The sequence below is a fragment of the Oncorhynchus mykiss genome, chromosome 20 (assembly GCF_013265735.2).
Source record: "Oncorhynchus mykiss isolate Arlee chromosome 20, USDA_OmykA_1.1, whole genome shotgun sequence".
In the NCBI taxonomy this organism is placed as follows: Eukaryota; Metazoa; Chordata; class Actinopteri; order Salmoniformes; family Salmonidae; genus Oncorhynchus; species Oncorhynchus mykiss.
Genome location: NC_048584.1, coordinates 23068582 through 23190477, shown reverse-complemented (window position 1 = coordinate 23190477; position 121896 = coordinate 23068582). Strand labels below are relative to the sequence as shown.

Sequence of the window (121896 nt, the reverse complement as noted above, 5' to 3'; positions counted from 1 at the left end):
TGCTGGTTAAGTGTGCCTTGAATTCAAAATAAATCACAGGCAGTGTCTCCAGCAAAGCATCCCCACACCTACTCCTCCATGCTTCACGCTAGTAACCACACATGCAGTGATCATCCGTTCACCTACTCTGCGTCTCACAAAGACTTGGCAGTTGGAACAAAAATCTCACATTTGGACTCAGACCAAAGGACAGAATTCCACCGGTCTAATATGGCCATTGCTTGTGTTTTTTGACCCAAGCAAGTTTCATTATTGGTGTCCTTTAGTAGTGGCTTCTTTGCAGCAATTCAACCATGAAGGCCTGATTCACACAGTCTCCTCTGAACAGTTGATGTTGAGATGTCTGTTACTTGAACTTCAAAGCATTTATTTGGGCTGCAATTTCTGAGGCTGGTAACTCTAATGAACTTATCCTCTGCAGCAGTGGTAACTCTGGGTCTTCCTTTCCTGTCATGAGAGTCAGCGTCATCTTAGCGCTTGAATGGCTTTTGCAACTGCACTTAGAAACTTTCAATGTTCTTAGAATGTTCTGTATTGACTGACCTTCATGTCTTAAATGGACTGTCGTTTCTCTTTGCTTATTTGAGCTGTTCTTGACATATGGACTTGGTCTTTACCAAATAGGGCTCTTTTCTATACCACCTGTACCTTGTCACAAGAACTGATTGGCTCAAACGCATTAAGGAAAGAAATTCCACAAATTAACAAGGCACACCTGTTAATTGAAATGCATTCCAGGTGACTACCTCAAGAAGCTGGTTGAGAGAATGCCAAGTGTGCAAAGCTGTCTTCAAAGGGTGGCTACTTTGAAGAATTTTGAATATAAAATAATGATTAACACTTTTTTGCTTACTACATGATTCCATATATGTCAGTTCATAGTTGTGATGTCTTTACCATTATACAATGTAAAAATGGTCAAAATAAAGACAAACCCTTGAATGTGTAGGTGTCCAAACTTTTGACTGGTACTGTATATACATAGTTGTAACGGCAGATTTCCTCCTCTTCGTCTGAAGAGGAGTAAGGATCGGACCAAGATGCTGCGTGGTAAGTGTTCATGACGATTTTAATAAGAAAAGCACTGGACACTATGAAATACAAAAACAATAAACAAATGCGTGAAATAACCAAACCGAAACAGTCCCGTGTGGCGACAAACTCACACGGAAACAAACTCACAAACCAACAGTGAAACCCAGGCTACCTAAATATGGTTCTCAATCAGGGACAACGATAAACAGCTGCCTCTGACTGAGAACCATAATCAGGTCAAACACAGAAATAGAAAAAAAAAACAGAAACACAAAGAGACTGCCCACCCCAACTCACACCTTGACCATACTAAATAAAGACACAAAGGAAATAAAGGTCAGAACGTGACAGCAACCCCCCCCCAAAGGTGCGGACTCCGGCCGCAAAACCTGAACCTATAGGGGAGGGTCTGGGTGGGCGTCTGTCCGCGGTGGCGGTTCTGGACCCCACTTGCCATAGTTCTAGTGCGCCTCTTCGTCCGCCTCGTGGCCTCTTTAGAGCGGTGACCTTCGCCGCCGATCTTGGACTGGGGACTCACGCCACAGGTTACGAATGGACGGTAGACTCCGGCAGCGCCGGACAGGTGGGAGACTCCGGCTGCGTCGGAGTGAAGGGCGGCTACGGCAGCTCAGGACACACGGGAGACCCCGGCAGCTCAGGACACACGGGAGACCCCGGCAGCTCAGGACACACGGGAGACCCCGGCAGCTCAGGACACACCTGTAGGCAGAAGACGGAGAGACAGCCTGGTGCGGGGGGCTGCCACGTGGAGGTGGCACTGGATAGACCGGACCATGCAGGCGCACTGGAGCTCTTGAGCACCAAGCCTGCCCAACCTTACCTGGTTGCATGCTCCCGGTAGCCAAGCCAGTGCGGCGAGGTGGAATAGCCCACACTGGGCTGGCGAACCGGGGACACCATGCGTAAGGCTGGTGCCATGTACGCCGGCCCAAGGAGACACACTGGAGACCAGATGCATAGAGCCAGCTTCATGGCACCTGGCTCGATGCCCACTCTAGCCCGGCCAATGAGGAGCTGGAATGTACCGCACCGGGCTATGCACCCGCACCGGGGACACCGTGTGCAGCACAGCATAACACGGTGCCTGCCCGATCCCTCTCCGGTAAGCACGGGGAGTTGGCACAGGTCTCCTACCTGGCGTCACCACACTCACTGTGTACCCCCCCACCACACCGGGCTGACTCTCGGGCTTCCAACCGCGCAGCCTCATACCAGCGCCTCTCTGCCTTCGCTGCCTCCAGCTCTGGGGTGGCGATATTCCCCTGGCTGTGCCCAGAGTCCTCTCCCATCTAGAATTTCCTCCCAAGTCCATGAGTCCTGTGTCTTCGGCCGCTGTTGCTGCTGCCCATTACCACACCGCTTGGTCCTCTGTTGGTGGGTGTTTCTGTAACAGCAGATTTCCTCTTAGTCTGAAGAGAAGTAAGGATCGTACCAAGATGCAGCATGGTAAGTGTTCATGACAATTTTAATAAGAAACGCACTGACCACTATGAAATACAAACGTGAAATAGCCGAACCAGTACCATGTGGCAACAAACACTCGCATGGTGACAAACACTCACACACCAACATTGAAACCCAGGCTACCTAAATATGGTTCTCAATCAGGGACAACGATAAACAGCTTCCTCTGATTGAGAACCATATCAGGCCAAACACAGAAATAGAAAAAACATAGAAACACAAACATAGACTGCCCACCCCAACTCACGCCCTGACCATACTAAATAAAGACAAAACAAAGGAAATAAAGGTCAGAACTTGACAATAGTTTTCTTAATTTGGAAAATGTACTATCATTTCTATTAGTGGAGGCTGGTGGGAGGAGCTATAGGCGGACGGGCTCATTGTAATGGGTAGAATGGAATATTGGAATGGAGTCAAACATGGTATCCATACGTTTGATGTGTACCGTTCCATTTATACCAATAATATATGCCATTTAGCAGACCAATTTATCCAAAGTCATGAGTGCATACATTTTTACACATGGGTGGTCCAATGAAGGCAATCCACTATCCTGGCATTGCAAGTGCAATGTTCTACCAAATGAGCTACAGAGGATCACATTTCTGTACTGTAGGCCCTAAATATTTTCTCAAACAAAGATGGCCTATTCCCATCTTGTGGCAAAGGATTTGTTTCAACATCTAAGCAAGGACTTTAGGACTGAACTGTTTGCTATATTGGATATATTACTACAGGGGACATTATTCACTGTAGGCCTATAATCACAAACTGACTTCTTGTAAATTGATCTTTATAGGGGCTAATGGCCAATGCTGGCTTAAAAAAAAGAACGACATAGCTACATACTTAGAAAATATATGACACAGGCATACATTGTCTATATTTATATTGTATAACTCGATGCAAACTAAACACACAGCCAGCAACAGACCCAAGTGGGCAGACACCCAGAACTTCACGCTACATTGGCGCGCTCCACTGCATGCGTTGCGCAGTTTACCGCATAATTGTTTGCCTAGGAACAATCCGTAGAGCAGAAAAAGACCATCGAAAACGATGGTCTTATAACATCAATCCGTTCCTGAATATCATTCCGCCAAGTACTATATTGATGAGGATTGTTGAAGGAACCGGAATATATATCACATTACGGTATTATTTATGCATATATAAACAATATGTTTCAAAGAATTGCATATGGGAATATAATTATTATCCTAGTAAAGTGCAAAAGTGTACATATATCAGACTGGCTCTCGGAGACCGGAAGTCACAGAGGTACTATTTCCTGTCTGTGCTAGTTGGTAAGTTTAAATGGGATGCTTTCTTTTTCAATTACTTTCCTTAAAATATAATGTATATTTTGCTTTGCATGCTCATTTTGGGATGATGAAGTCGTTAACTAGCGAATGCGTTCTCAAAAAGTAAAACATATATTTATTTTGTCGACATACTAGCTAAACGGGGATGTGAGGGGTTAGCGCGATTGGTTTCTTTATCTTAGCTAGCTAGCCTGGTTACTAAACCACAGAGTTTGTCTTTGACTAAACCATCCAATATGGTCACTTTCTAAGTTTGATTTTATGTGTGTAGTTTTAAGCAGTAATTATGTGAGGATTGTCCGTGTTCGACGGACAACGTTTATCTATTTATTTTATCACTTGCATGCTATAGATTATGTCATCTTTGTGCGCCTGACTTGAACTAGAGGCACGTTGATAGTATTTTAGTTTAACTAGTTAAGAACAAATTCTTATTTTCAATGACAGCCTGGGTTAACTGCGTTGTTCAGGGGCAGAACGACACATTTTTACCTTGTCGGCTCAGGGATTCGATCTAGCATTCTCCTGTTAACGTTACTGGTCCAACGCTCTAACCACTAGGCTACCTGTCGACCCAGTCAGTATGTTATGCTAGCTAGTTGAATCCTAGATCGCTGTGGTGGAATAGTATACATTTCGGTAAGTTAAATTCAGCCGTACGCATTTGCTCACTGACCATAGTACTGGAAATGGTCTTACGGAGAATACATATGTAATTTTATGAGTATACAAAGACTGCGCGGTTGCTTGCTGTCATACTATAGAGAGTTTGCCTGTTAGAGAATTGTTGACACGTTCACTTGACTTGTTTTGTATGTTAGTTACTCATGCAAATCAAATGTCGTATTGTCTCTGATTTCTTCCATTTTCTCACACGCAGCGCACATTTATTCTCTGTGAGAGGTGCAGACTCTTGTCTGCTCTACCCCATCGTAACCCTGTCACTCCCGGCGGGAACCATGGCCTTCGTGCCGACCCCTAGCCCAACGGTGGTGGACCAGACCACCCTCATGAAGAAGTACCTGCAGTTCGTGGCAGCCCTCACAGACAACAACACTCGTAAGTGAATGAGAAACTATGATAGTTGAGTGTGCCATAGTCTGAGAGTCAGCATCAGCCTGAGAAATATCCTGTGATCAGAAACATAATTATTTGCGTGATTTAATGTATACTGTAGCTGTAGGTGCTATTGGTGAGTTGTGGGCATAGTTATTCAGTAATCTATGGTTTAGGTATAATCTCTACAGCAGGGGCAATGTGATGAGAGCGATATTCTTTAGTCCAGAATAAGGTACAGTGTATTTGTGAGTGACTGACTGAGTGAGTGCGAGTGTGTCTGATAAAGTACCTTAAAACACTCTGGGCGCTGTAAGTAAAACTGATAAGATCTGAGTGTCCCTGTCTGCACAGAGATGAGAAGTATATGATGACTCATTGTGTCACATGAGCTGTTTTAATGTTGTTACTGTATCCTCCAACACTCAGCTGATGAAACAAAGTTGAAGATGATGCAGGAGGTCAGTGAGAACTTTGAGGTAAGTTTCTAACCATAGAATAACTAGAATGGGTATACCCATTATGTCTGTTTCTACTACAGCGGTAAGTCGCAACACTGTTCACTTATCTTGTCTACATAATGAAAACTGGTCTTATGTTAGTGGTGATGTCTTTTTCAGAATGTGACATCATCGCCACAGTACTCCACCTTCCTGGAACACATCATCCCTCGCTTCCTTACCTTCCTCCAGGACGGAGAGGTGCAGTTCCTGCAGGAGAAGCCCACACAGGTAGGAGGACATTAAATCATTTTAAATATTTATTTGCTTAAGGACAGATACAATTTAAATATGAAGTCATTGAATGCACAAGAATCAGATTCACCTTGTATTACTTTAAAACAGCAACTGAGGAAGCTGGTGCTGGAGATCATCCACCGGATCCCAACTAATGAACACCTGAGACCTCACACCAAGAACATTCTGTCTGTCATGTTTCGCTTCCTGGAGGTAAGTTGTTACTCGCGTCTATGACAGACATGATTTATGCTGCGTATCGTCTTTTCAGCAGAGGCGATGTGATGAGAGCGATATGCTTTAGTCCAGAGTAAGGTACAGTGTATTTGTGATGGTGACTGACTGACTGAGTGCGTGCGAGTGTGTCTGATAAATGTACCTTAAAACACTCTGGTCGCTGAAAGTAAAACTGATAAGATCTGAGAACGCCTGTTTGCTGAGAGATGGGAACTGTGTGGTGGTGGAATGTTCCATAGGAACCAATCGTTTCAGAAATCTATCAGAAAGGTATTGTCCACCCCACACACACACGTACTGAGTGGACAAAACATTAGGAACACCTTCCTAATATCGAGTTGCACCCCTTTTGCCTTCAGAACAGCTTGACTCTACAAGGTGTTGAAAGCGTTCCACAGGGATGCTGGCCCATGTGGACTCCAATCCTTCCCACAGTTGGCTGGATGTTCTTTGGGTGGTGGATCATTCTTGTTAAACAAGGGAAACTGTTGCGTGTGAAAAACCCAGCAGCGTTTCAGTTCTCAACACACTCAAACCTATGCGCCTGGCACCTACCACCATGCCCCGTTCAAAGTCACTTAAATCCTGGCACACATACACAATGGCACACATACACAATCCATGTCTCAAGGCTTAAAAATCCTTCTTAAACCTTCCTCCTTCCCTTCATCTACACTGATTGAAGTGGATTTAGAGAGTGATATCAATAAGAGATCATAGCTTTCACCTGGTCAGCCTGTCATGGACGGTGTCCTTAATGTTTTGTGCACTCAGTGTATTTAGTTAAGATAGTTATCTGTCCCTAACCTGAACTGATTGACTCAGTGTTTTCTTTGCATTGCATCGCTCGTTGTTTGCTTTCAGATTGAGAGCGAGGAGAACGTGCTGATATGCCTGCGTATTATCATTGAACTGCACAAACAGTTCCGTCCACAGATCTCTCAAGAGGTGAGAACCTTTCTTTTCTCCAATCTCACTTTGTGTTGATGAACAGAAGACCTGCCTACAGTGTCTTGCCATGACTCTATCTCAATTCCTCTTTCCATGATTCCTCGCATCTCCTTGCCACCTTAACCATATTGGATCAGACCTTCTTCCCCAATGTGTTTCGAGAATAAAGCGAGGAAAGAAGATGTGAGGAATCGAGCAAAGATTAATTGCGATGGAGCCCATGTCTGGATGCTGAACTGTGCTCCTCTGATCAGGTTATTAACTGTCTGTTGTAATCTTTTATTCAGATCCATCACTTTCTGGACTTTGTGAAGCAGATCTATAAGGAGCTGCCTAAAGTAGTGGTAAGACAACAGAAAAGCAGGTGGCTTATTGAGCGGGGAAATGTTTGGTCTCTGAGGATGTAGGAATCATGTTCTCACTTTTGCATTCTCCTTCCCTCTTGTCTTTTCTCCCTGTCTCTGTTCTTGTCCCTGTTCTCTCTCAGGCTCGGTACTTTGAGAATCCCCAGGTGATAGCTGAGAACACTGTGCCTTCTCCTGAGATGGTGGGCATGATCACCTCGGTGTTGGTGAAGACCGCCCCCGAGAGGGAGGACAGTGAAACACGCACAGTGAGTAGACCTGTCCTGAATACTTCTATCAACTGTCTGTAACTCCTCTTATTACCACTTGGTGGTGTAGAAGCACTGGCAAAGCATCTCAGACCAGGGCTCGTTTTCTAGGTAGAAATGTAAGGCACAGAGCTCATGTGATTCATCATTGAATCATGTCTGTTCTACACAGTATATTTCTATCTGAATGTTCCATACTGTTGTACCGATCCTGAATATAGGCTGGCATTTCCCTTGCCTGACTCCTGTTTATTTGTTTCTCCAGCACACCATCATCCCACGGGGGTCCCTGTCCCTGAAGGTGCTCGCTGAGCTGCCTATCATAGTGGTGCTCATGTACCAGCTGTATAAACTGAACATCCATAACGTGGTATCTGAGTTTGTCCCCCTCATCATGAACACTATCATGCTTCAGGTTTCTCCCCAGGCCAGGTAAGAAGCCTGTGTGTGCGATTGAGTCTGTCTTGATTCCGTCCTTTAGTCAGTCATAATTGTTATTTTTGCTAAACAACCACAAGAACATGAAATGGTATTAAAGCATAAATCATTATTAAGGGTACAGTGGAATTGTTTGCTTTGTATATAAGTAGTTATTGTAAACCCTAACATGTAACTTTCAGGCAACACAAGCTGTATAACAAGGAGCTGTATGCTGACTTTATCGCTGCTCAGATCAAGACCCTGTCCTTCCTGGCCTACATCATCCGCATTTACCAAGTACATATACCCATGTTGTGCTTTTCACTTCATGTGCCTGTGTTCAATTTCTCATTTCATTTTCTGTATTGTATTTACCTGGCACACAGAGTACTTAATGCCAGTTTTCATGGAACTTTCTAAACTATATTGTGTTTGTGTATCCCTCTGACCAGGACCTGGTAGGGAAGTACTCCCAGCAGATGGTAAAGGGCATGCTGCAGCTGCTCACCAACTGTCCCTCTGAGACAGCCCATCTACGCAAGGAACTGCTCATCGCTGCCAAACACATCCTCACCACAGACCTGCGCAGCCGTACGCATTGACGCACGCATGCACAAACAAATGTAAACTCGTTCACTCAGACTAATTCTGACACTTTATTTTTTTCTCTGTTGCAGAGTTCATCCCTTGCATGGACAAACTTTTTGATGAGTCCATATTGATCGGGTCTGGCTACACAGCCCGGGAGACACTGAGGTAAGACCATTCTCAACCTCTCATCAAACACCAGCCTTCATCTTTCATTAGTCTCCATGTGAAACAAGCTGTAGCTATCAGACCTGGCAGATCTGTGGATGGTGGAGTATAAAAAAAGGGAAAAGGTGTCTTCTAATGCTCTTTAAAGCTCTGGCACCTTCCATGCACTGATTATAAGTCACTCTGGATTAGAGCCTTTAGTGTCTGCTAAATGACTGAGATGTTACGTAAACTGTAAAAACCTTCCATTTGATAGTGAACTCTTCTGACTCTCTTCCCTCTCTCCTGTCACTCCAGACCACTGGCCTACATGGTAGTTGGTGATTGAACTATATAACCTGAAATATAACCTTCTGTTTTGATAGTGGTGAACCTTTGCAACTCCTCTCCCCCCAGACCACTGGCCTACAGCACGCTGGCAGACCTGGTGCACCACGTGCGTCAGAACCTGCCTCTCACAGACCTGTCTCTGGCCGTGCAGCTGTTTGCCAAGAACATAGATGACGAGTCTCTCCCCAGCAGCATCCAGACCATGTCCTGCAAACTGCTGCTTAACCTGGTCGACTGCATCCGCTCCAAGAGTGAACAGGAGAACGGCAACGGCCGGGACATACTGATGAGAATGCTGGAAGTAAGTAAAGCGAGATGGGAAACGACAGCCTGATTTATAAGGAAAGGGGCAATGTTGTGCCCAATCACAAATCAACTCTGCACCTTTTATACTATCTCTAGGTTCCCCATGTAAGAAGATTATGTTCCTTTTATGATTATCAAGACATTGACTTCAATACATCTTCAATCTCCTTCTTCCTCAAGGTGTTTGTGCTGAAGTTCCACACCATCGCTCGCTACCAGCTCGCCACCATCTTCAAGAAGTGCAAGCCCCAGTCAGAGATGGGCGTGGTCGAACCACAGGGGGCGCTACCCGGGGTCCCCACAACTCCTGCCCTCCCAGCCACCCCTGTCCTCCCTGCCCTGCCTCCTCTTGCGCCCCCTAACCCTGTCACCCCCGCACCTCCCGCCCCCGCCACCCCCTTCGACCGGCTGGGAGAGAAGGAGGACAAGCAGACATTCCAGGTGTCGGACTGTCGCAGCCTGGTGAAGACGCTGGTCTGTGGGGTGAAGACCATCACCTGGGGAATCACTTCCTGCAAGGCTCCTGGAGGTGAGGAGCCAAAAAAATGGCCCTTACATTACACTCGGAGGAGAAATGGACACTTGAGTTCCGATGTCAAGATTGACCCTTTTTTCCCCATTGATTTCCATCCTCATTTCATGAAGATAACTCAGGATAAACTAACCTCACTGATTGCTTACCACTCCTGTTGTGTGTTCTGTGTTGCAGAGGCCCAGTTCATTCCTAACAAGCAGCTTCAGCCCAAGGAGACTCAGATCTACATCAAGCTGGTGAAATACGCCATGCAGGCCTTGGACATCTACCAGGTATGACTGCCAGTGTACCAGTAGGGCTTTGTCTTATGGAGATATGATTATATAGCCATACATTATACATGTATACACTACACATGTATAAGAGAGCTCCACTGCCCGCTTAGCTAGCTACAGATTGATCAGGATATAACCAGATAGAAAACTCTGGAAAACTCTGAAAACTCATACCACTATATACTGTACATGTGTATACCAGCTCTCTTCTCCCTCCTGGCTAGGTACATTGCCTATGGTATAACCAGGGCCATACAATGTAGAAACTCCAGGTCGTACCACTATCAAGTCCAGGTTGTAACGAGAGCCAAACATTGTATATACTTGTGAATATCAGCGCCCCGTCTGCCCTCGGCTACAGATTACTCAGGGTTACCATAATATAACAGCTCCCCCTCTCTTGGCTGGTACAGATTGATCAGGGTTACCGTAATAACAATAGTATAACAGTGCCCCGTCCATCCTCAGATAGATACAGATTACTCTGGGTTACCATAATAACCATACTATAACAGCACCCCATCCCCCTCTCCTGGCTAGGTACAGGGTACAGATTGATCAGGGTTGCTGTAATAACCGTAATATAACAGCGCCCCATCCTCCTCTCCTGGCTAGGTACAGGGTACAGATTGATCAGGGTTGCTGTAATAACCGTAATATAACAGCGCCCCATCCCCCTCTCCTGGCTAGGTACAGGGTACAGATTGATCAGGGTTGCTGTAATAACCATAATATAACAGCGCCCCATCCCCCTCTCCTGGCTAGGTACAGGGTACAGATTGATCAGGGTTGCTGTAATAACCGTAATATAACAGCGCCCCGTCCTCCTCTCCTGGCTAGGTACAGGGTACAGATTGATCAGGGTTGCTGTAATAACCGTAATATAACAGCGCCCCATCCCCCTCTCCTGGCTAGGTACAGATTGCCAACAACCAGCAGACGTACATCAGAGTGGCCAACTGTCAGACGGTGCGTATGAAGGAGGAGAAGGAGGTGCTGGAGCACTTTGCTGGGGTCTTCACGATGATGAACCCCCTCACCTTCAAGGAGATCTTCCAGACCACAGTCCCCTACATGGTGGAGAGGATCTCCAAGAACTACGCCTTGCAGGTAACCCCACACTCTGTTGTTGTGTCCTAAATGGCACCTTGTTTGCAATGTAGTGCACTACTTTTGTTCAGGGCTCTAAGAGCAATTTCAGATCTGGGTTTAATGGAACATTTCGGTCCGGTTTCCCGGACCCAGATTAAGTCTAGTCCTAGACTAAAGATAACTTTCAATGAAATGTGTGTATGTAGGATTGGTTTTGTTTGGGGACTAATGTGTAAAACCTCACCGTCTAATTTTTCCAGATCGTGGCTAACTCGTTCCTTGCTAACCTGTCGACGTCAGTCCTGTTTGCCACCATCCTGGTGGAGTACCTTCTGGAGAGACTACCTGAGATGGGCTCCAACGTAGAGCTGTCCAACCTCTACCTCAAGCTATTCAAACTGGTCTTCGGCTCTGTCTCGCTGTTCGCTGCTGAGAACGAGCAGATGCTCAAGGTTAGGGTGATGTTTATTTTCATCATCCGTGTTGCATAGTTTCGATGCCTCTTCCTCTTGGAAGCCCTGTCCTAAATTGACAATGGTTGTTGAGATAACTATCCTGACTGAATTGAAATGCACAGGAAACAACATTAATCTTGTCTGAAGGCTAAATTGTGATGTTCACCATACTTTCAAAACTAAATGTATCGATGCCGAACACAAATCATGTCTCTTCCTTCCCCCAGCCTCACCTCCACAAGATAGTGAACAGCTCCATGGAACTGGCCCAGTCTGCTAAGGAACCATACAACTACTTCCTGCTTCTCAGGGCTCTCTTCCGTTCCATTGGTGGAGGCAGCCATGACCTGCTTTACCAGGAGTTCCTGCCCCTACTACCCAACCTGCTGCAGGGTAGTTTGCGCCACACACAGAAAATTAATTAAAATATTGTTTTGTAGCTTTTAAAGTTAGTAGCATGTCTTTTCATATGCACTGATCTGAAGACACAGGATAGATGGGTAAAAAAAACATGGTGGATGCCAAGCAGGAATTTGCTTTACAGGACGTCTCCAGTCCTCTCTCCTCACTTTGGCCTCCGCTCTCCTTCCACCAGGCCTCAACATGCTCCAGAGTGGTCTCCATAAGCAGCACATGAAGGATCTGTTTGTGGAGCTGTGTCTGACGGTGCCTGTGAGGCTGAGCTCCCTGCTGCCCTACCTGCCCATGCTGATGGACCCGCTGGTCTCTGCTCTGAATGGCTCCCAGACGCTGGTCAGCCAGGGCCTCCGCACCCTGGAGCTCTGTGTGGACAACCTGCAGCCAGACTTCCTCTACGATCATATACAGCCCGTCAGAGCAGAGCTTATGCAGGTAAGGACGTACACACGGATGCAGGCACAACAGAAGCGTGCCCCCCCCCCCCCCCCCAACAACACACATTCAATCTATACACACATCCTAGTCTCTGCTCTCACTTCCTAACCTTTGACCCCTCTTCCCCCCCCCCTAGGCGTTGTGGCGGACGCTGCGTAACCCAGCGGAGACCATCAGCCATGTTGCGTACCGAGTGCTGGGGAAGTTTGGCGGCAGCAACAGGAAGATGCTGAAGGAATCCCAGAGACTACAGTACGTGGTGACTGAGGTCCAGGGACCCAGCATCAAGGCAGAGTTCACTGACTGCAAGGCCTCTATACAGCTGCCCATGGAGAAGGTATGTGACTTGTCAGCCATTACGGGTGTGAATGGAGCTTGGTATGGTAGCCATTTTGGATCATAGTAGTGGTTAAGGTATTCAACTGTGCTGTGTTGGGCATTAAGTCACAGTAGCAGGGTATTGTAGTATGTTCTCAAAGCAAAACTCTAGTGAGCAACATTTTAAAAATCTAGGCAAGAGACAACTTCAAAACCCCTCCGTTAATTCCACTTATCCACTCCTTTCTCCTTTTCTATTTCAATGTGATAACAAAGCAGAGAAAGTAGTTAGATAACAGTGAAAGTAGCGAGAATAGGGGTGATCGTTCCCTGTCAGAGTTGAGCTTCTCTCTGCGAGAGAAGACTGTCTTCCCCATGTAATTAAAGACATCATGCGTCCTTACGGGCTCCTCATCTCTGCTCCAGGCATGAATAATCAATCTACAGAACCCTGGATGAAGACGATTATTTGCTTTCTAATGACTATCGCTGTCTGCTGATAGTGAAACACACATGCAGACTGTCATTTCTGTAATTGAGTTGACGCTCCAAAGATGGATGCCACAGTCCCCTTTCTCTCTCTGGAATTAAGTGGCTTAATGGTATTTACATCATGTGTCTTATCCTGAAATTTATTTGGATGGTAATGACTAGAAGGACGGTGTTTGTTCCTCTGGAGCTCGCCAGCTTGTAGTCTTAAAATGAGTTTTCTCTGGTTCGTTCTGCCATCTCTATGGGGAAAATGAATGGGGTTTTTGGATAAATGCTGAAAATAAGGTCTGAAGTGAGGTTTACCACAGACCTTATTTTTGGCGTTTATCCCCCCCAAAAAGAAAAACTATTAATTTCCCCATAGGCTTTGACCAAAGAGCCGTGGCGGAGTTAGTGCCTACAAAAAGACACCATTGCTATTGCCCTCCATTCTCACTCATTTTCTCCCTCTATCCCCTTCTTTTCCTGCTCTCTTCTCCCACTTTCCCTCGTCCTCTTTATCTCCGCCGGCCCCCTCTCTCTCCACTGCCTCCTCCTTTTGAAGTGAGACACTGTCTATTTAAAGCGCCTGAGTCTCTCTTTATTCAAAACACTTTCTAATGTCTTTGTCTTTATATCTATGTACTTTGTTGAGATGGGATGAGTGCATGTCAGCCAGTAGCAGTGTAGCCCTAATGTGCTGACAGGGCTAAGCCAGTAGAATTCAATTATGCACTCTCCTCCTCTTCGCCTTCCTCTTCCACCAGACAGACCATCCTTCTCTCTTGTTCTTTCTCCCTTGCTCCTCTCTCTGAGTGGCGTTAATTAGTTCATTTTCTCCCCCTTAAGTGTCCGGCCGCATTGGTTTGTCAGATCATAATCTGGCAGTTGAAATGGCTTCTGCTGGGCTCGGGCCCGGCACCATGTGTAGAGTTTCTTTCTCCATGACAGGTTACGCATAGCGCCGATCTCAGGCATGAGTTAAACACACTGCCCGAGTGCAGTAGGGTTGTTATTCTACACAGGGTACAGGGCTCCAGTCTGCAACCATTTTGTCATATTTTGTGACCCTGTCACTTGTCTGTGCGAGGTAGGGTTAGATAAAATTCTAAAATTCTCCCAGGTGTGACTGATTTATGTGTACAATGGATATATTCAAATAAATATATTTACGGCTGTCTCTCACTAATTGATTGTACAATGTAAACACATAATATTATGGTTTGAGTGTGTGATATGGGAATACATGATTTTATTTTATTTTTGACATTATAAAGAACCTTTGGCAACACTGCCATGTTGTTCTGAGCCTTGCTGTTGGAAAACCAGATTAGTGTCTGACTTTTGGCTGTCGCAGATGCACCTCCCCTGACTTCGCTCCCTGACTTTTGTCTACAGTCGGTTACTTTAGCCTTACCATTTTTAAACACGCCCAATATATGCGGTGCTGCTCGTGAATTTGACTTCATCATTTTAAAGGTCATCTCAATTTGACCCGCCAGATTCAGACGCTTGAAAACACAAACACTACAACTGAACATAATTCATGATTCGTTTTTATTTTAGTTGGTTTAGAGCCAAAGATTATACGTTTTATGTTATCAAATGGGTTTGTTCATTTTATTTCCATTTTACTCAAGTGTTTTTTTTTTCTTCTTGTTTTAGTTTACTATAACCTTGGCTCAAAGCACCCTGTTTTACGATCATGATATCTGTGGAGTGCATGGGGAAATGCGTATTGTCCATCGCAGGTGCACAAGGGCTCATTGCAAAGTTTATTTTTAGGACATTGCGTTTACTGTTATTGTGCCTACTAGAAGGTGTTATTTTTAGAGTTGGGGATCCAGAGGACGTGTTTTGAGTTTCCACTTCCTCAGGTGGTGAATTAGCACATATTGAATTAGGCCTATACAGTATTTAATACTGTTAGTGAACATAAAGATTAAGGCAAAAAAATCTGAATATTCTGGAGCCCTATTTTGACAGGTTTTGTTATATTTTACTATCTCTGGATCTACCAAAAACATTCACTGCAATTAGGTTGCATATCAAACTATTTAGGATCATTCATTCCTGCTTTGACATGTTAGCTGTAACAACTTATTTATTGAATACAATCTCGGTAGTCGATTCGCCTTCTTAATAAGGCATTGTGAATGTATTCTATTGTGTGATGCAGATTTCAATTTTTGTGTGGAGGGGGCACCAAATCATGGGGAAATGTTAGTCTTGAGCCGTGGGGTATTTGTTGTTCTACTCAGATTATTTTAACTTTCAATTAATTATATTACATTTGTTAACTTGGTTCAAAGGGTTGTTTTCATGGGAAGTTTTGAGAAATGCTGAGCGAATAACTGAAATGTTAGTTATATTTTTGTTTTTAAACAACTAAATGATGAACATCGGTTTAATTATTTGAATTCCATTTCCTTCTGTTTTTTCCTGTAAGCTCAATGCGCACATTGCGTAGTTTCTATAGCGATAAATCTGTCCTAGGGAGTTGTAATTTCCAACAGGACAAAATGCTACATAGTTTCACTCAGAAAACCTGAAACTACAATGACCATAATCCACTGCGTGCCGGTCTGTGTTTCTTTAACGCCTGTTATAGTAGTGTCAGGCAGACCCTGAGAGAAGAGACAGAAGAATGTGTGATGGAGAGGGATAGAAAGCTGTTGTTTTGAGGTATCTCTACCGGAAAATACAGGATCTAAGTGATTTGATTGTTGGTATTCAGCAGTCATTAAAGTATGCCTTATTTACTTTGAAGAAGTACTAAAATTGTGATTTTTGGTCAGACAACGTAGGCAGCAGCTCTATAGAGATGATGACTTGAAATGAAATAATATCATTACATAAAACCATTTAATATACATAACTGAAATATTTGCTTAAAGTAGGCCCTAAGTAATGTGAATAAATGATGGTTATTACGTGATAAGCAGTAATGGACAGTCACTACCATCATGAGGCTTTTATTCATTATTTGATTCTTTTACAGCATTCAAGCCACACAATGCATTTCATGTAAAGAAAACAACAATCGAAATCGAAAACCATGATTATTTAAAAAATAATCAAACCGAACCGTCTTCAAAAAGCACTATTCGCTCAGCACTAGTGTTGAACACTTACGTTTGGTTTTACTGCTTGTCAAGGGTCCTTTGTAAGTTGACAAAAAAACTGCTCTTTCATCTTATGAATCCACCATGGTCAATTAAATGATTTACTGTAGGATCTTATTTTGAAGCCTTGTCTGTATGGATGTTGGAAGGTAAACATCTCTCTGTGTGTGTTTCCCCTGCAGGCTATAGAGACGGCTCTGGATTGTCTAAAGAGTGCCAACACGGAGCCGTACTACAGACGACAGGCCTGGGAGGTCATCAAGTGTTTCCTGGTTGCCATGACAAGCCTGGACGACAACAAACACGCCCTGTACCAGCTACTTGCTCACCCCAAGTAAGACTACACACACCCTTAACCCCATATGACTTGAGGTCTTTCTCCCTCTGCCCTAATTAATCTCCATATATACCCCTCTCCATCCCTCCCTTCCACTTTGCCCCTCCTCTCTCATATCTTCCATCACGTGTCAAGCTGCTTCATCAGCTCTGTCAAGTGTTACAGCTGCTGATTACTGAAAGATGCTTCGGCAGAGAGAGACGGAGGGGAGAGTGGGTCTCATTACTATCATTGATCCTCACCAGGGGCTAATTGACTTTCCCCTCTCTGTTTACGCTCCTCCCTGCTCCACACACACACAGCCCCCCCCCCCACCTCTGTCAGATGTTTTGATTCATGACTTCTGTTCTCTCTCTCGCCCCCTCATTCTCTGTCTGTTTTACCGGTTGGTCACTGTGAAAAGGGCCTTTCAGTGAACAGCATCAGCTTTTCTTTAATATCACCAAATGCCAAGAAGTGAGAATGGAGCTCCATCAGAGTGGCCGGGGCTGTAAATGAACAGAAATTGATCTGGCAGTCTGTCTAACTGCCCCCCCCTCCCCTAAATCCCTCCCTCCCTCATTTTCTCCCCTCTCAGCCTCTCCCTCTCCGAAAGCAAAATTATTTTAAATGGTGATAATGAAATGGAGCAATCCATCAGGGGTAGCCATGGCATCTGGCATTATAAAACATAAGCTCAAGCATGGAGAAAACAGCCTCTCAATCAAACCAACCCGTCCCCTTCAGCAGGGCTAAATAACACACACCAACCCGTCCCCTTCAGCAGGGCTAAATAACACACACCAACCCGTCCCCTTCAGCAGGGCTAAATAACAACACATTCTTGTGAGAGAGTCGGGGGGGGGGGGGGGGGGGGGACAGAGAGGCACATACCAACCAAAGACGGTCTCTGTCGGTCCTCAGGGTTTTTAGGCACTGGCAGAGACAACAGATGATTTACCCAGAGACATTTACCGCAGGATAAAAACATGCGACAGGCCCTGTAAATGATGCATTACAGTTTTGTCATATGATCCAGTGTTTCCCGTATATGCATTCAGCAGCTCCGCCACCAACTCTCCCCTACTGAAAAAAATCCTAGGGGAAACACTAAAGAAAATGTTAATGGGAGTGTTTTGTCCTTTGCTTTTGTCTATTGAATGTCCTATGGCGGCATGTTCATTTAGTGTGTTTTGCGGTGTGTCCAGTTTCACAGAGAAGTGGATCCCTAGTGTGATCATCTCCCACCGCTACAAGGCCCAGGACACGCCGGCCCGCAGGACTTTTGAACAGGCACTGACCGGTGCATTCATGTCTGCTGTCATTAAGGACCTCCGCCCCAGCGCTCTGCCCTTTGTGGCCAGCCTCATCAGACACTACACCATGGTGGCTGTTGCTCAGCAGTGTGGTGAGAGAATTAATCTTTCTCTTCCTGTGTTTTTGTACCACTTGCATTTTGGACTTGACCGTCTCTCCACCCTTCTTCTTTTTCTCATTTGGCTGGAAGCTCTCCAGCTCTTTGTCTCTCTCCTTCGGTATCTCATTCTCTCACTCTTTTCCCCTCCTTTTTCTATGCTCCTCATGGTTGTTGTGTTGGTCTCCCCCACCCCCAGGTCCGTTCTTGCTGCAGTGCTACCAGTTGGGCAGCCAGCCCAACACAGCTATGTTCCACAGTGAGGAGAACGGTTCTAAGGGCATGGATCCGCTGGTTCTGATCGACGCCATCGCCATCTGCATGGCCTACGAGGAAAAGGAGCTGTGTAAAATAGGAGAGGTGGCTCTGGCTGTTATCTTCGACGTAGCCTCCATCATCCTGGGGTCCAAGGAGAGGGTGAGAGAAAGGGGGCTTGGGGGTTTATCGGTGGGATTGCATCACTTTAATGCTTGTTGGTGGTGATTTCTAAAAATTGATATATTTTAAGTAGGATGTGAAGTCTTGATTACTGTAATTGTTTTCATTTTTGTCTGTGAATAAGTGCTTGCGATGAGTTCATTCTGCTAATCTTTCTATCCCCCTCATCTCCCTTCTTGTCTCGTCGCCGTCCCCAGGCGTGCCAGCTGCCTCTGTTCTCCTACATCGTGGAGCGTCTGTGTGCATGCTGCTATGAGCAGGCCTGGTACGCCAAGCTGGGCGGGGTGGTGTCCATTAAGTTCCTGATGGAGAGACTACCTCTCATCTGGGTCTTGCAGAACCAACTCACCTTCCTCAAGGCTCTGCTCTTTGTCATGATGGACCTCACTGGGGAGGTACAGTTACCTGTGTTAACCAACTGTTGCAGACACTAGTTGTCTGATTTGTGTTGACACACAGGGTTAAAACATTCAAATCAAAGAAAAATGTGTTTATGGGGAGGGTAAAAACAATAGTTAAATATATCAAGTTTGACCTCCAGGTGTCTAATGGTGCAGTAGCCATGGCCAAGACCACTCTGGAGCAGCTCCTGGTTCGTTGTGCCACCCCTCTGAAGGATGAGGAGAAGACTGAGGAGCTGCTGGCTGCTCAGGACAAGTCCTTCCACATGGTCACCCATGACCTGGTGAGAGAGGTCACCTCCCCCAACTCCACAGTCAGGAAGCAGGCCATGCACTCCCTGCAGGTGCTAGCTCAGGTCACCGGGAAGAGTGTCACCATCATCATGGAGCCGCACAAAGAGGTGGGTCTAAGATGCCGTACCAGGGTTTTGTGGCACATTTTGTATTTATTATGGATCCTCATTAGCTGCTGCCAAGGTTACTCTTCCTGGGGTCCGGCAGAATTAAGGCAGTTATACAATTTAAAAAAACATTACAATACTTGAATTACTTTAATTACAGAAGTCACCATGTACTGTGTGTCATCAGGCCTCTACTCTACTACCAAATATCTACAAGACAAAATCCATGTGTACATGTGCGTATGTTATCGTGTGTATGTATGCATTCACCATCATAGAAATTGAATGAAACAATTGAATTGAATTGAAACAGGATTTTTCGTAGCTCATAAAGTGGTGACTGTTAGGCAGTGGTAGATATTGCCCTTGCTCTACACATGCTACAGATATTGGGACGATGGTCCAGGTGTTACAGACCGTGACACCCCCCCCCCCCCCCCCCCCAAGAAGCACCTGTTGATTTATAACCTGTTATAACCCCTCCCACTCACAGGTGTTACAGGACATGATCCCCCCTAAGAAACACCTGCTGCGTCACCAGCCGGCCAATGCCCAGATCGGCCTGATGGAGGGCAATACCTTCTGCACTACCCTGCAGCCACGCCTCTTTACCATGGACCTCAACGTCATGGAGCACAAGGTCTTCTACACAGAGGTGAGAGGTCGTGGGCATAGCCATGGCAACGGACTGAAAGGAATAGTTTATCACAAAGTCAAACGTTTATCATAGGTTTTGTTTTCATACCTTTAAAAGTGGTCTATCCAATAATTATCACAAACTGTTGAAAACAATTTGCCCTATTGAGTCAACAATGTATTGAGTTGACTCTGTATTTCCATCCCCTATTGATCCGTATTGATTACATTTCTTTCTTGCTCTTTCTCCAGCTGTTGAACCTGTGTGAGGCTGAGGACGCTGCTCTGATGAAACTGCCCTGCTATAAGAGCCTGCCCTCTCTGGTTCCCCTGCGCATCGCTGCCCTTAGTGAGTACATGACAGGAGTCTGAGTACTTACTACACTGAAGGACTCCAAATAATTCTGCCATTCAACATGTAGAACAAACACGCATATCACAATCAACTCGACAAAATGGGAACAACATTCTTTCTAATTATGCTTTGTTCATCATCTACTATTCCACAGCATCTCAAAACAAATGTGTTAATCCAACATTTTGTCTTTTATAAAGCAGTAAATTGACAGTTGTTCTGTCTGCCTAGATGCCCTGGCAGCTTGTAACTACCTGCCTCAGTCCAGAGAGAAGATCATTGCTGCACTTTTCAAAGCCCTCAACTCTACCAACTCTGAACTGCAGGAGGCAGGAGAGGCCTGTATGAGGAAGGTTAGTATATTATACACGTCCCAGGTAGCCTAGCCATTAAGAGCATTGGGATAGTAACAGAAAGGTCATGGTTCAATTTCTAACCCGGCAAGGTGTAAAAATCTGCTGTTCTGCCCTTGAGCAAGGCAGTCAGCCCCAAAAACTGTTCCTGGGCTGACAATGTGGATTTTAAGGCAGCCCCCCGCACCTCTCTGATTCAGAGGGTTTGGGTTAAATACGGAGGACATATTTTGGTTGAAGGCATTCAGTTGTGCAACTTACTAGGTATCCTCCCTTCCCTTTCTTCTCCCTTCTTTTATCCTCATCACCTCATTCATACCTTTCTTATTTCTCTTTCTTGATCTCCTCATTGCACACCTTTTTCTCCCTCCATCACAAAATCATTGAATTTCTTCTACATGTGCCTCTTCCTCAATGCAACACTGACCTCCAGCCTTCATACCCTCAATCTACCTATCAACACCTTCATCTCTCCCTCCATCCAACAATCATTTCTCCCTCCATTCTCTCCTCTCATTCTCGCCTCCTCTCACGCTGTCTTCCCTGGCCTAACACTAATGAGCGTTGCCAGGGAGCGGTCGATACAGGATGGAGTGTTTGTTCTGAGCAAAGAGGGGAGAATTAATGTGGCTGCCATGCATCATCCCTGTGTGTGTGACTGGCCCTGGCCTTATTGTTGCGGCCTTTCTCTCAGGCACTGGATCATCCAGAGCTGTTTTACTGGGCTCTTGGGTTGAGAGACAGAAATAAAGTTGGTGAGAATAAGCCATGATTCATGCTGAGAATGACCTGAATTGAAAAATGATTATGGTTAAAGGAATGTATTTTTTTCTCTTTGTTCTGTCTCCCAGTTCCTGGAAGGGGCCACCATCGAGGTGGACCAGATCCACACCCACATGCGCCCTCTGTTGATGATGCTGGGGGACTACCGCAGTCTGACCCTCAACGTGGTCAACCGCCTCACCTCGGTCACACGCCTCTTCCCCAACTCCTTCAACGACAAGTTCTGTGACCAGATGATGGTAAAGAAGGAAGGCTGCTGAGTTTGGGCTAAACATTATTTATTAAGTCGCTATTAACGCATCAAGGAGGTAGTCATCCATTTGAATTAATGAATGATTAAATATCTGATTCATCTCTCTCTCTCTCAGCAACACCTTAGGAAGTGGATGGAGGTGGTAGTCATAACTCACAAGGGAGGCCAGCGCAGCGATGGCAGTGTGAGTATGAACACATAGGAAGATGACTTAACACACATGCACCCTGACAGCTCCTCAGTGAGGCCTGCTCCAGATGAGAAGTGAGTGGCCATATTACAATCAATGATTAATTAGGCGCCAGCCAGAGCGCAGAGCCAGCAGCCCAGCCACCGTCTCTCCACTCGTTATCTCTGACAGATAACCTTGTAAAGGGGAAGAAGAGGTGTTGCAGGGGGGAGAGATGCACCGTCCACCGTCAGCCTCCGCAGAAATAGCATCCATTATTTCCTGCTTTTCTTTTCTCTTCCTCTCTCTGCGCTCCTCAAACGTAGTGGTAATGAGATGTAAATTGGCCCTCTGTTCGCCTGCCACTACTCTTCTCTTTGAGGGCTGCCACTGACAATGAGGCAGAGACCACCAGGTCAACCGCACAGGAGAACAGGGAGAGAGGGGATGAGGAGGAGGGGGGGGGCAGGGAGGGATAAGAGGGATGACGAGGAGAGTGAGGGGGGGTTAAGGAGGGGTAGAGAGTGGATAGAGGGATAAGGAAGGAAGCACAACTATACCAGTTTGTTTAACCAATTGTCCTGTTTTTTTTCTCCCCTGTTCAGTACGAAAATGTTTGAGATTTCTCAGGTCTTTGCCACTGTCTGAATATTTGCACACACACACTCATTCCACTCCATTCCATCCTTCATGCACCCCCCCCCCCCCCCCCCCCCCCCCCACACACACACACACACACACACACTGCTTTGCTGACTCTTTCCATTCTCTCCCATTCCGTTCCGGCACAGCCTGCATTGGAGGGCGTTGAGGTGAGACTGGGTCCAATGTTGCCCCCCCCCCATAGTGTTGTGGTAGTTCTGGTGGATTGTATTGTCTGTTGTGTTTGGTTGCTTAACATTAACCTTACCTGGTGCTATACCGTATCAAAATGTTCTGTGACATTTTATCCCAACTCAGTTTATGACCCCATTTCATTTTAACGTCATATAAGAGTCACTAATAGTAAAGTCATAGAAATCAATCATCATTGAAGTCAGCAAGTTGTAGATGGTACTCTCAACCCCTCTCATCCATATTCCAAAACAACCAATCACCACTCCCCAACTAGTGACATCACTTCCTCATCCCCTGAAGCTGTTTTCCCTTAGAAATGCCCTGTCGCGCAGTTCCAAATTGCCCCCTACTCCCTAAGTACTCGTGGAGCTCTAGCCAATCCTCTCAGATCTCAAAAAGAGTCTAGGGATTAGGCCGGACTAAGGGGTCCATTTGGTATTGGGCTAGTGTATCTCTACAGTTACTGCAAAATCAAGATGTCTGTTCAAGATGTTGGTAAAGATGACTTAATACTATTTTATTTTCTCACCTCCACTTTCCCTCTCTCCCTCTTGTCCTCTCCCTCTCTAGGAGATGAAGATATGTTCGGCCATTATCAACCTGTTCCACCTGATCCCAGCAGCTCCTCAGACTCTGGTCAAACCTCTGCTGGAAGTGGTCATGAAGACCGAGCGGGCCATGCTTATAGAGGTACTAGGCACTTCTCTCGCCTCAATTCTCTCCATCCTTCCACTCCTCTCTCTTTTTCTCTCCCTCTAATCTCCTCATTCCACCTCTCCATCTACCCCTGAATTATAGTTCCCTTCCACTTCTTTTTCAGTCCATTTAAAGAACACTTTTTTAGATTGTCATGGACATGGTTAACTTATTGCCCCCCCCAGGCTGGCAGTCCGTTCAGGGAGCCCCTGATCAAGTTCCTGACGCGTCACCCGTCCCAGACCGTAGAGCTGTTCATGATGGAGGCCACACTCAATGACCCACAGTGGAGCCGCATGTTCATGGTGAGACAAATGCCCTCCTGCCTAAGAGCCTCAGGCACATTGTCTCACTACCGGGTTTTAACTGTGTCAAGGAATCCCTGTGTGGAAACAATTGCCAAATACAAGTGCCGTTTTGGCTGCTAACATTTTGCTCTGGGTGTTCTCATTAAGCTGGTTTGCTCTATGGATCTCTGTAAGAAATTAATTTTATATTTCCCATTCTCTTAATCCCCTCTCCACTGTTGTGCTCCAGAGTTTCCTGAAGCATAAAGAAGCCAAGCCCCTGAGGGACGTGCTAGCCTCCAACCCGAGCCGCTTCGCCCCCCTGCTGGTCCCTGCTGGTACCGCAGCCACCGCTAGACCTGGGTCCCCCTCCACCAACACAGCCCGGCTTGACCTGCAGTTCCAGGCCATCAAGGTGAGTGAGGACGCACAGCTTTGGACACGAGTGCACTCCATTACGCGCACACACACACATTCCTTACCCCATGACACTTCATGCTAATCTACTGCTGACAGGCTAGTTTCAGCCATGTTGCTTACGCCTAGGGCTGTTGTGACCGCCGGTGTGGCGGTAATACGATCACGAGTCATGAAGGAAGTCAAATTCCATGTGACCGTTTAGTCACAGTAATTAAGCTTCTCCAAGCTTTGATGCTGCTGCTGGTCATTAGTAGTCTACCAAACTGGCTAACTGCCTGGTACTCAGCACTCTATTGTCCCTCTAGTCACTCTGACATCAATGCAAATGTCTTTGAAAATCTAATCAAACACTTCATGAGCCTATGAGTGCATGTTGGGCACCATTTCAATAGGCTATGCAATTGCTTAAGAAAAAAGAGTGATGGCCTCTACTAAAACATCAGCTTTCTATAGGCTACTATATTTATTTTTCAACTTTCCTAATATTAAGCACATTGCTTATATTTACAAAATGAGTATGGCCTATATGGCTGGCATTAAAATTTACCACAGGAAAAGCATCCTCCATTTGCTTTTTAAGTGCATAGCTGACATGTATTTTCCCCCGCTGCCCGTTTCAAGACAGGTGCATGATAATGGTCCATTGTAAATCAAAACAAATTTCACACATTTATTATTTACTCTTTGTAAAGACAAGATGAAATCAATAATAGGCTAATATTGTCACCCATCACACTATCACTTGTGAATGATGCCCAGCGCAGGCAAGAAACTTTCGTATCATAGTCGCACACCCCATGTAGGCCCATAGGCCTATGTTTTGATAAGGTTTGTATCACAACTACAGTGGCCAAATAACTTATTTAAATTTAAGCACATTATCCGCTTTATAAAGATTGTAGAGCCTAACTGGCATACATATGCAGCACGTGAGTTTCAAGTTGGGTAAGTTAATTTTCACCATAAATGCACATTTGTTTTTATAATAAAAGCATTACATGCATAATCCCATTTCTGGTCACTTTTGATAATGGTGTTTTCCTGCTAATTGAATATTTACGCTTATAACCTACTGCTGTGTGCGCATTGCTGCGCTTATGATGTGAAGAAATAAACTATTAGCCTATCAGCATTTTTGGCCAAACGTTCTGATCTGTTGCGTCAGCCACATTGCGTAAAAAAGTTGTTTTGATGCTAGTGGTTGTACTAATTTGGGTCTATCGCATCCCACAACTGTCCCAGACTATGTTTGGAATATTTATTTCTCGAATAGAATAGGTCGACCTTTGTACTATGGGGGACAGTATGACATAGGCTAGTGCTTTTGCTGTTCGTTATGCCTACTCCTCTTGTTGGCTGAAAAAGTAAATGTGGACAGTTCTTCCAATATCTTCAACATGCACCTCAGAATTGGATAAGGACACGCGCAGTTGCGTCCCCGATGTGTCTGTCTTCACTTGTAGCCTGTGAGAAAGACCAGATCACGTGATGGAGAGCCATGTGAGTGAGATGAGAAGGGCTTTGGAGCGGGAAGCATTTAGGGAGAAGGCCTGCAAAAGGCATGGAATTTTGGGGGGGCATTATGGCCATACAAAGGGGATGCTGCCGGGAAATTTGAGGCATTATCAAGTGCTTGTCATATTGTGAATGAGTGACCGATGAAGTGTGTGTATAGCTTGCTCAAAAAAACTAAGCAGAGCTCATGCCTTTTCAAGCTACTTTTTTCAAATCATCATTAGACTCGCATCATGCAGCCTTACAATGTATTAAACATCTAAACATATAGCCTAACCTTTGTAGAACATTCATTAATACTTACATTAATAACTCTAAATGAACCATATAGGAATACCTATTTCTTTGTTAACGGCTCAACACAGAATAGCTGCATGTGCACACTCCTTCAAATCGTTTGGAGAAAATATCCTTTATTTTTTTCAGCTTTGTTAAATTGTATTCTTCATACTATAAAATAATGCCACAGAATATATATATATATATATATATAATATCAAATATCTGAGCTAGTGTAGCCCACAGCCATATGGCCTAGCCAGATCAGGGCCTAACATAAGGACAACTCAGAGTATGCTATTCTGAAATAGACTACATTTACTTATCATGTTTCTTTAGAGCTGATTTATTGTGAAGTTTAGCATATATTACATGGATTTATTGTGAAGTTTAGCATATATTAGACTTTTTAAAATGTATGTTCTTAAGGTCTGCATCAGTGGCTTGTAGGCTGTGTGGAAGCCAGGAGATGCTAAATGTTTGTTAATTAACGGTCAATTACTGTGAGACTGACAGTTATTTTCTAGATGATCACCGGCTGATGAAATTTCATCACTGCCGCAGCCCTACTTACACTTATCAAATGTTTTCCAACAGAGTGAGTTTGTTATACCTTCTCACACCTGAGTCTACTGTTCTCTCTCCCCTCTTTCACTCCTCAGATTATCAGCATCATAGTGAAGAATGAGGAGGGCTGGTTGGCGGGCCAGCACTCTCTGGTCAGCCAGCTTAGACGGGTCTGGGTCAGCGAGGCCTTCCAGGAACGACACCGCAAAGACAACATGGCCGCCATCAACTGGAAGGAGCCCAAGCTGCTGGCCTACTGCCTGCTCAGCTACTGCAAGTATGTACCTCACACACACGCCATGATGATAGTGCTGGCTTAATGCCTGCTCAGCTACTGCAAATGTGCATCAGTTGCACTACCACTGTCAATATTTCTTAACTCAAGAGGCTTGAGAGAAATGCATCCTTGACTGTGCAACCTCGAGCTTTCATGTAAATCTTCAGACATTGATGTATGACTTCTACAAAAATCAAAGGATTTGTACTTGTACTCCCCCCCCCCCCCCCCCCCCCCCAGACGAAACTTCAATGAGATCGAGCTGCTGTTCCAGCTGCTGAGGGCGTTCACGGGTCGTTTCCTGTGCAACATGACCTTCCTAAAGGACTACATGGAGGAGGAGATCCCTAAGAACTACAGCATCGCTCACAAACGGGCCCTCTTCTTCCGCTTCGTAGAGTTCAACGACCCACACTTCAACGATGAGCTCAAAGCCAAGGTAACCAACCCATTCTCGCTATCGCACTCTTTCTCTCACACACACACAGAGATGTATATGGGAACACTGCATCCCCTCAAATGCATTCACTCGCACCCACAAATATATGGTGAAAGACCATTATATTAAAAAAAATCTGTAATTAAATGGCTATATTCTTATAGTGTTCCCTGCTGAACTGCAGAGTTTTTTAATTTCAGCGGTGCAGCGCCAGTTCTCCCCCTGATGAATTATGCTGCTCATATAGTCATCCTCTTAATTGTTCTCTAGCGAAGAGCAGATGCTGTCCGTGTGTGTGTGCTAGTGCTTGAGTGTGTGTTCTTGTGCCTGTGTGTGTTAGTGCTTGAGTGTGTGTTCTTGTGCCTGTGTGTGTGTTTAGAGCCGGGACGATAAACCGAAAATGATCAACATTGACACGCCAATGACTTATCGCATGCATTTTTCTGATATCGTTCATTACAATAAGTAGTCTGTACTAGAGAACTGTAAAATTTGACATGAATGAGGTTTGCTAATATGGATGATTGTTAATGGTACAACTGGTGGCCACAACCATCAAATTACTAGAAGTAGTTGAAAGTGTTATTAACTAAAAAGCTGAAGTGCACATTAATGTTATAAACTTATCGTTCTATTTTTCGTTCTCGCATCAATTCAGGCAATTTATCCAATATGGATGTTTGTCCATATCGCCCATATCTCTACTGTGAATCATAGTCTTAAGCAGTTTCCTGAAAACAAGGCTCTATAGGGAGAAAGGGTGTGCTGTGCAATAGCACTAGGCAGATGGGGTCTGGATATTTCACCTTAACTGAGAGAGCAGCCAGGACCTCCACACTCACAGGATGCGTCTCAACTGGCACCCTATTCCCTTTATAGCACACTACTTTTACCAGGGCCCATAGGGCTCTGGTCAAAAGTAGTGCACTATATAGGGAAAAGGGTGCTATTTGGGATGCAGAAATGGAGGCCTATTCTCATATGGTGAAATATTAGGACCACTGTTGCTAACAAACGGCTGTTCTTTCTAGTAGTCCTCCTCCCCTAGCCTAACATCTGGACGATTTAACATAATGCATATCTCTCACACTCTCTCTGGTTCAGCCACAGGCACTGCCTCTGCTTTAATAGATAATGCTAATGTCTCCGCTAGAGAGAGAGCGAGACACACACACACGCGCTGTAGAAGGAGGACACTAATCATCTAATGGCAATAAAGTAATGTTGGGCGACGTCTGTATGATTGATATCACAGACACTCTAAATGAATGGGAACATATGAGACCAAATAAGAGAGCGTGGCGCTACGCATTTCCTCTCCCTCTATTATCTGTTCCTGTGTGTGTTAATGGCAGCGTCGGAGCATATGATGCCTCTATTAAAATATGTCCTGCCTAGAGGATGATGTATAGGGTGGAGACTAGTTCATTAGGATGGTACCTATAAATGCTCAGTTATTCTGCTGCTGACTGCTTAATCATTCCTTTGTCTTCAATGTCTACCATTGATATATGCTCTTGTTTTTGTGAGGAGTTTAAATGATTAAGTTGTACTTTTTATTGATTTATTTTTGATTTGAAAGATTTGACTAAGTCGCTCTTGATCAGATTGGTCATTTAGCAGACAATGTAAATGTACATTATGTTTTTTAAACAACGTGGAATTTTATTTAACTGACATTCCTGCTCTTATCTCCTCTATAGACCTTTAAAAAAGACCACACCCGCTAGAGAAGTTATCTTCTTTAAGTGTGGATCTGTTATTACAACCTGTCTCTTTCTGTCCCAGGTGTTGCAGCACATCCTGAATCCAGCGTTCCTGTACAGCTTTGAGAAGGGGGAGGGGGAGCAGCTTCTGGGACCGCCCAACCCAGAGGGAGATAACTCCGAGAGCATCACCAGCGTCTTCATCACCAAGGTATAAAAACCAACCAACGCCTCGCCCTCAAGACTCTTCATGGATGGCCTATCCTTTCTCTACACCCCTGTCCTTCTCTCCTCTTTTCATCCCTTTCTCCCTCATCATTTGTTATATCCATCACTACCTCTTTTTCCTTTTATTCTGATCCTCTCTGATCGTCTTCTCCCTTTCTCCTCTCATCTCTCTTTTCCCTTGCCCATCTTGCCCCCTCTTCCTGCTCTCATCCTATTGCCCTCTCTCTTCTCATCACTCTGTCCATCCATCAGAGCAGTGTGTAATGTTCTGGCCTGCCTGGCAGTACTGTCACCGTGGCAACAGTAAAGGTCACGGTTTTGTTTGTCTTGAACACGATCTAATCATAGTCCCTGACTCACTGTCTGACCAACACCAGACCTAGTATGGATCTGATCGTCTGGTTGGGTTTTAAACTCATTTTCTCTCTCCACCTTTCTACATGACAGATTATGCATTTTAAGTCTTTGTGGAAAATGCCACTGCCAAAAACAACTTGTGTTCCCCCCCAATCAGATTATATTGTATTTATTTATTACATTTAAAAAATAATACCTATAGAATGTACATATTCTCCTTGCCCTTCTCTCTGTGGGGAGAAATGTCTTGAAGGACAAGGACAAGAAATATGTAATACATCCATCTTCTCTCTCTCATAGGTCCTGGATCCAGAAAAGCAGGCAGACCTCCTAGATTCCCTCCGTATCTACCTGCTCCAGTTCTCTACTCTCCTGGTGGAGCATGCCCCCCACCACATCCACGACAACAACAAGTCCCGGAACAGCAAGCTGCGGCGCCTCATGACCTTCGCCTGGCCATGCCTGCTGCCCAAGGCCTGTGTTGACCCTGCCTGCAAGTACAGCGGCCACCTGCTCCTGGCACACATCATCGCCAAGTTCGCCATCCACAAGAAGATCGTACTGCAGGTTACTTTACTTTTTAAAAATATAGTTGGAATTGTCTGTGAAATAGCTTGTAATTAATATATTGTGGCAGGTTATCAGCTCTTCTGTCTTGTCCACATTGATGTGGAGGGCACTTGACCGGCACCATTTTTGGAGGTTGCTGGCCTGTTTTTAGGCTGCATAATCCAATTTACAAAGGATAGCCGCTCACTGATTTATGCCCTCAAAAGTAACGCTTTACATTTGACATGATCACATTTCTTCCACCTGTGCGTGTATCTAGGTGTTCCATAGCCTGCTGAAGGCCCACACTATGGAGGCCAGGGCTATCGTCCGCCAGGCTATGGCCATCTTGACCCCGGCCGTGCCAGCCCGCATGGAGGACGGACACCAGATGCTGACCCACTGGACACGCAAGATCATCGTGGAGGAGGGACACACCGTCCCTCAACTGGTCCATATACTGCACCTTATCGTCCAGCACTTCAGAGTGCGTAACAAACGCTCACGCACACACACATCCTAGCACGCAGGGTGGATTTTTCTGTATAATTCTACTTTATAGAATCTACTAATTCTATGGGTTTCCCCCCCTTGTGCTTCCTACACCCTTCATCATGATCTCAGCCAGCTGTTCAGAACTGTAGACTGACGCCTGGTCAAGTTCATTGTAGATTGATCTGTGGCACTTTGACACACTGCTCTCTGACCGAGACCGCTCATCTCATCATCATTACCCTGGAGAGATGAGTCTGTCACGATGGACATGTGCCTAGAGTAGTGTGTATGCGTCTCCATCTGATGATCTCTGACAGTGTAGACTGCACTCGGACAGGAAGCTCATCTCACTCTCTGCAGTGTATGCATGTAGACAAGGCTTAGCTGTGCTTTCTGTCTGGGATTGAAGTCCCTGTCACCCATCAGAGATAATCACTCCATCTGAACAGCTCTAATCATCTCTGACAATGCTGACAGCACTCCCGATAGGAGTGTCATAGAGACACCCTCTTCAGAGCGTCTGTGTGTGCCTTTGTGCTTGACCCTTTGGGGTTTGAGTGTGTTCTCTGGCTAAGTATAGGCCTAATAAGTGTGTGGGCTTTGTCACAGAGTTTAAATCGAGTCCCAAGCATACCTATGTAGCTTAGATGAACACACACGGTATTTCCCCTGTCCCACTTTTCTCCCATGTGGTGTCTAACCACGCACGCACCCCCTCCCTGTCCCCAGGTGTACTACCCGGTGCGTCACCACCTGGTGCAGCACATGATCAGTGCCATGCAGCGTCTGGGCTTCACCCCCAGTGTGACTATTGAACAGAGGAAGCTGGCTGTGGACCTGGCTGAGGTTGTCATCAAGTGGGAACTACAGAGGATCAAAGACGCACTGGTACGTGTGCAGACCCATTTAATAGGATAGAACACGTTAATTGTTTCACCTACAATACTCTTCCTTTTACAACTGTAGAAAGTAGATTTTGATATTTGATTTATATTTCCTAGCCGGAGGCGGAGGGGGCCGACCCAGGTAGTAGTGGAGAGGGGACCAGTGCAGGCGGTACTGGGGGGGTGAAGAGAGGCCTCTCCATGGACTCTGCTGCCGGACAGGACGTCAAGAGGTTCCGTACTGCCACTGGAGCTGTCGCCGCGGTAACACCGCCCAGCACAAGTGTACGTATCAGGAGGGAACAGATTATTTTCTCCAGTCACATGGTCAGGAAACCCTGATGGGTCTAGGTAACAGCTCCACCATGCCTTCTGATTTTCTAGGTGGAATATGCATGTGTTTGGCCTCACCCTGTCCCATGTGTGTGTAGGTGTTTGGCCTCACCCTGTCCCATGTGTGTGTAGGTGTTTGGCCTCACCCTGTCCCATGTGTGTGTGTAGTTGTTTGGCCTCACCCTGTCCCATGTGTAGGTGTTTGGCCTCACCCTGTCCCATGTGTGTGTGTGTGTAGGTGTTTGGCCTCACCCTGTCCCATGTGTGTGTGTGTGTAGGTGTTTGGCCTCACCCTGTCCCATGTGTGTGTGTGTGTAGGTGTTTGGCCGCAGTACATCCATGCCGGTAACAGAGACTCTCCTCACCAAGCCAGTGGAGAAACAACACACAGACACCGTGGTCAACTTCCTCATCCGCATCGCCTGCCAGGTAACACCTTTGTCATGATCACCTTGCTTACACAGTGGCCCAGGTACCCCCCCGGGTCACTGCGTCACAGTCAGCAGGCCTTGGTAGCAGCAGCAGATGTTCACCCCTGGACTTGCAGAGGGACAACATGTCCTTGGTTCTGGATCTGTGGGCTTTACCTGAAATAGAACTGGGAAAGAATGTCACCACCTCCTCTGGGCACCATTGTACATAATTGCCATGTGTAGCAGTCTCTGAATGTGCTTCATTTTTACTTATATTACAATTGTCTGACACTGAAACAGCTGCTGCTTTTTCTCCATTTTGTTTCACAAGACCCGGGGACCCTTAATTAACCTCTGTCTATTTTCAATGGAAGACGATAATGATGATTGTTACTTTCCCCAAGAAAAACAAGGTTGCTCAAACAGAAGTGGAACTAACAAAGTCACTGATGAACAAACAAACAAAGTGGGGTTTTAGGAGGGTTCTGAAATACACTCATGGGAGTGTCCACTGAAAGTTGATTAGCAACAACAACCGGGACCTGACAGACACCCACAATGAGCGTGCACTAAGAGCCAAACAAAGGAAAAACCTACACCAAACTTAAAGACAGGAAGCAAACCAAAAGGAGGAGCAAAATGATGTAGACAGGGAAGATCTTTCTAGAAATCAAACAGGGAGAGACAACTAAAGGTGTTGACCCACCACATCTCTCTAGGCCACTCTTAATTAGCACCTGGGCCAGCACAGGTCAAACACCTTCCCATTAACAAGATGGCAACCAGCACAGGTGTAACGTATACTGACTAACGAGGTGACACCAATCTGTCTAACCTCTAAACATAAATGGAAAAACCTGTACTATGATGATTATGATGTGTCCTCCAGGTCAATGACAGTGCCAACGTGGCGGGGTCTCCAGGTGAGCTCCTTTCCCGTCGCTGTGTAAGCCTGATGAAGACTGCCCTCCGCCCTGACATGTGGCCCAGAGCTGAGCTCAAACTACAGTGGTTTGACAAACTCCTCATGACTGTGGTAAGGCTTCACAGAAATCTCTGCTTCTGGCTTTCTAGTTGTTAATTTTGGTTTCACATTGAGGTTTTACTTCTCTTCCGGTCAAAATTGCTTTATCATGCCTCCCAGAAATGATTTGTAATACTCACATCATACATGCATCAGCTCAAATCCACCATGTAGAGCTGTGTTTTCAATGAGTGAGTAACTGAAGTATGTTCTTGCCAAGTTTCCTCCTGGGATTTGGCCTTCAGTCAGTTGTTTTCCTCAGCTCCTAAGTTTGTCTTCCTATTTTAATTCCTTTGTCCCTTATCACTTCCCTGTCATTATTTGAAGCAGCAGCCTCACTCAGTGTAGGAGAGATAACTAATCCACCCGGACTGACTTGACTGTCCCATCCTCCACTCCTCCTCCCTATTCATAACCTTGTCTTAGGAAGCTTATCTGAGGGCAACCCCAAATGTCTGACAATTATTGTTTTTCTCTCTGTGGGTCACTGCAGCCCCCCTCAAACAGAGTCCCAACCTTACCTGGGGGGTGGGACTGAACAGTACATGTCCAGCAGTCTTATCCAGACCATTGAACAACGCTGTAAATCAGATTGCCCTTTCTCATCTCATTGTACTGCCATGTCAGTCATTAAAGGGACAGTGGGAGAGGGCATCACACACATATCTGAAACACACCAGAGACTAGGCCTTATTCTGTTCCTGCAGCGCTGAATCAATACCTTTTAACTTAGACCAGAGCCTTATCAACCGAGTCACCTTGTTCATTATTACACATTAGACCAAATGGTCTGCTCCTAATCATCTTTCTATCTCTCTTCTCTCCTCCCTCTCTACTAGATGGAGTGAAATTGACAGCACTCCAAAAGGATTGATGAATTACCCTGCACTCACATTCTATTTCTCTCCACCTCTCCCTCTCTTCCCTCCTCCAGGAGCAGCCAGCCCAGGCTAACTTCTCTAACATCTGTACTGGCCTGGAGATCCTGTGCTTCCTGCTGACGGTACTCCAGTCCCCAGCCATCCTTACCCACTTCAAGCCCCTCCAGAGGGGCATTGCTGCCTGCATGACCTGCGGCAACACCAAAGTCCTGCGGGCCGTCCACTCCCTGCTATCCAGACTGATGAGCGTATTCCCCACCGAGCCCAGTGAGTCCCAGCTTTATTAGTAGATCCCAGGCCGGTGTCTGCTGTGACATACTTTTAGGAGTTTTCCTGTGACCCAAAAAGAATCCGCTGCAGACACGCCTATTTGGGAAACTGCGTTTTGACTCAATAAGCCAAACTTCATTCTACTATAATCAAATATGTTGCCTTTTTCTGTTTCTCTCCTAGGCACGTCAACTGTGGCGTCTAAGTATGAGGAGTTGGAGTGTCTGTATGCAGCGGTGGGGAAAGTAATCTACGAGGGCCTCACCAACTATGAAAAAGCCACCAGTAGTGCTAACCCAACACAGCTGTTTGGTAAGACACCTACCAGAACCAAGACACACTTTTACTGTCTCTGTCGGTCTCTTATTCTCCCTTGCACCCATTCACTCAATCATTCATGCTCTCGCTCTCTCAGGCGCGCCTGCACACACCATCTCTCCATCCAGTAATTAGAGGAGCAGGTGTCGTTTAAATCTAAAGCAGTGGTCTATGCTGGGTGGGTTAACAGCTCGTTTGGTTAAATGAACGGTGCAGCACAGGTCAGTCAGTCTGTGGAGGTAAAGCCAGATTTTTCTCTTTCACTACTTCTAATATCAGGTTTAAACCTGATGTCAGAAGTTTTTCTGAAAAGCTTATTTTTCATGCATGAGAATAAAGTCTCAATTTACATGGAGGTGGCATTATTTATTTAAGTGGCACAAAGTGAGATGGCTATTGGAGAACACTCTAAAGGTAACGCTATTTGATACCGTTTCCCGAAATGGCAAAAGTGGTCAATAACTGCTTTCATACCCTGTCCTCTCCTTGAGGGGTTGTGTTACACACACACTGCTGGTATGATGCATGTCTCGCCAACGGTGACATTTTAACATTCGTCTCCCCTCTACAGGAGACCGCATGCTTTTTCTGTAATTTGGTTCGATTTCCTCCAAAAATGTATTTAGTGTGTGTGGGAGACAGTGGCAGTGTCTCGAATGTATTTTTCTCTCTCTCCCAGGTACGTTGATGATTCTGAAGTCGGCTTGTAGTTACAACTCCAGCTACATTGACAGGCTCATCTCTGTGTTCATGCGCTCGCTGCAGAAGATGGTCCGAGAACACCTCAGTCCCCAGCAAGCCACTCCCGGGCCCACCGAGGCCAGCACAGGTTGGGAATACACACACTCACACTCATTCAGAGACACTAACACACAGGGCTCCAGATTAACTTTCCCCCTCGTGGCACTGGAGCTATTTACTTTTTCAGTTGGTGGCACCAGCCCATCATTTGGTCACACCTACATTTTGCCGCAGTGTCACGCAATAAAAATAATTCCCCGTAATCCTCTCATAAATTATTCACGGTGCTAAAAATGTTTCATCTAACATGTCCAACTTAAAGCAGTGATTGTCATGGATTTTTGGTTGACAATAGGCTATTGTTTCTATACACTGAGTGTACAAAACATTAGGAACACTTGCTATTTCCATGACAGACTAACCAGGTGAATCCAGGTGAAAGCTATGCTACCTTATTGGTGTCTCATGTTAAATCTGCTTAAATCAGTGTAGATGAAGGGGAGGAGACGAGTTAAAGAAGGATTTTTAAGGCTTGAGACATGGCTTGTGTATATGTGCCATTCAGAGGGTGAGGGGGCAAGACCAAAGATTTAAGTGCCTTTTGAATGGAGTATGGTAGTAGGTGCCATGCGCCCCGGTTTGAAAAGTTGATCTGCAACGCTGCTTGGTTATCATGCTCAACAGTTTCCTGTGTGTATCACTAATGGTCCACCACCCAAAGGACATCCAGTCAACTTGACACAACTGTGGGAAGCATTGGAGTCAACATGGGCCGGCATCCCTGTGGAACGCTTTCAACGCCTTGCAGAGTCCATGTCCCAATGAATTGAGGCTGTTCTGAGGGCAAAAGGGGGGTGTGCAACTCTATATTAGGAAGGTGTTCTTAATGTTTTGTACACTGAGTTTATTTTACTGTCAAAATAGAAGTTTATTTTTATTTTATTTTGTTCAATAGATTAATTTGCATACATCTTTTTAGCCCACTAATATCACATGCAGTAGGCCAACTGGTGGCCTGCAGGTGATTTAAATTATTACTTTTTTTTATTTAATTGATTTATATTTGGACATAAAATACTAAACACCAGCAAATCAGCTCCAAATGATTTTAATTTTGGAAGTCTGTTTTACAGGATTCCCACACATAATAGAGATGCAGTGCCTTCAGAAAGGATTCACACCCCTTGACTTTTTACACATTTTGTTAAAATGAAGAAAAAAAATATTTAAATGTATTTATTTGTAAAAAAAAAAAAAAAAAATGTTAAAACGTCAGCGATCTCCACAAAGTACTCCGTAATGTAAAAGTGGAAGAAAAATGTAAATAAATATGGCTAAAAAAACACTGTCATTGATTAGATAAGTATTCAACCCCCTGAGTCAATACATTAATAGCGCTTAGCTCTATTCTGTGTCTTTTACCATAAACTCCCTAGTCCTTGTCGATGACAAGCATACGCATAACATGATGCAGCCAACACCATGCTTGAAAATAGGAAGAGTGGTACTCAGTAACATGTTGTTGGATTTGTCCCAAACATAACACTTTGTGTTCAGGACATAAACTTAATTTCTTTGCCACTTTTTTTTTGTAGTTTTACTTGAGGGCCTTATTGCAAACCGGGTGCAATATTTGTGTTCTGTACAGGCTTCCTCCTTCACTCTGTCAATTGGGTTAGTATTGTGGAGTAACTAAAATGTTGTTGATCCATCCTCCATGCCATTAAACTCTGTAACTGTTTTAGTCCTCATTGGCCTTATGGTGAAATCCCTGAGCGGTTTCTTTCCTCTCCGGCAACTGAGTTAAGGACACCTGTGTCTTTGTAGTGACTGGGTGTATGAATACACCATCCAAAGTGTAATTAATAACTTCACCATGCTCAAAGGGATCTTCAATATCTTCTTTTTTATGTTTTACCCTTTTACCAATAGGTGCCCTTTGCGAGACATTGGTAAACCTCCCTGGTCTTTGTGGTTGAATCTGTGTTTGAAATTCACTGCTCAACTAAGGGACCTTACAGATCATTGAATGTGTGGGGTACCGAGATGAGGAAGTAATTAAAAAATCATGTTAAACGCTATTGCAGGTAGTGAGTCCATGCAACGTATTCTGTGACTTGTTAAGCACATTTTTATTCCTGAACTTATTTAGGCTTCCAATGACAAAGGGGTTGAATACTTATTGACTGATGACCTTTACGCTTTTCATTTTTAATTCATTAAAAAATAACCCTAATTCCACTTTGACATTACGGGGTATATTGTGTGTGTGTGTGTGTGTAGGCCAGTGACAATCTCAATTTAATCAATTTTAAATTCACTCTAACTAGGAGTTGGAACCAAAATTATTTTCGAATTTCGTTCTGAACGGAAGCATTGTTTTCCCGTTCCGACCAGCAAAACAAACTTCAGAACCGTTAAAAAAATAATGTTTTGTTCCTTTTTAAACCTCTGACATTACTTCACCAATGGATAGAGCTTGCCCACTCCTTAGCAAGCTGCTATGTACATGCGTTGGACGGACAAGTCTAGTTTAGGGTTGGACATACGACTGAAATTTTGCGGGTGAGCAGAAGGCTGGGCATGAAGCGCTGGGCATCTTGCTATGACATGCATTATCGGTGTTAGGCCTACAGTTATACCAACAGAGGAGTTGCTTTTATGGAGGAACTTTTAATGTTTTTAAACTTCAAAGAGTTTGCTTAGAGTTTGACCAGAGCTAGCCCTTGACCATGACTCTGTTACATTACACATAATGCTGACTAAGTTTAGGAGCTAGATTTAAATATGAACTTGTCTTGCGTTTTTGTACTTAGAAAAAAAAGAATAAGTCATGAACACAAAATAATGTTAACTGTTTACCATGCTTTTAAAAAAACGTTTTGGTTATTTTTGCTGAACCGGTTCCAACCCCTGCCTGTAACACTACAACATGTGGAAAAAGTCAAGGGGTGTGAATACTTTGAAGGCACTTTTATAAGTGATCAATACAAATGTTAGCAGATTAGAAATTATGTTTTAGCCAAATATATATACAGTGCCTTGCGAAAGTATTCGGCCCCCTTGAACTTTGCGATCTTTTTACATATTTCAGGCTTCAAACATAAAGATATAAAACTATTTTTTTGTGAAGAATCAACAACAAGTGGGACACAATCATGAAGTGGATGACATTTATTGGATATTTCAAACTTTTTTAACAAATCAAAAACTGAAAAATTGGGCGTGCAAAATTATTCAGCCGCCTTAAGTTAATACTTTGTAGTGCCACCTTTTGCTGTGATTACAGCTATAAGTTGCTTGGGGTATGCCTCTATCAGTTTTGCACATCGAGAGACTGCATTTATTTCCCATTCCTCCTTGCAAAACAGCTCGAGCTCAGTGAGGTTGGATGGAGAGCATTTGTGAACAGCAGTTTTCAGTTCTTTCCACAGATTCTCGATTGGATTCAGGTCTGGACTTTGACTTGGCCATTCTAACACCTGGATATGTTTATTTTTGAACCATTCCATTGTAGATTTTGCTTTATGTTTTGGATCATTGTCTTGTTGGTAGACAAATCTCCGTCCCAGTCTCAGGTCTTTTGCAGACTCCATTAGGTTTTCTTCCAGAATGGTCCTGTATTTGGCTCCATCCATCTTCCCATCAATTTTAACCATCTTCCCTGTCCCTGCTGAAGAAAAGCAGGCCCAAACCATGATGCTGCCACCACCATGTTTGACAGTGGGGATGGTGTGTTCAGCTGTGTTGCTTTTACACCAAACATAACGTTTTGCATTGTTGCCAAAAAGTTCAATTTTGGTTTCATCTGACCAGAGCACCTTCTTCCACATGTTTGGTGTGTCTCCCAGGTGGCTTGTGGCAAACTTTAAACAACACTTTTTAAGGATATCTTTAAGAAATGGCTTTCTTCTTGCCACTCTTCCATAAAGGCCAGATTAGTGCAATATACGACTGATTGTTGTCCTATGGACAGAGTCTCCCACCTCAGCTGTAGATCTCTGCAGTTCATCCAGAGTGATCATGGGCCTCTTGGCTGCATCTCTGATCAGTCTTATCCTTGTATGAGCTGAAAGTTTAGAGGGATGGCCAGGTCTTGGTAGATTTGCAGTGGTCTGATACTCCTTCCATTTCAATATTATCGCTTGCACAGTGCTCCTTGGGATGTTTAAAGCTTGGGAAATCTTTTTGTATCCAAATCCGGCTTTAAACTTCTTCACAACAGTATCTCGGACCTGCCTGGTGTGTTCCTTGTTCTTCATGATGCTCTCTGCGCTTTTAACGGACCTCTGAGACTATCACAGTGCAGGTGCATTTATACAGAGACTTGATTACACACAGGTGGATTGTATTTATCATCATTAGTCATTTAGGTCAACATTGGATCATTCAGAGATCCTCACTGAACTTCTGGAGAGAGTTTGCTGCACTGAAAGTAAAGGGGCTGAATAATTTTGCACGCCCAATTTTTCAGTTTTTGATTTGTTAAAAAAGTTTGAAATATCCAATAAATGTCGTTCCACTTCATGATTGTGTCCCACTTGTTGTTGATTCTTCACAAATAAATACAGTTTTATATCTTTATGTTTGAAGCCTGAAATGTGGCAAAAGTTCGCAAAGTTCAAGGGGGCCGAATACTTTCGCAAGGCACTGTATGTTTTGACTTCTTGCGGTCAACTTTCAGTCAACAAAGTATCTAAATATTTTCCGGTCCTCAGACCATCCTCTTCAGAAAAGGTTGTCCCGCGGCTGAATCTAGTTGATGATGCCTGCTGTCGGCTAATTCATTTGGGACTAATTCACCTCTTAAGGAAGTGGAAATTAAAAAAACATTTGCTAGATTACTAAATAAATATAATATGGCTGCTAGTTAGCTGTGTAATTGATTTAATATAACAGTAAATGAATTGTCCCAACAACAAAAGATAGCCTACCCAGTGACTTATATAGGCCTACCGGTATGCACTGACTCACAAAACTGCAGAATGCACTCGCGCATGCATCTTAAAACCGTAAAGAAACTTTAGTTTTGAAACGGTGCCAATCACTCGATATTGAGAAATACATGTTATACCTACAGCAAGCTGGGATCCTCTATCCAACAAACATTGTGCTTTCAAAACAATTTTACAGTTTGAAATGTTGCGCAATCAGAACACATTTTTCTCTCCCTCTAGAGCGCACAGGAGGGAGAGGGAGTGAAAGTGGCTCGCTCATCACAGCAGCCGCCAGCGAAACAGGTACAGGGGCAGATCAGACACGTTCATTGTAGGAATCAGGATAACTCCCTATTTTTCAAACAGAGTTTTGAATGAGATGCGACCATTTTCAACATTTTAACTCGCATAGCCAAGTCAATGGGACTTAAAATGCAACTAAATGGTTGCACTCTGGAGCCTTAACACACACACTCACCTTTTACCACATACTCAGGCCCACCAGTCCCAGGTCTCCCAGTAGACGTGTTACCCAGCGCCAGCAGCCCAGGTGGGATGGCAACCTGTTACTTCTTACACTGCCTGGCTCTCTGCTCCATTTCCTCCAGTCATCAGCCATTATTGCTCTCCCAGTTCTATAATACAGTCTTCCCTAGTTAGCCTTCATCAAACAGGGGTGACATTTCAGCTGGCTGACCTTAGCACCCCCTGGAAACAGTTGGAATTCCTTGTGTGTGACACTGAGATGAGTGTGTAGCAGTCGAATCACAATGTGTGTGTGTGTGTTCCGGACACCTCCAGAAACCCCTCAGAAACCAGAGCTCAGATATCCCCCTACCTCGGGTCTGTTTGGCCCATACAGAAGAGGGAGTGAATGGCTGGAAGGTCAATGTGAATGGCTTGAAGGTCTGGCAGATCCACTGGGATGATAGAGGTCTCACTGGGAATCTACCATGGCTCTGATTCCCCTCCTGGGTTGTAGATGCAGTGAGATGCCTCTGGCTGAGACAGACTTGTTTACCTTGCACCGTTTCTCCAAAGGTTAGATGGTCCTCCTGTTTAGTGTTTTCTGCATGTTCAGTCTTGCAGTGTTTGTGGCCACTGGGTGCTGCTGCAGTGAGACTGCATTTACTCTTGGTCATAGCCAATGAGCCCAAGCCAAGCACCTCTATCCCTGCTCTTCCTAAGACCGGTAATGATAGTGAGATGTTATCAGGCTTTTTAAATGGATCTCTAATGACCTGAATGTTCACTGTCAAAGAACACAAGCACACTATTTTACACTCACTTTGTAGTGAATGCAGTTAAGTGAATTGACATTCTATGTCATGACCTCTAACCTCTCCCCACAGTGACTAGCGAACTAGTGATGCTGTCTCTGGACCTGGTGAAGAGTCGTCTGTCTGTCATGTCCATTGAGATGAGGAAGAACTTCATCCAAGTCATCCTCACGTCGCTCATCGAGAAGTCGCCTGACGCCAAGATCCTCCGCGCCATCGTCAAGATCGTGGAGGAGTGGGTTAAGAACAACTCCCCCATGGCAGCAAACCAGGTGAGAGGACCATTTTTCATCACGTTTCCCTGTTGGCCGTTTAGCAAACACTGAAAACCCAGGACATGCACTGCTAATGATCTGTGTAAGAACAACTAGCCAGCAAACCAATCTGGGAACCAGGAAACACAAATCTACACAGGTGTCTTTGCTCTGAGTCCAGCAGAGACAATGAGGGGGGAGCGAGGACCAAAGGTACTACACCCCCCCCCCCCCCCCCTTCAGATGCACTAAAGATAAATGAACGGAATCAATCTTCTCTCTCTCTCTCTCCATCCACAGATGCCCAATCTTCGTGAGAAGTCCATTCTGCTGGTGAAGATGATGACCTATATAGAGAAGCGTTTCCCTGATGACCTTGAGTTAAACGCCCAATTTCTGGACCTCGTTAATTACGTTTACAGGTAATTACCCCCATTAATCACCTGGATGAGTATGCACGGCAAACATACTCGGCGCCGCTACGCTATTTCACCCATCGATTGGGGGGGGGGCGTAGAGAGAGTCGGGTGCAGAGAGAGGAGTATGCCAGGTCACCGCCACAAACCATTCATCCATTGAGCAGGAGGGACAGAGGTTGGGGATAGGGTAGCCAGAATGGTGGGGGTTGGATTTGAGGGTCTTCCATTGACAGGACACATGGTGTGAGGGAGAGATGGGAGGGTGGCAGAGGGGTGAGGCAGCCAAGCGAAAGGCGACTGACTCCTCAGCCCACTGCTATTCAGCCTGGCTGGGCCTCTCACCACAAATACCACGCCCCCGTTCCTCTCCTCCAGTCATCAAGACTGCCCCATCCCATTTCCCATTCTGCCTGTCCACAGACGATCTGCTCTGTAAGTCACGTAACTTTGAACAAGCTGTAAAACTATGATTGACGCATCACCGTCCACATAGCATCTGCTCCACAACGACATCTCTGAATAAGTAGATGGTTTAGTAGCTTCAGTATAATACACTCACTGCTGAGACATTACTCTTCCTCTCTTTTAAATACTCTAGAGGCCCATTCACCAGGGCTGTGGAATGATCTAGAAATGATTGCATAGCTTATTACACAGCATTTAATGTGGGATGTTAACCGTTTTACTATTCCGCTAGGATTATCATAAAAGATAAGGTGATCCGTTTTTAAACATTAAGTTAAAGTAACTGTCTGCATCCTATGCTGTTTCACTTCAATGACCTTCATTGCTTCTTCACTAATTGCTATGATGCTTTTAGCTCCTTTTGTATCTTAATTGTTATGAAGGCGCTTGCTCTGAAATGCATTAGCATTAATAACTGTATAAGAAAAATAAATTGCAGTTGTAAACCATTTTCAATTAGATATAAATAATGGTTACATAAATGCATTTCAACCCTCTTTGTCCAATCAGGGACGAGAGTCTCTCAGGAAGTGACATCACGTCGAAGTTGGAGCCGGCCTTTCTGTCGGGTCTGCGTTGCGCCCAGCCTCTGATCAGGGCTAAGTTCTTTGAGGTGTTTGACCTCTCCATGAAGAGACGTGTCTACGAGAGGCTACTCTACATCTGCTGCTCTCAGAACTGGGAGGCCATGAGCAGCCACTTCTGGATCAAACAATGCATAGAGGTAAGGAGATGTACTGGGACGAGGGGTCAAGTCATGACTGTTTTGATATCAGTTGAGACATTTGAGAGCTTGGGACTATACGGTTACCTGCATTTTTGTCAATGTAGTTGACAGCCTTGTTCTCTGTTTTCAGTGTACTCTAAATACCCCCAATTCATGTTAAGTTCAAAAGAACACCAGATAAAAATTGAAACCAATGAGAGTTCGCAACTTTAAAGCCAATTATCTCCATTTTCTTTTTACAGGTAGAACCTTATTGTCCCAAGCTCTCCATGTTTCTGAATACTCCAGTTAGGACTAAGTCCTTTGAAGAGGTTTCTGATTTGAGCTTTGAAATCTAACTATGTCCTGTCTGTTTTAGCACAAATAATTATTGTATACAGTGGTATGTGATGTAGCTTGTCCATAATGTCTCTACAGACGGCCTTTTTTGTGAAGTGTCTCCATAATGCTTCAGACCCCCTAGAAACTGTTAACCTGAATTTCTGTGATCTTTTTTTCTGTGTCACTTTCTCTCTGTTAGCTGCTGCTGGCGGTGTGTGAGCGTAACAGCATCATCGGGACCAGCTGCCAGGGCTCCATGCTCCCATCCATCACAAACGTCATCAATCTGGCCGACAGCCACGACCGTGCCGCCTTCGCCATGGCAACCCACATCAAGCAAGAGCCCAGAGAGAGGGAGAACAGCGAGACCAAGGAGGAGGTGAGGATGCCACGCAACAGGAGTCTGAGGGTCACACGGACACACTCTCTAAGAGACGTGTTGACACACACACACACAAAGACCCATTATCCCATTGTGTGTTTGTTATTGGGGAGGAATAACATCTAGTTCTCCCTCTTTGTTGACCTGTATTTCCTGCTGCAGCAAACTGTTTCCCCCACAGATTTGATGCAGTATTCATAGCAGTATTTATATAACAGTCAATATTTTCTGTTTACCTTTCCTCCCCATCTCATTATGATCATCTCTCCAAGGGGAAAGACTAAGTGCTTTTGCATATATTACAACAAATGACTAAATGCATCCCCCACCTCTTCTGTTCTTCCTTTCCGCAATCTTCTTCTACTCTCTCCCCCTCTCTCTCCTCCAGGATGTGGAGATCGACATAGAGCTAGCCCCAGGGGACCAGACAGCCATCCCCAAGAACAAGGAGCAGGCAGAGAAAGACACAGGCAACCAGCTGCACATGCTCACCAACCGCCACGACAAGTTCCTCGATTCCCTTAGAGAGGTCAAGGTGAGTTATGACACCAACATTTGCCCTTTTAGTTCAAATCAACCCTCCCCGCCCTCACTGACAAGTTCATGCTTTTAGCAAAAAATACTTTGGCTTTGAGCACACATTCTACATTTGATCGATTATATGGATGAACCTTAAGGAACAAGATTTGGAAGGTGATAAGTTGACCCCTGAACCTTTATCTTGTAGGTTGTTCCACAGGAAAGTAGCCACAAAATCCTGTGGTATTTCCTGCACAGCCTTTTATGTGGGATTTTTGCTGAATGATTCCTGTAGGGCTGTTTCGTAAGAGTGAGATGTCAACCCCTTATTGTCATTTTGCCTGATGCTGACCTGTGTTGTCATTGTGTCTGTGTCAGACGGGGGCGCTGCTGAACGCCCTGGTCCAGCTGTGTCACATCTCCACCCCCTTGGCTGAGAAGACCTGGGTACAGCTGTTCCCTCGACTGTGGAAGATCCTCTCTGACCGACAGCAACACGTAAGCACTGCCAGGTCAACGTGCATTAACATGTCTTGTACTTCCAGGTCATAAGTTTGGCACTAGATGGCCAGGCTACAATGGACTGTAAATTCAATGTGCTCACAACTGGATTGGGGCCTGTTCAAAAGGGGGCAACATTCTGCAATGTTTAGGTGGAAGAAATCATGTCCACTCCATAGAAATAGATGAACTATTGTAATAGTAATTATTTTCCAATGTCTATTCATGGTGTTTCTATATGCAATGTTGATATGAGCTATTTATACCTTCTGTGCAAGTTTACAGGTCAAAACCCTGGTTGTCATGCCGTGATAGAGGTCAAAGGCTATGGCGTGACTCATTGTCTGTCATCATTATTTACCTGGACAGGGCCGACACGGGTCACAGGCTCTGGTCTGACCTGACTGGTCAGCACCACACTCTGAGACACACAGATACTGAGACGTGCGCTCTCTCTAAGACAAACACACATCTCAGCTCCGTGACGTTGGTTAGCAGACAGTCAGCCTGACCTTGGCTCTGCCATTTCTTCCTTAAAACATGCAATTTCCTCTTAATGAGGAACCATTCATTTATGCAGAATATGTAAGAAGAAATAACATACTGAGTTTAATGAACCAGATGCCTCCAGTATTAAGAGGCTCATTTAAGGGCTCCTGATTTGAAGTGATTTGAGCTATTAACTTTCTGAGACGCGTTGGAAATAGAACTAGACGTCTTAATGATGTTTGTCACTCACAGACGGACATGGATGAACACTTAAATAGGATGCATATTTAGGCTGATGATTATCTGGTTCTAAATATCTTCATGTGGTTTTAGGGTACTGACTGCTGGAGGAAAAATATATTCAAAGCATTTAAATAGTGATTATTTTTGCTGAAGCTGTCTCTTAGATGATTATTCTGTGGTTGCTAGTGTGGTGGTGTCCAATTAGTTCTAGCTTGTTTTCAGTGGTGCATAATATTGCATGCTTTTGGCCATAGAATGCATTTCTATCTGTCCTCTTAACCTTGACTCTCCTTCCCCTCCTTTCCTCTCCCCAACCATCCTCCCACGTCACCTCCCTCCCAGGCCCTGTCAGGTGAGATGAGTCCTTTCCTGTGCAGTGGGAGCCACCAGGCTCAGAGGGACTGCCAGCCCAGTGCCCTCAACTGCTTCGTGGAGGCAATGTCCCAGTGTGTGCCCCCTATCCCCATCAGGCCCTGTGTGTTGAAGTACCTGGGGAAGACTCACAATCTGTGGCTGCGCTCCACTCTGATGCTGGAACAGCAGGCCTTTGAGAAGGGCCTCAGCCTTCACAGCAAGCCCAAACAGAGCACCAACGAGTTCTACGAACAGGAGAGCATCACTCCACCACAACAGGTACAGGTTTACAGATGTCATCGTGTTCACTTTCAGTTCTATTAAATGAGTACATGGTTAGCTTGGTAACTTTTTCTTCATTCATTGCCTTTTGTGTACTGTCCGTTCATTAAATGGGTATGGCTACTAGACAGGCACTGCATCCTGACTAGGGATGTAACGATTCATTGATACGATATGGAATCCAGTTCAAATGTTTAAGATGCAAGTGCTTCGGTCCACAAAACTCCAAACCGATTAAAATGTAGCATGAACCGGTTCACTTGTGAGACGACTTGTGCAATAGTCAATCAGGCTTTATTAGTTGGAAGACAACCCACCGGTGCCCACTGTCCAGTAAACTCTAGTTGTACATACTAGAAAGCACAGCTTTCGGTATATCGTTGAAGCTTATAGGGAAACTGACACGATCAGGACTACTTAAAAATTATTATTTTTTTACTCCAAAATCAAGTCTCCATTTTATGGGTAGAATGTGTGTTAATCAAATTGCTACAATTTAGGCGATTTTAAAATTGAATTTCAACAGTATCCCCCTTTTAAACATGTCAACGTTCCGAACGGAACTTTACCTGCGGTGATCTTTGTGGCATAACAATGCACGTGATTGACTGGAAATTATACCTACAGTAACATTGTTTCTTTTGATTGGTTTAAACCTGCAGTGACGTTATACTGGAAATAACATTGATTTAAACCTGCAGTGACGTTATACTGGAAATAACATTGATTTAAACCTGCAGTGACGTTATACTGGAAATAACATTGATTTAAACCTGCAGTGACGTTATACTGGAAATAACATTGATTTAAACCTGCAGTGACGTTATACTGGAAATAACATTAGATTGATTTAAACCTGCAGTGACGTTATACTGGAAATAACATTAGATTGATTTAAACCTGCATTGACGTTATACTGGAAATAACATTGATTTAAACCTGCAGTGACGTTATACTGGAAATAACATTGATTTAAACCTGCAGTGACGTTATACTGGAAATAACATTGATTTAAACCTGCAGTGACGTTATACTGGAAATAACATTGATTTAAACCTGCAGTGACGTTATACTGGAAATAACATTGATTTAAACCTGCAGTGACGTTATACTGGAAATAACATTAGATTGATATTTGCCCACCATTTTAGTGGGGGAGGAACAAAATTGACTTGAAATGTGCACATTCTCTTCAAGAACATGTATTTACATTTTAGTAGCTTTATGTTATGAGAAACATGTCGGTTTAACTTGAAGATTAGGGTTAGATGTACCTCTGTCATTTTATATCATGATAGTAGAAACTGTGAACCATACCCAACACAGTCAAAACAGACACTTGCTCGTCTTTATACTAATGCTCAACTTTCGATTCTATTTTTATTACCCCTTTTTTTTTCTATTATTGTTGCATATCGAGAGGTGAACCTGCGAGTAAAGCATTTCATTGTACTATGTACAGCGAGTATCCTGTGCATATGATAAATCCATTTGACTTGACACAGCTCCGACTGATCCTGCTCAGAGAGGCCCAGCTCCATGAGCAGCAGATTTCCATTTAGACTGGAAAATGAATGTCTTCATGCAATAACTGTTAGTGCATTGAATCTAATTGTATCGCATCGATTTATTCCTCTTATCAATCCGAATGGTTTCAAACTACAATAAAATATAGTTCCTTTATGGTGGCCCATGTATCTAGATGTGTATGGAATAGTCTTTGAAAGGGAAGCTGTACACCCCTGATCCCAACTCTGTGTGGTCCTATAGGAGATCCTGGACTCCCTGGCAGAGCTGTACTCTCTACTGCAGGAGGAGGACATGTGGGCGGGGCTGTGGCAGAAACGCTGCAAGTTCCCAGAGACCTCCACGGCTATTGCCTACGAGCAGCACGGCTTCTTCGAACAGGTGAGGTCTTGTTGATTGATGCACTGGCAAATTTGATAATGTTGTAAACATTGTACAATTTTGACTACAAAGCCTACAGCTGGGTAGGTAGCCTTGCACGAGCCTTGGCTTGTGCGACCTGGAACAGCTCATGGGAGCAAAAGCCCATCTCCTGTTTCTGTAGCATGAGGCAGCGTGATTTACAACAACCCCTGGACAGGGCGCTAGTCTATCGCAAGGCCTTGCCCCCAATCTATCTCCTTAATGCCGAGTCTAAGGCAGAGATGCACCAGGTTCCATTTTTACAGTATTTGGTATGACTCTGCCGGAGATCCAACTTCCAATCTTAGGGCGGACACTCAATCCACAAGGCCACTGAGTTGGTCACAGCTGGGTAGTACTGACTATTTACTATGTTACCTTCAACAGGCCCAGGAGAGCTATGAGAAGGCCATGGAAAAAGCCAGGAAGGAACACGAGAGGAGCAACGCCTCTCCTGCCATCTTACCGGAGTACCAACTCTGGGAGGACCACTGGATACGGTAAATAACTGATGTATTTACTGGTCTAGTTGTTCATCCCTGGTAGGTGTAATAACTGCATAATTACTCTCAGAACTATGCAGTTGCTATATAATATTTGTATTTGCCATGTAATTAATGGTGTATAAAATATCTACATGTTCCTTCCATGACATTATGAACACCTCTTTCCATGAGACTGACCAGGTGAATCCAGGTGAAAGCTATGATCCCTTATTGATGGCACTTATTAAATCCACTTCAATCAGTGTAGATTAATGGGAGGATTTTTAAGCATTGAGCCATGAATTGTGTGTGTGCCATTCAGAGGGTGAACTGGCAAGACAAAATATTTAGGAGCCTTTGAACATGGTATGGTAGTAGGTGCCAGGAGTACCGGTTTGAATGTGTCAAGAACTGCAACGCTGTTAGGTTTTTCCACGCTCAACAGTTTCCCGTGTGTATCAAGAATGGTCCACCATCCAAAAGACATCCAGCTAACTGATACACATGTGGGAAGCATTCCCTGATGAATTGAGGCTGTTCTGAGGGCGACTCAATATTAGGAAGGTGTTCCTTTATGTTTTGTACACTCAGTGTATATTATTCAAATGTTATTTGTCACATGTGCCAAATACAACCGGTGTAGACCTTACAGTGAAATGCTTACTTACAAGCCCTTAACCAACAATGCTTTAAGAAGTTATTATGAAAAATAACAAATGATTAAACAGCAGCAGTAAAATAAGTGAGGCTATATACAGGGGGTACCGGTGTGGGGGAACCGGTTAGTTGAGGTAATATGCTCATGTAGGTAGAGTTGGTAGTTCGTGACAATGCATAGATTATAAACAGAGTAGCAGCAGCGTAAAAGAGGGGTCTGGGTAGTCCTTTGATTAGCTGTTCAGGAGCCTTATGGCTTGGTGGTAGAACCTGTTAAGAAGCCTTTTGGACCTCGTCTTGGCGCTCCGGTACCGCTTGCCGTGCGATAGCAGAGAGAACAGTCTATGACTAGGGTGGCTGGAGTCGTTGACAATTTTTAGGGCCTTCCTCTGACACCGCCTGGTATAGAGGCCCTGGATGGCAGGAAGCTTAAGGCTGTACTGGGCCGTACGCACTACCCTCTGTAGTGCCTTGCGGTTGGAGGCCGAGCAGCTGCCATACCAGGCAGTGATGCCTTTTTAGGGTCTGAGGACCCATGCCAAATCTTTTCAGTCTCCTGAGGGGGAATAGGTTTTGTCAAGCCCTCTTCACGACTGTCTTAGTGCGTTTGGGCCATGATAGTTTGTTGTTGATGTGGACACCAAGGAACTTGACGCTCTCAACCTGTTCCACTACAGCCCCGTCGATGAGAACTGGTATTCATCTTGATATCAACTCTCCTCCCTGTTTCTGCAGCTGTTCTAAAGAGTTGAACCAGTGGGAGCCTCTGACAGAGTACGGCCAGTCGAAAGGCAACAGCAACCCCTACCTGGTACTGGAGTGTGCCTGGAGAGTCTCCAACTGGGGCGCCATGAAGGAAGCGCTGGTACAGGTAGGGGATGCCCAACACACACACACACACACGCTGACACGGCTATACACAGACCACACAAGCGCACATAGACAGTCAGACAGACAGACACACACACTCGGCTGAGGTCTGGTTCCCAGCTCCAGAACTCTCGTAAAGCTGTGGAAATGTAGTTTGGCAGTCGTTAGGAAGGTTAATTTATCAGCCTCGTGTTTTCTAAAGCAGAGTAGAGGAGGGAACGTGATAGTAGCTGACACATAACAAATACTCCTGCCTTGCTTTCCGCTCAAGGAGATTTTGAAACGAGGCACTGTCCTGAGGTGACATCTCATTAAACTGTCCAGCAAAACCTTTTAACTAGCAGCCTCTTGCATTCAGTCGCTCTCTCTTTCTCGGTCTCTTGGCATGGGAAACATACGTTTACATTGCCAAAGCAAATGGAATAGACAACAAACAAGGAACATTTTGTAAACATTACACAATTTTTAAAAGAATAGACATTTCAAATGTTATTATTGGCTATGTAGAGTGTTGTAACAATGCAAGTTTTTGAAGTTTTAAAGGAAAATAAATATGGTTTGTAATTACAATGTTTGTGCTCCACTGGTTGCCTCGCTCTCGCTCTCTCTCTCTCTCTCTCTTCCATGGTTTTGCATAGATCTAATATTTACGTGTCTGCGTGATTAATTGGCCCAAAATCTGTTGTGTGTTTTGTTACGTGGCGGTGGTAGAAGACAGAGTAGAGCAGGCTGCTGCTGTTGTGGTGAGGCTCCGTCTGTCTATCTGAATGGCCCAGCTTTCAATTAAACAGCCTCTGATAAGGCCACCACTGTCTACGGGAGATTCATCACCTATCCCTCGTCTGTGATAAGTGCACATTGAACGATCGCTGTAATTCTCTCCCCCATCAACACACACAGACCAAGACACACACACACACACACCTAATAATGTTTCCCAGGTTTGACTGCGCAGAAGGCAGGCTCCCATTGGGCTTTTGTTAGTGTTGTGGTTAATGCACTCAGTGGTCTGATCAATATAGTCTCTGCTCACCTCCGTGTCAGGCTGATTATTCATTAACCACTCAGGCCTTTTAAAAATGATGAGGAGAATGAATTGAACAGCTGGTGTATTGTGTCCTGTTAGAGTGCTGCTTTGTGACAGTGGCATGAAGTAATTCACTTGAGATGCACACAAAGAATTGCAGTCCAAATAGGCTCACTTTCTCATATGCACCGAACGTGTGTGTGGGTGTGTAACCTGTCTCTAATCTGTAAGGTGGAGCTGAGTTGTCCTAAGGAGATGGCGTGGAAGGTGAACATGCACCGTGGTTACCTGGCTATCTGCCATCCAGAGGAGCAGCAGCTCAACTTCATAGAACGGCTGGTGGAGATGGCCTCCAGTCTGGCCATACGGGAGTGGAGGAGACTGCCTCACATCGTGTCCCACGTACACACACCACTACTTCAGGTAAGAGATGAGGGAGGCAGACACAAGCACCACCTGAATATGTCTCAATTCTTAATCAAGATGAAATAAAAGTCTGGAACACGTCTCTTTTGATCACTGTATTGCCAAATGAAGAGTCGATCAGTGATCCCAGCCAATTTACTGGGGAAAACACTGATGATCTGTTTTCTGGGAATGAAGAGGGGAAAACACTTCCCTGGAAGTGCAATAAAAACAAGAGGGAGGGAGATAATGGAGTGAGACAGACTGAGAAGGAGGAAAAGAAAGAGGAGAGTGAAATAAAATGGACGAAAGAGGAGAGGGATTGAGAGGAAAAGAAAAATGGAGACAGAAAGTAAAGTAGCGAGACCGAGGCAGTAACTTTAGACTGTCTGTAATTGCTTCCCCCCCCCCCCCATCAGATAGTGTTTGAATAAATACCTGTTCCAAAATTACATTTGCATGATGAATGACTACTCCAAAATGAAGGTTATAAATGTGCCATCAGCTGATATTAACAGATAATTGTGAGAATATTGTACTGCCCAATTTATTTTGTTTCTGGTGATTTGATTTGGTCGGTCCACCGACCGATTCAGGACATTTCTCTTTTTGAAGGCAGCTATTTGAATTGCGTGCTGCTACATTCATTTGTCTGTGGTCCCATTCATTATAAAAGCAGGAAAACAACTTTTCTTTCCTGCTTAGTGAACTCAGCAGTCGTAAATCTTTATTTCAGTACCATACACTTAAAGCCCGGAGAGCCTCTAAAACAAAGGCTTTCTGCAGGTAAATAACTAGAATCAAACTGCATTCGGAATCAAGCCATCAAAATAAAGGACTTTCCAATGAATTTACACCAGCTATATTGATCGTTGGCTTTAGTATTAATCTTGATTGATGGGTTGATGAAAATGATTGATCGTCATTCGTGTGTAGATTCTAGCAGCTCAACAGCATTTCATATCCCGGTTTAGACTCTCTGTACTCACTAAAGATCCCATGGCACTTATTGTAGGGGTGTTAACCCCGGTGTCCTGGCTAAATCCCCAGTCTGGCCTTCATACCATCATTCACCTAATCATCCCCAGCTTCCAATTCTCATTCATCCCCTCTTCCCTGTAACTATTCCCCAGGTCGTTGCTGTAAATGAGAATGTGTTCTCAGTCAACCTACCTGGTTAAATAGAACAAATAAATTAGACCCTTCAGAATGGAGACTACATACCTTTTAGTCTTTGTCTGAAAGAAGTGATTAGCCATTAAAGTAATATGATGTTGTGTCCCTGTCACCAGCCCTAGCCTTAATATGATGTTTTGTCCCTGTCACCAGCCCTAGCCTTAATATGATGTTCTGTCCCTGTCACCAGCCCTAGCCTTAATGATGTTCTGTCCCTGTCACCAGCCCTAGCCTTAATGATGTTCTGTCCCTGTCACCAGCCCTAGCCTTAATATGATGTTTTGTCCCTGTCACCAGCCCTAGCCTTAATATGATGTTTTGTCCCTGTCACCAGCCCTAGCCTTAATATGATGTTTTGTCACCAGCCCTAGCCTTAATAGGATGTTCTGTCACCAGCCCTAGCCTTAATAGGATGTTCTGTCACCAGCCCTAGCCTTAATAGGATGTTCTGTCACCAGCCCTAGCCTTAATAGGATGTTCTGTCATCCAGCCCTAGCCTTAATAGGATGTTCTGTCACCAGCCCTAGCCTTAATGATGTTCTGTCCCTGTCACCAGCCCTAGCCTTAATATGATGTTCTGTCCCTGTCACCAGCCCTAGCCTTAATATGATGTTTTGTCCCTGTCACCAGCCCTAGCCTTAATAGGATGTTCTGTCACCAGCCCTAGCCTTAATAGGATGTTCTGTCACCAGCCCTAGCCTTAATAGGATGTTCTGTCACCAGCCCTAGCCTTAATAGGATGTTCTGTCACCAGCCCTAGCCTTAATAGGATGTTCTCTCACCAGCCCTAGCCTTAATAGGATGTTCTGTCCCTGTCACCAGCCCTAGCCTTAATATGATGTTCTGTCCCTGTCACCAGCCCTAGCCTTAATATGATGTTCTGTCCCTGTCACCAGCCCTAGCCTTAATATGATGTTCTGTCCCTGAAGGTAAATAGAAGGATCAAAGTGGCTTATCAACTATCAGGTGTTTGCTTCTCGGACCTCATTTCAGAGAAGGTTTTTCCAATAGTCATCATAAGCCTGTAATACAGTGGGCTAATGGGTTTGGAATTGGCCTGAACATCCTGCCTTTCTTACTGTCATAGAGAAAGAACAGAAACCCTGCCAAGTCTCATCCCTCCGTCTTCTGTACCCCTCCTTCTCTTTCTCTGTTTACCCTGGCCCTCTGTCTCGCGCGCTCTCTCTCTCTCTCGCACTCTCGTTCCAATTATTTCCTGTCACCACTGTTCTCCACACTCATTCTTTCTTCATCTCCTCCCCTTCTCTCTCCATTCCTCCATTCTCTCAAAACCCTTAAACTTTCCCACCCCTCTCCTCCCCAACCAGGCTGCCCAGCAGATCATTGAGCTCCAGGAGGCGGCCCAGATCAACGCCGGATTGCAGCCAGCTAACCTGGGCCGTAACACCAGCCTCCACGACATGAAAACTGTGGTGAAGACCTGGAGGAACAGGCTGCCCATCGTCTCTGACGACCTCTCCCACTGGAGCAGCATCTTCATGTGGCGGCAGCACCACTACCAGGGTAGGACTCACACCTATCGCTACTCACAATGGGGACGTCTCTAAAAGGCCATAGTGAGCTGAACCCCTCAGGCTCTCTCTACCTTCCCAAATGTCAGCTCTCTAAATGACTTGTTTACTCCGCATGACACACACACACACACACACACACACACACATACATATGAGAGGGGGAGAGAAGAGACAGACAGACAGTGAGTGTGAAAGAGAGGTAGGGGGGGGGGGGGGAAGCAATGCCAAGGGACTGCATGACAGCACAGACTAAGTTGGCGGGAGGGAAAGAGCTGGAGATAAGAAGAGGTGAAACTCTGTGGCAAAGAGGGGGAGGAAGGAGGAGTGGATATGAAAAGGACAAGAGGAAGGAAAGAACAGTACAAAAAACAAAGAGGGGAAAGATGGAACAAATTTGAGGTAGAAGATGAGGAGACATGGTAAATAAAGGGAGAGTTGAGTGAATTTAAAAATCTGGTCTCGTTGTTGTCTGTGTCCTCTATAACATGACACACGCTGTGGTGCCAGGCGTTGTCCTGCAGTGACTTTGAAACCATTCAGACTTAGCATCCTGAAAGATGTCAGTGGCAGCTTTAGTGCTGCTATGAAACTACTACAGCTATGATGACTGGTGTAACTACAAACCTCGAGAGAACATGAGACATCATTGTCTTTGATATTCATCCTTAGTTATATTTCTAATGCTTTCATCCAAATTAACTTTGTTACATAGTCAAGCTCAATAATATGGAGCCCCCTCTACTCTACACTGACTGGACTGTAGTGACATCTTGTTCTCCTCCTTCCTATCCCAGCCATCGTGACGGCGTATGAGACCAACACGCAGCACGACCCCAACACCAGCAATGCCATGCTGGGGGTCCACGCCTCCGCCTCTGCCATCATCCAATATGGCAAGATAGGACGCAAACAGGTACCATGCTCACTGTGTGATAAATCACTATCTGCCAAGATTACGTGTTCACCAGGGTTGGATTTAATTTCAGTTGCCAAATCTGGAAATGGAAGATTAGATTAGAGCATTGAAAATAAAATGTCCCATTCTTTTGAAGGTTTTCCAATTTATGAATTGAATTGTTTCCAACTCCTGTGTGGCTCAGTTGGTAGAGCATGGTGCTTGCAATGCCAAGGATCGTGGGTTCGATTCCCACGGGCCACCCATACAAAAAAATGTATGCATGCATGAGCTTTGGATAAAAGCGTCTACTAAATTGCACATACAGTGCCTTCAAAGTATTCACACCACTCTCCTTTTCCACATTTTGTTGTTAACAGCCTGAATTTAGAGATTTTGTCACTGGGCGAATTCTGTTTTTAGATTTTGTATTACAAATTAATTAAATGAAAAGCTGAAACATCTTGTGTCAAAAAGTGTTCAAGCCCTTTGTTATGGCAAGCCGAAATAAGTTCAGGAGTCAAAATCGGTGTGGAAAATGAATGCTCAGTTTCAGTCGCGCACGGCATTGCAGTACCCCAGCAGCATTTTAGCCACAGACTTATGTGCCGTCTAGTTTGTGTTTTAGAATTGTGCAATGTGCATAACTTGACTTTTTCTATGGAATTGGCATATCGTTCTCATTCTGAGAAGTAGGGTGATTTTTCTCCAGGTAAGCCACTTGATTTCCAGTTGTTCAACCAGTTGGGAGACAAGTGTTTATTCATAACAGGTCAACTCTTCTACCTTGTTAGCAAGCAAATACATCCAAGTTGGCTAGACTTGAAATATACATCTTAACTGGCTTACTCACTAGCGTGTGGGCTTGAGAGATTGTTAATGAGACCTGTTAATGGTTGCACCACCAATAATGACCATGGTTCTGGTTACATTTGTAACAAAAGGGGAATTTTCATGGACTTGAAAGACTGAAGTGATTTTTGCTAAATAAAGCAGGTAAAACTATTTAGGTCATTTTATTAGTGGGGTCTTATGGTTGTGGAAGGCTTATGTTTAGCCTTCGTATCATTTTAGAAGCCCTGAATTCATTAGATTATTCCTGACTTTTTGAAATGTGGTGTAGTGATCTTTTAATTGTACTACAAAGCTTATTCAGAGATTTAAAAACAAACAAAAAATTGAGGGTAACACTGAATGTAGAAAACATTAACACATTACAAATATTGAGTTGCACCCACTTTTGCCCTCAGAACAGCCTCAATTCGTCAGGACATAGACTCTACAAGGTGTTAAAAGCGTTCCACAGGGATACTGGCCCATGTTGACTCCAATGCTTCTGACAGTTGTCAAGTTGGCTGGATGTCCTTTGGGTGGTGGACCATTCTTGACACACACGGGAAACTGTTTTGCGTGAAAACCCCAGCAGCGTTGTAGTTCTTGACACTACCATACCCCGTTCAAAGGCACTTACATCTTTTGTCTTGCTCACTCAACCTCTGAATGGCACACATACACAATACCTGTCTCAAGGCTTAAAAATCCTTCTTCAACCTGTCTCTTCCCCTTCATCTACACTGAAGTGGATTTAACAAGTGACATCAATAAGAGATTATAGCTTCCACCTGGAATTATCTTGTCAGTCTGTCATGGAAAGAGCAGGCGTACCTAATGTTTTGTACACATGGTATATTGTGAATTGCCCATAAGTTTTGAATTGCCCAGCCCTAATTCTGTGTTCAATAATAGTGGTTAACATTATGTCTGAGGGACCTTACAGACCAATTATCTGTAAGGTCCCTCAATTGAGTCATGAATTTTAAGCACAGATTTCACAACAAAGACCAGGGAGATTTTCCAATGCCTTTCAAGAAGGGCACGGATTGGTAAATATGTTAAAAAAAGAAAAGGGAAAAAAAAGAAGAAATTAAAATAAAGACATTTGAATTTCCCTTGGAGCACGGTGAAGTTAATAATCAGGCTTTAGATGGTGTATCACACCCAGTCACTATAAAGATATAGGCGTCTTTCCAAACTCCGTTGCCGGATAGGAAGAGAACCAGAGTCCAATGGCGATTTTAAAACTATTACAATGGCTGTGATGTGAAAACTGAGGATGGATCAACATTGTAGATACTCCACAATACTAACCTAAATGACAGAGTGAAAAGGAAGCCTGTACAGAATAAAAATGTTCCAAAACATGCATCCTGTTTGCAACAAGGCACTGAAGTAATACTACATACTTTTTATGCTGAATACAAAGCATTGTTTGAGGCAAATCCAATGCAATACTTCACTGAGTACCACTAATTATATTTTTACGCTGGTTTGAAAGGAGTTTTTAGGATAAAATGGAATACAGCCAAAATCCCAGAGGAAAACCTGGTTGTCTGCTTTCCAACAAACACTGGGGGACGAATTCACCTTTCAGCAGGACAATAACATAAACCAAGATGACATTGACTGTTCCTGAGTGGCCTAGTTACAGTTGACTTAATTAAATCAACTTGACAATCTATGACAAGACTTGAAAATGGCTGTCTAGCAATGATCAATAACCAACTTGAGCGCTTGAAGAGTTTTTTTTAAAAGGTGTGCAAATCCAGGTGTGCAAAGCTCTTAGACTTACCCAGAAAGACTCACAGCTGTAATCGCTGCCAAATGTGATTGGGGTTGAATACTTATCTAATCAATATTCAACATTTCCTTCCACTTTGACACTGGAGTATTTTGTGTAGATCGATGACCATAAATGACAATTTAAATGTATTTTTAATCCCACTTAGTAACACTGTGGATAAAGTACTGACTGAAGGCACTGTATTATAATGTTATTACTATTTTTAATGTTATGAACCTGTATGCTTCCCCTCAGGGTCTTGTGAACGTGTCTCTGGACATCCTGAGTCGTATCCACACCATCCCCACGGTGCCCATCATAGACTGCTTCCAGAAGATCCGCCAGCAGGTCAAATGTTACCTGCAGCTGGCAGGGGTCATGGGCAAGAACGAGTGTATGCAGGTGAGGAAGTGGTCATTTGGAGCTCAGTTGGTAGAGCATGACGCTTGCAACGCCAGCGTAGAGGGTTCAATCCCCGGGACCACCTGTTTGTACATGTGTGCCTGACTAAGTCGCTTTGGATAAAAGCATCTGCTAAATGGAATATATTATTACATGAAGTATGTTTTAGTGATGATAAGACCTTTTTTATCTGATAAATGTTCCCCTGTCTGAAGTTTTTTCCCCCATTTTTAAAAACCCCATTGAAGACTTCACTTCAATGCCTTTTGAAATACATGATCTTAAATGATGACAGAACGCTTATTGAAATTCACTTTCTAAATAGTGACTGAGTATATTTGGTGAACAAAGTTGTTTTCATCTCCCTCTGCAGGGTCTGGAGGTGATAGAGTCAACCAACCTGAAGTACTTCACCAAGGAGATGACAGCTGAGTTCTACGCTCTCAAAGGCATGTTCCTGGCTCAGATCAACAAGTATGTACTCCTCTAGACCGTTACAAGTGATGGCTGAGTATGACTGACTGTCTGGGTGTAGGACTGTCTGGGTGTAGGACTGTCTGGGTGTAGGACTGTCTGGGTGTAGGACTGTCTGGGTGTCTGAGTGTATGAATGAGCTCTTCAGGTTGACTTGGTGACGGACTCAGGTTCTAATCTCAGACTCTTATATCTAACCGTGTCCTCAACACACGCCCGTGTCTACACTACGTTCTCACTGCAGGGAGTGCCTGCAGAGCAAACACACACACACCTGTGTCTACACTATGTTCTCACTGCAGGGAGTGCCTGCAGAGCAAACACACACACACCTGTGTCTACACTACGTTCTCACTGCAGGGAGTGCCTGCAGAGCAAACACACACACGCCTGTGTCTACACTACGTTCTCACTGCAGGGAGTGCCTGCAGAGCAAACACACACACGCCTGTGTCTACACTACGTTCTCACTGCAGGGGGTGCCTGCAGAGCAAACACACACACGCCTGTGTCTACACTACGTTCTCACTACAGGGGGTGCCTGCAGAGCAAACACACACACACGCCTGTGTCTACACTACGTTCTCACTACAGGGAGTGCCTGCAGAGCAAACACACATGCCTCTGTTCCCTTCCCCAATCTCACATACCCGCACACACAAATAAACATGCACGCACACACACACACACACACACAACCCTCTCTATGCCCTTCCCAAATCACACATCCACACACAACCCACTTTCCCCCTCACCCTTCAGTGCCCACTCTCCTCATCAGCCCTGACATGACGGCTCCCCGCGGGGGTGAAATAAAAATGGGGGATAGCTTATTAAATATCCGCACCCAAATAATTAACTCGCTGGCAATTTACTGGAATCTCTGGTATCAGCAGAACTTAGCCTAACCTCAGCAGTAAGGACCCAACACAGTCATTACGAACACACACGCACACATACACACACACACTGCGGGAGTATGAACCGCTTTGGGCCTGGGGTTTGGGCCTGGGGTAGACAGTTGGGGCGTACAGTTAAGTGGTGTATCTGTGTGTGACTTGACACTCTGGGCGTTTCTCCCCCTCTACTCCACTCCCGCTGAGGAGAAACTGTTTATGTACTTTGACACGGCCAATGTGACGAGCACATAAAGTATGTCTGGAGGGGCCTGGTTTAGACTCCCACAGCAATCAGCCTCCATGTTCCTTTATGGCAATGCCAAATATGTTGTTATAGTAACCCTTTATAATTGATTGGCCCGCGAGCCATTTTAAAGCAGGTGTGCTTTCTCCTCGCTGTTTGAAACCTCTCCCAAAATGGTGGGGAAAGGTTGTTTGACTAAGTCCTGTTGAGCTCTTGTTTTGTTTACAGACAAGTGTTTTTATTTTGACTAAGGGGCAGATGTTTATTTTTTTTATGGGGTGCCTTGCCCCTTATTCCTTAATCAAGTCCTGAATTGGTTGTAAAATTATTCAAATGTTTTATGTCTTTGAAAGCGGTTGATGACTGTACATATTTTTCACCATCAGCATATACAACATTCAAACGTAGGTCTCTGCCAGGTTCCACCTTGTCTGTCTGTCTCCCTCGCTCTTCTTGGTATTTTCAGCTATAAACTGGAGCTGAACACTTGAGCCGTGAGTTCCAGATTCTGAAAGCAGGATCAAGAATCCTCTTCTGGGTTAAAGTTTATTCCAGTATACGGCGCCATTACCTGCTTTGTGACGTTGATGACATGTTGCGACGCTGTTAAACTGCTGTAATACTGTGTGGCTGGCTCTGACATACTCCACAACATTAAACGCTCCTTCACTGATGTAGTCATGTTACTTTCTAGCGCTAGCCGTAATAATGGGAGGAGAGCCTTGTCGATGAGGGGAAGTTTTAAAACTGATCGCTATTGATATACATATTCGAAATATAATTTTAACACTATCCTCGCTCTCTGCCGTACTCTACCCTTTCCCAATCTCCATTTTGCTACATCCTTCATCCCCTCTTCTCTCTCAACGTACTCTCCCCTCTATTCTCTCTTCCTCTCCATATCCCCATCCCCCTCTTTCTCCTTATCTTCCCATGTTCCCCCTCTTTCTCCTCTATTCTCCCTTACTCACTCTTCATTCCCCCCCTCTTTCTCATCTATTCTCCCTTACTCACTCTTCATTTCCCCCCTCTTTCTCCTCTATCCTCCCTTCTCCCTTACTCACTCTTCATTTCCCCCCCTCTTTCTCATCTATTCTCCCTTACTCACTCATTCATTTCTCCCCCTCTCCAGGTCAGAGGAGGCCAACAAGGCGTTCTCGGCAGCGGTCCAGATGCATGATGTCCTGGTGAAGGCCTGGGCCATGTGGGGGGACTACCTGGAGAACATCTTCGTTAAGGAGCGCCAGCTGCACCTGGGTGTCTCCGCCCTCACTTGCTACTTGCACGCCTGCCGACATCAGAACGAGAGCAAGTCACGGAAGTACCTGGCCAAGGTGGGTTAGAGATGGAGTTCTGCTCGTGTGATCCAAGCACAACTGAGCTGGAGTTCTGCCTCATGAGGAACAGCTACTAGTAACCTTCCAGCTTCTGTGAAGGACATGGCTCTAGCATGCCATCATTCGGTGTAAGCAACTGCTAATATTATGGATCACAAATGGTGAAAATGCTAGAGTTACGTTTATTTGCTTGCCTTGCCTTGCAACTTCACCTGTGAAGGTCTCTCATACGGATGAACAGGAAAGCACCTGTGAAGGTCTCACACGGATGAACAGGAAAGCACTTGTGAACTTAAACCCACAAATGGTTTTCAGTGTGTAGGAGTTATTTTCATTTAGACATAATTTAGACTCCACTGGGCTGTAACTAAGAGAAAGCACTTCCTCTTTCTGATTGTTTGCGTGGCGCACCTATGTCAAAGAAACACCATCTATTCTTCAGCACCAATCACTACTATAGTCTCCTTTTCTCTAGGGAAGGGATTATCAACTAGATAAAGTCTGAGGACGATTTTTTTTCTTGAGTGGATGGTCAGGGGGTCGGAACATATCAACAAATAATTTGTAGACTGCAAATTGACTGCCCGAAGCCGAAACAACAGATATAATATTTGTCTAAAACGTAATAATTTCAAACCTTGCATACATTTGTGTATGAGTACATGTATCTCTCTATTATGCGTGGGAATATTTTGGAACTTAGAGCGGATTTGCCCCCCAACATGCAACAATTTTAGTATTTGGAAATCAGTCATTTGAAATGAATTCATTAGGCCCTAATCTATCGCTTTCACATGACTGGGAATGAATGATCAGATGCCATAAAAAAAAAAAGGAAGTTTGGCGTGGGTCAGAAAACCAGTCAGTATCTGCTGTGAACACCATTTACCTCATGCAGTGCGACACACTTCCTTTACATAGAGTTGAACAGGCTGTTGATTTTAGTATGTTGTCCCAATCCTCTTCAATGGCTGTGTGAAGTTGCTGGATATTGGTGGGAACTGGAACATGTCGATCCAGAGCATTCCGAACATGCTCAATAGGTGACATGTCTGAGTATGCAAGCCGTGGAAGAACTGGGACATTTCCAGCTTCCAGGAATTGTGTACAGATCCTTGCAACATGGAGCCATGCATTATCATGCTGAAAGATGAGCTGATGGCGGCGGATGAATGGCACGACAATGGGCTTCAGGATCTCGTCACGGTACCTCTATGTATTCAAATTGCCATAGAAAAAAATGCAATTGTGTTCGTTATCCGTAGCATATGCCTGCCCATACCATAACCCCACCACCACCATGTGGCCTGTTATAGCTGTCAGGAAGCTTGGCCCCAGTGATGTACTGGGCCATACGCACTACCTTCTGTAGCACGTTATGGTTGAACGCTGAGCAGTTGCCATAGCTGGCGGTGATGCAACCGGTCAGGATGCTCTCGGTGGTGCAGCTGTAGAACTTTTTTGAGGATGCCCATGCCAAATTCTGTCTCCTGAGGGGGAATAGGAGTTGTCGTGCCCTCTTCACGACTGTCTTGGTGTGTTTGGACCATGATAGTTTGTTGATGAGGTGGACACCAAGGAACTTGAAGCTCTCGACCCGCTCCACTACAGCCCTGTTGCTGTAAGTGGGGGCGTGTTCTGCCCTCCTTTTCCTGTAGTCCACGATCAGCTCCTTTTGTCTTGCTCACATTGAGGGAGAGGTGGTTGTCCTAGCACCATGCGGCCAGGTCTCTGATCTACCTATAGGCCGTCCCATCGTTGTCTGATCAGGGCTACCATAGTTGTCGTCTACAAACTTAATGATGGTGTTGGAGTCCTTCTTGGTCACGCACTCGTGGGTAAACAGGGAGTACAGGAGGGGACTAAGCACACACCCCCTGAGGGGGCCCTGTGTTGAGGATCAGGGTGGAAGATGTGTTGCCTACCCTTTACATGTTATTTTTGTTCTATGTATGTGTGTATGCACACACTGAGTGTACAAAACATTAAGGATGAATGCATGTTAAAGCTATGATCCCTTATCAATGTCACTTGTTAAATCCACTTTAATCTGTGTCGATAAAGGGGAGGGTACAGGTTAAACTGGGGGGGGGGGGGCAACAACTCAATATTAGGAAGGTGTCCTTAATGTTTTCTACACTATATATATTCATTAATTCTCAGGAAACCTGGCAGTCAAATAAAATGAACCACAGAAAATATTGGTATGCCAGTTGGGGAACCCTAAAATGACTGAATACAAGTTCACCAGCCACCCCAATTCCCCCTCTGCTTCAGACTGACCATCACCAACAACCAGACCAATCAGTAGTACACACTCTGATCCTTTGATGCGCTCTCTGGAGGTCATGACCTAGCTGACTGTGGTACCAGAAACGGCGGACAGTTGTAGCTAATAGTCCTACAGCAAAGCTATTGCAGGGGGGGGTGTTGAATCTTCTGCTCTGTGTTGTAGAAATATGTCCAGGTAAGATGCTGTAATTGGATCCTTCTTGTGTGATGGTGGACATTGGACAGCAGCATAGAAAACACTAAATGGGCAGTAGGGCATCATTAACATGACGATCCCCTGACTCTTTCACCTGTAGTAAAAATGAGAAATGGGACAAAAGTCTCTCCCTCTCCAGTATTAGCTGTGAATATTGGCCGTCACACAAGTACTATAATCAGCTCTTACAGAAATAATCAGGGCCATTAGCTTCCATTTCCTCTGGGCTGGTGTTTCTGGGGGGATAACATTAAACAGTGCACTCTCACACAAGGGGGTGGGGGGGGTGTATGTTGCCCTTGCTATTGTATGGAGAGAGGAGATGGCTGGCCGGGGCTCGGTAACCGGGGATGTGTCCCAAATGGCTCCCTATATAGTGCACTACTTTTGAAAAGTAGTGCACTATATAGGGAATAGCTTTCTGTTTGGGACACATCTTGGGTCTGGTCCTGGCAGCATTTAGAGCCTGATGGATGAGCAGAGATGTCCAGTGATTATCAGTAATTATACACAAGCTGTGTGGCCTAGCTGGCTGGCTGATAGGGGGTGGGGGGGTTAATGTCTCCATCAACAGCCCCCCCAGGAGGGAGTTCACCTGCTCTGTGACCCACTCCTCCCCTTCTCAAAGCGGCTAAAGCTTGCCAAGGAACGCAACCTCCCTCTCACTGTTCATGTGTGCCACTGATCTGAGCTCCAGAGATGGTCTGGTGATGATATTACAGGCAATTAAGCCCTTTAGTCACCATTTGAAATGTTGATGTAATTTGTGTCCATGCTGCCTGAGCTCGCCAGCAACCTCCCTCTAACGGTGTCACTGTTCTCTCTCCTGCCCCCCATTCCCAGGTGCTGTGGCTGCTGAGCTTTGATGACAAGAACACCCTGGCGGATGCTGTGGACAAGTACTGCATCGGGGTGCCGCCCATCCAGTGGTTGGCATGGATACCACAGCTCCTGACCTGCCTGGTGGGGTCAGAGGGCAAACCCCTGCTCAACCTCATCAGCCAGGTACGTCAACCTGTGTACCTACGGCACACCTGTGACCACTCACAACACCCGTACCCACAGAGATCCTATTCAATGAAGTTGTAATATGTAATTCTACGCCTGTACCCACCTCCCATCCATAGAATAAGCCCATCTGTCTACAGCACAGCCCGTTATAATTCTAGAGTAGAAAAAAGGAAAGGAAGCAATTGCTGCTCCATAGGTCTTATTCGATTGGTGCTCTTTGGCAAAGGGTTAATTGGTCAACAAAAAAAACAAGGAGCACCAAGGCACTCTTCATATTTTAATTCTATAAAAAGTGCCTTGGTCCTCGTTTTTTATTTTGTTTCTCAACTTTCCTGTACCTGTGACGGACAAGCTAAGGACCTTTCTGTACTACAAGCACTCAGCCCTCCTATCCTCCTCTCCTAAATGTAAATGTTCCCCCATCTGTATCTGGCCTTGCATCTGTCCGTCTGTAAATACTGAGTGGACAGGTGTGTGTATGTGTGTGTGCGCGCAGGCACGTCAGCCTAATCGAGATGGATTAACAGCACTCAGTGCCAGAGTGGCCTCTCTCCAGCACTTTCTATTTATCAAATTAACCATTCAGATTCCTCTCCTCATGTATTGGCTTCCCCTTCCTCCAGTGAGCCCTTTTCAATTATTTATAGAAGGAATGAATATTAAGTTAATATCAAACTCATCCGCAGTGCAGGAACAGAGCTGACAAATAAAGTAAGGGACTAATTTGCTTTCCGTTAATGGAGTATTATTTCCGAGCAATTGAGAGGTGGGAACTTCAAAGACTATTTGGCTACATCAAACACCCCTTATCCACCCAGTAGAGCGGGAAATGGGAGAGAAGAGACAGCGAGGGTGGGAGAAGAGGGAGCGAAGAGATTTATAGATAATCTCTCACGTGAAGTGGAAACACGCTATTCTAAGGCGAGTCAGACAAGCCCACATCACATCACATCACATCATCTTAATGGAATATAAATATGGTTTGTTTAGTTATTAAATCAGGGTTTCTCAACCTTTTTGTAGCCTATTAAGGTAATGGTGAGATCATGGAGAGGTTTATGAATGGCTTTTGCAGTTTGGTATTTGGGGAATGGATGGGTGAAGCATTTTGTCACTCGTCTGCCTTCCTCCTCATCATATGATGAGTGAAGGGTAAAAGGTTGACTGTCTGTAAAAGAGAAAAGCACCTTTTTAATGGATGGAAGCCTTTATCTTAGCGACGCTGAATAATTTAGTGTTGTGGGCGGCGGCCGCACGGCGTGATGCTTTAAAAACAGACAGTGAAATATTAATGAAGGTTAACCCTGAGGAGCAGAGGAGAGATGAATCACAGCGTTAACAGTCCTACAGCGAATCTAATCCCCCTCCAAAATATAACATCCTTCATCTCCCATTAAGAGCCTGATCTCTCCTTACGCTCCTCCTCCTTTCTCTCCTTCTGCCTCATCTTTAATGCCCTGCTAAGCTGCCACTTATCTATCCATCCCTCCATCCTCCTCTCCATCACCCAGCATAGCCCTCCCTCTGTGCTCCTCTGTACTGTTAATGGGAGGCTGAGCCAGGGTTAGTGAGGTGTCTCTTTACACCTACAGGTTATTCCTCACCCCTCTGTCAGCAGGGTAGGGGAACAGGGGTGTAGGGTGTCAGTCTAATGGGGCCTGAGAGGAGCTGTGGTCTGGGCTCAACCACCTTGTTGTCTCTGTCATCAAGGCCTCACTGTCACTGTGCATAACTCCCGTGTGTTGAGTTGATCGGCGTTCTATCTCCCACCTAGCAAAAGGTGCTGAGCTCACACCTATGGCCGTCCACCTGTCAAACTCTTACATCCATCCTGTTTATTCCCTGGATTGTTTGTGTCAAATCGTGTTTGGTTTTCTGAGGTGTCTTGATGACGTCTGTAGAAATGTAGATTATGGAGTGTATAGTTTGCGGATAAAGTTAATGCCGCTGAACTTAGGTCAGTCTCTAGCAGTCTAGGCCAAGGCAACCCTCTAAATTTAGGCACAGAGTTGTTGGAACCTGAAATACCCTCCAGGGTTTCATATCATATCTCCATTACACATTACAGAGCTGCTTGTAGGGTATCAATGTTGGATATTCTTTGGGATTCTCTGCAGCGTACACTCCTCTCCTGTGTGCAATGAGATCTCTGAGGGTAGCTTCTTCTTTGAATGGTAATCTGACCCCCCCCCCCCCCCCTCCCCCCGCTGTCTGCTAGGTGGGACGAGTGTACCCCCAGGCAGTCTACTTCCCCATCCGCACCCTCTACCTGACGCTCAAGATCGAGCAGAGGGAACGCTACAAGAGCGGTAAGTTGTGTGCGTGCCGGTTTCACCACGGTTTGAACATTAAAGGTGATGTTATGTCCCCTTTTGGACACGAAGGGTATGACTGTGTTTGAAAGCGGCGCTACTGTTGAGTAGCGTATTTATGTATTCACCTTGTAGGTGCAGGAGGGTTCTAGCTCACTGACTTCTTAAAGAAAAGCGTTTATCAAACAAAGCTATGACTTTGTTTTGCAGGCTTTGAAGTGCATTTTAGAACTCATTGTCTTTTTGCTTCCTAATGCCTTTTCTTTTATCTACACTCTCTCCTTTTCTCTTCTCTCATCTTTCTCACATCACTACCCCTCGATTCTGCCTCCACTGTCTTCACACCTCGTTTTTCTCTCTCCCCACCTCTTCCTCCTCTCCTCTCTAGACTCGGGCCAGCAGCAGCCCAGTTCGGTGGGGGCCCAGACCCACTCGGCGTCTGACCCGGGCCCCATCAGGGCCACGGCCCCTATGTGGCGCTGCAGCAGGATCATGCACATGCAGCGAGAGCTGCACCCCACCCTGCTCTCCTCTCTGGAGGGCATTGTGGACCAGATGGTCTGGTTCAGAGAGAACTGGCACGAAGAGGTGAGGCAGGGGCACCTGGTCACCTGGGATGGTGGTGAGAGGGTGTGTGTGTTAGAGGACTGTGTTAGTCAGCGACCCATGAATCCTTCATCCTCCTGAGTATTTATTTATATTCTACTCAGGAATGCAACGGAAATACCGGTGCAGACATTTCTAAACAAATTCAGATTTTTTTAGAAATGGTATGTTAACCCCCAGGTTTAACCACTGTTCAGTTCCCTGGCCACTGGTTTGAACAAGACAACTCTGCATCAACCTCCAACTCCTTCCCTGTATCCACACAACTCTCCCTTCTCTCCTCTGGCTCTCTTGTCAATGCTGTATGACTGAGTACACAGAGCTGCCAATTCCCTGTCCTCCTACACACCCAGGCACTCATCTGTTCTCCTATTTTCCACCACTACCATTAGCCACATCTGTTCAGTCCGGTGCTCCTCTCTACCTGAATAGTCTGAAGCCCTGTTGAAGGAAGGGCTCTGTCATGTTTCTGACATGGCGAAGCTAAACTGCGACTTTTCCATCCAACCTCCAACACAGCGAGCTTACAGACTGGAAAATGGAAGTGACTGTCAGTGAACGCAACATTTACACAGAGGATTAACTTCTTTTTCCTGAAACACTTTCAGCACCCACCTCTGGAATCACTCCCTCATCTAGAACACTATATCCTACCCCCCTATAGAAACCTTGACTGGTTTCTATAAACCGGGAGAGCGCTGACATAATACAAGCTTCCAAATGCAACTCGCCGGTGCTGCAAAGTGCTTTAGCAATGCTGCGTGGGAGAGGGGGGGTAGTAGTGTCTGTGCTCGGGGCTGCAGTCCGTTCCATTGGTTAAACCTGGACAGAGGAACACCGTGGGAACAACCTCACCTGGATACACCTGCCTGGGGAGAGGAGTTTTCAGTAGGGGGGGGGGGGACTATTGGAAAAGGAGGGAGGGTTGGCAGATTAGGGGGGTAAGGTGAGCTTGTGGGTGGCATATTTTGCTCACTATCAGCATTTTTAGGGTCAGAAACAGTGTATTATACATTATCAATATCTTCCTCCCCCCTTCCCATCCAGGTCCTGAGACAGCTCCAGCAGGGTCTGTTTAAGTGCTACTCGGTGGCGTTCGAGAAGAGCGGTGCCGTGTCGGACGCCAAGATCACGCCGCACACGCTGAACTTCGTCAAGAAGCTGGTGAGCACTTTTGGCGTGGGGCTGGAGAACGTCTCCAACGTTTCCACCATGTTCTCCAGCGCGGCGTCTGAGTCGCTCGCCCGCCGAGCCCAGGCCACCGCTCAGGACCCGGTCTTCCAGAAGATGAAGGGACAGTTCACCACAGGTACACACTGCTCTAACCTCATGTAGTTTGTTACTTCTGCTAGGTTAATTATTTCCCTATTATTGATTTTATTTTAAAGAAATATAACTCACTTTTGGAATCTTACTAACAGTGTTGACTCATAGGAATGTAGGGGTAAATCTCAAATCACACCCTATTCCTTATGCAGTGCTCCGTCTCATTCTAGCCATAGCCAGACATAACCAAGCTGCCAGATGTAGCCACGCTGTGTGCATCAGCAGGCCTGGGTTATTTTTCACCAGGCAGAAACAACAGAACAGTGTTGTTCCGGAACGTAATTGGGGCTTCTGAACCAGATGATTTGATTTAATGGAGGGCTGACGTATGTGTGTGTGTGCGTGTTTGCTGGGCTGGTTTGGGGTGTTGATTACACAGGCATTACACAGCTCTGCTAATCCAACCCACTGACTTGCCCTCCAGGCCTGTTTAGCGGTCATTTGGGTACATACAGGCACAGCATGTGGAGAAGATCAAAACGGTGCTTACTGGTACTGCAGCTCCAATGAGAGTTCAGTTTCAACTGAAGGATGTTTAATAGCAGTAAGAGAAACTATTGAAAAACTATAGATTTTTTTTATTGTGGCCTTTGTATTTGACCTCAGCAACTGTTGTAACTCAAATCATCAGCCTACCACATACTGCTTTCATAACAATACCTTGGAAACAGTTATGCAGAAGTTAATTTGAATCATGAAGCGCTCCGTTTATCTCTCGTATGCATGTATTTGTGCATGTTAGTCAGCGACCCATGAGACAGACCCTCATTCTCCTGAGTATTTATTTATATTCTACTTAGGAATGCAACAGACAGACAGGTGCAGACTGGCCCACGTAGAGACATTTCTAAAAAACAAATTATTTTTTGGAAATAGTACGTTAACCCCCAGGTTTAACCACAGTTCAGTTCCCTGGCCACTGGTTTAAACTAAGAATCTCTGCTGCAACCTCCAACTCCTTCCCTGTATCCACACAACTCTCCCTCCTCTCCTCTGGCTCTCTTCTCAACACTGTATGACTGAGTACACACACACAGAGCTGCTCATTCCCTGGCCTCCCTCTGTTCCCCCTCTTTTCCACTTCTGTTTTCCCCTCCACCAGACTGGAGAGGCTAGCTGAGCTAATGTGTCTGGCTAAGGTACTGCATGTTGACTGGGCAGGGAGAGGGAGAGAGGCTAGCTGGGCTAATGTGTCTGGCTAAGGTACTGCATGTTGACTGGGCAGGGAGAGGGAGAGAGGGCCAGAGAATAGAGAGCGAGAGAATGAAAATAAAATACAAAAGAGGGAAAGATAATTGAGTAATGGAGAAATTGAAAATTAGGAACACGAGCCTATGAGAGAGATGGAAAGCGGTAGAAGGGGAGCGTGTGGCATTCATTCATGTTACCAGATGTGTGGGTACTGGGTGCCAGCTGTGTTGGCTCGGCCAGGCGTCACCGGAGCTCCGACTCACAGGGTGCCTGCCGTCGCTCCCCAGCTGTACCCACGCCAACCGAGCGCCGCAGAGAAACCCGACAAGCCTCCGGAGCGGAACAAACAGGGTTTACAGCCCCGCAGCCTCGCTGCGTTACCCGCTCCCTCCCTCGCTTTCCCTGGGTTTGTGGGCCGGAAAATCTGTGTTTATGTGCGCACACATAACATTAGTCAGAGGGGACTGGGGGGGGGGGGGGGGGGGGGGGGGGCATTCAAATCCAATTATGGGGAATGCTCTTTGCACGAGGTACTGTTTTCTAAATGGATTCACTCCAAAGCGCTCTGCTTGTCAGATCCCTGGAAAAAAATATTTGAAATAACTTCACTGTTCACAGCAGCCAGCGCATGTTTTCAGCTACAATATGTTCACCTATCTCTGTCAGGCTCTCAAACTACAGTACATTGGCCACATGGCATGTGAATGCTCTTGAGTTTTTCAAACAATTTTCACACTGAAATAACTTTTCTGTAAAAGGGCATTTTACTTGGCTATGAGAAACACTCTGATAGGATTTTCTTATTTTGTCTGATGGGTTGTGCAGGTGAACATACAGAAATAAGTCTCCCTGCACTGAATCTACCGGACTAAACATTTTCTATTTTTATCAATAACAAATATAGCAGTTCAACACACAATCACACCAGTAGCCTTCTGCACTGCTGTTGTTGTATGAGACTGATTGGCTCTGAGGTCCAGACAGCCAACCAGTGGCCATCCAGCCGTTACATCTATTGCTGAACAAACCACTGAGTATAACTCACCTGAGACTTCCTGCTGCTGCGATAAAGTCTAGTGGCTATTTATAGAGACGGACCACTGACCACTGTGGTTCTCTGGTTATGGGGAGGGGAGGGGAGGGGGGGGAGCAGGGAGAGGGCAGTGAAAGAGGGCGTGTTACATGCCTCCTAGTGTTCCAGTCTCCGGTCAGGGAGAAGGTAGCTGTTTTAGGAGACTATGGATCAGAGAGAAGGGGGCTTGTTGTTAACAGAAGCATGAGATGACTGATCAGCGGTCAGTGAAAAAAGGAGCTGAAATAGCCCTCCTCCTTACTTCTGCTCTGACTCAGGTTCTACTATATGGCCAAGCTCCAATGTGTCAAAATGTGTTATATTTTCAGCTCTCCTATTATTTCCTATTTTTACATCACAAAACAATTGAGATGGTGATGAATTCTTGTAAAATGAAGACAGCCACAGTTCATGTATTCTATTTGTAGGTTATATATATACTTTTATGCTGCTGAATCATTGGCAATTCAATAAGACTAGCCTAATTCACCGTTTCCCCTAGGCTAGCAAACAGCAGGCAGGTAAAATGGATGCTATGAAGGAACATTGGATTTAAAAAAAAAGGTTTATTTAAAGTGTAAGAGTTCACTCCGAAAGAGGTTTGAAATGGCAAGGCCTTTCATTCTCTGATACACTTTCATGGTTTCATTACAACAAGCAAAGCACAACAGGCTTGTAATAATGGAGCAGGTTTGTACCTGTTTGATAAAGATGTCCTGGGGCCATCACCGTGGCTCCCTTTCTGCTTGCACCTTTTGTTCTACCGTTCCCTCCCAAGAATATGCACAATGTCAGTTGTGTCTTGAATATGAAATGTAAACCCTTGTGATTGTATCAGTAGACTAGCTCCATGGGGGACTGGGTGGAAAACGTACAGCACTTTGGTTGATATGGCAACGAAGCGCTTATTTCTGCCTCTTACGCATTGGTTCTTTTCAGTCTCAGCTTTGCTGTCATTGGTCATTTATCTTATTGCCTTATTTCCATCTGTCAATCTGACCATTTTTGAGCTCTCTTTGACCCTTAATAGATAAACCATGTGAACCCAAACTTTGAATTTCATAGTTGTCAGTCTAGGCTTTGGTGTTGGCTTCCTTCTAATCTAACAGGTTGTCTACCTCCGCTTAATAATAACCTCCTGCTGGTCATCTGTCTCCATGCAGACTTTGACTTCAGCGTGCCTGGCTCCATGAAGCTCCACAACCTCATCTCTAAGCTCAAGAAGTGGATCAAGATCCTGGAGGCCAAGACCAAGCAGCTGCCCAAGTTCTTCCTGATCGAGGAGAAGTGTCGCTTCCTTAGCAACTTCTCAGCCCAGACCGCCGAGGTGGAGATCCCTGGGGAGTTCCTCATGCCCAAACCCACACACTATTACATCAAGATCGCACGGTGAGGAGGGTGCACGTTTATATAGAAAGTATGTGCACACACATGTTACACATCCATTACCTCCAGGTACTAACTGTGTGTGGCGTTTCCTTCAGGTTCATGCCCAGAGTGGAGATAGTCCAGAAACACAACACGGCAGCACGACGTCTCTACATCAGAGGTCACAATGGGAAGATCTACCCCTACCTGGTGATGAACGATGCCTGTCTGACTGAGTCCCGCAGGGAGGAGAGGGTCCTGCAGCTACTGAGGCTGCTCAACCCCTGTCTGGAGAAGAGGAAGGAGACCACCAAGAGACACCTCTTCTTTACTGGTATGACACACACTGGGCTAGCTCTCTCCACCGTCTCTAGTCTCAGACCACCAAGAGACGCATTATTCCTGGGACAACTCTCTGGACTATTGTTTTACGTCTGTCTGGTCTCCTTCTCTGTCCTCTGCTCTTTCATATATCATTCTACAGGTCTGTCTGGTCTCTCCTTCCCTTTCCTCTCTGACTCTCCTCTTTCATATATCATTCTACAGGTCTGTTTCTCTCATTTTCTTCTTGGCAGGCCAGTTTTTTTGACAGGCAGTCTAAAATCTCCTCTCTGTGTATCTTGGGCTCTCAACCCAGGAATAGAGAATTCAAGGAGCGAGTAGAAATGTCAAGTGTAGCTCAGTCTAAACTGTTTTTCCAAGGGCATGTCTATACAGTCCGATAAGGCAGGCGGGTGATGTTTAAATCCTAGCAACCTCTTTAGTTGTACTGTACATGTGGTTTTCTTTAAAGAAAAATATGGCAGAGGAGAGAGGAATGGGAGAAATGAAATTGAGGTGAATTGTCGACATGTGTCAGGGCAGAGAATGTCAGTGAGTGAATGAAATAAGATGCAAGGTTATTCCCACGGGAGGCTGGCTGGGAGATTGAATCTAAATTGCCTTTCTGTGATTGATTTATCAGTATTATGGTGAACCACTTCCAGGTCAGAGGTCAAGGGCATCCTCATGGGGGGGCTACATACTTCTGGTCTGATGACCTAAAGAAGTGCATTTCAAAATAGAATAAGAGGGCTCATGTCTTTCCTTTCATCTGATCTGAAGAGATGGGATAGACATTTAGAGAGACTGAGTATACAAAACTTTAGGAACACCTTCCCAATATTGAGTTGCACAACCCCTTTTGCCATCAGAACAGCGTCAATTCATTGGGCCATGGACTCTACAAGGTGTTGAAAGCGTTCCACAGGGATGCTGGCCCATGTGGACTCCAATGCTTCCCACAGTTGTGTCAAGTTGGTTGGATGTTCTTTGGGTGGTGGACCATTCTTGTTAAACAAGGGAAACTGTTGCGTGTGAAAAACCCAATAGCGTAACAGTTCTTGACACACTCAAACCTATGCGCCTGGCACCTACTACCATGCCCCGTTCAAAGTCACTTAAAACTTGTCTTGCACATTCACCCTCTGAATGGCACACATGCACAATTCATGTCTCAAGCCTTAAACATCCTTTAACCCGTCTCCTCCCCTCCATCTACACTGAAGTGGATTTAACAAGTGACTTCAATAAGGGATAATAGCTTTTACCTGGTCAGTCTGTCATGGAAAGAGCAGGTGGTCTTAATGTTTTGTTCACTCATTGTAAATTAGATGGGTTATACATTAGAGGGGGATGGGAGAGACTCATTCGCTCTCTCTCACAATCCCATTGTATACACAATTTCCTTTCCTGTCCTCCCCCAGTTGTCCTTCCATCCAGATGTTTGCCCACTCTCCCTCTCAGTGACTGATTGGGTTGTTTAAGAGGGAATGTGGACTTCTGTGGTCCCTCTACTCATTCCCTCTAAGTGAAATGTGTTCGGTTGGTGGTTTACCATGTTATGTAAATGTTTCCGTGGGTGTGATTTACATTCCAGGTTCTGTCCTCTGAACCTCTAGTAACCCTAGTGTTACCTCTTGTGTTGACACATCTTAGGTCAGATATGTAGACCTGTTGTGCAGTGTTGGGTGTACTAGTTTACTTTACACAGTGTATTGAAATGAAGATGGCTTGTTTTGCCTTGGAAAATGTAGATGTTTAGTATTGCAATGTTGTATTGAGGTGGCTTTCTCTGTCCCTCTCTTGCCCTCCAAGGTTAGGTTGTATACAGTGTATGGATGTGTGTAATCAGTTTACCATCTTATTAAATTGTGCTTACTCTCCCCCTTCCTATCTCTCCAGTCCCCAGGGTGGTAGCTGTGTCTCCTCAGATGCGTCTGGTAGAGGACAACCCATCATCTCTGTCTCTGGTGGAGATCTATAAGCAACGCTGTGCCAAGAAAGGCATTGAGCACGACAACCCCATCTCACGCTACTACGACCGCCTGGCTACTGTACAGGCTAGAGGCACACAGGCCAGCCACCAGGTACTGTCTGGAACATACGCATGGCGACACACGCATACAACGACTGTCTGGCTACTGTACAGACCAGTGGCACACCGGCCAGCCACCAGGTACTGTCTGGAACACACAGACACACTCCCTCTGACTCTAACCTCCCCTGTCCCCACCAGGTGCTGCGTGACATTCTGAAGGAGGTGCAGGGGAACATGGTACCTCGCAGCATGCTGAGGGAGTGGGCGTTACACACCTTCCCCAACGCTACAGACTACTGGACCTTCAGAAAGATGTTCACCATCCAGCTGTCTCTCATCGGCCTGGCTGAATTCATGTTACACCTCAACCGCCTCAACCCTGAGATGCTGCAAATAGCACAGGTAGGGGGAGAGCGACGAGCGCACACACACACACACCTGGACATACACACACAGACACGTGCATGCACACACACTAGGGCTTGGTGACATCATATCACGATTTTTCAAATCTTGATGGTATTTTATGCCTTTTAATAATAAGAGCTCTGAATATGCTTTATGGGTAGTTCATGACCCCAGGGTGGCAACACATACATTCTAAATGATTTCAATGGGTCTTTCTCCATTCTGATTGTTTTATACTGTTCAATCCAACTTCATTTCCACACTGCCACACAGGGCTGCATGATATTGGCAAAAAACCTAGGCCTAGTTAATTGGTGAACTGTTGGAGTCATAGAAATATAATGATAAACTATAGTTTATATGTAGTGGGCAGCGCCTTGATACATTGTTTTGACATGACAACGAATGAAGAAGCCAGGGAGGAATTATTGAGAGGGTAGGAAGCAAAGTGTTGGTCAGTGTTTCCAGGGGACCCTAATTCGATGTTACATTACGTAGCTAGCGAACATTCATGCTTCGCCTAGTCCTCTCTGATTTAAAAGATACCGTGATTGAGCAACTGCTCTCCATTGAGTGACAAGGGCAGGGCAGGGCATGCAGCAGGAGAGGGAGAAAGACGACTCGAGGAGCAAACAGCTAACTATAAAAATGGACATTACATTCGCCGGAGTTTCATATCACATTTTTACAAACCAAACATTGAAATACCGTTATGGAAGGAAAAGTTTATCAAATTCAACTGGTCCGTTCATTTCTCCTGGTATAAGGTAAAATATGGTTTACCGCCCAACCCTAACACACACAGATAAACGCATACTCACACTCATAAAAGCGTGTACACACACACACACCTAACCCAGCCAAGGACACGTGGCGAAGGGAATTTGAAGCAGTCTGTCAAAGGAGGATTCATGTCAAGGAGACTAATTCAGTATGGAGATGTTCCTCCTCAGATTCATTGGAGATGCGCATCGCTCTGACTGGTAATATGCATGACTTCCTCTCTATGACATCAATGCAGCCCTGTCAGTCAGTGAGCCTCTATGGGACGATGCTGTTTTGACAGTCAGTCTTATTCCGACTCTTTGCTCTGCTATCAGAGACCATTCAATATAAAGAGCCCAGAGTGTGTGTCGCACCAGAGCAGTGGTACACACACGCGCGCACGGTCCTTTCGGAGGGCAGAGAGTATATCTCTGAAAGTCATTATTAAAGATGATTGTGTGGAACAGACGGACAGCCTCCTCTCCTTTCCCCTCTCCTCTTCTATGATCTGCTGACAGGCGTTTCACTGGGCAGCTAAGCGGACGCATTAAGCCCCCTCTCTGCCTGTTCCACGCCATAGATCCCATTAGCCACAGGCAGGATTACACGCACGCACACACGCGCATGCACGCACACTGACACCAGCATATCAAGGACATTACTGACATGTGTAACCACTAGCCTAGCCCTAATAAACACCCCAATAACCCCATATTTTACCCCTAGAATAGTCAGCTTTTCTAACATAGTGCATTGAGATGGTTTGGCCTCTGCCTGCCCCCATCCTCAGAGTATGGATTGTAATGTCACCTCCCTCGTATTGTTGACTCTATTGATACAGCGTCAAAGTGGATTAGCAGTCACCTGTTAATGTGTTATTATTCAGGACCCTGCCTCAGTCCGGAGCCAGAGAAGTTTCTCTCGGAGCTTCTCTGATCCTCCGGGGGTCTAGCGTCTAACTCTGTTGGGGGAAAAAACTCAAATGAAATGCTTTTGCCATAAAGCTGTCATAAGCACACTCACTTTCTCCCATAAACAGCTTATCTTCCCAGAATGCTCTTTGCTCTTCATACGGGTCCCTCTTTACACAAATGCAGGCTTAAAGACAAAGTCCTGCTGTATATACTTAACTCCACAGAGAAAGAGGGATGTGTGCTTGGGGTGATATGATGTTTTATGGTGCTCTGTCTACAGCAGATCAATAAAAGCAGCCATTTTGTAGTTAAACACTTTACTGGAAGGCAGCTGTATCCTGTCCATGGGTTCTATACAGGAGAAACATGTCCATAGAGAATACCTCAGGAGAACGTTTATAGATTACTTGTCTTTAGTGATTGTACACGGTGGAATCCAGACTGGAATCTACAGTGCATTCAGAAAGTTTTCAGACCCCTTGACTTTTTGCACATTTTGTTAGGTAACAGCCTTATTCTAAAATGGATGAAATTGTCATCCCCCCACATCAATCTACACACACTACCCCACAATGACAAAGAAAATACAGGTTTTTAGACATTTGCAAATGTTTTTGTTGTTGAAATATCACATTTTACATCAGTATTCAGACCCTTTACTCTGTACTTTGTGACGCACCTTTGGCAGCGATTTACAGCCTTGAGTCTTCTTGGGTATGACGCTACAAGCTTGGCACACCTGTATTTGGGGGGTTTCTCTGCAGATCCGCTCAAGCTCTGTCAGGTTGGATGGGGAGCGTTGCCGCACAGCTATTTTTAGGTCTCTAGAGATGTTCGATCATGTTCAAGTCTGGGATCTGTCTGGGCCACTCAAGGACATTCATAGATATGTCCCGAAGCCACTTCTGCATTGTCTTGCCTGTGTGCTTAGAGGTCCTGAGCACTCTGGAGCAGGTTTTCATCAAAGACTTTGCTCAATTAATCTTTCCCTCGATCCTGACAAGGCTCCCAGTCCCTGCTGCTGAAAAACATCCCCACAGCATGATGCTAAATCTGTTTCTTGCTTTGTCATTATGGAGTATTGTGTGTAGATTGACGAGGAACATTTTTAATTTAATCCATTTTAGAATAAGGCTGTAATTAACAAAATGTGGAAAAAGTTTACAAATGCACTGTGAGGCAATATCAGGAAGTGTAGAGAGAGACACACACACACACACACACACACACACACACACACACACACACACACACACACACACACACACACACACTGATCCTAACCGTTATACTTCTCTCCTCCAACAGGACACGGGGAAGCTGAATGTGTCTTACTTCCGCTTCGACATCAACGATGCCACTGGTGATCTGGACGCCAACCGGCCCGTGCCCTTCCGTCTGACGCCCAACATCTCAGAGTTCCTGACCACCATCGGCGTCTCTGGCCCCCTCACCGCCTCCATGATCGCTGTGGCACGCTGCTTTGCTCAACCAAACTTCAAGGTAAGCACACACACCTGTTGTACAACAGCAAATGACTTTCATAGTTTGTTAGCTATGTTTATTGGACAAAAATAATGAATCAGCATATCACAGTTTAAATTGAAGTCATGGTTGGTGAGAATTATCCTTTACATTGGTAGACCACTACTGTGCACCGCGTAGAACTCACTGGTAGAACCATACACTTGAATTAAGTTTAAAGTGTGAGCGGACTCATTTCTCAATTCTTGTCTTAATTTAGACACTATAATTCTTGATGGATGTTATTCTGTGTGGGTGTTTTACATCCCACAAATGTAAACTTGGAGGGAAATTCACTGAGGCGTATCAAAACAAAAACAACAGCCTCTCAGCCTCAGTCCCAGCTGTGGCAGGAGGAGGGCTGTATATCTATGTTGGTCCTGTAATGATAGGGCATCAGGCAGGCAGCTATATGTCTATGTATAGCTTCATCCTGTAGCTACAGCCAGAGAGGGGCTGCTTCCTTCAGGAGGTGAACAAACTGGGATGTTGAAGACGGGGCTTTTGGATGGAGGGCGTGCAGCGATGCGCACACAGAGAGCTAGAAATACACACACACACACACAGAGAGCTGGAGATGTATCCCAGAGGCCACTGCTTTCTTTGGTGGAGTGGTGGTTACACATACTTACTGGGAGAGGAGACGGTTGTTCTGACAAGCAGGCCCTCAACACACCATAAAGTGTGCACAATGAGTGGAGAAGACCGAGTACCCAGCTAGGTGGTTAGCTAGTATTGTGGTCTCTGTAGTTTATATGGCTGCTGTGTCTAGCCCTACCCAACATGGTGAGTTAACAATACACAGTGGTTTCACAGTATCTCATGGTTCCTGAATTAGTATCAATTCATAGTTTGGTTCCCATAAATAGTCTTGCTAGAGTGCAAGATGCATTTAGCTGCTCCCCATCATTCTCTGTTCTCTCCTCTCCTTCTCCCCCACTAGGTGGACGGCATCCTGAAGGCGGTGCTCCGTGACGAGATCATCGCGTGGCACAAGAAGACCCAGGAGGACACGTCCATGCCCCTGTCCCCAGCAGGCCAGCCTGAGAACATGGACTCCCAGCAGCTAGTGTCCCTGGTGCAGAAGGCTGTGACGGCCATCATGACCAGGCTCCACAACCTGGCCCAGTTCGAGGGAGGGGAGTCAAAGGTCAACACCCTGGTGGCTGCTGCCAACAGCCTGGACAACCTCTGTCGCATGGACCCTGCCTGGCACCCCTGGCTATAAGGGGGGAGAGGAGATGCCTGGCAGCCCTGGTTGTGAGGGGGGGAAAGATTAAGAAGACAATGGACATGATAAAACCTATGAAATGAGGGGGTTCTAATGCACATTATAAACAGAGTGGTTTGAACCCTGGATGCTGATTGACAGACAGCCGTGGTATATCAGACCTTATACCACGGGTATGACAAAATATTTATTTTTACTGCCCTAATTATGTTGGTGACCAGTTTATAATAGTAATAAGGCACCTCCGTCCGGGGGTTGGTGGCGTATGTCCAATATACTGAACCGGGGCTACGGGCTGTATCCAAGCACGCCTCGTTGCGTCACGCCTAAGAACTGCCCTAGCTGTGGTATTTTGGCCATATACCACACCCCCTCGGGCCTTATTGCTTATGCTGCTCACACAACCATAAGATGTCATCATTGGCCACTGAATAGCGTGACAGGCGCCTTTCACTATTGAGCCACAGAAAAGAGGAAATCATAAGATGTAAACTGGAAGTGAAGAAAATGCTTTTGTCATGTAGAAATGGTTCTGTCAGGTATTATTTTTGAAGCGGGCTTCCTGGTCTCAAGTTGAAAGGATGCAGCGATTTACTGTAGCAAGCAAACAAAGCAAGGGAACGATGTAGCGAAGTTGAGTGCTGCAGAACCAGCCAGTCAACCCATGTTATCAGGAAATAGCCTGGTAAAACCAGTCTGGACACGTTCAGTCTTGTTTAACCAGGCTAATCAGGAAACTCACTATGATGGAGAAACTAAGGCACTCGAACCAAACGTAGTCTGACACATGTTTATTCTGCATCGCCTCTCTCTGTACTTGACTTACTGTGTGTTGTGTATATCATCCCTCCATGAAAATGGAACAGTCCAGGGAGTATTGGAGAAAGTACAGTACTGTTTTATAATGCTCGTTTTGTGTAGAGGTCATATGATTTTCAGTTGACGTTGTAATCGTCTCAACGAGTCTTTTCTAAGTTTACAAGTTGACTCCAGTGAATCAACGCAATGTAAAACATATTCTAAGCCCTTCTTTTTGAGTTTGTATTATTATTTAAATACCAAATTATGTGTTTGACATTTTTTTATATATCCCTAAAAAATGTAGAATATAATGCTCTTGTGAATAATTATGCTGTGACATTCCTTTTCACTGCCTGGAGTGTGTGTACTGTACAATGTCCGAGCTACTCAAAAGCCATTTTTACTTTAGGTTTTGTTCTATTGCAGCTGTCAGAGGTCTAGATGAGGATATTTTTTTTTTAAGCTGATTGAATTCCCTTTAGCACAACTGTCTTGCACTCAAGCGTTCAGGTTCAAGACTGTACTCCGTAAGCAGTATCTATACATACAGCATCTCTGTAGTAGCCTATATGAGCTACACTGACATGTTTTTTTGTATGCGTTATCCCCCATTTTTTGTAAAGGTACAGTGCTTTTCGACCAACTGAAGGATTGTTACCTCCTGCCTTGTAAATATGCATTTTATATGCTCTTTTAAATAATTTCCATTTTCTGGAGACCCTTGTTTGTGTGTCGCCATTCAATTTCACGGTAAAGAGAACCAAGTCCTGGATTTGAATTACATATCAAGTCAGACAGTGCATCTCATACCCATTCAGTTACAATAGAGTTGAAGAAATGACACTTCTTTCAGGAAAAAAAGACCTTGTCTTACATTGCAGTCGCTACCGCTCACATTGCACACATCATGCTTGGCACAAAGGGAGATCAATCAATCGTGCCACACTTGGACACTGTTTTTTTTTATTTTCTAAATAACTGAAAAATGAAAAGCACTACCTTTAGCTGGTCTGCAGTTTCAAGTAAATCCCTGTTAACATTTTGGCTGAGGGCTATGTGGAGGCAGAATAACCTTGTTTGCCTTTTTTTTGTTCCTCCGCGCCTGCCCCCCCTGCCCCCCCTGCCATGGAATTCCAGGGGAAGACTACTGAGGTGTGGTCAGCCTCCGCCTCTCCCCTGGCGACTGATTTATCCATGTCCGTATATCTCAGTATGGTCTGGCCTACGCTGAGTTATACTGTCAGCCTGCTCTCCACACTCATAAACCATGTCTTTTAATACTGTAAATGTCTCTTTCTCTCACTTAATCTCACTCTCTTGTCATCCAACTTCTCTCTGTTGCAGCTCTCCCATCTCTCTCTCGCAGTTCACTGTCCACATTTATTGTTTCAGACTACCAACCTGCATTTAACAATGATACTTTATTGCAATCTGTTTGGCAGGTTAAAAACAAGTGGGCCTGAAGCAAGAACAGACTGCCACCCAGGCTACCATCACATCACATGGGGCCTCGCCAGAAAATGTCAAATATGACATCGGAAAGAAAGTATACCACCATGTACTGTATGTCCATATATCATGTTTGATATCCCTTTCCAATGGCACGTAACACTTAACAAACATCTAGGACACCCACGATCCATTTCTCTCTAAACAATAGCATTTGAACTTGTGGGTGTCCTTATTGGCCTTTGTAGTTAAGGCATCCATTTCATGCCTCAGGTGTCTCTTCTGATATGAGGCTGGCAGTGAGATATGAAATTCAACAGCGCACACACACACACATCACAACAGAGAGATGTGTTGTATCCTGTGTGCTGTGTCCTGGCATGTGTCCCGGCCGGCCTAGGCGTCTGCTGATGTCTAGACTGATATCTGGGAAGAGGATGTGATTGATGCAGACCGGTGGGATTGAAGTGGGGAAGGAAGAAGAGGGAGGGAACATGGTTGCTGGCACTGCCTGGGACTCTAAGGACACACTCAGTGGAATGGAACCTGTCAGGAAGAGCGTCCAGAATTCCCTCTGCTGATATCCGCAATCTGACAATGGGTGGATGGATAAAGCAAGAAAATAAAACATGTTTTGTGCATTGTTAGATTATCTATTAAAGAATTTTAAGGTGTATATCATGAATATAAAATGTTATAATATTGCAAGTCGACATGTTTTACAATAGTACAGCAATCTTACCCTTTATAGTTCACAGCATACTTACATTGTAGTAATTTAGCAGACACTCGACTTGTTAGCATGCTAACAGATACCCATAGACTTATTCATTGTGCTAACACTAGTTAGCATTGGCTCAGAAAACTACCTCAAACTTCCTTCATACTGGACACCGAGACAGTATGGTATCCACGAGTTCATCTGACTCTGGGTAAGTAGATAACGGGCCTGTCTCTGTCCAGTAGAGTAGGCCAGTCAAGTTATTCCACACTGATCTCGGCAAACCATTTCTACATGGACCTCGCTTTGTGCACGGGGGCATTGTCATGCCGAAATGGGAAAGGGCCTTCCCCAAACTCTTGTCTCTAAGTTGGAAGCACAGAATCGTCTAGAATGTTATTGTATGCTGTAGCATTAAGATTTCCCTTCACTGGAACTAAGGGGCCTTGCCCAAACCATTATTCCTCCTCCACCAAACTTTACAGTTGGCACTATGCATTGGGGCAGGTAGCGTTCTCCTGGCATCCAGAAAACGTCCGTCGGAATGCCAGATAGTGAAGCGTGAATTATCACTCCAGCGAACGCTTTACCAGTGCTCCAAAGTCCAATGGCAGTGAGATTTACACCACTCCAGCTGACGCTTGGCATTGTGCATGGTGGTCTTAGGCTTGTGTGGCCTACCATGTCGCTGCTGAGTCTTTGTTGCTCCTAGACATTTCCACTTCCCAATAACAGCATTTACAGTTGACCGGGGAATTCTAGCAGGGCAGAGATTTTATGAACTGACTTGTTGGAAAGGTGGCATCCTATGCAGCGCCACGTTGAAAGTCATTGAGCTCTTCAGTAAACCATTCTACTACCAATGTTTGTCTATGGCGATTGCATGGCTGTGTGCTCGATTTGATACACCTGTCAGCAACAGGTGTTGCTGAAATAGCCGCATACACTAATTTTGATTGGGTGTCCACGTACTTTTGTGTATATGGCTACAGTAAATCTGTCTAGTGACAAGGAAAACATAATCCTAATCGGTTTGGATTACTCTACTGTAATGCATCATTCAAGATCAGGATGTTATCGCCTGTCATACAGCAGGCCTATGGCTTGATGTAGATCTGAGGGATTTGTTACATCAGCGTCCCAAAAGTGCCCTATTACTTATTTAGTGCACTACTTTTGACCAGAGCCCTATGGGCCCTGCTCAAAAATAGTACACTAAGTTAATGATCCCCTCCCCACTATATAGGGGATAGGTTCCCATTTGGGAGGCATCCTGCATGTTTTATTTTTATGTTAACAAACATTAATCCAGACATCAGATTATATATCACAGTAGTATTTTTTTCTTTAAATGCCTGTTTTCATCTGAGGAAGATTTGATTCCTGTTCTATGACAGAACACCATTAACACAGCTAATGGAATTCATTAAACATGTTTCCCATGATCCTTCAGGCTATTAGAATTTCACTGTGTCAAACGTCATCTCATCGCACGGTTGTTGAAACCAAGGTTGAAGAATGAATTACATTGTCTGCGTAAAAAATGGGTCAGTGCTGATGATGATTTAAATGTCCATTTCCATTTCATTTAATTCAGTTTGTGACCAGATATTTTCAGTCTTCTGTGAATTAAAATCACATCAACTGTAGTCATTATTTTGGTCATTCACTGACTTCTTCTCTACAGGATCCATTCAGTACATTGCTGTAATGCTTATGCTTCCTGACTGTTTCAGCATCCAATCCCTTGTTCCAAAGCCTGCACACTGTTAGGAACAGTTCATTGATATTCTTGGGCAAGAGAATGAGTGGTATTTTACACTGTACTTCATCACAGCTAGTGCTGTAGTAAAAATCATGGATGATATAAAAAATATATATATTTGGATGAAACCAGATTGAAGTATGATGACAAGTATGAACAATGACTTTTGCTTCTACATCGATAAAGAGTGATCCCCTTCTCTGTGTCAAATGCTTGGATTCAGGAGGTGGGATTATTAAGGGGATAGGGTGACAGCACTCTAATGGTAACATGATATTATCTTACCTAATTTAAATAAGGCACCGCCTGTCTTGTAACCAACATCGGAGAAGTTGTGTTTGCGGATTTCTGTAGCTACAGTGTTTTCAGAAAGTATCCACACCCCTTCACCCTATCCACATTTTGTTGTTCCAGCCTGAATTTAAAATGGGCTAAATTGAGATTTTGTGTCACTGGCTTACACACAATACCGAATTATGTTATTAGAAACATTTGACTAACTAATAAAAAATGAAAAGCTGTAATGTCTTGGAGTCTAAGTATTCAACACCTTTGTTATGGCAAGCCTAAATAAGTTCAGGATTAAACATTTGCACAGATTCACTCTGTGCCATACTGTTTAACATATTTTTTTTAAAAGACTAACTCATCTCTGTACCCCACACATACAATTATCTGTAAGGTCCCTCAGTCAAGCAGTGAATTTCAAACACCGATTCAACCACAAACACCAGGGAGGTCTTTGCAGTTTTCCTTTGCCTTGCGAAGAAGGGCACCTATTGGTAGATGGGTAAAAAAGAAAACATCTGACACTTAAATATCCCTTTTAGCATGGTGAATTTATTAATTACACTTTGGGTGGTGTATCAATACACCCAGTCACTACAAAGATACAGACGTCCTTCCTAACTCAGTTGCCAGAGAGGAAGGAAACCTCTCAGGGATTTCACCATGAGGCCAATGATGACTTTAAAACAGTTTGATGTCTGATAGTTTTCTCCTGAGGATGGATCAACAACATTGTATTTGCTCCACAATAATAACCTAAATGACAGAGTGAAAAGAAGGAAAGCTTTACAGAAAAGTAATCCAAAACATGCATCCTGTTCGCAATAAGAAACTAAAATAAAACTGAAAATGTGGCAAAGAAATAAACTTGATGTAATGAGTACACAGCGTTATGTTTGGAGCAAATCCAACAGAACACATCGCTTAGTACCACTCATATTTTCACTGTAGGGTGTCATCAAATATAATGAAATGTTTACACTTCATCTATGGCAAAGATACTTATGTCGCCCCTTTCATCTGTGTCAGGTGTTAGCTAGTTACTGGCTAGCTAGGTCTTCATCTGTGTCTGGTGTTAGCTAGTTACTGGCTAGCTAGGTCTTCATCTGTGTCAGGTGTTAGCTAGTTACTAGCTAGCTAGGTCTTCATCTGTGTCAGGTGTTAGCTAGTTACTGGCTAGCTAGGTCTTCATCTGTGTCAGGTGTTAGCTAGTTACTAGCTAGCTAGGTCTTCATCTGTGTCAGGTGTTAGCTAGTTACTGGCTAGCTAGGTCTTCATCTGTGTCAGGTGTTAGCTAGTTACTGGCTAGCTAGGTCTTCATCTGTGTCTGGTGTTAGCTAGTTACTAGTTAGCTAGGTCTTCATCTGTGTCAGGTGTTAGCTAGTTACTGGCTAGCTAGGTCTTCATCTGTGTCAGGTGTTAGCTAGTTACTGGCTAGCTAGGTCTTCATCTGTGTCAGGTGTTAGCTAGTTACTGGCTAGCTAGGTCTTCATCTGTGTCACGTGTTAGCTAGTTACTGGCTAGCTAGGTCTTCAGCTAGCATGGAACAAAAGAAGGGGAAGGGTAGTTCAAAACTGATACAGTTGTCATGTCAACACATCTGTCAGTGCTGCTGTGAACCACATCACAAATAGACATGCCAAATGAGAGATATTCACTGATCATACTAAACATTAGGAACACCTTCCTACTATTGAGTTGCACAACCCCTTTTGCCCTCAGAACAGACTAAATTAGTCGGGGCATGGACTCTACAAGGTGTTGAAAGCGTTCCACAGGGATGCTGGCCCATGTTGACGCCAATGCTTCCCACAGTTGTGTCAAGTTGTCTGAATGTCCTTTGGGTGGTGGACCATTCTTGACACACACGGGAAACTGTTGAGTGTGGAAAACCCAGCAGCGTTGCAGTTATTGATACAAACCAGTGCGCCTGGCACCTACTACCATACCCTGTTCAAAGGCACTTAAATATTTTGTCATGCCCATTCATCCTCTGAATGGGAAACATACACAATCCATGTCTCAAGTCTTAAAAATCCTTATTTAACCCGTCTCCTCCCCTTCATTTACACTGATTGAAGTGGATTTAACAAGTGACATCAATAAGGGATCATAGCATTGACCTGGTCAGTCTATGTCATGGAAAGAGCAGGTGGTCTTAATGTTTTGTATACTTAGTTTATAGTGTATATTTGTGTAATTGTTGATGCAATTTCTATGTCATCTAAGTTACTTTGTGTATCACCAACTTTGCTTGAGATGATTTCACTGCAGCACCCCTCACTGCATCCACATTTCATGAAATAGGCATTTCAAAGAGCTGTCAGTCAAGCCGAGCTCATGAAAATAAGCTCCCCGCCCACTTTTCTGACCTCCTGGTAGTTAGCCATCAGAGAGAAAGTCATTTTTCTCAGATTTTGAGCATTCCCAAAATATTATGAGTGATTTTTGTCACTCAAAAGGCTATTTTACATGGGAGTCAGAATGACTGTTCGGTACCTTCTAACCATTTTGAAGGTTTTCCCATCAAGCATGTAATGATACTGTAACAAGATTAACACTCAGTCACTGTGAGAGAATTCAGTTGTATTCTAGCTAGTTCTGTGTTAATGTCCAGGCATCATGGCTCTCTCCACCTCTCTTCTCCTCCCTCAGCAGCACTGCCTGGCTCCAAAAAGCTCAACATCCTCAACCAATTATTGACTCTCTTAACAATGTCCCGATCCTCTGGCAGACGAAGCGGGAAGGAGACTAGCTCAGCCCTGTTTGACAGCCACCCCCCCCCCCCCCCCCTCTTCCACTCCTCATCCCTCCACCCTACTCTCCTTTCCTCATCCCGCTTTCTCCCAGACGTGTGATTTAATTTGTTTGGTAATATCAGGATTGGCATGTTCAGCCCAGCCTCACTCCAAAGTGAAATTGGACAGGGGCATTGGAGCCTCACTATGTAAAACTGTCTCACCTTGACAGCTGCTTGAGTGGGCAGAGGATTGCTGCTGTGGAGAGGAGCACCTGAACAGGGAGGCCGACACCAATTTGCTTCCGTACTTTACTCAGGGGTGTGCTCTGTCAAGACGCGCGGCACTATGAAGACGGAGGTAAATGGGGACAAAGAGCCAGGTGCAATGTTCCATTCTGTATCCCTGTAACTTCTGCAGCTAATCCATCCATTCTGTATCCCTGTAACTTCTGCAGCTAATCCAATCCATTCTGTATCACTGTAACTTCTGCAGCTAATCCAATCCATTCTGTATCACTGTAACTTCTGCAGCTAATCCATCCATTCTGTATCCCTGTAACTTCTGCAGCTAATCCAATCCATTCTGTATCCCTGTAACTTCTGCAGCTAATCCAATCCATTCTGTATCCCTGTAACTTCTGCAGCTAATCCAATCCATTCTGTATCCCTGTAACTTCTGCAGCTAATCCATCCATTCTGTATCACTGTAACTTCTGCAGCTAATCCAATCCATTCTGTATCCCTGTAACTTCTGCAGCTAATCCAATCCATTCTGTGTCCCTGTAACTTCTGCAGCTAATCCATCCATTCTGTATCCCTGTAACTTCTGCAGCTAATCCATCCATTCTGTATCCCTGTAACTTCTGCAGCTAATCCATCCATTCTGTATCACTGTAACTTCTGCAGCTAATCCAATCCATTCTGTATCCCTGTAACTTCTGCAGCTAATCCAATCCATTCTGTATCCCTGTAACTTCTGCAGCTAATCCATCCATTCTGTATCCCTGTAACTTCTGCAGCTAATCCATCCATTATGTATCCCTGTAACTTCTGCAGCTAATCCAATCCATCCATTCTACCTCTCCTATGAGAGTCTGTCAGGTCATATTATCTCCTGATCAGATTTGTTGTACGTTGTCAAACCTATTTTAGGAATTTCCTCCCTAATAATACAATGCCTATTTCAAAATCTTGTTCATACATATTCTCAATGTACATGTAATATGTGTGTGCTTTCATATTGACAGCATTACCTCAATGTCTCCCAACATGTATTGTTCAACAGAGCATGACAAATATTTCCTCAACTTTTGAGTACTCTACAGTGACACGTTTCCATGACGACCTGCTTATTGACTCATATCAACCTGCCATGGTGATTCTGAGCTAGATGCACAGGCGATGCTATCTAGGTGTTCTCAGAGTAACACCTTGGCAACCGACAATCCGACTCACAATCACAACCAGCATATACCTGCTATTTGAGCAGGTACATGTCAGGTATGTCAGCTCAGCCTAGCAGAGTAGACGGAAAGCCAAGCCAGTGAACCATATCGTACTGGAGTTTAACTTTCACACCTTTCCCCACTTTCTAAAAGTGGAGAGCTCTTCGACTAAAGAAGTGCTGAGACGGCAACGAGAGATGATAATCAACTTATTGTAGTTTGCCCTGAACTTTCCAAAGCCCAGAGGCAAATGAAAATTAGGGATGTTGATTCACTTTGTCAGTGTCAAGCATGGTGTCAAGCTCTCTGTCGGCTCTGATCAGTCACACTGCTTTGACTGACAGTGATCTATTCCCTGTGAAAGGAAGAGAATGGAAGTGTTGAGCTGACTCTACTCTTTCAGAGAATATCGAGGAATTGAAGATAATGAAATAAAACAGAGGAATGAAATATTACTCAATGTCCAGTACAATTACTCATCCAAACAATTTGTCATCAAATAGGCCTAACTGTAAAATGTGAAAAGGAGGATTCTTCCAAACTTCTGAAATACCATCAAATAGTCATTCCATTACAACACAGTTTGGTGAAAATACCCTTGACAAAGGTGTCATTTTGACAAAAGAAAGTAGGGCATAACAAATGTACACACACACAACCACCACACAGAAAAGACAGCTCACTCTGCGTTTTACATTCACTGTATGTAGCAAGTGTAGCCTATTCACCAGGCAACGGTCCTCTGTAACAGGTTCTCTCCTCTTTCTCCTCCTGACAATGATAGTCGGGAACACAGAGACAAACAGGCAGGGGGAGGGAAGAGACTGAAGAGGAGAGGAGACGAGGAAAGCAGGCAGGTAGACTGGCAGGCCGGCAGGGAGGGAGACATAGGGAGAATCTTAATTGCACACTCCTCGCGTCCTCTCTCCTCCCCTCCTTCTCATAACACATTTGAAGAGAAAGACAGAGGTCCCTCCACTCTGACCTCCAATAGGTTTTGAGAAGGAGAGAGGATGCGAGGACTATTCAATAGAGATTATCCGATAGACAGCATGGCAGGAGGAGGGGAGATGGAAGTAGAAAGGGGAGGAGAAGAGGAATGCGGGCAGTTAGGCGAGGGAAGCAGGAAGACAGGGATGCAGAGACGGAAGAAGAGGGGAGGAGAAGAACGAGGCAGGCAGGGCGAGAGAGAGATGACAGACAGGAGGAAAGTGGATCTCAGTCCAGACTCATTTCCACCTCCAGTGGAGGGAGACCGCCTACTTAGCCTGTCTGTGAGGAGGCCAGACCTCAGGCATGATAACAGATCACAGCCCATCAGGCAGAGGAGTGAGCTCAGATCAAACTGATTGGCAAGGAGTGAGGTTGGAGGTTTGAGACACATCTCCCTATTTCCATCTCCATATAATTATCTATGTCGGCACCCCCAAAGTAGTTCCTCCACTACCTAGTTTTTTCTCCTATAAGCACATTGTACCTACAGGGTGATACTGTATCTCAGTGAAGGTGAAATGCTGTGAAGCATATCCCAACATCTACCTTCTCACAATCTACCACACTTGGATAATATAGCTGGAGGGATCCTCATTTAACTCCACTTAAATCACTATCAACATAACTTTATCTGGCAGGGAGAGGGATGAGGAGAAAGAGAGAATAAAAAGAGAGCGAGAGGAGAATGTGATGTAGTAGCCTCCTGGGTGCATTTGGGTTCTCTGGGACACGTGGGGTGCGCGTGTGTATTGCATGGGAGTCTTGGAGTAAACCACGTTCAATGTGGCAAAGAAATTAACTTGATGTCATGAATACAAAGCGTTATGTTTGCGGCAAATCCAACACACATCACCGAGTGCCACTCTTCATATGGTGGTGGCTGCATCATGTTATGGGTATGCTTGTCATCGGCAAGGACTAGGGAGTTTTTTAGGATATCAAAACACGGAATAGAGCTAAGCACAGGTCAAATCCTAGACGAACCCCTGGTTTAGTCTGCTTTCCAACAGACACCGGGAGACAAATTCACCTTTCATCAGGACAATAACCTAAAACACAAGGCCAAATATGCATTGGACTTGCTTACCAAATGACATTGAGCGGCATAGTTACAGTTTTGATGTAAATCGGCTTGAAAATCTTTGGCAATACTTGAAAATAACTATCTAGCAATGATCAATAACCAACTTGACAGAGCTTGAAGAACTTGAAAAAGAATAATGTACAAATATTGTACAATTCAGGTGTTACTTACCCAGAAAGACACACAGCTGTAGTAAATTCACTTTGTCAATATTATGAGGTATTGTGTGTACATGGGCGGGGGAAAAATTACAATTTAATCAGAGCGAGATAGACCTACCTATCTACATGAGTTATATGCTTAACCCTGGTTAGTACTGTTTCATTACCATAAAATAAGCATCATTCTAAATCATAAAAGCCCTTGCCCCCCCCATATGGAAAACCTATTAGGTACCGTCACTAATGTACATAAACTAATGACTATAATATCCCTCTCTACACCACATTAAATCATTTAAACCTAGTTTACAAAATGAGGAAATTCTCTAGCCTCTATTCCATTATTACAGTTTACTCTGTGTGTTATGTATATCTCCTGCTGCAGAATAGATTCACAAACACAACATGTAGGCTAATGGGTTGAGGAATCACCATGGGAGTTTTCATGAATATGTTGTCTAGAAATCAGATGTATTGAATTTACATCTCTATTTTGAAGGTTAGAAAGAGTTGATATTGCAGCTAATCCTTATTGTAGACTACAGATGTAGAGGATGTTTTTTAGGCCTAATAATGTCTGCAAGGTAAACATCTCATATTTGTTCTGGATTAAGCCTAGGCTACTTTGTTTCTCTAAATTGGTAAATTATAGTACATTTATTCCAGCCAAACAGTCCTAGCACAAACTTGCAGTTCAGTATTCAAAAAAATTAGGCTTCAGCTTAATCACCGACTCGCACTACACTTCTTTCTCTTCACCCAATAATCTAAAACCGAAATGTATTGCTTCTCCTATTTTCCCCTCTACAGGCTAATGTAATGTCACAGCTAATATAATCTCAGTTGACGTGACAGACACAATTTATTTCCCAACACGCTCAAAGAGAGCGAGAGAGAAAAAGAGAGACTCACTCCTGCTGCCTCAGCTAGTCGTATCCCACCTGGGTGAAAGCCACGAGCGGAAGGAGATCTTGTTCCAACTAGCACACGTTGCTCTGCGCTGAGCTCATTTAGACGCCGCTATACAGCTCGTCTCTCTGCTGTGCCTGTAATGGAGGAACAGGATGAGACCAGATTAGACACATCGCTACTGTTGTGACTATTATGGCACTTTGGTTTAGGACAGCACCAGAATTGTATCTACCCATGTACTCAATATGGTCATTTATCATCTATAATTACTACAGTAGTATTGCCTAGTTAAAGCTTACATGTACCACATCAGTTATCAATTAGATATATATATTTATTGTAATTAGATTAGGTTTGTCTTTGACTTTTCCCCAGGTATTTCATTTTTGGCAAAATATGAACTCTGTAGGTGCTTTTGAAGTCAACAGTTGAAGTTCAGAGAGCGAGAAGGTTCAGTGGGTTCACAGATATAAAGAAGAAAAACCATCCAGAACCTTCTCATTAGTGTTGACCTGCCGTATAATTAAGACTGCACACTATCTCAGTGGAGTGGTGGGAAATAGTGTAAAGAGCATGGTGGCTGAATGCCCTCCCCTGTTGGCAGATGAAAAGAGTCACAGAGACAGTGGAAGAGACCCAGGGATAAGCAGGCAGGAGAGAAAATGATAAGAAAATGCCACTAATACAGTATGACTCAAATTAAATGTACTAAAGGCCATCACATCACCTCAGATCCTGTACGCTCTGGTGGGTTTGGACCTCCTCAAAGCCTGTCTAGCCCTGCAGATGTCAGGTTATCTATGCTCTGGAACAACAGGAGGCTCTTTGACCACGGGCTGAACCAATGGTTGAAAATAGCAACAGTTGTGGGGATTGAATTAGAGAGAGGGAGAGGACAGGATGCGACCGGAAGCGAGAGGCAGTCTAGTTGAAGCAAGTGTTAAGAGGTGACAGACAGCCTGCGGGGAGAAGTCGATAGGGGATACATATCTCAGAGGAGTCAATTACATCTGCAAACATCTGCTTTCAATCTCATCAGAGCTGGGGCCAGACCAAGAACAGCAGCGCCAGATGGCTGCTAACATGTTATACATGGGCAGACAGTGCACTACTTTTGACCCTATTTCCAACAAAGTGCACTACTTTTGACCCCGTAACACCCTATTTCCAACAAAGTGCACTACTTTTGACCCCGTAACACCCTATTTCCAACAAAGTGCACTACTTTTGACCCTGTAACACCCTATTTCCAACAAAGTGCACTACTTTTGACCCTGTAACACCCTATTTCCAACAAAGTGCACTACTTTTGACCCCGTAACACCCTATTTCCAACAAAGTGCACTACTTTTGACTGGAGCAACACACTCTTAGAACGGGTTCCAAAAGGGTTCCTCAGCTGTCCTCACAGGAGAACCCTTTTTGGTTCCAGGTATAACTATTTTGGGTTCCATGTAGAACCCTCTGGAGAAGTAGTTCTACATGGAACCCAATAGGGTTCTACCTGGAAGCAAAACTTTTTTTTTCAAAGGGTTCTCCTATGGGGACAGCCAGAGAACCTTTTCAGGTTCTAGATATCACCTTATTTCTTAAGAGTGCATAGGGCCACATTGCCACCTTGTTTTTCAGTTGGAAAAACAGTTAGTGGATTAGGATGAAACTACTACATGTTTATTTCTTGAAAGACTGCGTATACCCTTCTGAAACGACTAGAACATTTGAATATCTGTAATATATGGGTTAAGGAATATTCTCCAAGCATGTGTGTATGTTCCACCGCAATCAATTAGCTTCCTTTCTCAGAAATTAGATTTCAACCAAATAATGTTTCAGGAATGGTAATCTTATCTGTTTCTAACTACAGAAACTATTTCAGAACAATCTGAGATGGTGGGTGTCATGGCTTGTTGAAATGACATGGAATGACCCATGTGTGAGATACACACCCAGACAGTGAGTAGATGATGATGATGATGATGAAAGCCCTTCATAGGCTTACACACTAATTACAGGGCTAGAGGGTTTCGCAAATGGAAAAAAACACCCATCTCCTATTTTATACAATATAAATGCAATATAAATATAGCAGTATGATTAATATTCTATACGCTGTTACTGTATCCTCTCTGCAGCTACTGTAACCTTGTAGCCTCGCCTTACCAGATTCCCCATACAGACAACACTGAATAATTTAGCTGTTGATTGGAAAATATATTGGCGAGGCTGGAGCAGGATGATAGGGGTTGTAATTTGGGGAGCTGATGCACATTGAGGAGCAAGCTAATGCAGATTTCATTGCGAACGGACAGAGGTAAACATGGGTAGTGTTCAGTAGAGAGAAAATGGTTTAATAAAGAATGAAATGGGGACGCACTACCTGAACAGTCCAATAAAAAAAATATGTTTTGATTGTGTGCCCTTCTGAACATGACACAGTTTCTGCTTTTTCATGTTTAATATATTAGCGATTCAACCCTTTATACTCTTATTCATTACACTTTGATAGTATGCTGATCAGTCTTTGATTTTGCATGTGCACTACTCCCCTTCATAAATAGCAAAGTGTACTATCAGAGTGTGCCAGTTCAGATGACTTGTCCTTGTCTGGTTCACCTCAGTGTGCCCTGCTCGACTAACCCCTACTGCTGCTTGGAATGCATTTTCATTCTTATTACATCAATTTCCCCTGAACTCCTTGAGAGCTTCCAGAGGGCTGCCATCCACTGAATAGACTGTGGTACTGTTGTGTACTGTTGTAAACTGTTCTGTGCTAGATGAAATGGGTTTGTGTGCAGGCTTTTGTCTGTGTGTGTGTGTCCTCGCAGAACAGGTCAATGTCACCGGATCATTAGAAATAACATTGTTTATCTACCAGGTTTTGCAGCTACACTTGACAAGGGGGACTATTGTCAAATGAATCAAGGTGTGCAGTGCGTGTTGGAACAAATAACCCCATTACTTCCCAGAGTGATTGAGAGATTGCGCTGTGAGACTCTACTGTATTAATAATTAAAAACAGTGATGCCGTTGTCAAAGTTCATAAATCAAGTCTCACAGCCAGGAGAAGGACAGAGACGGAAAGAGCTCTCTTGTGAATTGTATACCCTTCACAACAGTACCTTGTTGTCTAGTGTGGATTACAGAGAAGTTACATTGTGACCTTTCCGTTTGTGATGTTAACTATGACTTCTTCTACCTCTCTTGTAACAAATACAATATGTCCTTTCCTATGATTTTGCCAAAAATATATTACTTAAAAGATCATTTACTAAATTAGACATAATTATGCTAATGTTCCATACAATTTAGACATGGGAGTTTCTGTTTTTCCTAAGGAACTTTATAATAACAAACATTATATTTTTAGAAAGCAAATGAACTTGCCCCACCTCAACCCAACTCGTAAATACATGTGCATCTTGTAAGTGGGTGTGGAGAGAGAAAAAGTGTGTGTGTATGTGCGCGCCTGTGTGTGTGTGTGTGTGTGTGTGTGTGTGTGTGTGTGTGTGTGTGTGTGTGTGTGTGTGTGTGTGTGTGTGTGTGTGTGTGTGTGTGTGTGTGTGTGTGTGTGTATGTGTGTGTGTGAACCTTTCGTGAGTGTATATAGCCACTGCACTCAGGACACTATGGCACCCAAGTGATAAATTGTTGACAACCTGCAGTAATTACTGATCTAGGATCAGATAGCTACAGAGAGCATGTTCAGCAGAGATAGATGAAACCCAAGATTGTTTTCAATCTACTAGCTCATCACTAATAATACAGTGTCCCTGTTGATCAGTGCAGAACTCTGTTCAAACCCAGGATAGATCATTGGGCTCAATCTTCTCTGGGCGTGTAGCTTATTTGAAAGGAGAGATTCACCATAAGTAACTTGCTGCTGGAGACTTTCAAGTCCTGTTATCGCTGTGCCAAGAGTCACATCATTTATATATGACAGCAATGAGCAATGGTATCTTTGTGAATAAATGTAAACAATTGATTGGGTGTTTGTGTATCGCTGTGGGTGACTGTTGTCTGTATTTTAAAATGGAAACAAATCATTCCCTTTCATATGATTGAATGACTCATGTATATGATGTGAATGGGGGTATTTTGTTTTGTAGTCATTAGTGATTTAATTGACATAGAAAATCAAAACGATAATTCATGAGAAATTAGCAGCTTTTATTTCTGCAGCTGCTTGTCCTCTTAGACCATGTCATGTGTTTGCTAGAGCAGAGTTTCCCAATCCTAGTCCTGGGGACCCCAAAGGGTGCAAATGTTTGTTTATTCCCTTGCACTAAACACCTAATTCAAATACTGTAATCAAAGGCTTGATGGTTTGTTGATTATTTGAATCAGGTGTGTAGTGCTAGGGTAAAAACAAAAATGTATAACCTTTGTGGTCCCCAGGACTAGGATTGGGAAACGCCGCACTACAGCTGTCCAGCTGAGCTGTTAGCCAACCTGAACATGACTTCCTCCAAAGGTCTCACATGTCCTTCGGCTGTTTGCCCCTCACACTGTCATCTTTGGTTAGTTCAAAGCAAGACAGATAATATTCTGTCTATTCTATTCTATTCCATCCCTCATTGAATTGGATCAAACCTAGCTAAACTTGCTAAAAAAATACTGTGGTTTAAATCAGAAGTGCACCTTTAAACTTATTAATTATAATAACGTAAGTGCTTCACATTCAAGGCCTAAATATAATTGCAGATAGCTGTTAACGGTGATTACTTTCTACCACAGCGTCTTATTATACCTCATTGCTCGTCATAGCCCTGCATGAGAACAGTGCTTCAGATGTATTTTAAACATGTCTGAAGCCCTGATAGTTATTTCTGTTGCAGTGCGTCAGTCAGTCACCTCCTCAGAGGCTGCAGTCTATCCCAGTTTCCATAACAAACCTCCAATCAGTCATTCATTACAGGCAGAGGAACCCAGGTGAGTCCACTCCCATCCAATCAATGACTCTAATTAATCAATTTAGAACCCAGGGCTTGTGGGTAATCAACTGAGTGCTGCAGCCCCTCAACTGATGTTGTTCTGTACATCTGTCTCTGTTCTAGGGGAAAGCTGCTGTGCATTGCTGATAGGGTAGGCTGAAATAGCTATGGAATTGGGATTGAAGTGGAATTAGACTGTTTGAACTTTTGAATTGGAATTGCATAATATGCTGACCACACCGCTGGTGTCGCATGCCCGAGCGTTGCAAAATACATTTACACATACTTGTTATCCAATCATTGCACCCACACTGCTCGCGCGAGCCAACGAGCATCTGCATTGCCAAGCTAAAAACGAAGTCAGTTCTATTTGTGATGCTGAATGCGGTGCAACAGCAAGCTAGCTAAATAGGACAAATTAGCTAGCAAGCTAGCTGTCTAAATTGCCATAAATGTTTAATGGTTTTCGACCTGTCCCAAATTAATATAATTGGTTCAGAGTTTGTTTTGATATTTCAACCTGCGTGTCATGATCGCGCTTGGTGTAGGGGGACAAAATCTATTTGCGCACCATGGCACACGCATGCGCGCATCCGGTTTGGGCATGGTGTAAGAATTGTAAAAATATTTAATCATTGAATTCAATTGGAATTCAATATTTTTACATTTCCAAGATAACATAATTAATGCACATGGTTTCAAAAATGTACTGTATGATTTGTTTTTAATCATTTCTACCAGTGTCCCTATATTTCCAGTATAGCTAGGTTGTCTGAACAGTGAGATGATCAGCCTGAAAGCCTGACGGAATTAAATTCAAATTGGAATTTGTGAATTGTTGAGGATAATGTTGAATTGGGAATTTAATTATTGGAATTTGCCTAACATTGGAATTTAGAGGAATTGAATTATTGCTGAATTCGAAGACTGACCTGGAATTTGAATGGAATTAAATGGAAATGACAGAAAGAGAGTTTGGTTTTGTGAGTGACATTATCGTTTTGTCTCTACAGACGCCAGTGACAACTTGTGAATTTCACCGTTTAAGCATGATGTTTAGAAAGCCCTAGGTTAGAATCACTCGGCTGGCAAGAGACATGCTCAAATGGAAGAAGTGAAACAAATGCTTGTTAAATACCCCTCTGGCTCATTAGCTGCAGCATCAGTTGTACAGTATAGTTATTTACGTGTTACTTTCACAGTACCTCTAGAATAAGCATCTCCACCTGTACAAAATATAACAAAAGAAGACTAGCTAGAGTAAATGGTATATACTGTCGGCATTATACGAACACATAGCACACAAATTAATTACTTTTTCCCAAACGCGTCTCTCTCTCTCTCTCTGAAGGACATCCCGAGACATCGATGTTTCACATTCAAATCATATTCTAGCTGTATCTATATGCTGAGGAAGTTCTATCATTAGAGGGAGGAAGAGTGGCTCACTACTATATGCTCATGGATTCACTACAACACTCAACCAATTTCCATTGTTAACTTCACACAGGCCATAATGTCAGAAAGGACACAGTCACCTTCATGTACTGTTATTTTATATTAGCTTCAAATTAGAGACATTTTGCGATTTTATGTCACGCGTGTACAGTTGAGAGAAGCGCTGATTATGAATATATGATATATGACTATACCTAGTAAGCCAAGTGTTGGTCACATCAATACCAACATCATACTTACATCTAAAATGTCACAAAGGAGGAATGCAAAGAAAACTGTTATATAATTAAACCAATCAACAGGCTAATCAGTGGACCCCATTACCCTGTAGTAATTACTAACTGCTCTAATGGCCATACTGACCTTGGTCATGTGCACACATACACAAATGCACAGGTGTACATAATACACTGAGACAGATAAAGATACTTTGACATTCATTCGTGTGGGCTTTATTAACCTTGTATAGAAAGAGAGCAACATGATTCATTAATCAGAGCCCTTCAGCAGCCATTAAAATGTGTAGACTAAAAAAGGAAAGAGAGGGAGGAGAGAGTTTGCGGATGAAGCCAATGAAACATATACGGTAAGACTGATCAACACTGACTTCAAAGTCTGTTGTCACGGTTGTCGTAAGAACTGGACCAAGGCTCAGCATACAGTGGGGCAAAATTATTTAGTCAGCCACCAATTGTGCAAGTTCTCCCACTTAAAAAGATGAGAGAGGCCTGTAATTTTCATCATAGGTACACTTCAACTATGACAGACAAAATTAGAAAAAAAATCCAGAAAATCACATTGTAGGATTTTTAATGAATTTATTTGCAAATTATGGTGGAAAATAAGTATTTGGTCAATAACAAAAGTTAATCTCAATACTTTGTTATATACCCTTTGTTGGCAATGACAGAGGTGAAACGTTTTCTGTAAGTCTTCACAAGGTTTTCACACACTGTTGCTGGTATTTTGGCCCATTCCTCCATGCAGATCTCCTCTAGAGCACTGATGTTTTGGGGCTGTTGCTGGGCAACACAGACTTTCAACTCCCTCCAAATATTTTCTATGGGGTTGAGATCTGGAGACTGGCTAGGCCACTCCAGGACCTTGAAATGCTTCTTACGAAGCCACTCCTTCGTTGCCCGGGCGGTGTGTTTGGGATCATTGTCATGAAAGACCCAGCCACGTTTCATCTTCAATGCCCTTGCTGATGGAAGGAGGTTTTCACTCAAAATCTCACGATACATGGCCCCATTCATTCTTTCCTTTACACCGATCAGTCGCCCTGGTCCCTTTGCAGAAAAACAGCCCCAAAACATGATGTTTCCACCCCCATGCTTCACAGTAGGTATGGTGTTCTTTGGATGCAACTCAGCATTCTTAATTCTCCAAACATGACGAGTTGAGTTTTTACCAAAAAGTTATATTTTGGTTTCATCTGACCATGTGACATTCTCCCAATCTTCTTCTGGATCATCCAAATGCTCTCTAGCAAACTTCAGAGGGGCCTGGACATGTACTGGCTGAAGCAGGGAGACACGTCTGGCACTGCAGGATTTGAGTCCCTGGCGGCGTAGTGTGTTACTGATGGTAGGCTTTGTTACTTTGGTCCCAGCTCTCAGCTCGCAGGTCATTCACTAGGTCCCCCCTTGTGGTTCTGGGATTTTTGCTCACCGTTCTTGTGATAATTTTGACCCCACGGGGTGAGATCTTGCGTGGAGCCCCAGATCGAGGGAGATTATCAGTGGTCTTTCATGTCTTCCATTTCCTAATAATTGCTCCCACAGTTGATTTCTTCAAACCAAGCTGCTTACCTAGTGCAGATTCAGTCTTCCCTGCCTGGTGCAGTTCTACAATTTTGTTTCTGGTGTCCTTTGACAGCTCTTTGGTCTTGGCCATAGTGGAGTTTGAGGTGTGACTGTTTAAGGTTGTGTACTGGTGTCTTTTATAATGATAACAAGTTCAAACAGATGCCATCAATACAGGTAACGAGTGGAGGACAGAGGAGCCTCTTAAAGAAGAAGTTACAGGTCTGTGAGAGCCAGAAATCTTGCTTGTTTTGTCTGTCATAGTTGAAGTGTACCTATGATGAAAATTACAGGCCTCTCTCATCTTTTTAAGTTGGACAACTTGCACAATTGGTGGCTGACTAAATACTTTTTTGCCCCACTGTACATAGAGTTCTACATCTTTATTATCAAGTTGCACAAACACAAAATAATATCCCACAAACACAGGTGGGAAAAATAGCTACTTAAATATGATCCCCAATTAGAGACAACGATTACCAGCTGCCTCTAATTGGGAATCATACAAAACACCAATATAGATTTTTTTTTAACTAGAACACAACATAGAAATAATAAACTAGAATACCCCCTAGTCACACCCTGACCTACTACACCATAGAGAAACAATGGCTCTCTATGGTCAGGGCGTGACATCTGTCCATATTACAAAAATCTAAGTACAATATTAACCTCACTTTAATTCATTCCATTCAAGTCACACAGAGCAATGATAACCTATTCACCGTACCATTTGAGCCTATGAATGTCAAGTATGTAATATGTGATATGCATTAGAAACATGTTAGACATTATAACATGGCTAAAGAGTGGATGTCTCTCTCTCCCCCCTTTACAGTTGATGTATTTGATGAAACGTGAGCAGCTCAATTCTAGTACTGACATAGAGGCCTCTGCTTCTCTCTGCAGCTCAGTGCTTAATAGATGAATCAAAGAGATTGATTGAAACCCACTCACCTGGCTCCTCAAGGCCCCCTGGGCTCAAATCACTGCCTCAAAGGTAACAACCCTGACAAGCAGCAGTTGTTCAAGTTACCATGCGCCTGATTGAATGGTGGTCTCAATCTCTCAGAGGAGAGCCAGGCCAAGTTGAAAATACATGGTAGAGAAAAAGAGGGAGATGTAGGAGAGAGGGGGAGGGAGGGCAAGAGGAAGAGAGAAAGTGGGGGAGGGAGGGATGAAAAGAGAAAGAGAGGGAGATGCATGAGCGAGGGAGGGTGTGAGGACAGAGAAGGTGAATGGCAAATAGGAAAGCATTCAAGGGTCGTTTGATCAAGGCCAATAACAATCCTTAAGCTCTGAACATTGATTCAAAACAGCGTCTTCCTTACAACTCACATTGAATTCTAACCCATAGGCCTAAATATGTATTAAGAGACATGTTGAGAGAGGTGCGTTGCTACTCATTATCCCAGTCAGAAATGAACTTATATTCACACTCTCACTGAAAAATGCTTCTCAATGCGTTTTTCCCCTGTGGAAATAATGCACCCACATGCATTTATATCCCGGTGAGAAATCTATTTTTACGTAGAAGACACAGGCCACTCTTTCTCTGTTTGTCTCAGTGGCTGTGTGTGTGCTTGGTTTTCACTTCAAAAGACTGTGTCTCTAGATGTCCAATGGACTTTTAGTATCAGTCCTTCTTGGAATATGCCCGAAATGCCACCCTGTTCTGTACATACACCACCGTTCAAAAGTTTGGGGTCACTTAGAAATGTCCTTGTTTTTGAAAGAAAAGCGATTTTTTTTGTCCATTAAAATAACATCAAATTGATCCGAAATACAGTGTAGACATTAATGTTGTAAATGACTATTGTAGCTGGAAACGGTAGATTTTTTAATGGAATATCTACATAGCCGTACAGGGCCCCATTATCAGCAACCATCACTGCTGTGTTCCAATGGCACCTTGTGTTAGCTAATCCACATTTATAATTTTAAAAGGCTAATTGATCATTGTATCATTAGAAAACCCTCGTCCGTCTATTCTTGTTCTGGGAAATGAAATTGCCAAGAAACTGAACATTTTGTAGAATGCTGTGTACTACTCCCTTCACAGAACAGCACAAACTGTCTCTAACCAGAATAGAAAAAGGAGTGGGAGGCCCCGGTGCACAACTGAGCAAGAGGATAAGTACATTAGAGTGTCTAGTTTGAGAAACAGACGTCTCACAAGTCCTCAACTGGCAGCTTCATTAAATAGTACCCGCAAAACACCAGTCTCAACGTCAACAGTGATGAGGCGACTCCGGGATGCTGGCCTTCTAGTCAGAGTTCCTCTGTCCTGTGTCTGTGTTCTTTTGCCCACCCTAATCTTTTATTTTTATTGGCCAGTCTGAGATATGTCTTTTTCCAGTTGAGGACCTGTGCAAAAGGGTTTTCTAATGATCAATTAGCCTTTTAAAATTATAAACGTGGATTAGCTAACACTGCGTGCCATTGGAACACAGGAGTGATGGTTGCTGATAATGGGCCTCTGTACACCTATGCAGATATTCCATAAAAAATCTGGCGTTTCCAGCTACAATAGTCATTTCCAACATTAACAATGTCTACACTGTATTTCTGATCAATTTGATGTTATTTTAATGGACAAAAAAACATGCATTTCTTTCAAAAACAAACACATTTCTCAGTGACCCCAAACTTTTGAACGGTAGTTTATGTAGTGCACTCCTTTTTGCCTGAGCCCCTTGTGGTGCACTATAAAGGGAATAGGATGCCATTCCAGATTAGCCTCTGGTCTCAGTGTGGACGTGGCATTTTTCAGCCCATCTTCCTGATTCTCCATGCTGGTGAATCCAAAGAGGAGGCAGAGTGAATGACAATCAGGCTCCATCCTCTCCTCCAGTTCTCACACTGGCAGCACATACTTGATCAATGCAGTTGAGGTGATTTATTTCATATTTCTCATCGGAACATGATCAAAGTGTTACTCAAGTGTTTTGGCTTGCACCTGCCTCTGTACTTATTTTGGTTTTATTCTGCAATAGCCTGGAATGACTTGGCTTATAGCTCGCCCCCTTTATATCAAGGGCTTGTTGAAGAAAACAGACTTAATCCTGTTCCATTCCATCCACGTCGCTAACAGAGACAGACAGCATGGCCGGTTACACCATGTCCACTGGCCAGCCAGCACAGACAAACAGAGACAGACAATGGCTTTTCCCAAATGGCACCACATTCCATATAAATTGCATTACTTTTGACCAGAGTCCTATGGGCCCTGGTTTAAAAGTAGTGCACTAACTAGGAAATAGGGTGCCGTTTGGGATGAAGCCACAGAGAAACAGTCATAAAGAATGGGTCATTTAAAAATAGGCACATCTTCCTGGAACAATGAGATGATAAGCCAAATATGCCATCAGTTGGTTAGACGACAGGGACAGCTGTGAGGGATGGAGTATCAACCTACTACAGTTGGGTCTTATTGAAGAACAAACATTTAATTTTTGTATTTATTCATTTCACCTTTATTTAACCAGGTAGGCTAGTTGAGAACAAGTTCTCATTTGCAACTGCGACCTGGCCAAGATAAAGCAAAGCAGTGTGACACAGACAACAACACAGAGTTACACATGGAGTAAACAATAAACAAGCCAATAACACAAACAATACAATGACACAGTAGAGAAAAGAAAGTCTATATACAGTGTGTGCAAAAGGCATGAGGAGGTAGGCAATAAATAGACCAATAATTACAATTTAGCAGATTAACACTGGAGTGATAAATGAGCAGATGATGATGTGCAAGTAGAGATACTGGTGTGCAAAAGAGCAGAAAAGTAAATAAAAAAAAACAGTATGGGGATGAGGTAGGTAGATTGGGTGGGCTATTTACCGATGGACTATGTACAGCTGCAGTGATCGATTAGCTGCTCAGATAGTTGATGTTTAAAGTTGGTGAGGGAAATAAAAGTCTCCAACTTCAGCGATTTTTGTAATTCGTTCCAGACACTGGCAGCAGAGAACTGGAAGGAAATGCGGCCAAATGAGGTGTTGGCTTTGGGGATGAGTGTTGTTATCGTGACCAGTGAACTGAGATAAGGCGGAGCTTTACCTAGCATAGACTTATAGATGACCTGGAGCCAGTGGGTCTGGCGACGAATATGTAGCGAGGGCCAGCCAACGAGAGGGTACAGGTCGCAGGGGTGGGTGGTATAAGGTGATTTGGTAACAAACCGGATGGCACTGTGATAGACTGCATCCCATTTGCTGAGTAGAGTGTTGGAAGCTATTTTGTAGATGATGTCGCCGAAGTCGAGGATCGGTAGGATAGTCAGTTTTACTAGGGTAAGTATGGCGGCATGAGTGAAGGAGGCTTTTTTTGCGAAATAGAAAGACGATTCTAGATTTGATTTGGTATTGGAGATGTTTAATATGAGTCTGAAAGGAGAGTTTACAGTCTAGCCAGATACCTAGGTATTTCTAGTTGTCCACATGTTCTAGGTCGGAACCGTCCAGGGTGGTGATGCCAGTCGGGCAGCGAACAGTTGAAAAGCATGCATTTGTTTTACATTAATTAAACATTTAATTCATTTATGAAATTATATGTTTTGGGCTTTGTAAATATCTATTTTAACCTGGATATAACGAATCTACTACAGTACAGTAAATCTAAGAAATGTAGTCTTAGTTGTGTTCCCAGGTTGCGTGTATCTATCCAAATCCATCAGGATTGGTGCAGTTTCAACTTCATTTAACCAATCACAACCCATGTCCTACATGAGGATCAGTGAGTGCACTGGTGCAGAAACTTTGTTGGCCTCCACGCAAGGCCACATCTTAGACCAGGTGCCACCTCTCATTGACCTGTCAAACCTGAAAATGGGTATACATATGGTTTAGAGTCGCAGAATCCTCTGAGAGAGTTATCCATTCCCCTCACGTAAATCTGCTTTACAGGGTTGTTTGTTATTGTGATTTTATGTGTTTACCACTAAATGGTAGAGAGACATTTATCCAAACTCCTGTTTGGGTCAAAAGGCTTATTTGCTTCCGGATACAAGTTAATCAAATTCATAACGAGGACTGACAGATAATTCCTATTAATCATAGAAGATTAAAGAGGGCCTCGGCACTTGTCTTAATTAATAGTGAAGTGACAATGTCATTTTCGTGTGTACCGTTGGCGAGAGAGGGTTCTACAATGACCCCTGTAGCTAGAGCTTTGTCAACGGGTGAGTTATCTAAATGTGTTTTATGGACACAATTTGCTGTCAGGCAGGCACACGGGCGGGCGTGCTGGGAAGTGGGGAATAGAAATACTTTAGCTGAATATCAGCTTCCACCGGCTGCATATGTGGTCTCAGAGTTTCATATTTAGTATTAAGTTTTATTAGTCAGTTGAGTGGTATCTGTTTCAGAGAAAAGGGATAGCCTCAGCGTTTGCCTTTCATGTTCCCTCCCTGCGGTTTCCCCATTACCATTATTCATGTAGATGCTCCATTGTTTATTGATTACGGCCTCATCAATTGTGAAAGAGTATAGCGACAGAGCAGGCCTAAAAGCCGCCTCAAATAGATTAAGGCTGGCAAGCCGAGAGCAGTGCGTGCACTGGTTACCACAGAAGACCCCCCACCCTTCTCCCCCTCCGGATGGGTTATTTGGAACACTCGGCAGAGACCATGCATCTTCACAAAATGAAATTAACAAAACACAGGCGCTGAGAAAATGAGAGAAAGACACACAAAGATGCACACACACAAGCATGAAAGCTTCCAGTCACACAACACACAGTCACGTCACAGCTGTTACCCCTCATTCCCTGTTCCGTGGTTTTCAATTCAAATGTAATATGGTTATTATGATGATGTCTTTTGATCATGCTTGGTAGCGCCTACAGATAATTGAGTTGTTTAGATTACAAAAAACACCTCTCTCCATTCTATTATCAACCAGACTGCTGCCTGCCAGTGGTGCTCACGTTGTCAAACAGACCCCGGTTTCTTCTATGTGTGTGTGTGTGCGCGTTGTACCTGAGTGCGTGCGTACATACGTGTGTGTGTTGTCGTCACACTGATGAGAATAAGGTAGGAATGGTAATGCGGCAGCAGGAAGAGGGGAGTCCAGGTCATTTGTCTTTGTTGGGCGTGGTGATGCCTTGTTATATATCACAGAAAAGATGAATGCAGTTAATAGACTGTGACACAACCATTAACTACAGCTGTTATAGAAGTGTAATGGAATCAAACACAGCCATTTCTCCCCACGGCGCAGCACAGCATGACACACACACACACACACACACACACACACACACACACACACACACACAGACACACACACACACACACACACACACACACACACACACACACACACACACACACACACACACACACACACACACACACACACACACACACACACACACACACACACACACACACACACACACACACACACACACACAGAGACACACACACAGAGAGACACACACACAGGTAAATGTTTGTTAAGGATCATCCACCCGGCCCAGCATTCAGTGGGCATCTCTCTTCTATCTTTTCCCTGTTTTCTCACTCTTTCCCTCTCCCTCTCTCTCTCTCTTTCTCTCTCTCTCTCATGATGATCCTTGAACTCAGGGCCTGCGTTATGGCGGGCCTTAGGGGGGCCTGGGCCGCCCTACCGTACCTTCATGCCCGACCCCCCCCCCCCGTCCCCGCAAAAAAAGAAAGACGCATCAATCTCAGATAAAGCATCTGAGCGAGATAAACAGCCCCCTCTGTCTCAGTATGTGTAGCCCATGTATCTAAAGCTGTATGGACAAAAAGTGTATGGCATTTCACACAGTTTATGAGGTACATTGAATTAGTGCTGGGTCGGACCCCCCTTTGCCTCCATAACAATTTATTCAATTAAACTGGTATCAAGGGACTTAACGTTTGCCAGGAAAACATTCCCCACGACATTACCATTGACACCAGGCAGGATGGGGCCATGGACTCATGCTGCTTACGCCAAATCATGATGTAACAGGAACCAGGATTCATTGGACCAGGCAATGTTTTTCCACTCCTCAATTGTCCAGTGTTGGTGACCGTGTGTCCACTGGAGCCGCTTCTTCTTGTTTTTAGCTGATAGGAGTGGAAACCAGTGTGGTCATCTGTTGCAATAGCCCATCAGTGACAAGGACCGACGAGTTGTGAGTTCCAAGATGCCGTTCTGCACACCACTGTTATTTGCCTGTTTATGGCCCGCCTGTTAGCTTGCACGATTCTTGCCATTCTCCTTCGACCTCTCATCAACAAGATGTTTTCGCCCACAGGACTGCCACTGACTGGATGTTTTTAGTTTGTAGCACCATTCTCAGTAAACCCTAGACACTGTCGTGCGTGAAACTGTCACCAGCGCACCTAGCACCGACGATCATACCACGTTCAAAGTTGCTTAGGTCACTTGTTTTCCCATTTTAATGTTGAATCGAACAGAAACTGAATGCCTGTCTGCCTGTTTTATATAGCAAGTCATGGTCAACCATTTTCATGAACGGGGTGGAGTACCTAAAAAACTCGGATGCTTTCTTCGGTGAGATAGGGTTTCCACTAGTTACCACAGCAACAATGTCCAAATCAGCTGTCATAAAACAAAAATGTGCTTTTTGGTCTTAATTTAATGTTCATGTTAGGCATACGGTTGGCAGTGTGGTTAGGGTTAGGTTTAAAATCACATTTTAAGAAGATACATTGTAGAAATAGGGGTTTTATGACTTTGTGGCACAGTGGTAACTCTTGACAACCATAGTTTCAGCCACTAGTGAATTGAAAGTAGCGTGGGGGAAGCGGTGTAAACATATTTCTGGAAAATGTATTTGGATAAATTCTAAATAAATGATTGAATTGCTACAAAAATTCTATGAAAATGATAGAATGACAAACTAAATAAACATGTAGGCTATAGCAGCCTATAGGTGGGTAAATGGGGGTTTCTTCCCTGTCTTCTTTCTCTCTGGCGGTGGTGCAAACGACTAAATAACTGTAGGCGTCTGTGCAGAGGCCCGTCGGTTGGAGACTTGACCACTTCGAGAGATCCAAATCCGACATAACAAAAACAGCCACAGACAGAAAACTCTACCAGGGGTTGTCCTCAAAGACAGTTTCTTATGGACTTGGGGCTCATGTATGACGCACTTGAACTTGCTCTACTGTCCGAGTGCTTGGCTTACAGAAACGTACCTCCTCTATTGTGTATGCAGACAAACTGATCCACTGATCCACTGATCCACTGATCCACTGCCATACCAACAATATCTAGGATCCAAATTCACCATTGGTTTTCCTTGATGTTCATAAAACTCCACAGACTCCCTCTTGCACAGGGGAACCCAGAATGTACAGAGCCTTCAGAAAATGTTCATACCCCTTGACTTATTTCACATTTAGTTGTGTTGTAGCTTGAATTAAAAATGTATTTAAGAAAAAAAAATCACACCCGAATTCACACGATACCCCATAATGACAAAGTGAAAACACTTTTTTATAATTTTTTGCAAATGTCTTGAAAATGAAATACAGATATCTCATATACATATAGTTGAAGTCGGAAGTTCATTAAAACACGTTCAACCACTCCAAACATTTCTTGTTAACAAACTATAGTTTTGGCAAGTCGGTTAGGACATCTACCTTGTGCATGACACAAGTAATTTTTCCAACAGTTGTTTACAGACAGATGATTTTACTTATTATTCACTGTATCAAATTTCCAGTGGGTCAGAAGTTTACATACAAGTACATACAAGTTGACTGTGCCTTTAAACAGCTTGGAAAATTCCAGAAAACGATTTCATGGCTTTAGAAGCTTCTGATAGGCTAATTGCCATAATTTGAGTCAATTGGAGGTGTTCCTGTGGATGTATTTCAAGGCCTACATTCTAACTCAGTGCATCTTTGCTTGACATCATGGGAAAATCTAAAGAAATCAATCAAGACCTCAGAAAACAAATTGTAGACCTCCACAAGTCTGGTTCATCCTTGGGAGAAATTTCCAAATGCCTGAAGGTACCACGCTCATCTGTACAAACAATGGTACACAAGTATAAACACTATGGGACAACACAGCTGCCATACTGCTCAGGAAGGAAACGCGTTGTCTCCTAGAGATGAACGTACTTTGGTGCGAAAAGTGCAAATCAATCCCAGAACGACAGCAAAGGACCTTGTGAAGATGCTGGAGGAAACAGGTACCAAAGTATCTGTATCCACAGCAAAACGAGTCCTTTAACGACATAACCTGAAAGGCTATTGAGCAAGGAAGAAGCCACTGCTCCAAAATCGCCATAAAATAGCCAGACTACGGTTTGCAACTGCACATGGGGACAAAGATCATACTTTTTGGAGACATTTCCTCTGGTCTGATGAAACAAAAATAGAACTGTTTGGCCATAATAACCATCATTATGTTTGGAGGAAAAGGAGAGTCTCTCAAGCCAAAGAACACCATCCCAACGGTGAAGCACGGGGGTGGCAGCATCATGTTGTGGGGGTGCTTTGCTGTAAGAGGGACTGGTGCACTTCACAAAATAGATGGCATCATGAGGAAGGGAAATTATGTGGATATATTGAAGCAACATCTCAAGACATCAGTCAGGAAGTTAAAGCTTGGTTGCAAATGGGTCTTCCAAGTGTACAATGACCCCAAGCATACTTGTGGCAAAATGGCTTAAGAACAACAAAGTCAAGGTATTGGAGTGGCCATCACAAAGCCCTGACCTCAATCCTATAGAAAATTTGTGGGCAGAACTGAAAAAGCGCGTGCGAGCAAGGAGGCCTACAAACCTGACTCAGTTACACCAGCTCTGTCAGGAGGAATGGGCCAAAATTCACCCAACTGATTGTGGGAAGCTTGTGGAAGGCTACCCAAAACGTTTGACCCAAGTTAAACAATTGAAAGGCAATGCTACCAAATACTAATAGAGTGTATGTGAACTTCTGACCCACTGGGATGTGATGAAAGAAATAAAAGCTTAAATAAATCATTCTCTCTACTATTATTCTGACATTTCACATTCTTAAAATAAAGTGGTGATCCAAACTGACCTAAGACAGGGAATTTTTATGAGGATTAAATGTCAGGAATTGTGAAAAACTGCGTTTAAATGTATTTGGCTAAGGTGTATGTTAACTTCTGACATCACCTGTAAGTATTCAAACACCTGAGTTAACCCCAACAACACCTTTAGCAGCGATTACAGCTGTGAGTCTTTCTGGATAAGTGTCTAAGAGCGTTGCCCACCTGGGTTGTACAATATTTGCATTATTGTTTTTGAAATTCTTCAAGATCTGTCAAGTTAGTTGTTGATCATTGCTAGACAGCCGTTTTCAAGTCTTGCCATAGATTTTCAAGCTGATTTAAAACTGTAACTAGGCCACTCAGGAACAATATCGCCGTGGTAATCAACTCCCGTGTATATTTGGCTTTCTGTTTTAGGTTATTGTCCTGCTGAAAGGTGAATTTGTCTCCCAATGTCTGTTAGAAAGGTGAACCAGGTTTTCCTCTAGGACTTTGCCTGTGCTTAGCTCTATTCCGTTTCTTTTTACCCTAAACAACTCCCTAGTCCTTGCCGATGACCAGCATACCCATAACATGATGCATCCACCACCATGCTTGAAAATAAGAGTGGTTCTCAGTGATGTGTTGTGTTGGATTTGCCCCAAACATAACATAACACTTTTTATTCAGGACATAAAGTTAATTTCTTCGCCAATTTTTGGGGCAGTTTTACATTAGTGCCTTATTGCAAACAGGATGCATGTTTAGAAATATTTTTCATTCTGTACAGGCTTCTTCTTTTCACTCTGTCATTTACTTTAGTACTGTGGAGTAACTATAGTGTTGTTGTGTTGTAGTGTTGTTGTTTTTCTCCGATCACAGCCATTAAACTCTAACGGTTTTACAGTCATCATTGGCCTCATGGTGAAATACCTGAGTGTTTCCCTTCCTCTCCAGCAACTGATTTAGGAAGGACGCCTGTATCTTTGTAGTGACCGGCATAGCCACGGGAAGTAGGGGTGCTGAGGCTGCTGCAGAACCCCCTGAAAAAGTCCAAAAGTAGCGCACTGCTTTACCACTCCCGTATTAGCGAACTGACATAGTCAGCTGTCCATCCGCGGGCAACAACAAAAAATGTCTTTAAACATAATTCCATCTTGACATTGTGGGGTAACATGTGTTGGCCAGTGACACAAAATATCAATTGTATCCATTTTAAATTCAGGCTGTAACACAACAGCATGTTGAAAAAGTCAAGGGGTGTGAATACTTTCTGACTGCCCTGTATGTGACCACTTGGTTACGGTGCTGTCCCTTCAGCACCACAATTCAACTCGTTTAACATAACCCTCGCCAAGTTCTGTTGCCTGCACCTGATAGTGCTACTCATCATTTATTATTATTTGTTTTACAAATAGAAGATGATCACTTCTCACAAGGATGCTTGTTTAGTAAAGTTAGATCAACGCTTAATCAATGTCTCGCAAGATCACATAATGATTGATTAGTATTTTATATAATATAACCAAACATAATAGCATATACTGTAGGCCTATAACACGTTACACTGAAAACACCTCCTCAGTAATCAGTAATCTGCAGCTGAATAGTGAAAAAACAAATCCTCATGTGGCCAAAACTCACCAGCACGCACCATTGGGCAGGATATCTGCTTTGATTGAAACAAAATATGCTTTCAAGAAAGGCTAATAGTTTGTTAACGCCATCGGTTTTAATTCCCTCATGAAGCAGTAATTCATGAGGATCTACAGTAAATGCATATTCCCATGAAACGTATTGAGATCAAATTAATGGTATATGTGTGGACATTTCACCAGTAAAATGTGGGGCGTGTTCATTCAGTCTGTTTTGAAATGAGGTCCACCTAACGGTGTTTGATGGTATTCAAATTAGAAAAGGTTCTTGAGACAGACCATTTGTGGTCATTGGCAGTCGCTGCAATTGGAGGGAGCATTTCAGGCATAGGCCTGTTCTACCATGATATTCATTAGGCTACGTCTGGCGTTACAAACTTTGATTGAGAAATGATGACCTCATTGAAAAAACATTTTTTTGTACTCCCTCACATAAAAAGAAATAGCAGCACACCACTGGAACTGAAGGAGAAGTGGAGGGGGCACACGGACGGACATGCGAAGGTAACCTATTATTTGTTTGACAATCAGATGAAAACATGACGGTAATACATTTTTACAGTTAAATTACATTTTTACTATGAAACCCATTAAAAATAAAGAAGGTTCTGTGAAAAAAAACTTGCCCCCCTATGGAAATCAAATGCCCGTCCAACTGTGCCTGCCCTACTTGAACTTCCATTTCCTCAGAACATCAAAGCCCTGACATAAAGTAGTTGATTGTCAGTTTTTCTCCCAGTGTTCTACATACATTGATGATGTTGGCTTTCATCCCTGTAACATCTTCAGAACATATGTAATATAATGTACAACTGTATGGATTGCATGAGTATCCCTCCTCAAGGAGTGTCCTTGTGTGTATGTTCCAGGATGAAATGACCTTATCGATTGATGAAAGCATTAATGATACCTCCTGAATTTTCAGGGGGAAAACTGAACTTGAATATTCTACTACGGAGACAGAATGTTTTTGGAAAATGTACATTTTTTTTTTTTTTTTAAACTAGCCCAATGAGGTTAACAGAGGTGGAATCCCGTCACACGTGGTAAGTGGTAAAAAGAAATGTAGCTAGTTGTGTTAGACATTGTATAGTTAAACGATAAGTAGGCTAGTGTATAATTTTTTTTGTTGTGTGCATGCTTTTATCCTCAGAGAAAACAACCGTTTTAAAGGGGTTTGGCGGATTAGGATACACCTAAGCATCCTCCGCTGGCATAGGCAATCGCAGAAAGAAGATAACTACTCCCATTCAGCTATTAACAAATCAGCACTCTCCGACCACTTATCGGTGTCTGGGTCACGGAGGAGAGGAGGACGGAGTAGTCGAAGAGAGGATGGACGAGTCGAGGAGAGGACAGACTTTTACCCAATTGAGAAAAGGCCCATCTCTCTCATGATGATCCTTGAACTTCCATCTCCCCATCTCAGAACATCAAAGTCCTGAGATAAAAGTAGTCGATTGTCCGTTTTTCGCCCAATGTTCTACACACACCGTGCATCAGACAAGATCCATTGATGTCGGCTTTCATCCCTGTAACAACTCCAGAACAGATACCGTATAATTGTATGTATTGCTTGAGTATCCATCCTTGAGGATTTTCATTACTTTGTGGGTCCTTATTGATTGTTGAAAGCATTACTGCTACAGTTACTGATACAGTAATGCGTTTCAGGGGGAAAATAGAACTTGTGTACTCTGCCACAGAGACAGAAAATCATTGGAAAATGGAGATCTTTCTATTAATGTATAAAAATGACCTGCTTATATTATACTGACACTCTGATGTCTGCAGAGATCTTTGGCGCTGTGGATTCAATCCAGCCCTTACACTGTCTCCTTAGCTCAGTGTTCTTCACACACTCCTGGTCTAATGCATTCACAGGGTCTAGAGCAGGGTTTTGTTCTAGCCTAACACTAACTCACAATTCAATGGCTCAACACAGCATTACTGTACAGACTTGTCTGGTGAAGATAAATCAAACACAAACCCTCAATCTACTGTATACTGACCCCTACTGTATATCTTGCTGTTGTGATAGAGAAGAGTCATTGGTCTCCAATGTACCATCCATACTGATCCTGTTCATGTTGGAGCTGCCATGTTCAGAGCCTTACCCAGGATATGCAGCAATTGCCTGATAAGAGATGCCAATTTTTGTTACCGCAACATTGCGGCACTCAAGGCAGCTAGCATTCTGGTTAGAAAACGGGTTAGAAAACAGGTAAGTGGTGGTAGCATTACCAGGAATGCTGAAAAATGCTTGAGTTCGAAGAAGACACACATGCTCGCTCAGACGCACACACATTTACCATATCCTGTGTGCTGACAGGTGAGTTCCAGGAGCAGGCATTGTTTTTAAAGGAGAGTAGAAACACGAAGCAGGGAGACAGGCTGCAGGCTGACAGGCAGCAGGCAGGTAAGAAGGCAGGCAGGTAGATAAGCAGGCAGGCAGGCAAGCAGGAACACTGGTAAACAGGTGGACAGACAGGCAGGTAAATAGGCAGGCAGGTAAGCAGGCAGTCAAGCAGGAACGCAAGCAGAAAGGCAGGTAAGCAGATCCCTTTATGTATAAAAATATATATATACAGCACCGTTCAAAAGTTTGGGCTCACTTAGACATGTCCTTCTTTTTGTCCATGAAAATAACATCAAATTGATCAGAAATACAGTGTAGACATTGTTAATGTTGTAAAGGACTATTGTAGCTGGAAACGGCAGGTTCTTTATGGAATATCTACATAGGCGTACAGAGGCCCTGTAGTGATGTGCATACTGGTGGCAGAGAAGTCAGGCGCAGGAGAGCGGAAACTGATTCACAACGGTGTCGTTTAATATCCATAAACCACCGTCAACAGAACAATACATGAAATGGGTCAAACAAAACCCAGTAATACCAGCATACTGTGCACAAGCACTACAACAAACAATTACGGACAAGGACATGGGGGGGGACAGAGGGTTAAATACACAACACGTAATTGATGGAATTGGAACCAGGTGTGATGGAAGACAAGACAAAATCAATGGAAAATGAAAAGTGGATCAGCGATGGCTAGAAGGTCGGTGACTTCGACCGTCGAATGCCGCCCGAACGAGGAGAGGGACCAACTTTGCCTCCCGGGTGGCGCAGTGGTTAAGGGCGCTGTGCCACCAGAGACTCTGTGTCATGTATTGTCATGTTGTGTCCTGTTCCTGTTCTTTCTCTTCACCCTGTCTCCCTCTGCTGGTCGTATTAGGTTACCTTTTCTTCCCCTCTTTCCCCCAGCTGTTCCTTGTCTTCTTTAACTACCTCGTTCACCCCTTTTCCCACCTGTTCCCTTTTTCCCTCTGATTAGGTCTCTATATCTCTCTCTGTTTCTGCTTCTGTCTTTGTCGGATTCTCGTTTGTGTTACTCATGCCTGAACCAGACTATCGTCGTGTTTGCTGCAACCTTGTCCTGTCCTGTCGGAATCTGCCTGTTCATCTAACCTTGTCCTGTCCTGTCGGAATCGGCCTGTCCATCTGAGCCTACGTGTGTTTCATCATTAAAGAAACTCTGTTTTGTTAATTCGCTTTTGGGTCCTCATTCACGCACCTGACAGAAGAATCCGACCAAGAATGGACCCAGCGACTTCGGATCCTCTCCACTCAGCCGTCGAGATCCAGGGAGCGATGCTAGGCAGACACGAGCAGGAATTGTCTGCTGCTCGACATGCCGTTGAGACCCTGGCCACCCAAGTCTCCAACCTCACAGAACAGGTTCACCATCTCCGCCTCGATCCACCGGCCACTTCCAGGGCTTTCGAATCTCCGGAGCCCAGAATCAATAACCCGCCGTGTTACTCTGGGGAGCCCACTGAATGCCGCTCGTTCCTCACCCAGTGTGATATTGTGTTTTCTCTCCAGCCCAACACTTACTCCAGGAGCACTGCTCGTATCGCCTACGTCATATCTCTCCTTACTGGACGGGCTCGTGAGTGGGGCACGGCAATCTGGGAGGCAAGGGCTGAGTGTACTAACCAGTATCAGGACTTTAAGGAGGAGATGATACGGGTTTTTGATCGATCTGTTTTTGGGGAGGAGGCCTCCAGGGTCCTGTCTTCCCTATGTCAAGGTAATCGATCCATAACAGACTACTCTATTGAGTTTCGCACTCTTGCTGCCTCCAGTGACTGGAACGAGCCGGCTTTGCTCGCTCGTTTTCTGGAGGGTCTCCGCGCAGAGGTAAAGGATGAGATTCTCTCCCGGGAGGTTCCTTCCAGCGTGGATTCCTTGATTGAACTCGCTATTCGCATAGAGCGACGGGTTGATCTTCGTCACCGAGCTCGTGGCAAGGAGCTCGCGTTCTCCGTTGCCCCCCTCTCCGCATCACTACCATCTTCCTCTGCCGCCTCGGGTGCTGAGCCTATGCAGCTGGGAGGTATCCGCATCTCGACTAAGGAGAGGGAACGGAGAATCACCAACCGCCTCTGTCTCTATTGCGGTTCCGCTGGTCATTTTGTCACTTCATGTCCAGTAAAAGCCAGAGCTCATCAGTAAGCGGAGGGCTACTGGTGAGCGCTACTACTCCTGTCTCTCCTTCAAGATCCTGCACTACCTTGTCGGTCCATCTACGCTGGACCGGTTCGTCAGCTTCCTGCAGTGCCTTAATAGACTCTGGGGCGGAGGGCTGTTTTATGGACGAGACCTGGGCTCGGGAACATGACATTCCTCTCAGACAGTTAAGGGAGCCCACGGCCTTGTTCGCTTTGGATGGTAGTCCTCTCCCCAGGATTCAGCGTGAGACGCTACCTTTAACCCTCACTGTCTCTGGTAATCATAGCGAAACCATTTCTTTTTTAATTTTTCGTTCACCTTTTACACCTGTTGTTTTGGGCCATCCCTGGCTAGTTTGTCATAATCCTTCTATTAATTGGTCTAGTAATTCTATCCTCTCCTGGAACGTCTCTTGTCATGTGAAATGTTTAATGTCTGCTATCCCTCCTGTTTCCTCTGTCTCTTCTTCACAGGAGGAGCCTGGTGATTTGACAGGGGTGCCGGAGGAATATCACGATCTGCGCACGGTGTTCAGTCGGTCCAGGGCCACCTCTCTTCCTCCACACCGGTCGTATGATTGTAGTATTGATCTCCTTCCGGGAACCACTCCCCCCCGGGGTAGACTATACTCTCTGTCGGCTCCCGAACGTAAGGCTCTCGAAGATTATTTGTCTGTAGCTCTTGACGCCGGTACCATAGTCCCCTCCTCCTCTCCCGCCGGAGCGGGGTTTTTTTTTGTCAAGAAGAAGGACGGGTCTCTGCGCCCCTGCATAGATTATCGAGGGCTGAATGACATAACAGTGAAGAATCGTTATCCGCTTCCTCTTATGTCTTCAGCCTTCGAGATCCTGCAGGGAGCCAGGTTTTTCACTAAGTTGGACCTTCGTAACGCTTACCATCTCGTGCGCATCAGGGAGGGGGACGAGTGGAAGACGGCGTTTAACACTCCGTTAGGGCACTTTGAATACCGGGTTCTTCCTTTCGGCCTCGCTAACGCTCCAGCTGTCTTTCAGGCATTAGTCAATGATGTCCTGAGAGACATGCTGAACATCTTTGTCTTCGTTTACCTTGACGATATCCTGATTTTTTCACCGTCGCTCCAGATTCATGTTCAGCACGTTCGACGTGTCCTCCAGCGCCTTTTAGAGAATTGTCTTTTTGTGAAGGCTGAGAAGTGCACTTTTCATGCCTCCTCCGTCACATTTCTCGGTTCTGTTATTTCCGCTGAGGGCATTAAGATGGATCCCGCTAAGGTCCAAGCTGTCATTGATTGGCCCGTCCCTAAGTCACGCGTCGAGCTGCAGCGCTTTCTCGGCTTCGCGAACTTCTATCGTCGTTTCATCCGTAATTTCGGTCAGGTGGCAGCTCCTCTCACAGCCCTTACTTCTGTCAAGACGTGCTTTAAGTGGTCCGTTTCCGCCCAGGGAGCTTTTGATCTCCTCAAGAATCGTTTTACATCCGCACCTATCCTTGTTACACCTGACGTCTCTAGACAGTTCGTTGTCGAGGTTGACGCGTCAGAGGTGGGCGTGGGAGCCATTCTTTCTCAGCGCTCCCTCTCTGACGACAAGGTCCACCCTTGCGCGTATTTTTCTCATCGCCTGTCGCCGTCGGAACGTAACTATGATGTGGGAAACCGCGAACTGCTCGCCATCCGCTTAGCCCTAGGCGAATGGCGACAGTGGTTGGAGGGGGCGACCGTTCCTTTTGTCGTTTGGACTGACCATAGGAACCTTGAGTACATCCGTTCTGCCAAACGACTTAATGCGCGTCAGGCTCGTTGGGCGCTGTTTTTCGCTCGTTTCGAGTTCGTGATTTCTTATCGTCCGGGCTCTAAGAACACCAAGCCTGATGCTTTATCTCGTCTCTTCAGTTCTTCAGTAGCCTCCACTGACCCCGAGGGGATTCTCCCTGAGGGGCGTGTTGTCGGGTTGACTGTCTGGGGAATTGAGAGGCAGGTAAAGCAAGCACTCACTCACACTCCGTCGCCGCGCGCTTGTCCTAGGAACCTTCTTTTCGTTCCCGTTCCTACTCGTCTGGCCGTTCTTCAGTGGGCTCACTCTGCCAATTTAGCCGGCCACCCTGGCGTTCGGGGTACGCTTGCTTCCATTCGCCAGCGTTTTTGGTGGCCCACCCGGGAGCATGACACGCGTCGTTTCGTGGCTGCTTGTTCGGTCTGCGCGCAGACTAAGTCCGGCAACTCCCCTCCTGCCGGCCGTCTCAGGCCGCTTCCCATTCCCTCTCGACCGTGGTCCCACATCGCCTTAGATTTTATCACCGGACTGCCTTCGTCAGCGGGGAAGACTGTTATTCTTACGGTTGTCGATAGGTTCTCTAAGGCGGCTCATTTTATTCCCCTTGCTAAGCTTCCTTCTGCTAAAGAGACGGCACAAATCATCATCGAGAATGTTTTCAGAATTCATGGCCTTCCGTCAGACGTCGTTTCGGACAGGGGTCCGCAATTCACGTCTCAATTTTGGAGGGAGTTTTGCTGTTTGATTGGGGCTTCCGTCAGTCTCTCTTCCGGCTTTCACCCCCAGTCTAACGGTCAAGCAGAACGGGCCAATCAGACTATTGGTCGCATCTTACGCAGTCTTTCTTTTCGCAACCCTGCGTCTTGGTCAGAACAGCTCCCCTGGGCAGAATACGCCCACAACTCGCTTCCTTCGTCTGCGACCGGGCTATCTCCTTTTCAGAGTAGCCTCGGGTACCAGCCTCCGCTGTTCTCATCTCAGTCCAGCGTCCCCTCCGCTCAGGCTTTTGTCCAACGTTGCGAGCGCACCTGGAAGAGGGTCAGGTCTGCACTTTGCCGTTATAGGGCGCAGACTGTGAGAGCTGCTAATAAGCGTAGAACTAAGAGTCCTAGATATTGTCGCGGTCAGAGAGTTTGGCTCTCCACTCAGAACCTTCCCCTTAAGACAGCTTCTCGCAAGTTGACCCCGCGGTTCATTGGTCCGTTCCGTGTTTCTCGGATCATTAATCCTGTCGCAGTGCGACTTCTTCTTCCGCGATATCTTCGTCGCGTCCACCCGGTCTTCCATGTCTCCTGTGTTAAGCCCGTTCTTCGCGCCCCCGCTCGTCTCCCCCCCCCCCCCCCATCCTTGTCGAGGGCGCACCTATCTACAGGGTCCGTAAGATTTTGGACATGCGTCCTCGGGGCCGTGGTCACCAGTACCTAGTGGATTGGGAGGGGTACGGTCCTGAGGAGAGGAGTTGGGTTCCCTCTCGGGATGTGCTGGACCGTTCGCTGATCGATGATTTCCTCCGTTGCCGCCAGGTTTCCTCCTCGAGTGCGCCAGGAGGCGCTCGGTGAGTGGGGGGGTACTGTCATGTATTGTCATGTTGTGTCCTGTTCCTGTTCTTTCTCTTCACCCTGTCTCCCTCTGCTGGTCGTATTAGGTTACCTTTTCTTCCCCTCTTTCCCCCAGCTGTTCCTTGTCTTCTTTAACTACCTCGTTCACCCCTTTTCCCACCTGTTCCCTTTTTCCCTCTGATTAGGTCTCTATATCTCTCTCTGTTTCTGCTTCTGTCTTTGTCGGATTCTCGTTTGTGTTACTCATGCCTGAACCAGACTATCGTCGTGTTTGCTGCAACCTTGTCCTGTCCTGTCGGAATCTGCCTGTTCATCTAACCTTGTCCTGTCCTGTCGGAATCGGCCTGTCCATCTGAGCCTACGTGTGTTTCATCATTAAAGAAACTCTGTTTTGTTAATTCGCTTTTGGGTCCTCATTCACGCACCTGACACTCTGGGTTTGTGCCCAGGCTTTGTCGTAACCGGCCGCGACCGGGAGGTCCGTGGGGTGATGCACAATTGGCTTGGCCGGTAGGGATATCCTTGTCTCATCGCGCACCAGCGACTCCTGTGGCGGGCCGGGCGCAGTGCGCGCTAACCAAGGTTGCCAGGTGCACGGTGTTTCCTCCAACACATTGGTGCGGCTGCTTCCGGGTTGGATGCGGGTTGGATTGGTTGGGTTGTGTATCGGAGGACGCATGACTTTCAACCTTCGTCTCTCCCGAGCCCGTACGGGAGTTGTAGCGATGAGACAAGATAGTAGCTATTAAAAACAATTGGATACCACGAAATTGGGGAGAAAAAGGGGTAAAAAAAAGAGAAAAAATTAAGAAAAAAAAGAAAATGAAAAGTGGATCAGCGATGGCTAGAAGGTCGGTGACTTCGACCGTCGAATGCCGCCCGAACAAGGAGAGGGACCAACTTTGGCAGAAGTCGTGACAGGCCTATTATCAGCAACCATCACTCCTGTGTTCCAATGGCACGTTGTGTTAGCTAATTCAAGTTTATCATTTTAAAAGGCTAATTGTGCATTAGAAAAACCTTTTGCAATTATGCTGATTAAAGAAGCAATAATACTGGCCTTCTTTAGACTAGTTGAGTATCTAGAGCATCAGCATTTGTGGGTTCGATTATAGGCTCAAAATGGCCAGAAACATAGAACTTTCTTCTGAAACTCGTCAATCTATTCTTGGTCTGAGAAATTAAGGCTATTCCATACGAGAAATTGCCAAGAAACTGGAGATCTCGTACAACGCTGTGTACTACTCCCTTCACAGAAAAGCGCAAACTGGCCCTAACCAGAATAGAAAAAGAGGACCAGTACATTAGAGTGTCCAGTTTGAAAAACAGACGCCACACAAGTCCTCAACTGGCTGCTTCATTAAATAGTACCCGCAAAACACTAGTCTCAACGTCAACAGTGAAGAGGCGACTCCGGGATGCTGGCCTTCTAGACAGAGTTCCTCTGTCCAGTGTCTGTGTTCTTTTGCTCATCTTAATCTTTTATTTTTATTGGCCAGTCTGAGATATGTATTTTTCTTTGCAACTCTGCCTAGAAGGCCAGCAGCCCTGGAGTCGCCTCTTCAGTGCATGTGCAAGAGTGTACCACAGAAGTGCCTCCAACCTTTTTTTTGGTGGGGGGGGGGGGGGGGGGGGGGGTTGATTTGATTGTGGGCCCCCCTCCCACCTTGCGGGCAAAACATTTAGTGCCCCCCTCTTGGCATTGCAAAATTTGCTTTGCAGTGTTAAAGTTAATTTCCTGT

General features: G+C 44.6%; 1 protein-coding gene across 4 annotated transcripts; it reads left to right on the top strand.

The window, feature by feature from the left end:
- The first annotated feature begins 3777 nt into the window (after window positions 1-3777).
- On the top strand, window positions 3778-81617 carry LOC110499190 (transformation/transcription domain-associated protein). Of its 4 annotated transcripts, XM_036956018.1 has the most exons (74): window positions 3778-3830; window positions 4729-4907; window positions 5334-5383; window positions 5525-5635; window positions 5750-5854; window positions 6743-6826; window positions 7117-7173; window positions 7317-7442; window positions 7708-7874; window positions 8063-8159; window positions 8315-8453; window positions 8540-8618; window positions 9015-9249; window positions 9435-9783; window positions 9964-10061; window positions 10980-11174; window positions 11417-11608; window positions 11839-12004; window positions 12207-12463; window positions 12603-12803; window positions 16563-16714; window positions 17905-18104; window positions 18310-18527; window positions 18746-18943; window positions 19090-19350; window positions 19844-20005; window positions 20239-20335; window positions 20573-20694; window positions 21546-21716; window positions 21846-21914; window positions 22691-22711; window positions 23307-23426; window positions 23618-23737; window positions 23970-24134; window positions 26596-26777; window positions 27018-27216; window positions 29005-29133; window positions 29808-30074; window positions 30337-30543; window positions 31281-31439; window positions 31553-31720; window positions 32087-32197; window positions 33071-33217; window positions 34140-34353; window positions 34540-34668; window positions 35354-35503; window positions 40593-40655; window positions 40849-40902; window positions 41705-41904; window positions 42187-42308; window positions 43281-43494; window positions 44018-44197; window positions 44589-44735; window positions 45098-45217; window positions 46295-46585; window positions 48359-48496; window positions 48905-49017; window positions 50395-50530; window positions 51788-51979; window positions 54466-54661; window positions 55467-55585; window positions 58443-58589; window positions 58963-59063; window positions 61339-61540; window positions 64875-65036; window positions 67261-67351; window positions 67743-67942; window positions 69008-69269; window positions 72713-72938; window positions 73034-73251; window positions 75141-75325; window positions 75475-75678; window positions 78672-78866; window positions 79831-81617. In XM_036956018.1, exons 2-74 carry the CDS (start codon window positions 4808-4810, stop codon window positions 80113-80115), a joined length of 11709 nt encoding a protein of 3902 aa, XP_036811913.1. In that variant the 5' UTR covers window positions 3778-3830; window positions 4729-4807; the 3' UTR covers window positions 80116-81617. The 4 variants fall into 4 exon arrangements, with proteins under 4 accessions (XP_036811913.1, XP_036811914.1, XP_036811915.1 ...); XM_036956019.1 differs by lacking the exon at window positions 40849-40902; XM_036956020.1 differs by lacking the exons at window positions 40593-40655; window positions 40849-40902.
- The last annotated feature ends 40279 nt before the right edge of the window (window positions 81618-121896 follow it).

What these genes read in the sequence shown, in the direction of transcription:
- LOC110499190 (XM_036956018.1), top strand. Translation starts at nt 4,808, where the DNA reads ATGGCCTTCGTGCCGACCCCTAGCCCAACGGTGGTGGACCAGACCACC. An exon ending in GAGGGAACGCTACAAGAGCG is followed by an intron (nt 67,352 to 67,742) that starts GTAAGTTGTGTG and finishes TCTCCTCTCTAG; the next exon opens with ACTCGGGCCAGCAGCAGCCC. An exon ending in TTGCTCAACCAAACTTCAAG is followed by an intron (nt 78,867 to 79,830) that starts GTAAGCACACAC and finishes CTCCCCCACTAG; the next exon opens with GTGGACGGCATCCTGAAGGC.